This window comes from Anguilla rostrata, chromosome 7, assembly GCF_018555375.3.
Source record: "Anguilla rostrata isolate EN2019 chromosome 7, ASM1855537v3, whole genome shotgun sequence".
NCBI classification, from domain to species: Eukaryota; Metazoa; Chordata; class Actinopteri; order Anguilliformes; family Anguillidae; genus Anguilla; species Anguilla rostrata.
In genome coordinates, this window is record NC_057939.1 from 39,843,592 (window position 1) to 39,985,828 (window position 142,237).

The 142,237-nt window shown below is 41.5% G+C and overlaps 7 protein-coding genes and 1 long non-coding RNA gene across 24 annotated transcripts; 7 read left to right on the forward strand and 1 right to left on the reverse strand.

The window, feature by feature from the left end:
• The first annotated feature begins 900 nt into the window (after nucleotides 1-900).
• On the forward strand, nucleotides 901-9,947 carry LOC135259684 (fatty acyl-CoA hydrolase precursor, medium chain-like). Of its 2 annotated transcripts, XM_064344303.1 has the most exons (12): nucleotides 901-1,066; nucleotides 1,219-1,352; nucleotides 1,558-1,711; nucleotides 1,913-2,017; nucleotides 2,264-2,365; nucleotides 3,616-3,759; nucleotides 4,029-4,106; nucleotides 4,419-4,566; nucleotides 5,411-5,572; nucleotides 5,686-5,758; nucleotides 9,377-9,560; nucleotides 9,605-9,947. In XM_064344303.1, the coding sequence occupies exons 1-11, from the start codon at nucleotides 917-919 to the stop codon at nucleotides 9,549-9,551; spliced, it is 1,425 nt and encodes a 474-aa protein (XP_064200373.1). In that variant the 5' UTR covers nucleotides 901-916; the 3' UTR covers nucleotides 9,552-9,560; nucleotides 9,605-9,947. The 2 variants fall into 2 exon arrangements, with proteins under 2 accessions (XP_064200373.1, XP_064200372.1); XM_064344302.1 differs by having other exon boundaries at nucleotides 9,377-9,947.
• A 3,186-nt stretch (nucleotides 9,948-13,133) lies between these two features.
• Nucleotides 13,134-26,322, forward strand: setd7 (SET domain containing 7, histone lysine methyltransferase). 4 transcript variants are annotated; one of them, XM_064344304.1, is made up of 8 exons: nucleotides 13,139-13,395; nucleotides 17,296-17,425; nucleotides 18,504-18,705; nucleotides 19,085-19,277; nucleotides 19,870-19,951; nucleotides 20,826-20,943; nucleotides 21,457-21,614; nucleotides 22,058-26,322. In XM_064344304.1, the coding sequence occupies exons 1-8, from the start codon at nucleotides 13,356-13,358 to the stop codon at nucleotides 22,245-22,247; spliced, it is 1,113 nt and encodes a 370-aa protein (XP_064200374.1). In that variant the 5' UTR covers nucleotides 13,139-13,355; the 3' UTR covers nucleotides 22,248-26,322. The 4 variants fall into 4 exon arrangements, 2 of the variants coding, with proteins under 2 accessions (XP_064200375.1, XP_064200374.1); XR_010331352.1 differs by lacking the exon at nucleotides 22,058-26,322 and having other exon boundaries at nucleotides 13,134-13,395; nucleotides 20,840-20,998; nucleotides 21,457-21,595; XM_064344305.1 differs by lacking the exon at nucleotides 22,058-26,322 and having other exon boundaries at nucleotides 13,134-13,395; nucleotides 20,826-20,998; nucleotides 21,457-21,595.
• Nucleotides 26,323-27,354: 1,032 nt separating this feature from the next.
• Nucleotides 27,355-34,302, forward strand: zgc:113425 (uncharacterized protein LOC541425 homolog). Of its 2 annotated transcripts, none has more exons than XM_064344306.1 (7): nucleotides 27,355-27,514; nucleotides 29,588-29,782; nucleotides 29,988-30,047; nucleotides 31,193-31,330; nucleotides 32,040-32,186; nucleotides 32,764-32,824; nucleotides 33,204-34,302. In XM_064344306.1, exons 2-7 carry the CDS (start codon nucleotides 29,618-29,620, stop codon nucleotides 33,308-33,310), a joined length of 678 nt encoding a protein of 225 aa, XP_064200376.1. In that variant the 5' UTR covers nucleotides 27,355-27,514; nucleotides 29,588-29,617; the 3' UTR covers nucleotides 33,311-34,302. The 2 variants fall into 2 exon arrangements, with proteins under 2 accessions (XP_064200376.1, XP_064200377.1); XM_064344307.1 differs by having other exon boundaries at nucleotides 33,207-34,302.
• A 1,970-nt stretch (nucleotides 34,303-36,272) lies between these two features.
• Nucleotides 36,273-45,222, forward strand: ugl (ureidoglycolate lyase). 3 transcript variants are annotated; one of them, XM_064344309.1, is made up of 16 exons: nucleotides 36,273-36,397; nucleotides 36,859-36,930; nucleotides 37,464-37,592; nucleotides 38,016-38,234; nucleotides 38,878-38,968; nucleotides 39,547-39,623; nucleotides 39,719-39,829; nucleotides 40,387-40,446; nucleotides 40,805-40,961; nucleotides 41,197-41,395; nucleotides 42,304-42,382; nucleotides 42,567-42,659; nucleotides 42,917-42,989; nucleotides 43,185-43,252; nucleotides 43,527-43,657; nucleotides 44,370-45,222. In XM_064344309.1, the coding sequence occupies exons 1-16, from the start codon at nucleotides 36,353-36,355 to the stop codon at nucleotides 44,536-44,538; spliced, it is 1,773 nt and encodes a 590-aa protein (XP_064200379.1). In that variant the 5' UTR covers nucleotides 36,273-36,352; the 3' UTR covers nucleotides 44,539-45,222. The 3 variants fall into 3 exon arrangements, 2 of the variants coding, with proteins under 2 accessions (XP_064200379.1, XP_064200380.1); XM_064344310.1 differs by having other exon boundaries at nucleotides 36,292-36,402; XR_010331353.1 differs by lacking the exon at nucleotides 42,917-42,989 and having other exon boundaries at nucleotides 44,370-44,503.
• Nucleotides 45,223-46,688: 1,466 nt separating this feature from the next.
• mgarpa (mitochondria localized glutamic acid rich protein a) lies at nucleotides 46,689-68,949 on the forward strand. 4 transcript variants are annotated; one of them, XM_064344311.1, is made up of 8 exons: nucleotides 46,689-46,908; nucleotides 52,827-52,930; nucleotides 53,728-53,833; nucleotides 56,143-56,157; nucleotides 59,643-60,323; nucleotides 64,940-65,779; nucleotides 66,215-66,263; nucleotides 67,080-68,949. In XM_064344311.1, exons 1-8 carry the CDS (start codon nucleotides 46,833-46,835, stop codon nucleotides 67,087-67,089), a joined length of 1,881 nt encoding a protein of 626 aa, XP_064200381.1. In that variant the 5' UTR covers nucleotides 46,689-46,832; the 3' UTR covers nucleotides 67,090-68,949. The 4 variants fall into 4 exon arrangements, with proteins under 4 accessions (XP_064200381.1, XP_064200382.1, XP_064200383.1 ...); XM_064344312.1 differs by having other exon boundaries at nucleotides 64,940-65,772; XM_064344314.1 differs by lacking the exons at nucleotides 59,643-60,323; nucleotides 64,940-65,779; nucleotides 66,215-66,263; nucleotides 67,080-68,949 and adding an exon at nucleotides 58,566-58,827 and having other exon boundaries at nucleotides 46,696-46,908.
• A 2,402-nt stretch (nucleotides 68,950-71,351) lies between these two features.
• LOC135259690 (ETS-related transcription factor Elf-2-like) lies at nucleotides 71,352-98,483 on the forward strand. Of its 6 annotated transcripts, none has more exons than XM_064344315.1 (10): nucleotides 71,352-71,824; nucleotides 80,094-80,305; nucleotides 82,413-82,581; nucleotides 88,737-88,823; nucleotides 91,517-91,633; nucleotides 92,222-92,392; nucleotides 93,586-93,672; nucleotides 93,923-94,115; nucleotides 94,830-95,201; nucleotides 95,818-98,483. In XM_064344315.1, the coding sequence occupies exons 2-10, from the start codon at nucleotides 80,231-80,233 to the stop codon at nucleotides 96,392-96,394; spliced, it is 1,848 nt and encodes a 615-aa protein (XP_064200385.1). In that variant the 5' UTR covers nucleotides 71,352-71,824; nucleotides 80,094-80,230; the 3' UTR covers nucleotides 96,395-98,483. The 6 variants fall into 6 exon arrangements, with proteins under 6 accessions (XP_064200385.1, XP_064200386.1, XP_064200390.1 ...); XM_064344316.1 differs by having other exon boundaries at nucleotides 80,097-80,305; XM_064344319.1 differs by lacking the exon at nucleotides 71,352-71,824 and adding an exon at nucleotides 78,521-78,741 and having other exon boundaries at nucleotides 80,097-80,305.
• On the reverse strand, nucleotides 98,204-107,533 carry LOC135259692 (nocturnin-like). Of its 2 annotated transcripts, none has more exons than XM_064344321.1 (3): nucleotides 107,090-107,533; nucleotides 100,506-100,766; nucleotides 98,204-99,948 (listed from the first exon to the last, which is right to left on the reverse strand). In XM_064344321.1, exons 1-3 carry the CDS (start codon nucleotides 107,298-107,300, stop codon nucleotides 99,080-99,082), a joined length of 1,341 nt encoding a protein of 446 aa, XP_064200391.1. In that variant the 5' UTR covers nucleotides 107,301-107,533; the 3' UTR covers nucleotides 98,204-99,079. The 2 variants fall into 2 exon arrangements, with proteins under 2 accessions (XP_064200391.1, XP_064200393.1); XM_064344323.1 differs by lacking the exon at nucleotides 107,090-107,533 and adding an exon at nucleotides 101,907-102,282.
• A 296-nt stretch (nucleotides 107,534-107,829) lies between these two features.
• Nucleotides 107,830-112,157, forward strand: LOC135259693 (uncharacterized). The gene is made up of 3 exons (XR_010331354.1): nucleotides 107,830-107,967; nucleotides 110,959-111,071; nucleotides 111,647-112,157. It is a non-coding gene; the product is annotated as an uncharacterized LOC135259693 (long non-coding RNA).
• The last annotated feature ends 30,080 nt before the right edge of the window (nucleotides 112,158-142,237 follow it).

Here is a 142,237-nt window from a genome sequence, read left to right on the forward strand (position 1 = left end):
TCCTCACGTCCCCAACTGGTTCAAATTTAATTTGCACCAAAATCTACATATAGCAATGAGATAATTTGGGATATAATGTGCCCAAATAAACTAATGTTTCTAAGGAAGGAAAAAAAAAAAACATACTTAGGCAAGCAGCATTTAGGATTCAATGGATTAAAATTCTTTTAATCCATTGAAATTGAGAAAATTCCTTTGCTGTATACTATGTAGTTTATGAAGTGTAATTGTTCTGAAAATAAGTCTAATACCAGATTACTTTGTCATTTAGGTTAATTTACCTGTTCAGGTTAGGTCTTAAAATCTACATGTGTGCGGTTTTGGAAATGACTGTGTTCATTGACAGGTCCACTGGTGACCCTCCAGTCTGGGAGCTTAAGAGGGAAGTATGTGAACGTGAAGGGTGTGGAGACTGGGGTGCACACCTATCTGGGTGTGCCTTTTGCCCAGCCACCTACTGGGCCTTTGAGGCTGGCACCACCGCTGCCCGTAGAGCCATGGGAGGGAGAACGGGCGCACGCCTACCACAGAAGCCAGACCACATATAGTAAGGACTCAGCCCATAAGACCATCGACCTGTCAAGATATTACTCAATCAGTACATAGTTCAGTGCAGCAGTTTTTCTCTTCAAACTGCCATTACATATTTCCCACAGTAAAAATAAACCAACATAGTCACATGGCCATTACTCATGGTAATGTCAGACGATATTTTATTTCTGTCCTAAACTATGTCCCTCTCACACAGGCTTTACCGATTGCCAGTCACACATTAAGCCTTCTTTCTGCAGTTCAGCATATGCCTTACACAGAAAATGGCAATTTCTATAGTTTCTAATTACCCAAGTTCGCCAAATCTTTGCTTGCATGCTGTTGCTGCGCGAAGGAACACTAACAGCTATTGTCACAAAAAAAAATGTATTCTAGGTGTCTACAAAACAGGACATTCATGCTGGACTTACTTGAAAAGGTTTCGTTGCACATGGAAGTCCCTGCTGTTTCAGAAGACTGTCTCTACCTGGACATATATACACCTGCAACCTCAACAGCAGAGTCTAAATTAGCTGTGAGTCTAAATGATCCCCAGTGACACAGTTTATGGTTAAAATGATAACAGATGTGTCTTTAATGATCACAGAGCATGGTAAACATATGTCTGTATGCACGTTCACATGTGTATGTATAGATTCTAACTCTTCCGCTTTCCATTGATTCTAGGTCATGGTGTGGATCCATGGTGGAGGGTTTGTGATGGGGTCATCATCACTCCAGGATGCTTCTGCACTAGCAGCATATCAAGATGTGGTGGCTGTGGTGATTCAGTACCGATTAGGAATTCTGGGATTATTCAGGTAAGTTTGCACAACCACATTTTTTTTTTTTTTAATTGGTCATATTAGGGAAAATTGCAGTGAGTAAACAGGGTGGGTGAGTGGTCACCATAGTGGGTGAACAGTGCGGGTCAATGGTCACCGGCAATGAATTAATCTCAATGAAAGAACCGCAATGAATGTTTGTCTTGTGGTCACTAGTATGGTTCCTACATTCCCTACCCAGCACTGGAGATGAACACGCCCCTGGGAATTTTGGATTTCTGGACCAGGTGGCTGCACTGCGTTGGGTGCAGAAGAATATCCGGAGCTTTGGAGGAGATCCGGGATCGGTCACCATCTTTGGGGAGTCGGCGGGTGGCGCTAGCGTGTCGCTGCAGGTGTGAAACTGAAAAACGAAAAACCTGGCACTAGCGAACACAAAAAAAACCTGAGCAGACACAGACTCATCTCATCTCAAGCACGTTTTAAATGTTTTAAAGATGATGTCGAAGATTAGTCCATTTTGTTTTATGCACAACAGAATGTTAAGCTCTCCATTGTTTTGTGTGTATGTGCGTGCGTGTGTGCGTTGTCTGCAGGCCCTCTCTCCCTTATCCTCTGGACTGTTCCATCGAGCGATTGCACAGAGTGGAACTGCAAAAATGAGAGGTATCTTCAATCCCAACCAATTTCCTACTGCCCAGGTATGTAACATACAAATGTCACACTCTTTCTTCAGAATAGCAAACCATGTCATAATGATACACCACAATTGCTATTAAGGAAAACTAGTCTCATCTAATTTTGTTATGTATCTCAGGATTAACTATGCTGTGTACACAGATGACCTGATCCCATGGCCCACTATTGTTGTTGTCCACATATCACCCCATACCCTGCCTGTTAATGGCTGTTAGATGACTCATCATTGTCAAACTGTTAACGTCTAGATGGTGGGTAATATGTCAGGCTGTGACATCACTAGTTCCAAAACGATTGTGGACTGCATGAAGCGGCTGACTGAAGAGGAAATGCTAAAGATTGTTGAAGAGGTGAGATACTCTGAACAACTACTGCCAGAGAGATCCAGAAAGTTAATATTTCAGACTTAGTGGTGACCATTTTGTCTGCACATAGATTTAGCCATCCATGATGAATTTTATCAGTGGCCTTGACAATATGATTTTGACATGGAAAATATTGCATGCGACCAACCAACTTTGACAAATTTGTTACTTCAAGAAATCAGGTTTCTAAAATATGTATCAATATATAATTGTCACGTGCCTCAACACACCCCTGAGGTGGACAGGAGAGCTGTACACAGGGACATGACATAACATGATTTTCACCAGTGCTGGGGAGTTGTTGGAGAGGGGAGTTGTTGGAGAGAAAAATCAAACAAAAAGCTCTCTGTTCAATCTCACGGGATCTGGCTAAAATAAACGAAACGAACAAAGGCAAAATAAACAAACCACAATTCAGCCTTTCAGCTTCAGTGGGCGTGGTCCTCCAAGTGCCCCGATCCTCCCCTACAAACTGAGCCCTGCCACAATAATGTGTCCTCATTAGTGGTGTGCATGGAGTCACGCAGGTTGTGCATCATGTAATTGGTAGCACTTTATTTGTGCTCATGTTAATCATAGAGTCTATTAAGTGTTATTTGCTGATTTGTATACAAGGAAATATACAGTTGATAGCTTTTTTGATTGTCAAAAAAATAAGTACTTTAAAGAAAAAGGGGTCATAAAAGGTCTGGCTAGTTTAGAAGGCTTTTGCATTTAGCATTCCAGTAGCATTCAAGAACCTTTCCACTGGTGTATTAAAATATTGATGATTCATCTTGCGAAATTGTTCTCAGATGATATTTCACTGTGCAGGCTGCTTTGGAGTTATTTGGAGCCTCTTTTCTTGCTTTAGACCACAAGCACCATATGCCCTGATGCTAAGCATTGTAAAGCTGGCAGGTCATGAGAAACTTCTCTAAATATGTAACATTTACAAAACATGTCCAAACCTACAGTAAAACTTAAAAAAATACCATATACCACAACAAGTGGACTATCACTTTAAAGCAGAGTTCAAGGGTAATAGGTGTGGAAGTCATAATTTGTGTCACTTCACATAGCCGATTGGACCAGAAACAGAGCATTTTCTCCTAGGGTTGTTCTCTACATTGGATGTGAATTTTTTTTAGGATGACATACTGACCCTTAAGTAAATCATGACAACTGTATGGAATAAAATGATGTCTTATCTGAAGAAATTTGTAATGTTCAGCTCTGTTTAATCTCCTTTGAAGGCAGCGCTTACTTATTTTTTGGTGACAAACGATGGACAGTTTCTCACAAAGTCGCCAGAGGAGGCCTTCCAGAATCATGAGATCCACAAGGTTCCATTTATGACGGGCGTGACAAACCAGGAATGTGGGTGGCTGCTGCCCAGTGTAAGCTATCTTATTTTCATCATCTCAAGGATCATAGGTGCTCTGAGATCAAAGTCAATGAGATACACTCCTGTGGACAATGTTGGGGTTAATAATTAATACATTTTATTCAGCTTGGTGCTAGTTAAGCCCGGCTCTGTATTTGGATGATGATTTTTGAATTAACTGCGCTCTTTGATATGGCTGTTTGTTGTACATTTGACAAAGCTAATATTAAATAGCTAATGGAAGAAAGACATTCTCCCTCCTCCCCCCACCCAAATAAACAGTTCCTGGCGCCTCAAGGCTGGGAGGAAGGAATGGACCGAAGCCAAGTCTTGTCAGTCATGTCATTTTTATACCAAGAGGTGAGAGATCAGTGAAAATGTAGAGGTAACATGAGGTCAGATAGCATGCATTAAATTACTGATGAGGACTGTGAACCTGTTCAGTGGTGTTGTTTGATGCCGGTCGTTGATGAGGATTGTAATGTTTTGTTAGAAAGCTAGAGGGGATTCCAGATGTATGACACAACGGATTTATAGAATGTCACATGCAGTCAGTATGTCCCACTGTTGAAGCATCTCTTTCTCAAGGTCCCCCCAGTCTCAACGTGCTTTATTTTCTCCTGGTTAAAGTGAGATATTAAAGTAGCCTACCGTGTGGGACTTGTTTCATAGCCGTCGGATGAGAGGATAAAGGAACTGATGGCAGATGAGTACCTGGGCACTTCGGAAGATCGGCCGGCGATTCGGGACAGCGCCTTGGAGTTGATGGGAGACGTTATGTTCACCATCCCTGCCATCCAAACAGCCAATTCCCACAGAGGTGAGACCCTGAAGGTCAGAGGTCATCCTAAATCTACATGGCCATCATGTTGAAGAACTCTCTGTTGTAGGGATGAGACAATTGCATATATTGAAATGCATATGGATACATTTATCGTTATTTTATTGAGTAGTCCTCCATTTAAGCAATCGTGAACAGATTCAAATGTCCAAAGAAGAGTAGTTCCCAAGATGCATAAGAACAGAAGGGGAAAAGAAAGAAAACAAAAAATAAACACCCCATTTGTAATTCCCAGACTATTAACACGCCCTCAGTATTCCTCAGTTTAAGCATTGTAACAACTTCATACCATATGTTTTCTGACACACAGTCTTTGATATGCATGTATGTAAATATGAATGAGCTGAAATATAAAACTGTTTTATGAAGTTGAAATGTATTCAGTGGTTCCCAAATGGGATAATGAGTGCAAAGAGTACATGAATATTGACAAGGATTTAAAAAGGAGAGAAACCTTTTTTTCAAAATCTTTTTTTTTTGGATAATAATTATGCAGCTGTATGCTAAAATGTTTTACATATCTATTTTTTAAAAATAGAAATGTTTTAAGTGGATAAATCATATTCATATTAGCAGTATTCCCCTACTATCTCCCACATCAGTGGAAAAACAATTTTGAGAGGTTTTAAAATATCAAAATGGGTTTCAATAAATCACCCAATGAAAAAGTGAAGCACATTTATGACCTAAACAGCTAGATTGGGCAGTTTTATGAAGGTACTCCAATTTACCTCTGCAAACACCATCAGTCTCCTGCTTTAAGAGGTCTCTGCTGTCATGTCTGCGTACGCCTGTGTGAATGTCCCTCTAACCCTTCCTTCAGACGCAGGTGCACCCGTCTACCTGTACGAGTTGCAGGAAGCTCCCAGCTTCCTGCAGAAGAAGAGGCCCAGCTTCGTCAAAACAGACCATGGCGACGACCTCATGTTCGTATTTGGCTTTTGCTTCCTGGACCTAAATGTCACAATGGAAAGTACTTCGAAAGGTAAAAAGAAAAAAAATTGCATTGAATGCAGTCACAATGGCGTGCTGCGGATGTGTTGGAGCTGATCATTCGACAACCATACCGAGTATCATAGTATGCCTCCTCTCTCTCAGTCCAGTGCACAGAGGAAGAGCAGGAGCTTTCCAGGACCATCATGGCGTACTGGGCCAACTTCGCTCGCACTGGGTAGGGCCTATTAGGCAATTTGAGAGTCCTTTTCACAAGTAACAGAGTGACACCTAAATCAAAATCTGGCCTTCAAGGCCATTAGTGCTGCTAGATTTCTTCTCTACCTGATAGTTAATTGATTGATTATTGCCACTGATTAGCCAGAGATCAGTCCTGATTAGAGGGGACGAATGAAAACCAGCAGTGCTTACTGGCCAGATTAACTAAAGGTCCAGTTTCAAACAGGGATGTGCGTGGGGGGACACTTTTAAAAAGAGTAAGTTCTTTGATGGCATACAGCAAAAGTGCATTTTGTTTACTGGTTGGCTGCACAGTAGCTGTAATCATGAAAAAGACGTCCAAAATGGCGTCCAAAAAAATAAGAATTTGAGTCACTGTGGAGTAAAACATACTTTGCCATTTCAAAATAAAAGTGGCACAAGTATATAAGATTGAGCTGTGAACCACAAAACCCTTTAGTTTAACAGCTATTTGTTTCTGTCCCTTGATGATCTCTCCCACTGTGGGAGATTATCTTTGTGCCAAGCTTCAGATCCCTGCCTGTATGTCTGTCAAACTGTCTGTACGCTTAACATGGGACTTGGGGGGTACGGTGGTATACCTTTGTTCTGTGGAGGCTAGTGTTATCCTTGAGTTTGCGCTGTTGATGTTAGTGTTATTGTTGTATTCATTATTAGTATTTTTTGATGTTGGTGTTATCGATGATTGATGACTTAAGTACAAAAGAAAATGACCAAACATAACGCACACACTGGGAAATCAATTCTAGGATAGTTTCATGTTGTGGTTTGCGTCCTTCCTTTTAACAAAATCTAATTTTGGGGCAGTGATCTACAGTGCCATGAAAAAGTATTCCCCTCCTTCCTGATTTACTCTATTATTGCACATTTGTCACACTGAATGGTTTCAGATCTTTACATAAAATGTAATATGAGACAAGGGAACCTAAGTAAATACAAAACATATTTTTCAATTATTGTTTCATTTATTTGATGAAATACAGCTAAACGCCCATATAACCCATGTAAAAAATGAATTGTCCCCTTAGTTACTCAATTAACCAAATTTAATTTTTAATTAGATTCAGCCGGCTGCACACAACCAGGCTTGATTGTAGCCTGCTCTGTTGAATCTAAACCTCACTCACATTGGACTTTACCCAAGTGAAGTAGTCACCACAAAGGTTTTACAAGCACACTATGCTATGATCAAAGTAAATTCCAAAAAAAATTTGTAGAAATATATCAGTCCACAAAGGGTCACAAAGCCATTCCCTAGGCTCTGGGACTCCCTCGAACCACAGTGAGAGCCATTATTTCGCAATGGAGCACTGGTGACTCTTCCCAGGAGTGACCAGCCTGCCAAAATTTCTCCAAGGGAGCAACAACAACTATTCGTCCAGGAAGTCACAAAAGATCCCAGAAGAACATCCAAAGAACTGCAGCCCTCTCTAGCAGTAAACAAAGGCAGTGTTATGACTCTGCTGTTAGAAAGAAACTGGGCAAAAATGACATTCATGGGAAAGTAGCAAGGCGGAAACCACTGCTAACCAAGAGAAACATGAGCGCTCATCTCACGCTAGCAAAAAAAGCACCCAGATGACGCAAGTCTGCATATGAAGAAACAAAATTAAAGTTTTGGAATGCCCTAGTCAAAGTCCTGACTTGAACTCAATAGAGTTGCTGTGGTAGGACCTGAAATGAGAAATCAATGCTCAAAAACCTACCAAAAACCTACTAGTAAAGCAGTTCTGCAAAGGAGACTGGGCTAAAATTCCTCCACAGCGATATGAAAGACTGATATTGAATTATAGGAAGTGTTTGGTTGCGGTTATTGCTGCTAAATGTAGTGCAACCAGTTATTAAGTTTAAGGGGCTATTACTTTTTATAATTTGAAAGGGGTAGCCCACTAATACGTTTCCCAAGTGTAAATTATATTTACATGTGAATTACAAAATAATGTTACAAATTCAACAACTGTGGAGCAAGCAAGTTTACCAGCTAAATTTGTGTGATTCAGAAACAATGCATTTTTAACACTATAAAATACCACATCTTGCTACTGGTATCAGAAAAGCGTTTTACTTGAATTTCTGTTGTAAAAAAAAATAAATAAATAAAAATACCGAACAAATAAACAAAAGCCAACTTGCATATAAATGAAAACATTCATACCACTTGAGTGATATAAATGTTGCTCAAGTGTATGGGGTAGAAATGACTTATGATTGTACATTCCATTTTGAGTCTTGTTGGATGTGCAGAATAACCTCAAGGTCATCACAAATGTGAATATTAAGTGAATGATGTGCAATATGGGAAGTTCAGTGATGTATGTAACATCCAAATCCTCAGGAGAGATATGATTCATCTGGCACTCCACTGACTCTCGAGCTATGACCTCAGATTTCCCACAATCCACATGTATGACAGTATATGCTTGAGTGATGGAATTCCATTATCAGTGTAGTAATAATCTTTGCAACTATTGTTGTGGTGAATGTTTCGGATTTAAACAATAAATCGGTAATAGTGCATTAGCATATCTAGTTGATACCTGGAAATTATTAGAAACATAAATTTGGGTAATATTAATAGGTTATTAAAGTAGGTCAAACCATTGCAACCTAGTTACAGCAGTGTATCCCAAGTGATATATTACCGTAAGTGAGAACAGCACCTGGAAAAACATTAAAGTATGTGGATTTATTGGCAAGCAGGCAAGCTGTAGCTTGGTTTTGCACTGAATCCTAAACATTCTACTCTTATAAGTGGCTCACTGTTTCGTTTTTACAAGCTTATAAATCAAAAACTGCAAGCCAGTGTAAAGAAACTGCAGCTAGACATTCCTCCACAACGATGTGAAAGACTGACATCAAATTATAGGAGCGTTTGGGTTGCTGTTATTGATGCTAAAGGTGGTACAAGCAGTTAATAAGTTTAAAAAGGTAAATCCTTTTTCACATGGGTGATATGAGTGTTTAATAATTTGAAAAATGTGTTTTGTTTTTACTCAGGTTCCCTTTGTCTAATACTGCATTTTGTCTAAAGGTCTGAAACCATTCAGTGTGACAAATATGCAATAATGCAGGAAATCAGGAAGTGGGCAAGGACTTTTTCACAACACTGTATAAGACATTGTGCCGGTTGCTCAATGTTCAGAGTTTCAAGTTTCCATAGATGCTAGTTGAAGATCGGTTTACTTTGGTTCCCTTTGTCTAATATTATGGTTTGTCTGAAACCATTCAGTGAAACTATTCGGTGTGACTAACATACATTAAGGAAATGTAACATACATCAAGGTATGACTAACATACATCAAGGAAATCCGGAAGGGGGCAAATACGTTTTCACGACACTGGACTTAAAATTGAGGACAGTTTGAAGATAATGGTTCAGATTTGCAAATTTAACACTCCGTTAGAAAACAGTCTTCAATCCAAATCATGACTGAGTTTAGTGACAGGATTACCTGTAACCAAATTAATTATTGACAGATGACTTATTTTATTACAGTTATTGCATTGATATATTTACCTTTGGTTGCTCTCAGTCCGTGTGTCACCAGTGTTTGTATCGTGTGCCTGCTTGCTTGGGCGACCCCTTACACTGCAGGTCCCCTAACGGACCGGGGTTGGTTCATTGGTCGCAGTATGGCCCAGATGAGGAGTTCCTGGCCCTGGGACTGAAGCAGGAGCCAGGCAAGAGTCTGAAGCGGGACCGCTATGTTTTCCTGACCCAGACATTACCAGAGAAGTTGCGCATGCAGGAGAAGCACAGCGAGCTGTAGAGAGCGCTACTCCACGCATCCAAACATCAAATTAGCAAGATTATTTATCAAACATTCCACCTAATGTAGAAAACACAAATCTACCCCTTTGATATTTTTTGTGATGAAAGGAAAAACGTTTTCTTACATTGATTCATTAACTAGCAGACAACCTAACTGTGAAAACTATTCATTTTAGAAGTATGAAAAGATTTTGTCTGAAATTAGATAAAGTCCTCTTAATATCTGTGACAATAAAATGAACAAAAAACACCATGTATCTAATAGAAATTTGTGTAATTATTTGGTTATTAGACCTTAGAAGATTTTCTTTTAAATTTGATTAAATGTTCTTAATATCTGTAACAGTAAAATTAATAGAAACCTATGTTTATCTAATAAAAATTACCATCATTATATTTGCTCATTTGACTGCTTTTGAAGATTTTGCTTTAATTAGATTAAATCCTCTTAATATCTATAACAATAAAATGAACAAAAACCTATGCATGTCTAATAAGAATAGACATTATTATATCTGGGTAATTGACTGTTTTATTGTGACCCTGATGTAATTTCATCACTCAAAAAACCTGTTTGAAGCTGAAGAGTAAGTGAAAAATACATTACATGGCCAGAGGTATGTGGACACCTGACATCCAACATCTCATACACAATTATGGGCATTAATATGGAGTTGGTCCACCTTTTGCTGCTATAACAACCTACACTCTTATGGGAAGGCTTTATATTACATGTTGGAACATCACTGCAGGGATTTGCTTCCATTCAGCCAGAAGAGCATTAGTGAGTCAGGTAGCGATTGGGCGATTGTGCCTGGCTTGCAGTTGGCTTTTCAATTGATCCCAAAGGTGTTGGATGAGGTTGAGGTCGGGGCTCAGTGCAAGTCAGTCAGTTCTTTCACACCGTTCTATATGGACCTCACTGTGTGCCCGGGGGCATTGTCATGCTAAAACAGGACAAGGCCTTCCCCAAACTGTTGGGGAAGCACAGAATTGTCTAGAGGGTGATTGTATGTTGTAGCATTAAGATTTCCCTTCACTAGAACTAAGGGGCCTAGCCCAAACCATGGGAAACAGTCCTAGACCAACGGGTATTTTCGCTTCTGAAATCAAAGTACAATTTTAACTGCAGCCATGTTCCAAAGGGAATAATACTTTCACCACAATTTAAGCAGTACAATAACGCATTGGAAATGATTGTTCTGCCTTCAAATATATACTTTTTTTAAAGTGTCTTCCATAAAAACAGTTTGAATTATGACCACATCACTGCTCATACCTGTAAGTGATTGTAAATGTATGAGGCTGTATCATACAGTTTTTTAAAACTGTATCAGTCCTTAAAGAATTCAGTTAATAAGGTAGTAGTTTTTCAGTGGTGGACATAATTTCATGTTAGCAGTATCTGTGAAACTGAAATTTTAAAGGGAATCCATTTCAGGCACACAGGCAATTTCTTGCAGTTGCTCAGCTCTTAGTGGAAGCGGATTGGTTTTCAGATGATGAAAAATTTTGGAACACAATGTCCACAAAACATTGCTTTCTATTTAAATATGGGTTCTCACTGAACTCAGATGAACTTATTAAGGAGAAATAGTTCATCGGAAGAAGTGCTTAAAAAATACACTGTATTTTTTCCACATGTCCACTAGAGGGTGCCCATCAAGCATGTAAATGCATTCATCTGGAAAACGCTGAGGAGACAGAGGCTGCACAGTTACCTCCATTTTCAGAATTTGTGTATATTAATTCATATTATTTTAAATTTGTATATTTCCATAAAAAATGAGTTTCCCTTGGCTTTTAGCATCTCAGAGAGGTACTTTTGTCAAAACAAATACATTAAACTCTGCTTTTGCCATGGCTTATCTTTTCCTGGTTGATTTAAATTAAACTTATTAGGATGTTAAGCTACTTGTTTAATAATATGTGTATAATACTGCACATACAGAACTTCATAGATCCACATTTTGTTGATGGTTGTAAATAAGAAATCTGCCCAACTGGGGGGAAAAGAGAGGGCAGGAAACAATAGTTCATTCAAATTCCTTAGAATATAATGTCAGTGAATGAGGCACATAGCGAGACAGTTATGAAAGTAAAAGATGTTGCCAAAACCTGCCATGTATCTGTTGTGACAGCAACAACAAAAACAATAGTTTCCTATGAACATAACATGCAAAAACATGAGGTGTAGTCTTGCCCACAAAAATTCAGGAAAACAAAATAGCCTTGTTGGATTACCAAGTATGTTTCTGTGATGATGCCATAGGCCTTGGGGGAAAGTGGCCTGTAGTATAGTGCCATAAAAATGCTCCATCTTCGGAACAGATGAGAGTGATGGTGTGATTCAGAGAGTGGGTTGTGAGTCAGAAAAGAGATTCTAATCAGATTCCTATAATACCCACCACAGCAAACTGAAAACGTGAAGTACCTCCAGTGTTCCCGGTACTGTGATGATTAATGGGAACTGGCAAACAAGTGACCCCCCACCCTCCCTGATGTCTGATGTCACCTACACAGGGAACTGCAATCCCCCACCTTAGGCATGATGTCATCTATGCAGAGAACATTAAAAGGCTCACGTCATGTTTCACCGTTTCAACCACAATAGGCTACTCATTCACTCCACACCCTTCATATGTTTCCGGGGGTATCGCTACATTTTACGCAGCGCAGTACTTATTAGTCAATATGGAGGAACTTTAAAACTAACATTCAGAGATTCACATATATGATCAAAGGAAACATTTTCATATCGCATTTGCTTTTATTTTTAGTCAGTAATGCATCAGGTACAACCAGTCAGGAAAAAAAACAAAACTGCATTAGATGATACATGCATTCAGTAGAAATGCTGCATGTAGAATTCATTTCCATACATTCCATTACATTTATTTAGCAAAAGCACTCACCAGTGCACCCAACAATCCCCATATATTACAATGTGAGGTACTCTGAACCAAAGTGCTAAGGTCAAAAAAAGCTTAGATACAAAATAGAATGCTAATGAGAAATTACAATTTGGAGTATTTATTCACTTTCAAAGATACCATGCAACAACATATGCTTACTTACAGAATAATATATGGAATTTGTATTGTAGGTGTGACAGAGACAGAGGTACAGTTTCTCCTACATTGTAGAAGATAAACAAATTAATAAATACATTTGGGAAACAACACAATTTGAATAAACATAAAAATATAGTTTGCAGCTATTTAGTTAGATATGAGAGAAAATGTCGATCCTTTTGGGAAAGTGTTCAGTATATGATGGGGTGCCACACACAAGATTTAAATTATTATTTTTATATATTTTTAATGAAATATTCATAAGCATTCTTTTAAAATTAGTATGCATACATGTGCTGTCATTGATATAGTTGATATTGCTGTTAATATTGATTTAATTTTAAGTCAATTATTTGGCAATGTTTTGTATGGTCATATCATTAAATCATATTTAAATCTGAACGTATTTTAATGAATAACTAATTGGTTGCATCGTTTTAACTGTTAACGTAACATATCTCTGAAAACAGTTCTTGTCATAATGGTGATGAATGAAGCCTTTGCCTTTAAAAGTGTGGGCCGTGCAGTTGTTGCTTCTTTGTAACTGTCAGTCGTGATGTAGCACTGGCTCAGAGGGTGATGTCAGCTTTTCTAGGGAAGGGGGGGTCGACATTACAGCAAAGTATTAGAATAATATACGGGAGCTGGTAACAATAGACCGGAATAACGCTGCTTCAACACTGCACTCTGCAATTCTACTGTGGTTAGAGAAAGAGCATCAAACAACCATGGATAGCGATGACGAAAATATGGAAGAAATCGTTGAAGGTGAGTTATTAAAAATTAGTTCACGTATTTTTTCATTTAGGCGCATAAATATATGTCCTACTTGCTGTGGGCTTGTTTTTAATTTTAGAGCAACTTTGCTATGTGTGTTTCATAATCTGTAGTTAGCTTAGCTTTTGACAATCTTGGTGGGCCCATCACAGGCGGAAATGTTGTCAATGCCAGGGAGTTTATTTGCGAAGGAGACCGGTAACTGAGGGGCTTGGTGTCGGAGAAGTAGGAGACTAGGTACCGGCATCTGCTTTTAGTCTTCAGACTGCAAACATTTTTAAAGATAGAAACAATAGCTGTGATAAATATGTATGCGAATGTTGCAATAACTAAATGTTAGCTTTATTTCCAATGCCGCTTTATTATGTTACAATTTGACTCTTAAACGCTGCCTATGCAATGTTACTCTTTTAAAATATTGCCCGACTGCTGTAGGCTGTTTCTTTGCAAGTAGCTGAACATGCTGTGTAGCCTTACTCTTTCACATGTGGTATGCAGTGTCTTGAAGTTTAAATGTGTCATTGGTACGTGGTATTAAACCATACCGCTGTTACAGTTTGCTACTCATTATCTTATTAAACGGCAACTTTCCATGCTGACTAGCAGCTGGGTATATTTTCGCTGAAAGTTTTCAAAATATTTATTAAAGTTCCTATAAATTGTTTTCTAGTAGTTGTATATTTTGGTATTGTCAGACGGCCGTTTTGTATTCTAAATATAGGCTATGTGCTCTGGTAAACACTCATTCGGGACACAATTGTTAATTTCTGAAATAGACGTAAATGTTTGTATTTAATATAACATCCCCATGCGAAATATGTGATTTGCCAAAATCAGCTCTTACTAGGACTGTCCTGGAAGGATGCAGGGTTTTCTTTACACTTCAAACTCAACAGCTGTTTCGGACCCAAGCAACCAGGTGAAGTGAGTTAGGCGAACTATACAGTCAACTGCTTTAACTGATCAGTTAGTGCTGAGCGACCATTAAAACCAACACAGCCTGCCACTCTCCAGAACCAGGGGCAAAACACCTGCATTAATGTGTTAATGGAGGCCTGTCATGGTACAAGCCTCAGTATTTTGGGGGGGGAAAGCATTCAGCTCTTGGCTACATAGGCATAATGCAATTTAATAGCTGGTATGTGAACATCCGACACATGTATTATGGGATTTTTGGCACTGAACCTTTATCTTAATTTCACATGAATATAGGCATATTTGTTATAGGCCTATTAGAGAGGGCTTGCTCAGTAACAAGATATAGGCATTAATACAGGGGATGTTTTCTGGTGGTGCACCACTTGATTTTTAAGAACGTTTGCAAAAATATGAACCTTGGCGATGCAGTCCATCTTTAACATCATTGTTATTATCACAACTCATTACAGAGAAACAACTTTAAGAGCTGGAGGCTGAAGATTATCAGGTTCCAGACAATGAGATAACTCATGCCTTATGTTAAAATGTTTAGGCGGTGCATACCAGATGATTCTAAGATGCATAATATCATAGTTTATTTGGAATGGTTATTGTCAGTGACACCAAGTTAATGTTGGAAACATTTCTAGTGAATATGTGAACTTTGCACTTGTATTGCTGTGTGATGCATTTGAAATAAAATGGCACTAAGGCTATCAGGATGAAATAGGTTTGATTTTTAATTTTGTGCTTTGAATATTTAATATAGAAAGTAGGCTAATTGCTGATTTTCGAATGTAGGTCATATTCAAATTTCTCACCAAATCACTAGGTTTTTGATTGTTTGATTATTTGATTACTAGTAAACATGCATCATTCAGTGCATACAGTGTATACTTGTGCTTTGGCCTGATACACAAATTCTGTGTGTATAGAACATGTAAGCTAGTTGTCCAAAATAGGGTAGGCCTAATTATTGAACGATTTCATGCTACAGTAAGAATGGTGTGTCTGTCAAGGGGACGTTTGGCAAATCTGTATTGACAATGAAATCTTGTTGCTCTACCCTAGTTTTCAGTGCTTCTCTTGTCAGGAACTTGGCTACATGAACTTCACTCTAAATGAATGCCAACAGCTGCCTCTGTTGGAGAAAACACCATAAAATAAAATAAAAAGGCCCTAAATGTCTGAAGCTTGGAACAGCGCTCTCACAATCTGAGGGGAGTTCTGTTTTGCGAGTAATTTGAAATGTCGGTTCCAAGTGGATAAAAGGGGAGTCTGCACAAGACAGTACACAAAAGGCAGCCTTAAAAAAGTAAGTGTCTGAAGGAATTATTGTTTATTGTTAACGTTATTAACAGATTATTGTTATGACGATGTCGGACCATTGTGTGTTACAGAGCTAAAAAACCTTAACACGTGCATGACGAATTGAACGTGTGATCGAGTCATTTAGTGTTAAGATTGTTCCGGAATGAAGGAAGCGTTTTTACTGGGTAGGTCTAACAGTAGGCTCTCTGTGCTGGTGGTCGCGTGAAAAGCTTGGGCGTCTTCGTACCGACCAGGCGTTGTAGGCCTTAGGCTTCTTCTCTCTTCAGCTGTGCTAATGTGGCCTTGTGCATTCCATTCTCTGTCAATCGGATCGTCAGAATGCAGGCAAAGAACTGGGCCGTGAGATGGCATTCATATGGTCCATTAGAGTGTGATCTTGCATGATATACGATATATTAATGGCACTCAGTTTTGTTATGGAAATGCCCGGTAGGTAGAACAAGCTATGAACCAATGATCGAGCAGTTGAATAAAGGTGGTCGGCCTACATGCATATTTAGCTTTCTCCCAAAATGCCCTCCAAGTTATCCCCATATATTAAGCATGGTGCAAAAATGTCAGTGGTATATTTTGCATAGTATGCGGATTGCATGTAAAAAAATTATTTGTAGTCAGTAATGCATCAGGTAATAGCAGTAAATAAAGTTAAAAAAGGAATGTAATCCGATTTTTTTCCACAAGGGGTGGGTTCATCCTCTGCTTATGATGAAATAATGGTGAACTAGCCAGTGAGCAGTTTAAATTGTGTTTTATCACTGAATGTGCTCTTAGTAGACTCCTGATAATTGCATCTCCACAGGAGTGTATTGGATTGCTTTTAACCAGGGTAATTTAACAAGTATAATTAAGGTCACTGGGACTATTATGAGACCAGCTACATACTATGCATTTGAACGAGTGTGAGAGTTGTTGGAAGAAGGTAGGAGGTAGAAACTGTAAATAATCAGTGTTCTTTATTCTGCAGAAGGAGAGTCAGTTCACACAACAAGATCTTAATTTCATTTAGCCTATGTAATTCATATCACATCACCCATGTTTACTTCCAGTGTTAGCAAGTCATCGTTTGTTACATTTCACTGGTCCCCCCAATTGAGGTTAATAAGTTTAAAGTCATTGCTTGTGAAAGAGAGCTTGGGCAGAACTTGCTTACCAGTCCAGGCCCCCTCTCATCTAAAAACATAGCATTACCCATTCATTATAAACTATGGATAATATTAATTCGTTGTGTTGTTAAACCATGCACACATGCACACACATATTTATAACCCATCTACACATTTTTAACTCCGACAAGAACATGTAGTGTAGTATTTAGCTACAGTGTGTATCCATGTATTAGGTTTCCTGTAGAGGTTTATTGTCCACAGGTAATCAAAATTTACCTCCTTCCCACTCAAAAACCAATCACTGGGTCCCACACATTAGCTTTATGACTGATTTCTGTTCACATCTGCACTGTCCCCTGTGAACTTTCATTTTTGTGCATCTTGGCACAACCTATTTAATGTAAATGCATATTTAGAGGTGAGCGACAGTAATCCCGATGGGAATAATTCCCGGACGGCGGCGAAGGGTCTCTTCAGGGGGTAGCCGCCGCAACGAATAAACGTCCTCCTTTCTCCGCGCGCTTCCTCTCCTCAGGACCTCTCGACGAGGACGGCCAGCCGCACGGCTTCTGCACCGTCACGTACTCGTCCAGCGACCGCTTCGAGGGCACGTTCGTCCACGGGGAGAAGAACGGCCGAGGGAAGTTCTTCTTTTTCGACGGGAGGTGAGGAACAGCGACAGATTGTGATACTTTTTTTTTTTTTCTAAAATAAGAGACCTTTAGGCCAGAATTCTTCTTGACCTCACTTTGGCTCCTGTTAGTGTCGCTTGTCCTAGATTCTTTCTGTATTCGTGCACTGTTTTTGGGCGTGGCCATAGTGTGGGCTGTTGGAGGGGTGGAAGGGATGGGGAATGCCTACCACAGGTGGAAAAACAACAGTAGTTCGCCTCACAGTTATCAGTTGAAATGTATTGATTGTTATTTCACTTAATTTGGAAAATGTTTGTTAAGGATCCAATGCATATTTTACAATCAACCCAAAGGAAAGTGAGACGTGCCTGCCAAACATGCAACTAGTTGATGGGTTATACAAAGCAAGCTTGTAATTTTTTGGTATATTCAATATATACTTTCCCTGAGTTTTATTCTTCCTGTGGAAGATGATTGGTGTGTCATCCCCTCCGATCAGTTTATTTTTTTACCTAGGGAATGCTGTGGTACATTTCTACAGTAGCACATTAGACCAGGGGTGTCCAGCCTTATCCAAATGGGCAGGTGTGGTTGCAGATTTGTGTTTTAGCCCAACACTAAAGCACCCGATTCTAATTATCGATGTCTTTATTAAAGACCAAGATTAGTTGATCAGTTGAATCAGGTGTCATAGTGACAGGCTAAAGCAAAAACCTGCACCCACACCAGCCCCTTTTGGATAAGATTAGACACCTCTGCATTACACTTTAAAAAAAAATTATGCATTTAGATTGTCTGTGTTTTGTTTAACGCATCAAAAGAAGGTTTGCAACAGTGCAACAGGTATTATGCCAAATGTGGGTGGTGGGATGCTTGTAAATTTCTGAACTGGCTAATAGGATCACTGGTAACAAATAATAATTTGATCCAATAACATGGCTTGTATTGTAACCAGTGGGCGTGCCTTTCAGAGAGGCCCTCACATGTCGATGCATGCAAACAGTGCGCTAATGGTTTGGACGGCGGTACAGCAAAACCGAATTGGTAGATATGGTTCCAACCCTAGCGGAGAGACAGGCCGTCTGACGCAGTGCCCCGCCCCTTTCCGCAGCACGCTTGAGGGGTTCTACGTGGACGACGCCCTGCAGGGCCAAGGCGTGTACACCTACGAGGACGGAGGCGCGCTGCACGGCACCTACGTGGACGGGGAGCTGAACGGCCCCGCCCACGAGCTGGACGCCGACGGGCGCGTCGTCTTCAAGGGCCAGTACAAGGACAACAACCGCTGCGGCGTCTGCTGGATCTACTACCCCGTGAGACCGCGCACGCTACCGCTTTCCCCATGCTGTAAATGTTGGGTTGCCAGTCAGCCACCCCAAGGACTGCACCACATGCTCCCCACATCAATGTGCAGTTAAATGTTTATGATTGCTAATCATTTCAAGTTTTCAAGAAGCTAAATTTAGGTATAATTATGTGCCTTGAATTATGTGCATTATGCTTTATTAACCCTAATTGTAGTTCTGACATTTGAATTTTAGTGTCTAGTTTGCTTTAGATTTTGCATAGTAACAAAGGTAAAAGGCTTAAAGCGTGTTCCAAAAATTCCTATGAATTTCTGTGGGAAATTCCCCTTTTTAAAAAAAATTCCTGGCATTCTGTGACCCTAATCTGGGCTTCGCCGTACGGCAGGACAGGGGCGGCGTAGTGGGCAAGGTGAACGAGGATGGCGAGATGACGGGCAGCGATGTGGCGTACGTGTACCCCGACGGCAAGACGGCCCTGTACGGGAGCTTCGTGGACGGGGAGCTGATCGAGGCCCGGCTCGCCACTCTGTCCTCGGTGGAGAACGGCCGACCGCACTTTGACGACGTCGTGCCTGGCAGTGAGTGAACTCACACTGTGAACCGGAGCCCGACCTGTGCATGTACTGAACGGACTTAGGCTATCATCATACATTACCTCCATTGCAGTTTACCACTTAGGATTGTCCAATTAATACGACGAGTAATATTCTTAGGAAGTTAGGAAGCAAAGCAACATGGGTGTTCTTGTTGTAAGAATTTTGTTGTTACTCTAAATGGCCTGTTCAGAGTGTTACCAGAAATTAGGTGACTAATATGCCTGCAGGCACATCCAGTCTGCAGAATGTTTTGGCTATTGAGAAAAGGGATGGAAACTTGAAGCTTAAGGGGGATTGGGGAGATCATCTATAAAGCATAGGCAGGTATCTTTACATACTCACTTGAAACTAGAGAAATGCCATGGCTGTATACTATCTAGTTTGTATGTAAATGGTAAGTGTAAGTGGGCTAAATGTACTGTATGTACATCATTAAGTATTCTTCTGTTCTTAAGTGTATTTTTTTTAGCTGTATGGTAGGGAAAAGGTGACCAGCTCATCAGTAAGTGCATGGATGGTACTGGGTGGAACTTTGCGCGTTTCTCCCATACATTTGTCCCTGTGATTCCTTCAGGCGCGGTCTACAGGTACGACAAGTCGACCTCCACCTGCATCGCTGCCCACGGCATGCTGCCTGATCCCTACGAGGCCCAAAGGTACCATCCGTTTTGTGTTCTGTGCTCAGGTGCCTTGTGATTGGATGTTCAGTCTTGCACAGCGAAGCAATTTGGGCTAACAGTTTGAAGAATACCCAATTTGATGAATAAAGGTGGAAAAAGGGTTTGGTGGTTAAAAAGCAACCGACCTCACTGGCCTAATGAAAGGCTTGTCCAACCGAAGCCCAGCGACAGGCTCTAATAAGCCGACTTCACCCAAGTGCTGTGAACATTAGAGACTCCTGGGTTAAGGTGACCTGCGTTCTGCCTGCTTTGGCTGCAGCGGTTACCCCGTTCTCTATTGCACTGACCGAGGGAGTTCAGCATTCTGACTGCAGTGTGGTCCAGAGTTCCCACACCGCCTTAAAAACATTAAAGGTGCTCGATTTTCGATGTGATGAATTGAAGGTTGTGAATGCGCTGAGATTTATCATCAAGTGATTTAGGTGCCTAGGTTTCTTTTAGCGCATAAAATTTACAGAACTATTTTTTTTTCCCAAGGCTATACAGTGCCTAGCCTGTATAAAATTAGATTTGTGAATTCAGAGACATATGTTTTCTGTTTCTGCAAGCCAACAATCTCCTTGATGCACTTGTACAAGGGTGATATTTTTAATTAAAAAATAATGATAATCCTGTGATAAGACTAAAAATATGGTCATTAAATTGTATTTAAGATCCTTGAAAGTCTTTACATCTATATTCATTAAGTTATCTTTAAGATCCTTTACTGTCCTTTAAGTCTTTACTGTTTGATGTACTACAGGGGCCCTGTCAATCCATCATAAATGATTCATTGGTGTTGTGTTGATCTCATGTACTCCTGATACACACTGCGCAGTAGGAAGGTGACGTGGTTTCTCTCATTTCCGAGGGTGTATGTGGCAGACTCTTTAATCTCAGGGGCGGGGGAGGGGCTCTTCGCTAAGACCGACGCGGAGCCCAACACCGTGATGGCCTTCTACAACGGGGTCCGCATCACGCATTCGGAGGTGAGAGGGGACTGAACACGGGGAGCAACTCAACACATGGCTCCGCACCCACTGGGTTGAGTTTGACTTATTTCTTTTTCGAATCGCTAAGTCTGATTTACCAGGTAATGCTACCTGATGCCATTTCATCAGACGTATCTCGTCTTCTGTTTGCCGATTCATCCAGTGTTGATTTCATGAATTGATTCATATGTTCATTGTTCATTTATCTGGTGGTGGTGAGTTTTTTTTCTTTTCTTTCTACCTATGTGTATTTTTCACTAATGGGTCCCCCCAGTTTGAGTACAATGTGTCATTAATTGGCAGTTGATGTCATTAAACGTGGGTTCCAAATACCTGTCCTTGTGCCATTAAGTTGATCTAATGTTTGCTTCAAATCGGTCCAAAAATTCCACTCTGAGAAGTTTAATTTCGATGCTCTGCAAATTGAGTGTTGTCATCGCATAGAGATGTGAGTTCTTATGTGAGTTCCTATTATTTTATTGATAATCATGTTGCACTGCTGCACCGTAGGTGGACAGCAGGGACTGGTCCCTCAACGGGAACACGATATCTCTGGACGAGGACACGGTGATCGACGTGCCGGAACCCTTCAACAGCACAGATAAATACTGTGCTTCACTGGGGCATAAGGCCAACCACTCCTTCACTCCTAACTGCACCTACGAACCGTGAGTAGCGCAAGGGGGGACTTTCGTTTCGGGCCTGCATACCTGAACATTGTTGTAAAGGAAACCCTGACTGCTCACTTGGGAAAGGACCCTCAGTAAAAGAGTTTAGGTGGTCATGTCAATGACATGTCATTCAACTTAAATGATGACATTCATCTTGATGTGCAGAAATGCATCCTTGATCTGATCAGCTTTGTTTGCTTAGCACATTTCTATGCTTTGTGGGACAAACTCCCCCCGCGTCCTTGGAAACACGGTAGAACCTCCCAGATATGTAGAGATTGGAAATGCAAGTGATTAAGACAGCTGTGAGGTAATTTGCTGATCATTTTTTGAGGAAATAGTTTCTCATGGGTTGGGGTGACAACAGCAGCATTCACATGGAAACTGTCAGTCAGATGAATAAGCCCTGCCCCCCATACTGCTTGACTGTCCTTCCACAGGTTTCTCCACCCTCGTTTTGGACCCATCAAGTGCATACGCACGGTTAGGGCAGTGCAGCGGGACGAGGAGCTGACGGTGGCATACGGCTATGATCACACACCCTCAGGGAAGGGCGGGCCGGAGGCACCCAACTGGTACAAGCAGGAGCTGAGGACCTTCCAGGGCACTGCAACGAACCCTTCGGAATGAGACCCACGCCCATCCCGACCCCTCACCCTCTAAGCCCCTCTCAGCGCCTCAAACCTTCACCATCTCAACCCCTTAAACCCTCAACCCCTCAACCTCTCAGACCTTCAACCCCTCAAACCTGCAGACCCTCAACCTCTCCACATCAAACCCTCAGTCCCTCAAACCTTCACCCTCAACTCCTCAAACCCTCAACCCCTTAGACTCTCAACCCCTCAACCTCTCAACACTTCAAACCCTCAGGACCTCAAGCCTTCAATCCCTCAACCCCTCTGTGCCTCAAACCACCAACCCCTCAAACCCTCAGCACCTCAAATCTTCACCCTCTCAACCCCTCAACCTCTCAACCCCTCAACCCCTCAAACCCTCAACCCCTCAAACCCTCAACCCCTCAAACCCTCAACCCCTCAAACTCTCAACCTCTCATCCTTTCAACCCTTAAATGTCTCAAACCCTCAGCCCCTCAACCCCTCAACCTTAAACTCAAACCTTCAAACCCTCAGCCCATGAAGCCCTCAACCCCTCACCGCAAGCACGGTCGCACTAGGGACTAACAAGACAGGCAGCGCGTTCCAACACACGTACGCACATTCGCGCGCACACACACTGTGGAACTATGCACTACCGACCAACCAGGGAGTCTGTCCATCTATCGCTCTGGCCACTCTTCTGCTAGCATTTCAACGTGCGGGCCATGGGGTTGTTTTCTTTGGTTTGCTAGACACACTTCAATTCTGTGCCTCTTTTTTTTTCCCCTCTTTCCAAAACAGATGCCAATTACCCTTGCAGTGATGCTGTGCAGAGATCACTGTTCAACTTCAGGCCCCATTAAACAGTTTCTGAACATTTTTTCCTCACCCAGAGCGTTGGAAGTACCTCAGACCTCCTGACTGGCAAAATGCATCTCCGTTTGCATTAAATGTTGGTGCTTTTGAGTGCGGTCAACAGAATTCTTCACTAGTGCAAAATCGTTCTCGCCTCATCTTTGTGCGTCTCCTCTGTCTTCTGTAATGGGAAGGGATGGCTTATCCAATGACATGGGCTCAGGAAATGTCAACCAATTGGCGTTTTTGTCAAAGAAAAATATACAGGCTTATTTATTGAGGAAAGTGAGATGCTTGAATGACTCTTAAGTGTAACTGTCCACTATGCTATTTGCTTGGACGAGCTTAACATCACCATTTTCAGGGTGAACTAGTGCTTTTTGAAATCGGTTATGAAACTGATGCATTTTGTACAAGATGAAGTACATTCACTGTACTTAACAGCTTTGTCCTGCAAGCAGCTTCTGGACCTGGAGTATTGTAAAGGGAGCTGTTTGAATTTAAATGCTTATCATTGGCTGTTTTCTGCTTTCTTATAGGCAGAAAGGTCATTCTTTTTTGTCAAGATAAAATAAATGTGGTTACTATGTGTACTAGCTTTGTGCTTATGAAATTATCTGAATATTTCTTTTGCTACAAGTATCTAATAATTTTTTGAATCTTTAGATTTCCAAGATAAAAATTAAGTTGGGAAATGAAGAAACATCACCACATCACAGTTCACAGGTACAGGCTGTGGAGAAAAGATCCTGAAACCACAAGTCCGATTTCTTCACCAGTTTGTGTGTTCCATGGAAACCTAATCCTGGACAAAAAGGACAACGTTAGCAAATGAACATTGTAGCTCTGTGTAACGTGATATTTGTGCAGCTTTTTATCGCAAATACTGAATCATTTATTCAATGCAGTTATCTTTTCTTTGCTTATTTTTTCCTCAGAAATATTGTAAAATGAAATACCTGCATTTAGCTCTGTATTTAATGCCTAGTCAATAAATTTTTAACCTACATTCAAAGAACAACTTGTAGCTAGATCTGCATCCTGTACATATATGTAGTCTGAATAGTACTCTCTCTGAATGCACATTATCTGCTTGTGTACACTTTTTCCTAACCTGAGGGTAATCATGTAATCGGGTACAAGGCAGCTCTGTGGTTTGTTGTTTGAACTCCTAGGATCCAGTGAGCTGGCTAAAAAAATCTGTACCCTTAGTTTTTGGTCATTAAACCATGTCCCTGCTGTTGCAAGTTGGCAGCCTTTGTGCCTTCAGTGTAAAGAAGTGAGGAACAGGAAGTACATTGATTTTACTATGAACCAAAGCACCTCCCCACCACAAAGTGAACCGTTTCAGAGAGAGGAGGGTGACTGAGGGGCGGGAGGTTGGTTTGATGTCACAGGATTTCGGATCCTGAAGGAACAGTAGCCAGCCCCAACGAATTTGATTTGGAGACCCTCAGCTTTCGACTGCAGGTAGCGCAAGTTTCGGCATTTCGGCTTCTTTACCTTTCCCAATTCAATCTGGCTTCGGTCGTAAGTGCTAAAAATGATACAAAATCTCGAAATAATGTATGGCAACTGGGATGAATTGTAAGTGTCATATATGGGATGTGTGAATTAAATCCAGTTCTATTGTTGACTGACAGTATGATTTTTGGACACCAATATGGTGATGGCTACATTTAAAAAAAAATAAAAAACTTCCCTTGAATCTGTTAACGGTATCTATTCATTGTGCTTCCTGTGTCCTTCCAACTTAAATAAGTTCTTGTTCATGGGGGTCTAATTTGTGTCAACAATTTTGATATGTTATATATACTGTTTGAATGGACCTTTTAAAAATGTGATATCTAATATCCCATGTGTAGCAATAATGTCATGGGTTTATGATTGTTTAAAATTCTGATTATCTCAAATGTGTTTATCAAGGCAGACTTTAAAGGGAAGTATTCCTTAAATATCAGTTTTCTCACGCTTGGCCAAGATGGTGGTATTATCAATATATATTAATCTTTGTATAACAAACAAAAGATACACTTTCATGGTTGAGCATTACTGTTCTTTAACAAGTGGGATTATGTAATGGCTGTTTTAACAGGGTGTATTATCATGAGATCTTTTTGAGCAATACACCATATTAAAGGTGTACATCTTACAGTCACAAAATGAAGGGAGGACTGTAAAAACATGCAATAGCAAATCTGACTGAACTCCCAACATTTTTCATTTGTACTTTAAATATTGTTCTATGGTTAGATATCTAAGATGTATGTTTTGCACAGAATAAGGGCAATGGTGGACACATCTGATGCATTTGTGTTAAAATAATTATAGTATACAGTTGTCAGTCATTCCAGTTGGCTGGGAGATTTTGACATTTAAAAAAGTGAACTGCTTTGTGTTCAGGATTGTGTTGATGGTGATTGTGATTTTTTGATGTAATTGCGGGCTCGTAAGAGATTGAAAATGGTTTTTTGTGTGAAAATGGTTTAAAATGGAGCTGAGAAGGAAGTGAGCTAGAGGTTTTGGACTACAATCACAAAAGTTTTTGAATATTTCCCATGAGCACATTGCAAATCATGGTGCTGCCATGTTTTACTTATTTCACACTTTTATGTTCACAGGCTGTTGACTATTTAACAAATTCATTTTCCAAATGATGGGATTAAGTGTATGCACAGTTTTATTTGTACTGGAGGATTTTTGTATTATATTTCTGACTATGAAACTTGTGCGATGACTGTCACAATTGGCAACCCATGTTACCGGTCCATTTAACAACCAGTATTATGTATTATTTTTACAGGCACTAATCATGTCTTATTGATAATTTTGAACACAGTGTAGCAGGACAGTGCCCTTGCATTAGACATTTGGTGATGAAACTGTTCTGGTGGAATACTTTGAGGTCCCAACCTCACGAGTTTTACGCAGGGATGCCTGTAATCTGTTGCTGTTCTTTTCCTAAGAATTCCTAGCCTTAGATCAGTGGATTCCAATCTGCATATGATCAAATGAGCAGGTGAGCCCATGTGGCGATGTTTACAAGAAGCTGTGTTTGCAGAGTGACAGTGTGAGCATGCGTGTTGAATGTGTATTTTTACTCGTGTAAAGTCGTGTAAAGACAGGTATATGAGAATGGTAGAGTATGTGAAGATGGCAACGGTGAGCCTTTAAAAAAAAAAAAAAAAAAAAAAGCTGTAACTGAGGTGTCTCTTGTGCAATATTCTAAGGAATAATAAAGCATACATACATAACCACTGGCCCTTTCTTTTCAGGTTACTGGCCAATAGGCTGTTTTCGATTGTCTTTACAGTGTTGACCTCGGCCCACAGAAAAATAATTTTCCAGTGTAAATGCAAACATTTAAGTTCTTTGAGACCACCATTACACACAAACAACCAAGGACCCCAAATTTTATGTTGGAAGTTTTAAACTTGGTACATATGGTTTCAATGTAATTTCCCATAATAGACTACTATTTTGCACTATTGTCCCCACTATTATGTGTTTGGCCATCTAGTACTTTTTGGTTTAAAAATGTACAAGTGACTATAAAATGTATGGAATTTGGGGAATAATGGCATAAATTATTTATGTATGCGATTTGTCATCCTTCTCAGGATATTAGATAAATGGGACAAAACGGAAGCTCAAGCCCAATCCAGCTTTATCCTATTTATACCTTTTATTTAATGTATCTAAATACAAATGTAAATGGCCCACCGATGTTACAAAATATGTGGTCATTGGGCTGAGAATAGACCAACTCCGGTTCTGGAGGGTCAATCTGTATTTGCATGTATTTTCCCCACTTCCAAACAAAAAATGTTGCATGTAAAATTAATTAAAGCCTTCACGTACGATTGACTTGCTTCCAAGAAAAAGGAAACCGCGAGAGATATAATGAATAATTTTCTTTATTAGACATGTTAATAGACCCCCTATGACACACTGGAAAAAACGTACCAGATAGCGACGAAACTCCTGGAGCGAAGAGCTGTGGAACCAGCTTTGAATATCATATCTGAATGAGTTCTTTTAACAATCTTACGCTTGCTTTTTAAATTGTCCACGTAAATGCACGTTCCATTTTTGTAGGGTTGCTTCTACCTGTGGCTGATTTCTTTGAGGAATTTTCCTGGTACATTTTATCGTCATTGTTTAATTTTCTAGTGTGTCGTGATTATTATTATTATTATTATTATTATTATTACATTTGGCTCTTTCCATTTTACGAAACGCAGTGGTCAATTTAAGTGGCCTCTGGGCATGCGTTTTTTTTTTTTTACTAGAAAAGAAAATCCGCAGGTAAGGAAAGAGTTAATTGTTTATCGCACCAGCTCGGCGCACCTGTGCTGCCAGGTTATTGGATAACAAAGGATAGCGCAACGACTTCACTTGTTCCATTAACAAAGAGTAAGTGAAACCTGCCGGTGGTTTCTACAAGTAAGTATTTTTGTTTTATTTACTTTATAAACATAACAGATGTTGAGATATCAATGTGTCTCTTAGCCTGTGATTAATACAATTGTTTGTTGCAGTTCATTTCAGTAGAGTATTAGCCCATATTATTTTGTTTTGATGTTTTGACAATCAGTCCGGGATTGATTTTTTTAATGGTAGTCGAGACTACATAGAATATTTGCAAGCATAAATATTTTTTTTTTATATTGAGACGTATGCCTTGCTATAAATAATTCTACAATTCATATTAACCAGTCTGAATGAGACCGGAAATTGAATGGTACTCATGTACAATGTTTAGGCTATAATGATAGAATCAAAATGTTCGCCTCCTTGCGACTGGAAGTTATATTTATGTAAATATCATGCTTTGTTCTCTACATTTTAAACGGAAGTAAGTGAATTATGTAGGTTACTTGCCGCTCAGTGTGTGTCATGGTCAATGGTTAAGCTCCTGTTTAATCAGTGAAAAGAAGCCGACACTTGCAGGTGATGATTTGCTTCCGGTTTTGGTTTCTGCACTTTTCATTAGACCTATTTGACCTATTTAAAATGAGAATTTACAAGTAGTAAAACCGAGTGGAAGAGATTAATAGTAAAACCGCGTGATTTGGTCCAATGTGCGTTTCTTCTTTCAGCATTCCTGTTCATGTTTTTGATACCCAGAATTGTGGAATCAAACATAATAATTTTTAGATCTGAACGTGTGATAAATGCCTTCAGAAATGTAATGTTTGCAGTAACATCTCATCTTCCCTTTAGTAGCCTATTAGCACACACCCACATTGGTAAATGGATTGCATACCTTAAATTACATATCAACTGTTTAAACAAAACTCATTTTAAAAAATGGACAGTACATGCAACAATGCAACAATTTCCTATTTCTTCAGAGATGGCAATGCATAAATTCCTTAAATCAATGTAATAATGGATCCAGTTTGATGGATCAACTCTCAACTCTTCCAATATATAACTCTGTACATGATCATTTTTAGATTTGTTATTCAGTGAGGAAACCGTAACTTGTCATTCAACCAACTCACTGTTCTAACATTTCCCCTTTTAGTTTTCATGTGAGGTATTTCAACTAAATGTTTCATTTATATTTAATTTACTGCAATTTTATCCAGTTTAAAGATATTAAGGGATTTCCCTCCAAGACTGGTGTCTCCCATCCTTGCTTTTTGAACCAGCAAGTTGAGTAGATTAGTGAGAATGTGAATTATTTGGAATATAAAAGGGTTACCACAGTAATCCATGAGAAAATTAATAAATGGGGAATATTTAGGAGCAGACAATTTGACAGTTCATCTTTACACAAGCTGTGCATTACAGCACATACATTGTGATGTGTGTGTGATGAATTTGATTGCTGAAGAGCTTCTTTACATTACATTACATTCATTTGGCAGACGCTTTTATCCAAAGCGACGTACAAAAAGTGCATTTTCATGATCGTAGACAACTGCTGAACACGGGTTCAGTAAGGTACAATTACTTATTTTGTACAGCTATTTCTAGCCGAGAACAATGAACACTATCCTGGTCTAACATCTGCAAAGCCAAACTAGGCAGAAGAATAAGCTACAGTATTAGGACAAATACAATTTACCAAGTGCAGGGATGGGGCAACATGTAACAAGTGACAGGGAAAAAGGTTTTTTTTTTTTTTTTTTTTTTTTTTTTAATACAGCGTGGTGGTGGTTATTCTAGGTATAGTCTGAAGAGATGAGTCTTCAGGCCACGGCGGAAGATGGATAGTGAGGGGGAGGTTCGGAGGGGGACGGGGAGTTCGTTCCACCACTGGGGAGCTAGGGTGGAGCTTCTGCCTGATCAAGTGCTTCCAGTGGTTGTACAAGAGTTTTGAGTGGCCTAGATAGTGGTAGGGACAGTACACTCTTCACAGTAAACTACCCATGAAAGGACAAGCTATGCCAACCCTCTTGCTATCCTGAGATAGCGACCATGCCAATCGTGTTGCTCTTGACGCATCCTGGACGGACGCAGTGAGAGGTGACGGTGCGCCTGACACTTTTTTGAAAATGCTTGCAGTCGGCTGAAGGGAGCAGACGAGATCGGGGGATGGACCGCTACAGATACTTCACCTTCAACCAGCGGTGCACGGTGGTGTTGGCGCTCGTGCAGATGGGCTGTGCGGCGCTGTGCATCGCCTGCGGCTTCATAGACGCCGTCTTCCGCCGGGACTCCGCGCTTAGCGAAACTAGGGCGCCCCTCTGGGCCGGAGCGGTAAGCGCACGTCACATTGGTTCCCCCCACCATTGATCGGAATAGCTCAACCGCAGTGCTGAAGAGTTTCCAAACAGGCAGTGACCTGCCCCTGTATCTGCACTGAAGTTGTTACTTCTATGGTGACAATTGATTGTGATAGCATGGACTACTCTTATAAGGGTGGAGGATCTTATTTTTATCTTTGTTTTTTTGTTAATTTCAGGTCATGGCACTACTAGGGATTTTGGCACTGGTCTCCTCACAGAGGAAGAACCCTATACTGGTAAGTGAACTGAACTAGACTGATTAAACCTTCATGACAGGCAAATGATGCCAGTGTATTGTGGTTAAAGATGAAAACAGTCTTCTCAACTTCTGTTTTATCATGTCCCTTATGTAATTGTTGCTGGTAGCAACTAATCAATATGCCACAAACTGTTTGTAGCTCAAATTATTTGTCGCTGGTGATTATTTGTGATATGTGATAAGTCACCTACCTGCATACAAATACTAACTTTTTCCCCAAAGATCATATGGATCATATGGAGGATTTGAGTGGTTGTTGATCTTGGACCAATAATATACTACGTTTGTTCTAAGCTTTGTCGCTTTAAAATAGCAGTGTTACAACTAGTTTGCTGGGAAATGCCTTTAATTTTTTAATCTTCTTTTTCTCCAGTCACAAGCATCTTCCTCTAAAGTTCAGGCGTTATGTCTGTTATTTATCAAAAATACTTGGAATACTGATCTGCTTCGAACATTGTCGTATTCCACTGTTTCTGGTTCTCAAAATTTACAAAAGTGCCTAATAAATATTGCATTCTCATATTCAAACCTTGTGAATATTTGAATGATTTTGTTCCACCTGAACATTTGTTTAATGGCTTATAAGTTAACTGCATCCAGTTCCTTATTTATCAGACCTGTCAGTTCTGTCTGAGCATTGATTATCTGAATGTCCCTCCCTCCCTTGAGTGACTGTCATTTTTATTCTTCTATTTCACTTTCTATGTAAATAGTCTTTTGCCTCTGTAACATTACATACAATTGATTCAGAATCCATACGACTCCTTTTCTGAGTGATGCCATAAATGTATGAGGAATCTGTAAAGTTCTGAACCATGGTGTTGGAGAACCTGTGAGCGTCAGAAGTACTACTGAAAGGGTGAAAGATTGATTTGAATGAGTATTTAATTGTGGCTATAATTCATGATTCATTAGATCTGGGAACCTTGCTGCAGATGTTAAGCTGATGATTGGCCTGCATCTTTGCTGTGCTTTTTCTTTCCTACACAATTTAGAAAATTAGTCCGGAACATTCTTTGTTAAAGATTGTATGGGCAGAATTGAGGTCTGTATGCGGTTGTGAGGTCTCTGGTGTATGTGTGTATGTGTGTGGCTGCTGTAAATGTGCGATTCTCCCTCTAGGTGTACGCCATGATTGTGGCGTCCGTGTTGTCCTGCTTCACTACAGCTGCAGCAGTCACCTATGCCTGCTTGACCCTGAGCTACGGGGAAGAGGATGATGAGCTCTTTCACCCTCATCACCTCAACATCCCAAATGCTGTACGTAATGGTACTAATTGAGTCATTTGGCAGTCATTTGCTTTTAGCCAAGGCAGCTTACAGAAGTGCATTCAACATGGTAAGCAAACATCCGTAGTGCTAGAGCTGGGCAAAGCTATAATCAAATGAGTCAAGGTGCATACCTAAATGGGCAACAAATGGAAGTGTAATCTGAAATGGCAGGCTAGATGTTTGTGGAGGAGTCGTGAATCTGCCTCGCTGATTGGAGCAAGTGATTCCACAATTGGGACAAGGGTAGGGAAGAGCTAGGACCATGCGGAACAGCTGCCCAGTTTTTTTAAGAGATATGTCAGCCAGCTGATGAGAGAAGGATGAATGGAGTATGGAGTATGTCTGTGTATGGTGCAATCATTGTTCAAAGATAGTAAGGGGCAGCAACATGCACATCTTGGTATACCTGAGTGAGTGATTTGAATTGAATGTGGGCAGCCACTGGAAGCTAGTGAAGGGTTTTCAAAAGTGGTGTGGCACGTGTGAATTTGGCTACGTTGAAAAGCAGGCCGGTCACAGCTTTCTTAACCAGGTCTGGATTTACCGGCCTGATGAACTGTCTTTATGTGAACACTCCTAGGTATCCTAGATGTACTGATAGAGAATGAAAACTATGAACAGGATATCAGAATAAGTGTGAAACAGTCGTTCAGTAGTTTCTCTTCCCCCCCCCCCCCAACCCCTCCCCCTCCCGTAGAAGTTTGTCCTGAGCAGGACGGTGAAGGGAGCCAATGCTACACTGCTGCTGGCCTGCCTCTGCAGCTTCCTGGTGACGGGGCTGATGGCTTTCCTGGGCTGCCGGAGCCTGCCGTTCTGTGCGTGCTACGATGGCACCACCGGCATGGTGAGTACAAGAGTATGCGCACCACACAACCACTTACCTTCAAACTGAGAGGGCCTAGCCTAAAGCTCATAAGAGCTGCTTCTCTCTTAAAATCCTTTTAAGGTGTGAGATCACAAACATGTGATTAGAATGTTCTTAAGTTAAAATTTGAATGCTGATGTAACAATTGCTACTGGTAACTGAAAGCAGAACACTAACCTAGAGTTTTGAAAAAGCATTCCGAAAAACCTTCCTTATACAAGCTGCTATTAACATAAATGCGCCTTACAAATAGTTCACGCATGCAGGTATTCATTTCAAACTTAAAAATTTCACTGTTTTTTTAAGAAGCGCTTGGAGTGCACCTCAAGGCAAGGTGCATTTAGAATGGATGTTTATAAAGGCTACTTTTGCCCAGCTTCTCAATGAGAAACCTCTGGTTTCCTGCAGACGTAGGGGAAAGAGTTCTCTGACATAACATTTTCTGCTATTTTTCTTATGTTGGGATAATTGAAAAGACACAGAATTCTGATCGGCATTAAAAACAAACAACAAAAAAAAGAGGATCGATTGAATTGTTCTGTTTGATTTCTTGCAGGAGATGCTGGTCCCCCAGAATGACCACAGTTCACAGACAGAGCTGGTCTGTACCTGGCAAGGTGAGTAAAGGCAGTTTACAGGGGAACCTCTGTGACAACCGTAAATTTGCCAGAGGGTCACAAAATTCATATGAAGTCAGTGCGGGGACAAGCTAATATTGTTGTTAATCTAATTTCTCAGAATCAAACTTTTCAGAAACTGGTCTTCTAATGTACAAAGTTTGGGTAGGCGGTTGTATGGTGACTGAGCTATTTTAATCATTAGTAATATTCCGCAAACTAATAGGTCACTGAATGAGTTACTAAGTTACTATATAAGTTATGGCATTTTATCTGATGGTGCTTTTCTGTTCTTATGCATGCATACATTCTGCTCAAGTATGAGAAATGCATATGTCCAGGAAGTACATTTTGTGATGTAATACCTCTTCCCCCTCAGCAGGTGGCGATGACAGGCTGTTCAATGCTCCAGAGCAGCTCAGCGACAGGAGTACAGAGCAGCAGGACAACATAGCCAAAGCCCCACCTTACACCAGACTAGTTTAGACCAGCTCTGGGGCCATTGGCTCAAAGAGGTGCAAATGTTATATTTAATATGTTTGTATAGCCTACATATTTCAATTTGCTCAACTTTTCTTCTTTATCTTTTTAATGCAATTATGGTTACTTTTTGTAATGGAAATTGAATTGGCTGGAAAATGTCTGGACTCGATTTTCTGCTCTGCTTTTGTCATACCAACAAAAAGAGCCGAGCTGTTGTTGGTAGTATTTTGCTTCTGTTGACCTTCTAAGATTAACTGATATTTATGAATAAACCATAACCTTGTTTGTAATTTTAAAGTAATTCTCATATGGCAGCAGAGTCTTCCTCCTCTGCCTGCTTTTGACTGAAGTCTGTGGTCTGGCTTCCTGTTTAATAAATAAGCTATGGATTTATTTTACATGGCAGTTTATATGTGGTGTACATAATATAAATTATTTTAAACTAATTTATCTAAATAGCCATGATGGAAAGAGTAACCGTAGTCTTTCCACCTGTTCATGTAAGAATGGTTACCTTCAAAGTTCTTTTCCCCTATGTAGAATTGTGCTACTGAAGAATGGCTTTACCTTTGCTCAGATGAAGGCTAATATGAAGACTATAATTGTGTCATGCTAAACCTTTACCTGGTATGCATATGGCAGAGTTCAGGTAAAGGCATCTCTTAATTGGCAGTGCCATTGCAGAAGACTCATTTGAATCTGTAATATTTGCTGTTTGCAAAGACAAATACTTTTTCATTTGCTGTTTATTTTAATATTTTTAAAAATGGAAAATGTGCCAAAGAAATGATTGTATGCCTTTGTGAAGGTTATGTATGTTTATGTATGCCTTTCAATAGTCTACCCTCCGGGGGGGGTTCTTCATAACCACTGGAGACTTGTGTCTGAACTGATGTCAGATGTGACTGTGCATATATGAATTGGAATGTATTTTTGAATATTTTTTTTGATGAAATGCATTTTTTGACGAATAAAATATTTTAATTTATCACTAATGCATGAAGTGGTGCTTTTTATTGTGGTTGCAAATGGAGATATTGACAAAATTCACATCTGATGCAAAGGTGGCTTATGGGCAAAACATTGTACAGATACAGTTGCACTCTTTGAATTCCACACAACTACTAAAAAAGGAGGTCAGAGTGTCAGTGCTATATATAGTAAGGACCATACATATTTGGGACAGACATTTTTATTCTTGATTGGTAGTCAAACGATTCACAAAAGGTTAAAGTGCAGATTCTCTGCTTTTATTGAAGGATATTTTTATACATTTCGGTTTCACCATGTAGAAATTACAATACATTTTGCACTTAGTCCTCCCAATGTCAGGCCACAAAAATGTTTGGGACAAATTGATTGACAGGTGCTACTGATGTGATTCTGGTGTGTTCAGCTGTATGAGTGCATTCTATATCTAGCTTTGATTCTAGGCTTTTGATTGTCTTTGGAGTCTACTATTGATGATTGTCAATATGAGGACCAGAGCCGTGTCAATGAAAGTCAAGGAAGCCATTATGAGGCTGATAATTGAGGAGGAAAAAAGTCAAGCATAAGCCAAACATTAGGCTTAGCAAAATCAACTGTTTGGAACATAATTAAGAGGAAGGAGAGCACCGGTTAGTTCAGTAACCGCAAATGGCCTGGTAGGCCAAGGAAGACGTATACAGTTCCTGACCAAAGAATTCTCACCATAATGAAGGAAAAACCGTGAACACTTATCCAACAGATCGGAAGCACTCTTTAGGTGGCAGGTGCGAATGTTTCTGTGACTATTGTCTACAGAAGACTTCACAAACAGAACTGCAGAGGCTATACTGCATGATGCAAAATAGTAGTTCGCTGCAAAAACAGGATTGCCAGTTTGCTGAGGAGTACTGAAAAATGGTCAAAAAGTTCTTAATGCTCAGATGAGACCAAGATTGTCTTGTATCGGAGTGACGGCAAGAGCAAAGTGTGGAGAACAAGAATATCTGTCCCAAACATCATGGTGCTCACAGTACAGTATATATATGTGTGTGCGTGAGTGTGTGTGTGCATGTGTGTGTGTGCATGTATATACAGTACAGTATATATTGCTAAACAGTTGATATGTTTGCCATGTTCTGTGAGCTTGGGTTGACATTTGAACTCGAAAAGTTGGACTCATCTCTTTTCAAGTGACTGTTACACTGAGGCACCCCCTTGTGGCCAGTGTGGGATTCTGGTTAAAAAAACTTCAGTGTGAGGAAATTAAAAATAAAACCTACAATCTCAAGTTAGTGAGATGTGGGAGTAAAGAGTGGCCCCCTGCTTCTCCAGAACTGTGCTCTTCCTTGTTTGTAAATACGTAATTTAATTACTATCAGTAGAATTATTCTGTGTTAAAATCTGCATTAAATCAAAACAGAAAAACATTTTGTATTCTCACATCTATACATTTCGTGAGCATTCTACACACAGTTTGATCAGCTTGGTGCATTTGCAATTAATACGTTATAAGTGTACTAATAAATTCAGTACCTTTTAACAAATGTGATAAAAAGAAAAATAACATGGCATGTAAGGTATCACTCTCCATCATAACCTACAGAGCACAACCACTGTAAATGAACCAAAATGGAAAAATGTTGTAAGTTGAAACCATCAATGGAATATTTTAATGCAAGTGGGCTGAACGGACATGCAAGTGGGCTGAACTTGATAAAAGTTTCAGATGTGATTCGGAAACAAAAATATGCATCATAAACTTATGTTTGTAAAGCTAACAAGAACGCAAATCACAGCATTATACAAAGTGTCATACAAGCCATTTATTTATTTATTTATTTATTTATTTAGTATTTGAGTGCCAACTAATGAATTCTTTGCGTATTAAATTTCTCAAATTGATTCTTTAAAATTCTTTAGGGCTGTTTCCTCTCATTTTGGCAGTGCTTACTGAAAGTGCTGCCTGTCAAATTTACACTACATTTATCTACTGGAGCTCAAAGGTTCTCACGTTACACTCTACTGCTTTCCGATTCGTTGACGGGTTTAAAGGCCATTTCCAACACTTCAAAATGTATGTGTAATCTGGGAAGAAAACTTTGGACTACCTGTGTTCAACTTGTACGGTATACGTCTTAAGTTTTTTGATCTCGCCTTCTTGTCAATATTTGCCTCATAATGCTTAGGCTTGAAGAGGTAGTTTCCAGTGAGAAAACTGTCTAGAATGTGTCGATATTATATTTAACCCTTTACTGTAGAGTTAAACAGGAAATTAAATATTTGGAAACCACAAGATGTATACCTTAAAGTAGAATATGACCGTATGTCAATCTAGAGGCGATAAAGGCTATTACACATAGGTCAATGGCATATGTACATGTCTTTTACACTTTATGTATATTATATAAGTGTATTAAGATTGGTGCCTGAAAACCATTAACAATGGAATACATGATGAATCAGCTGTCTTAACATGTGTTATGACACTGAGCAGCATTATAGATTACATTTTAAAAATAAGACAAAGCACCTGTACCCCATTGGCTATAACTGTACCCTTGTTCCACACGGTAAACACACAGTTCAAACAGAGGTTTGGTGTTCCCTGCCAAAGTCCTCAACCTCTTCGGACAAACAGAGCAACCAAAATGTCTGTAAGTAATATTTATGGTATTTATATGATTAAACTTAGTCTTTATGTGGAGAAAAATGTTATGACTTTAGTTTATAAAATATGTATTTGCTGTGACATGCTATGATTAGTCTTAAGTTACCATTTGCAAATAAAGACAATTTAAGTTGCCTACACAAACATAGACTCCCTACAGACATATTTGTAAGTCTATAGAGAATGCTGTTCACTAATAAACCTACATTGGATGACATTTGGTGCTTTTGTACAAATCTCACCAAAATTTAATTTTATAAATAATAGTCATTGTCTTATTCTGTAAAGAGAACTAGTTTACATTTGATACAATGACGGAGATGACTTTTCATGAACACAATTCTATTTTTTAGAACGCAATACCACTAACAAAGTTAGTATGTGAATATGTCCTAAGTATCTCATAAAAACAAACTAGGTAATATGTTAAAAGGGTCTGATAGCATTCACTATAAGCTTAACTTTTAAGTTAAACTTTAACTGTCTGTACAATATGTTCTAAAAAATATAATTTGGCAGGTACTCAGTGGAGTCGAACTAGAACCTCCGCCAAAAGGTTTGATGGAAGCATACCAGACCCTCTTCACTACCAAGTCCATACTGTTCCTCACAGAGCTGACTACCACATTTCAAGGAGAGGTTGACAAGGTGAGCAAGTACGCATGCTGTCTTTTTCATTTTATCTTTAAATGTAATAACTTTTTTGCCTCTTTTTTTGAAATATGCTTTCAATTTAGAGTGTCCAATTGTTATTGACAAATGGGAGGACACATGCAATAGTCTGTTCAAAATGCACACAGCTGGACCTTGACTCACTTTACATTCCACCAGCTGAGCTGCATAGTTATCTGCAGTTATCTGCCTGCCCCCCCCCCCCCCAGCTACTGACATGGTCAGGATTCAATCCCTACACCACCTGGAAGCACTTCCCTAATCTGTCTTTGAATAGCAAATGTTAACAGAATTCTGACTGTTCATAATTCATGGCTTGACGTCAGTCTTAATTGACCTTCTACCCTCCCTGCAGTAAGACTGATGTCATTCTCTTTTCTTGCCGCTTTGAACCCACAGATACTAAAGCTGAGGATCTCCAGGAAGGTTTCTCTTGACCTGACGGGAGATTTGCCGGGATTCTCAGATGAAACGGCTCACATCCGCAACGACGCGACATGGAAGGTGCTCCCAGTACCCGAAAGACTGAGGAAGAGGCATGTGGACATTGGAGACCTGGCACCCTGCGATACAGAACGGTTTATGCAGGGCCTGAGATCCTCAGCGCAGGGCATCCAGGTGCATTTTTAAAATTCATACTTCAAGGGTTTGCTGGTCACAGGAATAAGCAAGCCATTCTGTCCAGGCAAATGACAACTTAATTGTTTTAATTTATAATTTGGCAATGGAGATGCAATCACTGACCTGCACTTTCTGTGAACTGCACCTTCGGTGTCTTATTAATTAACTTATTTCCTCATAGCGAAGGTCAAAATATGTATAATAGCATTCTGTTTACAAACATATTTGCTGCAGAAATATTTGCTGCAGAAAGCTAGATAGATAGATAGATAGATAGATAGATAGAGAGCGATGGAGAGAGAGAGGGAGAGAGAGAGACTTTGCCTGTACTCATTGAAATATATTTTCCTGTGAAAAAATAACATTTCTTTGATTTCTTTGTTTTGTACTACAATTCTTTCATTTAAAAATGGCCCACTTGATGATGAGGTGGATTTTGGGGAAATGATTGTTTTACTTATTCATTCAGTTTTAATAAAGTGCAAATTTTACTTAAACAGTAAGATCATAGTTTTCCCATGATCAGAGAACAGATCAGAGCTTCAGTTAATTGCAACTACTAAATTGTCATAATTTGTTTGATGGGCAAAATCGCAGTAGAGCATAACAACAGTGTCTGAACTAATGTTTATTTTTGCAGGTGGATTTTGATGATGGAAACTGCCCAACATATCATAATCAGATCAAGGGAATTTATAATGTTTTCAAGGTAGTTCATAATCAGTTTCATGGTGAGCCTGGTTTATTTTTATTGAGTCCCTGTTGCTATAACTTGATTATACATTATACATATTTATGTTATAGTGTGTGCACTGTATATTGTACAGCTATTAATAACTTTTATAGTTTGTTTTGTCGCTTATTTATTAGGAGGGCAATCATTTAAGCATTTTAATATTTTAAGTAGGAAGAACAAATTACAATAAATATTTCCTGTTGATTTTGTATTCCTGCACGTAAAAAGATTTCATCCACTTGTGTAAGCTCTGGATAACAGCTTTGGCTAGTTATTGTAATGTAATGCAATGTAGTGCATAGCCTGATCTTAACATGTTAGAGCATTGGGAAAGCCACAATTTTCTAGAGAATCATGCAAATGTAAATGTTCTAATACCAGTTAAATGATACAGTGTGTTCTGTAAGTAAAATGCCTTGCGTTTCCATTAGTTTATCAAGTAACAATACATGTTGCATAAAGTTGTGTTTATGTCAGGAAATTGAGTGGCACACAATGGAAGGCTCAAACTATAAAATGTATTAATTTTTTTATTTTTTATCTATTTATTATTTTGCCCAAACTACTGCTCAGATGCCCCACCAATCTCCCAGGCTCCTGTTCTGATGCTCCGCCCACGAGCCTGGAACATGGTGGAGCACAACATGATGGTAACACCGCAACTAAAAAAATTTTTTTTTTTTAAACTGAACACCCACCTGACCTTTCACTTGTGAGCATATTTAATTCAAATTTATATTAATAGGTGAATGGAAGGCAGGTGCCTGGGCCTCTGTTTGATTTTGGGCTGTTGATGTTTCACTGTGGGATGCAGCTTTTCGAGAACAGCAGCGGACCTTTCTTTTATCTGTCCAAGGTGAGGTGTCTGGGATGGGTTAAGATTTGTATACTTGAAAAGGGCAATGCACTTTAATGGGCAATGTGTTGCAGCATCATGGCCACGTTCCGCAGGCAAACTGTGTTAATCCATGAAAAAGTAAACCCCAGGAAAGAGTTTAAACAAATGAAATGTTTATGAGCCTTCTGAATACCATTTTCTCTACATGTGGTTGGTATGTTCAACACCCTGGGGTTTCTAAATAAATAAAAAAATTAAAAACCTCCATATTAAATGAAAATAGTATGATCAAACAATTGAACACTATTTGTATCTCTATTTTCTCATAATTGTTCGGCAGTTCCTTAAAACAAGCCAAGAAACCAATAAAAGGCGTTGCATAATAAAAGATATTGTATAGTTGCAGTTTAAAAGTATACAATGGTATTTGATAATGTTTGTCTAATCCGAATAACCACACAACTCCTGTGCGTTATTTGATAGCCAGCTCAAGTGACTAAGTAGTACAGTCACTTGATAGTGAGAGTAATTCTATCTTTGATTACATGTTTGAATTTCATCATACCATTCTTTAGGTTGAAAACCATCTTGAGGCAAGACTGTGGAACAATATATTTCTTTGGACTGAAGATAAGGTGAGGGGGAGAGACACTGTATATAGACTGCAATATGAGGTATAGATTTAGCCTGGATTGTAGCCTTTAAACATGTCTTCCAACCTTGTTTTCATCATTTTTTTCTTGGCATTAGTTATTTGATAGATTATAAACATTAACATTATTTCCATAAATGTTTTACTATTATCAATGTAATTGTTTTATTGAACCTGAGTGATTTTAAAATAAATCATACTTCAGCAGGTGGTGGCCTTGTCCAGTGATTTGTGTTAATTGTGCTGTCATGTAGCCTACTATCAAGTTCATGGTAACCTGAGTGTGATGTGTGTGTATGTGTATGCATGTGTGTGTATGTTCAATGCGACTTCTTGTCTAGCTGGGCCTGCCGGTGGGCAGCGTCAAAGCCACAGTGTTGATTGAAAGCGTGCTGGCTACCTTTGAGATGGAGGAGATTCTGTATGAGCTCCGGGACCACTCTGCCGGCCTAAACTGTGGCATCTGGGACTACTCTGCCTCCTTTGTCAACAAGTTTGGTAAGCAACCAGACAGTCCTCTTCAAACACTCCTTTGTTTTCTTTACAATTCCCCGGTCTCTTAAACAAAGATACTCCACAGCATCAGCCAGGTATCAAGCCATAGGCAACCTTACTGTATGTAAAGAGTTCCTGTACTTTCTTTAGGAGTTCTGTGTGTCATGTGATACATGTGAATCAACCACAGTGAGGGTAAAGAGAATAGCTCCGTACCCGTGTTCATGTTCTCTTTCAGGTCACCGCCCTGCGTTCCTGCTCCCTGACCGCAGCAAGTACGTGAACATGGAGAAACAGTTCCTGAAGTCCTACATGGACCTGCTGGTGCAGACCTGCCATAGACGAGGGGCGCTGGCCACGGGAGGCATGGCCGCGCTCCTGCTGCCCAGGGACAAAAACAGCGCCCTCTACAGCAAGGTCCTCGCTACTGTCACCAGGCACGCAACTGTTATCTAGATCAGCGTCTTTCAATGTTTTCCAGTTGTGTTTTACAGTGGCTCAGCATTCAATTAATCAGGTTTGACTGAGCAGCGAATAGAACACTGATAGTTTGTCATTTAATATGTGACAAAATATGTGTGAGGCAAATGTACTGCTAAAATGGCATTTGTGAAAATATAAAGATAAAGTTACATATTACTCTTTTCTGTTGGGACTAATGCATGGCTCAAGCTGTCATGGCACTGATCTAGTATGTGGATGGGCCACCCGGTCGCAGAGTCTGATATTGAATCAGGATTTTTCCAGTTCCTACTGTGGCCAGCAACCCTACAGAGTGAAGCATGATTGGCCATAGGATTGCCTAGGGGTGGGGGTGGGGACTTCAGTCTCTGGTCAATTAAGCAGTGTCTGAGTTCACCTTTTTCAGAGGAGGGCACGTGCTTGTCTGTGCTAATTTTATTACTCCTGAGCTTACAGGGGGCAGTGTGGCAATAAACACAAACACAATTGGGCATTCTAAATTTGGAGAAAATAGGGGTCATTTAAGAAAAGAAATGTACATTTCATAATATTTACCCTGCCTTGAATAAATTTGCAATAGTGGTATCAGTTAAGGTTAATTCATTGTTGAATGAATTCCACTTGGCCATTGAAAAATCTTAAAAGAAGTTTGATTTTTAACTAAATTAAAAATTATTATTATTATTGTATCGCTCAATTATGTTTGGCTCAGCTGAAAGAGATAAATTCAACAAAAACAAAAATATTTTCTACAAAAATAAAACTATTAACTAATTAACTGAGTCCACTGGGAATATAAATCATCATATACCAGGTACACCCTTAAGACCATGGTTAGGAAACACTGATTTTGATCTCTTGTGTTATTGTGATCTCTTATTAGGTTAAAATTACTGGAGGTCAGTGCTGGAGTTGATGGTTTTATGGTCTATGATCTGGACTTGATAGAACCAATGCAACAAGTAAGAATTTTTCACCTTTTTTTGAAAAACGCCAACCGCAGTGGGTGTGCTGATGTGCGTTGATGTCCTTTGTCATTAGAAGCTGAAAATGACCCTGTGACTGATAGATGTCTTTTAATGACCGTGATTGACAGGTCTGTGTTATGACCTGTGATTGACAGATGCCTATTGTCTTTGTTCTCAGCTGTTTCAGCAACACACTCAGGGTGATAACCAGTTAAATGAGCTTCGGGATGACCTGTCAGTTACCCCTACCCAGCTACTCACCATGCCAGCGGTCAGTTAATTAGTTAATTCTGTTAATCAGGAGTAGAGTGGTACAAGGATGCATGACTGTGGCCTGTGCCTACCAGTCTCAATAAGTAAATATCTTTACCGTAGGCAGTTAAAGACTGCTTTATTAATGTCATTTCAGGGAAATTTTTACCTTTGTGGTTGATCATTTACGCTAGCATTGGAAAATGTTAATTTGGCTCAGAATTAAGAACATGATTTATGATCATTTTACTTGACTGAACAGAGAATTCGTTTTAGGGTGGGGTCACTCTCTATGGCCTGAAGTATAACATTGCTGTAGGGATCCTATTTATTGAGGCATGGCTTAGAGGTAAGATTTTTTCAGGTCAGTGACATTCTCTAATGTGTCACTGTGAGCTTTGTGAATAGTATTATTGTAAGCTGGGTTTGGCTTGTACTGTACAAACATTGATCCCAGATAACCGGTAAGCTTACGTGTGGAATTGAATCTGTGAACACAACAGGTGCATGTGGTTACAACTTTAAACTCCTTCCCATTTGACAGGGAAAGGTCATTTCTTCTACAAGGGACAAGTGGAGGATTCAGCCACAGCAGAGATCTCCAGATCCCAGGCATGGAATCTTATTTAAGTGGCAAATGGAGATATTTATACTGTCAGTGGGAACCTAGGGTCACAGGTTGCCTGGTAATCTATGATGGACAAGAGGGAACTTCATTCACCCGAATTCAATTAGCAATATAGACATGCAGTATTGGAAAATAATGCTGCAGTTTGTTTGATGTCATCTCGTGCCAAACTTTTGTGCCATCAATACTTATTTTTTGTGCCTTTTCACTGGATGTCCTGTTTTAGCTCTCTGCCTCATAGCATACTTCTCCTTTCAGGTGTGGCAGTGGATCCGTCACCATGCAAGGTTAGAGGATGACGACAGCGAGGTCACCAGTGGTCTGGTGAAGAGCCTGACCCAGGAAGTGAGGGAAGAGCTAAGGGAAGTCCTACAATGTTCCACTGTGAGGTACAGTGGTTACTGGTTTCATTTGACGCTTCTGTACGGTATAGCAAGTCTCAGTTCGGAATGTACCTGGCTCACGGTGAATCAAATTTGGACAAAGCCAGTGTCCGCCGTGGTTGGGAGTCCAATGAGGCAACATACACATGATTTATCATAATGTCTTACATGGATTCAGTCTTCAGGGTGCCCCTTGCCCCATACGCCAATAACAACCTCTCTGATTGAGTGGGCACCTCTGGTCTGCCTGTGCCATCAATGCCAGCTGCGCTGTTTTGCAGTGCAGGAGCTGTGGCTGCGCAATGGATGGACCACTGAATGGAAATGATACCACATGCACGTCAGAGGATGTGTGTGCTAGTCTGGGGCTTACCATATTGACAGAGGACTTTGCTATGACTGGTCACCATAAATGTCACTTCAAAATGAATCAATTCTGGATACTTTTGCTTACTTTTTTTTAACCTTTATTTAAACAGGGTAGTTGCTTTGAGATTTACATTCCTTTTGCCCTGGAGTGAGCCCTAGAGCCAATGTGTCTTTGGACTTCTGTATCTACTAATTTGAGTGCCACACACCAAACAATATTGAAACGAACACTTACATTTGCTTGTTACCTAATTTACATAATACTGTAGAATGTACCCCGTTTATAAAACATATATTGCAATATGTTTCAACATGTAATTTTTCATCAGAACTGCTTCTTCCTCCATAGAGATGTGCAGAGGCTTCTCACTGCTACTTCCATGTTCCTGGAGGTTGTGCAAAAGAGCGAGTTCCCAGAATTCCTCACCACCTACCTGAGCCAGGACCACACCTTCCTTGCCTCCCAGGTAGAAAATGAGGAGGTAGATGCTGGGGGGGTTCCCAGGCACAAGCTGTGACCCTCCATTTTGGATACACATGGAGAAACTGCCTGCCTTCCATTGAAAAGGATAATAAATTCTTTCTTCAATTGAATAAAGCAATAAAATGCATTCATATGCGTCTTTGTGTATCTTTACATAATAATTTATCCTTGTAATCAAAATGAATTATGAAAACACCAGGGTTCGGAGGTTCAGTTGAAGTTAAAGTTTATGTAAGTCAACTATGGTTGCATTTGCCAGGGTTACCCATCAGAGCCATTAGATGTGGTTGATTGCTCTTCCAGCTTTTGTCCTCAATTAACATCTCTATCTATTGAGGCATGCCTGTGATACACCGAGCTGCCAATATTTCTCTTGTATAATCCCTCAACCATTCACAGATACAACACAGGCCTGCACAGAGAAATGTCCATACCAGGTAGTGAATATAAAGATGAAAAACACAAACGTACTGTACATACAGTATATATAGATGCTGATGACTTTGTTTTTGATGGTAAATGCAAATGTGTGAGTGGGAGATAAGCTAAAAAAAAAAGTCGGACTTCTATGAAATGTAATGCAGAATAAAAGTATTTTGTGTTTATCAAATTCTCAAATCCAGAGCGTCTTACAAGTCATATCCAGAAAGGTTGAGGCACTGGACAGAGATAATGCTGAATCATCAGTGTCACAAAATAAAGTTAAAGTTAAATTGAATGGGTGCTATGTGTTTGATTGGTTGGACAGTTTTTTGTGCAATTAAGTAATTTTTAGATATTTACAAATGTTTCTGATGACCTGTCAGCTATACAATGGCTGATATAGGGGCATTTGTTGGTTTGTGGTCAAGAAAATATATTTCAAGTAACTCAAAAGCAGCTTGTATAGCAACTTTATGCTTCTACAGGTTAGACTTGTGCATATTAATCAATTACTAAAATTATTATTTTAGTTTAGAAATAATTCCAAAGGTGCATTAATAATTTCCTGTGCTTAAGGAAAGAAGTACCAGCATATATATTTATATAATTGTGAATAAATTATATAAAATTAATCTATTCATATTGCCTTTTTAAAAATAACATAAACATTACATCATTCAAAGAATTAAGAGGAACACCTCAGATAGAACACCTCTATCTATCTATGCATCTATACTAAAGGCACCTTTAGTAAAAATTAGCAATAAAGGCTGTAGAAAAATATAAAAATGTAATTGTTGTTTATCAGCTTGATCTTTCATTAAAATATGAAAGAAATTTAACCTGTTACCGAGGTAAATTTGTTGAAATAAAAAGTCTTAATCAGAAATAGCTTTATAAAATATAAAATTATTGGCAACCCAAGAGATTCTTATGAAGAAATTCTAATAGAAGTATATTACCATTCATGACTTGCTTCATAATATCAAATTACATGCATGCCAAAATTCTAAAGTCAACCTTCGACATGAGGAAGGTCAGAGACAACAAATTGAATGATTTCTGACCTCTATAATCAGGCATTGACTATAAAAATAGCTGAATGCCTGAAAATACCCACTATATGAGAACAATTAAGATGTTTAAAACAACTGAAGCTGTGATTAACCCGCCTGAAAAAGGACGCAAGTGTAATTTTGCTCCCAGTGAAGAGGATGGTTTGAGAGCCAAAGATTCGGAAGCTATTTGAAAGGCTCTGCTGGAAGAAAGCAAAGTGGAGGTGGTGAGTGTGTGGGGGGTTGGGTGCCCCCAAAATACCTGGACTAATAAGTTTGATTTGGTCTACAATTTTAAAGGGATCCACAAAGACTGCATTTGCCAAGAATTTTCAGCGTCATTGGAGCTTTGAATGGAACTGGGTTTTATGGCCAGATGAGATAAAAAGCAGCTTTTTTTATCAATTCAGTGCAATAATTTTGTTTTGTGTTTTTCTCTCTGAACAATGGTATCACAATAAGATTATATAATTGTATCAAATTGATGAACATCATACTTTTGATAACCAGTATCCACCATATTTGTTCATATTAATTGACGGTGCCAATAATCCCGAGGCCACTCGTTTATTTATTTATGTATTTATTACATGTTTTATAGGTAGGTCGAATATTAATTTAAGTGCGTTCCCACGAACCACTACTGTTTAAGCACGTGGTTCGCTGCCGTTTCTGCTTGAGTATGTGACGTTTACAGAAGGGGGAGGAGGCTACCTATCTTGCTCCTCGTCAGGCAAACAGAGCCAAGGCAGAATTGTTAGCGTGCAGCAGCTTGCAGTCATTCATTCAGCGTCTGTGCTCGATTGCACACTGTGTTCCTGTGGCTGGATAGAGCACCGATTGGGCCACGATGTATTTCTGCAGAACGGCCTGGCAAAAACTGAGGCCTTTGGCTCGGAAGTCAGCCACACATTTATATAGAAATGGTAAGTTAGCCGTTTTCTTATCAGAGCAGAACCAGTCAACTTGATCATCAGTCACATTTGTATAAGAAATTTAATTTATATCAGCGTGAGTTCATTTTTCAGTTATGTATTCTGGAATTCCAAATGACTTCTCAGAATTGTAGCGATATGATCACATTTAATATTATAATTTATTTTGTCGTAATATGAATTAAACAGAAAAAAAAAGAACTACCATCCTCTCGTTGTTAAGGATCGACGAAGGTCAACTAAAAATAAAATGTATTTTGATGCCCTACTTCACGTCTTCCAGCAATCTAGTTTGCGAGTGAACTGGCGAGAAAATGCAATTGTTACACAACACGTTTAAAGGGAAACATTGTGTTCTTTTTTGTAGCTGGTTTAGACGGTAGCCTACTTTGGCAAGATGTAACAACTACGCGATACATTATCAGATGATCGTGAAATCAATAAACACATTTTTAAATTCTGTATTCGTGAGCAAATGGAACGTTGGATCTTAAATTGTTAAGATAAGCTTCTGTGTCTTTACTACGAGGGGGGCTTTTGCTCGCCTTCACTGCTCCTTTTGAGTTAGCTATAGGACGTAAAGGCGCTATCGCGAAATAATTGCTGTATTCATTCAAGTGTATAATAGGTGTGCATGCATATACTGTATGTCGTATGCATCTAGGCCATACATATATAATCTGATATAGGAACGGATTAAAAATTGGTTTGATGTATGACCTTTGTTGGGCGAAGGGTACCAGCAAAAATGGTGCCTCTCACGTGCGTGTGAACGTGTGGTCTTAATGTATATCTAGACAAGCGCAGACCTGTGCATAGTGCACTTATTGAAAAACAAGTTGTAAAACAGAGAATGGTTAGTATACTAACGAAAATAATGCTTATCGAATAAACAGACGTTTCAAAGTCCCGTGTGTATGACAATGTAAAATGTATTGTAAATCCACAAGGCACAATCAACCCAAAGAAATACATTGGTGGTCATGGCCATTAGTATGCATTCCTTTTTGTTTAAAGTGGTAAGTTTCCTGATTCGATAATGCTGACTCAAAACATGCTGATTAAGCAGTCAACTTGCGTGGTTATTTTTTTTATTTGCTCTCTATAAGACAAGCAAAAAAAATTAAGAATTCCAAACATTGGGGAAAATTTTTTTTTTTTTTTTTTTTTTGCAGATGACAACCAAAGCGATTTCATGTTTCCACAACCATGCATGTATTTACATATTTTAGATGTCCTGTTGAATCGACCTGATAAATAAATAAATAAATAAATAAATGAACAAAAGTGGTTAGGCAACTTTTGGAAAAGCCCCGAGGGGCTACTGTTGAATCATAGCAGGCTTAGGCCCGACAAGGTGAACCTTCCCTGTGTCCTGTTGACGAGCTATAACTTGGGCCTGAGGACGTTACGCAACCGGAATATGAGGGACGGGTCTTCCTATACGTTGTTATGTTTACACTGCATATCCCCTTATGGCCCCGCCCCCAGGTGAAAAGTATCATGGCGTAAGCCACTGACACAGCAGAAGTCACTCGCGACTAACACGCTCTCTTTGATTTCTTAGACGTCTTAACGGCTTACCAACATAAAAAGGGAAAGGATTAACGACGTAAAAAATGAGTTGCTGCACGACTTAAGGACTGGAGTTCCTTAAAATTATTTCTTGACTCAATAATCAAGCCTTAAAATAAAATGGATTTGTAAACTAAATATCTAAATAATAATGGATTCTGCAAATGAAATAACCATTCAGTGGCCTTTTGGGAATTGGGGAAATTAAAAATGATTTTGCTTGTCCTCTTCCCCAGAAATTCCCTCCAGTTAATCTTTTGCTGGGCCAGTGGTTTTGGATTTTTATTAGTTGCCAACAGATATTATGCCTTTCATATCAGATAAAGTATCAGGTTGTAAATGAATATCTTCCTATGCATTTGTTTTTGTTTTTAGAGAATGCCCATTGGCAAGTAGCCTATCAATTTTACTCAACCAAAATACAGCCTGCTTTTTAAGACTAAACTATATGGCTAAAATGCAGCTTTGGTATTTTTTGGTCTTGAATCATTTTTTAAATGTGGTCCTAGCTATCCAAAAGTTTAATGAATAAAAGCCCTTGTGGAATGCATGACTGCATTTCTGTGTGCTGGTTGACCTCTGGGCATTAGTATAGAACTATAAGATCTGTCAGGTCTTTGTTGAATGTAATGTGGGTTGTAGTGTCATAACAAGGCTCCCTTTGTCTTAACCAAGATAGTTTTAATTTAACAAGCCAGTAAATTCGATAGTGTTTTTTTTTAAAGAAAGGTCTGTTACCTATTTAATTAATTCCCAATTTTGTGACTCACTGTAAAGACAATTGGCTACTCAAATCAAAGCAGAAACAATGTGTTACGGTTGCTCTCAAGCCCCCGCAAACATAACACAGCCAAAACCAAGGCTTCCCAAAAACAACCAATAACTTTATTCAACTACCCATAAGAGATACTAAAATAGCTGCAAAACACAAGATAAAATCAAGACCCGGCCATGGTCGAGAGGTGAGGAGAAAAAGCGCCCATCTGGGGAGAAGCTGACTCCAGGCTTCTTAAAAGGGCACCACCACAGGTGCTCTCAATTACCTGTAACGAGACAAACACGTATCCAAACAGCCAGCAAGGGACGTAACACAATGGTTATTGCATATTCTGTCACATGAATTTAAGGCAGTTTGTTACAGAGAAATACACTTTTGGTAAATGCATTATCAGCTTTAGCAATAGCTAGTAAGCGTGGGCATCCCAATTTCTCAGTGCATTCACGTGAGCTCACGTACTATTGTGTATTTTTTCTTTGAACAGTATAACTGCTGCAGCTTGTGGAATTTGGTGTTCATATAGTTAAAGTTGTCCTGTAGTTGGTTCAGATGTGGTTGTTGGTGTAATGTGTTGTGGTAGATGAGCCTTGCCTGTTGTATTTATGGATGCCTCAATGCATTCCATGCAGTCCAATAAACAACAGCAAACATTATAAGACCAAGAAGATCATCAGTGCAGCACATTTTGTCTTTGCCTAGGTCACATCTTAGATTGTTTAAGGTCCTCTCCTCATTGTTATCTTCAAAAATGGTCAGGGAATTTGTCAGAATTACAATGGTTAACCTTGGAGCCCTTACAAAGTGTTGTTTTATTATGTGATTATTATTGCTGCTATTTTGGGAGTGCAATCTAATTTATTTGGCAGGCGGTTTTATCCAGAGTGCTTTGCAAGTCAGCTTCTTGGATAATTGCATCCTGAACGTTTCGCCGCTGGTTATGCAAGGTGACGCATAACTGGTTATGCAGTGGTGCTACCTAGGCAGGCAGGGCTTCGGTGGGCAGGCTTCTCGCTGTCCCTTAGCGCAAGGGCGACACCTTTAACGATATGCTACCTGCAGCAGCTGCGCATAAGGTGTACTCCTCCACCGCAGTGACCGCGCAGCTCACCTGGCGGACTGCCGAGAGCCTGGCAGTGAGCGCCGCAGGACGTAGCGGGCTTATCTGGTCTTTCCAGAACTGCGCAGGGAATGTTGCGGTAATGGGAGGGGTATGGTATGCCAGACTTGAAAGTGCGACGTGAAAATTAGATTGCAGTTTAAAAAAGAAAGGATGAGGCTTAATAAAAAGGCTCTGTGAAAGCTGTACAAAGGAAGGATGCTTTGGCAGAAATCCAGGAGAGCGTGCGGCTGGAATGGTGAGCCTCTTTGACGGTCAGGCAGGCGGAGATTTTGGATGCCCGCCAATCGTAGTTTGGCTGTTGTTGTCTGCGATGCGGAAAGCCACACACTGGCGAAGGATGTTGGTCCTGAGGATAGAGAGTGGAACAGAGAGCTGGTAGACAGTTATACACGCTCTCTCCAGTCCACAGTTTTTGCAGAGGGAGGAGTTTGAATTATTTATCGGGTCTAATATGATATTCCCCTGTGGATTTTAAGGAGGATTGAAAGTAACACTACACTGTTAGCCCAGTGAACTTTGCATTGCGCCACACCAGAGCAAATTAAAAAATAAAATAAAATGAAGTTGGTCCATAGATCACAACAGAAGTTGAGATAAAATGATAAAGTGTATTATTCTTTAAAATATTGCCGTAGGACTCCAAGAAAGACATCAATGAGTAAGATGCTTCAGTGCTATATTAGCAGTTGTGTAATTATGCAACATAACCAAGACAGGGAAATTTTTTTTTTTTTTCAAAATATAGTCCATTATATATTGTTCACCCAAAAGTGAAACTTTCAAATCCCCTTTATTCTGACTTTTTCTTTTTGGATGTTTGAATGAACCTCCCAGCCTCTGTTTGTAGTTTGTAGGGTGTCTGCTGCAAGGCCACAGTCCAGTCTGAACTCAAATCAAATCCCACCTCCGAGGCATTCCATAATTGGCGACTGTCTCGCTCAGGTGACGGGAGGGTTCGGTCAGTTAGTGGTCAGTGTTTCATCACTCTGGCGACCATCGCTGGTCGATTGGCGATCTGTGGACTGCGACTGCCAAAGTCGCGCATGTGACTCAACTGTGCGCAAGCTTTGCTGTGGGCTGCGGTGTGAAAGCAAGCTGGCTAATGACACCATGTGTTTCGGAGGAGAACTGTTTATGTCCCCACTCTCTCAAATCAGCAGCGGGCATTGTCGCATATGTGTGGGTGCAAATAACTAAGGTCCAAATGAGAGTGGGGATTGGACATGTCTTCTGGTTTTTCTTCCTGGCCTGTCAAAAATAATGAATATGAATGCAGTCATAGTAGCGGACAATAACAATATATTCCATTTGTTCATTCAAGAATTGGAAGCTTGCTCACCACACCAGCTTTCTCCTAGCACACAAATACTCTCGCCAGTGCTCAGAAACCCAGACTACCTCGTTATAATAGTTGGAGCTTGTTAGTTTGAAATGGGGGGCCGGAAATTCTCCTTATTAACTGACCATTGGTCAGAAACCTGTGATTACCTTTTAATTTGCTTTACATCTGAACTTGCTTTAGAAGTCATAATGTTAAATTTGCACTTTAATGGGCTTTTACATTTGGCACTTGAATTTTAGCCTAATACCTTATAATTTGTAAAATGATCAGAAACGCACATGAAAAATAAATCCAGTTTCATACTAGATACATGTAGTACATTTGCTGCTTTAGAGATGTGACATTTTCTGCATATTGAATTACTGTTCCCATGCTGCACATTTCCCACTTTGAATCATGGTCTGCAATTCTCATCAGTGAAACTGACTTGATGAAAAGCAGCATTAAAGCATTATGTGGCAATGTGCTTATGAAGACGGTTCTACAATTCTGAAAAATCATGACTATCTTGGCTGAGTCATTAGAATTACAATACTTCATTAATGATATTTGGCCTTTATATTCACAAATGACCTGTCACGTGCCAGTCATGTGACCTCATGCTAACTGCCTAATTTGACTTCTTTATACTATGAAAAGGGACTGCCACTTTGTGAATGTTTGAATGTAAACCAATTGCCTGCTCTAAAAGCAGACATTCAGGAAAGGCAGCAGAGTCTATTTAAAGATGGATCTTGTCTTTATCCAAAAACCATTAATAAAGAAAACTGATAAGAGCTCAGGAGGTGCTACTAAATTTGGCTCAAGTATCACCATAGTTTTCTTGACCTGCTGTGCGTACAATGTTGAAAATTATCAAAAGGCAAAAAGATTGTTGTGAGATCCGCCAGGTGAATAGGAGCCTCATTTTCGAACAATATTGTTTAAAGATTGAGAAATAATAAAATGAATTTCTTTGTGATTATTTTTATTTGGAAATATTCTGTGGGAGTTTGTGTTCAATGACTTTTGGTACTCTACTGCCTATATTTGGTGGCTGAAGATGTGCTGTAATGCATGCAGTCCTAACTGCCCCCCCCTGTTCATTCCCGCAGTGGGACCGGTCCGGACCATGTCCTCAGGCGTTCCCGGTGGCTCAGGAGACAACATCATCTACTTCCTTCTCTGCGGAGGATCTTTTGCTGCATCAGTCTTCTATGTAAGCTTCCTTGTCCTTTTCGGTCTGGAATTCTTAGTAGACAGCCCCAGATCTACTAGGGACTACTAGGGATGAGTCCCAGACCCTATAGTTCTGAGGATCAAGTAATATCCTATTTGTACTTGGGTGTTTTTGTGGATTCCACACTATCTTGGACTGCACATATTTGACTATTTCTGTAACATAGTGCAACAACGCATTTATGTCGTTGACTGAGATCTTATAGAACAGGCAGGCAGATTTTATTATTGTCCTATAGCTCAATTCAGAGCTTATTTCTTTATGCTGTTACAGCTTAGTACAGTAGTATCTCAGTTCCATTTAAATCAAAGCTTTTAAGACTTATTATTTAATGTGTGCTCAAATATTGTGGGGGGTTCCAGGGATACAGATGTTAAAAAAGGAATACAATCAGAGAATATTGAAATTGGCAGACACAATTGTTTGTGATAGTTCCCATGTGCTGCACTCTGAGTTCCAGCTTTGGCCGTTAGGGAGGATGTTTAAGGTACGCAAGCATAGACAGAATAGGCATAAATGTATTTTTATCCCACTGTCTATTCAAATGCTAAATAATAGGTCCAATAAGGGAGCTGTTGCTTAACAGGGTATATGTGAGAACAGTGGGTTTCATTTTTTAGTTTATTTTTTACATTTAATTGTATTAAATGATGTATTTTTTTTAGAATGTCTTTTGTTGCCGTGGAATAGGGTGTTTATTGAATATTTGATTGTTGTTAGTCATTAGTTAAATTGCTGGTAAAAGCCTTTTAAATCTCTCAAATCCTTTCAATCAGGTTTACAAGACTGTGAATTCTGACCAAGCAAGGTTTCATGACAGACTGTCCGAGATCAGTGCCAGGCCCAAGGTAGAATGGGAACCCAAACCATGGCCGCCTAAAGGTGAGTGTGAAATGGCGTACACACTGCTCCTGTATTGCTACAATGCAGCTTAATTTACATCTTATCTATTTTTGGGACCTGCATCTTCCACATGGTTTGGATATCCAGGCAATGTTGATTTATATCATCCAGTGTCTGCTCACCTTCAGAGGTGGTGAAACTTTCCATGTGAAATGTTTCATTGCATCTTCAGCGAATACAAAAGAAATGTATTACACCTTCAGAGATTTAGCATGGATACCCTTGCAGTTCTGGAATTGAACATTTGGAGCTTGTACATTTGGAAAAAAATGTTTACTGTTTATTCTGTCTTCTAAATTTTTTATTATTTTTAATACAACATGACTTTGACAAATAAACTTATATCAAACAGCTTCCTCAGTAGAACGTGGTAGGTTAATGTTTTTGGGAGAGAAGTAGCTCATGAAAGATCACTATATGTAAATATCTTTCTTTTCTACAATTTCCTGAAAAATGTTACATCAGGTGTTCATTATATACTGAGGAAAATGCCATATTATCCTCTGAGATGCCAGGCTGCTGAAGTCACTAAAGATTAAACACATACGCTATTCCCGTTGTTAGCCAACTAGCTAGCAATAATGCTCCAAAATAGCAATAGTATCACAGTATGTATTTTTAAATTGATGTATGCATGGTTTAAAAAAAGAAAAGAAAAAAGCTAGTCAAAATTAATATCTCATTTGTTAGATGTCTCACCCATTAAGATAATTAAAACATGTATCTTAACTTAGACTTCAAGTTAGATTAATTAGCTATTTTTCTTGCTTTATTCATAAATGTTCTCAGAGCTTCCTGCAGTTACTGTCTTAACTATAATATAATTTGTAACTTTCAGTGTAAAGAATAATCTGATATTCAATGCAGAGTATTGTAGGAGTCTTTATTTGCCATCTTTTTGATGAGGGCATATGCTAACGGTATGTGTATGCTATAGAGTGCAATTGACATCACATCAGCGATTTGTACTAATTGCAAGACACACATTGTGAGTTATGCTTCTGATAGGCCTATGGAAATTCAGCAATGGACTGGACTGGACTGAGAGAATGGGATTAGAGAGTTTTTGCCCGAACTCAATCATGCACAGTCTAGCGACCTTAAAAAACCCGGACCTCCTTTTAGCATTCTCTGTGGCTGCCTGAACCTAATCCACCAGCTGTTTGCTGACAGGCATGCCGACATGCGCATGCACATGTACAGAATGTGTCCATACCCGCACATGCACATGAACACGCACACAAACAGAATGACCTTTACCTCTGAATGTCCTTTTGACATCTAATAGTTTGTACATCATAGATTGTTGCCAGGAGGATGTGGATTCCTTTTGACTTTCTATGCACACGTCATGTTGTTATGTGGTTAAAGTCCAAAGTGAATCTTTTCTCTTGGAAATGATAAGTCCTTGTACGGTAAATACAGGTTAGGACAGATCTTTCTCCGATGATCGAGGATTGACTTGATGCTTTTTTCATATGTCCAAAATGTATCAACAATGGCAAGTATTACGCTCCCTTTGCTCAGGCGTGGTTTCCAAAATGTCTTTGCCTCCATGTTGACCCTGCTTACTGGAGCACTGTCCTACTTTGGACCTGCAACAAATCACCTTCATCAGAGCACTACAGGGAGAGATCTGTTCAGCCCCGCCCATCCTTCTGCCCTCTCGCCGTAGCCGATCAATTGCAATCTGGCACTAAGCAGGCCTGCAGAAGCTAGTAGATTTTTCACGGTTGGCTGCGCAGGATTTTTCTTGGACACGGCACTGTCCATCATGAGGTGGGCTTCAGAGACAGGTATAGGGCAGGTGGGATTCCCCTCCAGCATGACACGTTTCCAAATGGCCGCCGTGCGATTGGCACTGCGTCCCCGTCTAAATCGTAACGCGGCTGTGCCAAATCCAGCTCCTCTGGACGTCGGTCAGTGGAATTGTGCGAACGTGGAAACGTGCAGCAGTGTTGACTTCAGTGGCCATTTGAGTGCCACAAATATGGCGATGACATCCTCATAAGAGATCTTGATCTCAGTTGAACTTTCCTGGTATAAAGGGTAGAAATAAATATGTTTTTATATCTGATTGCTAAGAGAAGCCAATTGGGGCTGTTCTGGTGGAATTCAGTCATGCGGCAAGATTGTAAAATGTCTCCCTTATTCAGAATGATCCTTCTTCCATAATTCTTATCAGTTCAGAAAAGGGTCTTAGATGTGTTGGATCCTAACTGTGTATTGCATGTGTAAGCTCTAGGTTGTCCAAGTGATTGATTGCCCTGTCTCTCCTTCTGTTTCAGGTTCAGAGGAAGAGGGTGAGTACCAGGAAGCGTTATCGGATATTTTGGAAAAATGTGGTTCACTCCTGGAGAGTTCAATGTGTCATGATGGGTGCTCCATTGAACTCTTTGTATTCCTGCACTGGAGAAAAAAAAATTAACTGCTCTGAGTTTGTAGTAGAGGAAAACTGTCAGCGCTCATGGGGCTAACAAGCCATTCAAATTAATTCTGTGATTTTTGAAGTGTTCTTATTTTTCACAGTTAGCATTTAACTCAAAAGTGGTTTTCAGTTGAGGAGTGCTGTCCAAAAAGGACACTGTTCATGGATATTGATAAAGAAGCATGATCAATAAGGCCCATTTTTTGACTCTTGTTGAATATACTGAATGATGGAAAATGATTTTGAAAGGTTATGTTTTGTGTATCGTGCTCTGTTAATGCCTGTGTTCACAGTCACAATACAGTTGAATTGGCCAGTCTGGTATGAAAACATGCCAAAACAATCCACCTTTCAAGATCTGATTCTAACAATGGTGTAAATGATTGCTTGCCATTAAGCACCAATTCTGAAACCCATTAGAAGTGCCACCGGATCTTGTCCAGCTCATTAATATTGCTTTCTCCAAGCTCGGTTACATAGTCATGACATACAATTGATATTCCAGGCCTTAAAATAATTTTTATTCCTGTACTGTCCTGCAGTTGTCAGCATCAGTTGTGGCATACTGAAATTTAGTTCTGTTTTCTCCACAATAGCAATAAAACCATAAATGTTGTGATTCTTTCTCCGTCATACTCTAGCAAGAAAATGCAGAGGATGTTACGAAGCAACCAGTGTTTGTTTTTGTTTTAATAATGAAAGGTCATGTTGTAGTCGGGACAAGTAAAGGTCGAACTTCAGTGGTACTTATAGGAGGTTATCTGCACGTGGCAATGCAAGCGCCATTTTGGTTCACATTAGAACAGCTTTACATCTAGCTAAGGTATGTCCCAGGATGCTTGACTTAAGGCCGCATGGTGGAACCCCGCCCCCTCGTAAATTTCCAATGATAAGTGCAGTTCAGGACAGCACTCCTAGAACAAAGCCCTCTTGAGGACTAAACTGGAAACTGCATTACATACATTTACAAGTCGAAATAGTAGCAAAGATATTTTAGTAGAATACATATGAGCAAGTAATAATATTGATTAAAAGCAACATGTGCATATTAAATGATACACTATCTCCAGTGCAGTAATATGGACACAGGAATCATTATCACTCTATGATCTGGGGCATGGAACATTGAATGTTGGAATGGATTGAGTGATGGATCTCATTTATCTCTTAAGTATCTCGGGTACTTCTGTAAACTAAAAAGCAACCCTTTGCTGGCCTCAACCTCTAGCCCAGTGGAGATGTTTTTGTAGAGACATCTTAATCTTACAACATTTGTCAACCACCTGTCTAAGAAATTTATTTTCATAATTGCAAAGTGAATTTCCACTTGACTCCATTGGCCAATGACTTTTAATATGGCTGCACTAATTAAAAAGCTTTTCCTGTTAGTTTGGATATTGTTTATACAATATTGCAGTTATTAGTTTATTAAAGTTAATTCAACTATTCTCAAAAGCAAGTGGACTTTAGAACTTGGTTTGCAGTATGCACAAAAGAGGGCATGCCCTTTGTCTTAGTGTGGCTAAAGAGTTTAAGATGGACAGTTTATAAATAGATAGACAACTTAAAGCAAAATGAGGCAATATATATTAATTGAGGATTACAAGATGCAATCTTGTCATTTTAGAAAAGGTGGTACAGTAACCCTAATCGGTCATGGAAAGATAACCATTCCTCTGATGTTGGTGACAGAAAATCGTAACTAGTGAATGTTAATAATTTAATTTCAGAAAAAAAAACCGCATGTGAATTTTAATCTCTTTTCCTGACTCCGCCTGCTTTCACAAACCCTCAAAATCCCCCAACCTACCCCACAGGTCTCCACTCAGAAGTGTCAGTTTAAATTATATGGGAAAAGGGGGAAAAAAATGGGAAAGGGGGGAAGACCCAGTAGCCACAGCCTTTTCCATCTTTTTCTCTGTCCACTTAAACACCACTGTCCACCCCTCCTCCTCTCACTCCCACCTTTCTCTCTCCTTCCCCATTACCAGTGCCGCTCAAATTGCTGCCGTACCCAAGTCCAGGCTGATATAAATCGCCAAACCAACAGAGGCAACACCTTGTCTAAAAGCCATTTTTTCCCCCCAGTGGCAAAATGCGTGTTGAAATTCCTCATGAGAATTTCCAGCAGATGGCTACATGGAAAAAATGTGCTCCTTTAAAAAAATAAAAAATAAAAACAGCTTGTTGACAACCGGTCATATGTGATTCTTCTGAACTCTGATTTTGATTTCTTTTTTATTTTTCCTCTGACTAATTCTTTCTCTGTTTTACTCTTTTCAGAGTAAAACCCTGACAACACTTTCCTAGACGTCAGGGGCTTTAGAATATGCCATTGGGATGGAAGGCGGGATTCTCTTCTACTTGAATGAATGAATCCAGATATCTGTAAAGTTATGTTCGCTGAACGAAAGCCTTAAAGAAACATTTTATGTTTGGTTAAAGTTTTATTCATTTTTGGCACAACGATCGCTTCATTGTATTTATTGTGAGAAAAGTTGAGCTTCCTACTTATTTATTTTGCATTAAAACGCGCACAAACCTTCCCCGTTGTTGCTCTGTTGTCTTTATTGGACTTTCGAAATTCCAGGTACTGGTAGCTATTAACTGATGGTAAGACTTCCCATCTCTTTGCTTTCCTTCTCTCCCTTCCTGTCTTTCCTATTTAGATTTATTTTACACTTTTTCTGGGTCTTTATGTATTTAGTTCCTTGAATTTGCATGCGGTTTGTAGTATAAATCAGCAGTGATTTTTTGCTTTTTTGCACTTTTGCTTGTTCAAGTCTTGATGCTGCAGGTGAAGAACTGATCCAGAATGGCGGGTTTCAAAAGGGTTGAATAGCGTGGCTGTCTGTAGTGCATTCTAATAGGTGAAGAAGTGTCGGTGTCAGTCCCCGTTAGTTTTCCCTTTCGGTAAGGCTGTAGTATCGGCAGAACTCAACGGTAATGTGGAGGTAAGGAAAGACATACACATTGTATTATAGCAAACTTTCTTGCGCACGTTTTTGTTAAATAAATTGAGGGTTTGATAAATAAAAAATTACAGACGTGTAACTCGGCAAGATTACTTAAAATCCAGTTACGAACAGTGCTTAATTTCAGTAGGCAGCCATTAGTAAGTAAGACATTAGTAGGCAGCCTGTTGACGTGAAGCCATGCTGAGAAGTTTTCTGTTCTGATAATTCCCAGCAGTGTTGAGTAAACCACACTGGTGACTGTCAAATGCAGTCCTGCATTATGAAACTTAAAGGCTCTTGAAGCCAGAAGGCATGTTATGCCACTGTGGTGCTTGTTGCGGCTTGATGCTTCCATCTTTGCTGAGGAGCTCATTCTGCTTCATTTTGTCAATTGGCTTTCTAGAAGAAGAAGAGGAGGCAGCAGAAGAGGCAGAGGAGGTCGAGGAGGCGGCAGAGGAGGCCGAAGAGGCGGCCGAGGAGGCGGGAGAGGAGGGCGGAGAGGCGGCAGAGGAGGCCGCAGAGGTAGCAGAGGAGCCCGCAGAAACCGAAGAGGCGGTGGAAGCTGAAGTAGTCGAGGCAAGTGTGGAGGAGGCTGTCGAGGAACCTGCGGCTACTGAGGAACCTGTGGCTGTCGAGGAACCTGCGGCTGTCGAAGAACCTGCGGCTGTCGAGGAACCTGCGGCTGTCGAAGAACCTGCGGCTGTCGAAGAACCTGCGGCTGTCGAAGAACCTGCGGCTGTCGAAGAACCTGCGGCTGTCGAAGAGCCTGCGGCTGTCGAAGAGCTCGCTGTAGCTGAAGTGGCCGCGGAAGTTCCGGTCGCCGCGGAGCCCTCCGAGCCCACGGCAACAGAGACAGTGGTAGAGGCGGTGGCCGAGGCGGTTGCCGAGACCGCCGAAGCCGTCGCCGAGGTGGCCGAGGCGCTCGCCGGGGCGGCCGAGGAAGTGACTGAGGTGGCCGAAGCGGTAGCCGAGGCGGCGGAGGCGGTGGAGGCGGCGGCCGAGGCGGTGGCGGAGGGAGGCGCGGCGGAGACGCTGGAGGCTGCGCTGGCCGAAGCCATGGAGGAGCCGGCCGCCGAGAGCAACGGTACGGCCCCAGCCCTCGAAGAAGGCTCCTCACCTGCCGAGGCAGAGGCGGCGTCCGAGGAGGTCTCAGAAGCTGCTCCCGCGCAGGCCTCTGAGGCCTAAGGGTACCATATAACAGGGGCACACAGTCTTTTTCAACACAACACAGCCCAACACTTTTCCCCACTCAAAACATTTTACAATAAGTTGCAGACTGGTCCTATACACGTGTCATTACAGATTCTATTCTCAGGACATTTGTTGAATTGAATACCTTTACTGCCACTCCCTTAGACTTATCAAGGTAGTTGATATAAGGTAGTGTGTGAAAATGGAAAGTATAGAATATGCTGAAGGCAGTTAAGGGATTCTTTATTTTTATTTTTTATTATTCTTTACTTTCCCCATGAAACCTTTTCTTTAAATTAATTGGTGTGCTAAAATGGCACATTTGTCTAGTCTTGAATGCCAGCAATGTTGAACTCTGTTGCTTTTTCAACAGCTGGACTGTAGATTCAAATTTCGAGCTGCTAGCGTCTCATTTGGGGTTATATTCTAGAGGATGGTCAGACATTTGAACATTCTTGGCACATTAAAGGTGTTCTGATGTGATATTATTTATGAATATTGAGTCGTTGAACATTGAACGTTGTTCGTTGCTTTCGTTCAGGCAATAATATAGCAAATGTGTTACCTAGTGAGCATTGCATTTGGAGCACTGTAACAAAAGGAATGGGTTGTTGGCTGTTCACACTGCACCTTATTGTGAAATGTGACCTGTCCTCCTCCACCACCTCTTTCCCTCTTCTCACATTAACTGCTGCTCAATCCTCACCTTGTTTACAGACCTCAAGCGTTCTTACCTATGTGACAGTCGTGACTGGTTGAGTGGCTTTTCTCTTTGTACATGACATGAAAAGTATTCTGGTAATTGACCTTCACTGTGACACATGCTAGTAGCAGACAATTGTTCATCATTGGGAAAAGCCACCTACCCAACTTATGTTACCAGCACTTCCTCTGTAGAAACCAAATGCTGTATTCCATACAAAAACGTAAGCTGCCTCTGGTTTGCAATGTATATGCCTATTTGCATACTTACATACAAAAATGCTATTAAAACTGTTTAGGCCTTAAAATATTGCTTCCCTGCCAGATATCACATAGAACTTGCTTTTGGTGTCCTGTTGAGCTACTAGATTCCTGTGCAGATGTAACATGCTTTTTTAACTCAATGGCCAGGTCTGCCCAAGAATTGGCTGCAAATGATTTATTTAGAGTGAGTTATTTAAAACTGTTACTTGGTGTGTATCTATCCCCATATGTGAACTCATTGTGTATTTGTAAGGGGAACACTGGAAAGTAATTTTAAAACCCCACACGTATTATTATAGCAGTTAACACTGCCACCAGCCGTGCTCAAATCACGTAAAAACATTTTTGGAAGCGAACAAGGAAAATTGAGGCATTCAACAATAAACATTTTATTTAAATTAAAATATCTTCTGTGTTTAATTTGGAGTGTCTCCTTTTATTCAGGTTAATTTTAGTGAAATGAGCTAGCTGTGTTTAGTTTGAAGGAAAAAAATGGTAGTAGTATCAGACTAATCCTGCATGCCTTTTTGCTTTTAAAACTGTAACCAGAAGTGCTTGCAATAATGTGCGGTTTAATAAACACAAAGCAGTATAATACTAATTTGGGAAAGGGACACACAATTTCTGTAGACATAAATAGTGATATTCCAAGGTTGTTTTAGTGGCTATCTAATGGAGTCCTTAGGGTAAAATAGAAAATCTCGAGTGGCTGTTTACTTTGGCTGTCAGCAGAGAACACATTTGAACGTTGGTCAATTATTGTTTCATCAATTATTGTGCAAATTCTGACTCTGTGAGGTTTAGTCGATTCGCAAACATTTGATGAAATCCAACCACAAGTTTTTGATTAGAATGTTTTGTTCTTTGTGATATTTGGCAGGATTGCATGTGCTGAACTCTTTTTCCCTCTATCAATTGCTATGAATTTTAAAACTGCATATATGTATCGATCCAATGCGTTGCACTGCAGTTTTTGCCTCACCCACGTAGAAACACAAGACAGCCTACATGTGGTCAGAAAATATCTCTCAAATTGACAACTCGCACAGCGTTCCCAATCCCACAAACATCCTTTTCAATGTGTCACTTCTTCGCTAACCTAGCATTCATTTGCATGTCTAGCCAAAGAGCTCTAATATAGTGCTTAATGCTCCTTTCTGCTGCTGTCTGTCTTCCTTCCTGTAGTGGTACTAACTAGCTATAACCAAAATGTCCTCTAATGTACCATGCCTGACTCCATTCCTCACTGCTTATTGATGTCTCGACACACCCATTGTACACCCACTGGTCTATGAACCAAATGTTTTCAAATGGCAGCTTGGTACACTAGTGCCTTCGTTTCCTACAGTCGCCCCCTGTTCTCAACAGTTTGTTTTTTGTATTTGTATTTTATCGTTCTTCCCCCACAGTTGATGGCAGCGGGTGTCATTTCATTATGATCTGGTGCAGCATGTGCTCAAACTTTTGCAAACGTCCTTTTAAAACATAGCATGGGAACGAGTGTGTGTGAACAAGGTGAATGATTCACTTGGTTTGGGTTCTGCTTCTTCTCACGTACCGTGCCTGTTCTCTGCTGACGCATAACCCCATGTGACATGTCTGGGTCAGTCATTGCGCAAGGGATCAATCTAAGAGCAGAGTTCCTTTGTTCCTAGGACCATTTGGAACAAAATATTTTACACACGCTCTGTAGGAAACCTACATTAATTAGAAGTTGTTTTGGAAAACATGAAGAAGAAATCATACCCCAGGGAAAGTGTTTAATGGGATATACCGCCCCAAGCTATTGGCTATTAATTTTGAAGCTGTGGTGGAACTGAGTCTACTTGTCTTAATTAGGATATTAAAACCAACTCAAAACACAAACTGGTCTGGATGCTTTTCTTTCCACTTCTAACCGTTAACAACTTCCTTCATTTTCTGCTGTGGTTCAGAGTTCTGTCACATTCTAGCTCTATGCTGCTTTCTCTATCCAGGCCCACAACCGTCAACACCACAACCCGCTGCAAGGCTTGCTCCCTTTTCCAATCTCTGTCACACTTGCTCTTTTGCCGGCTTGTCTGTTTAGCTAATTGCTTTTTTCTCTCTTCTCATCTGCTTCTAGAAAATCTTTGCCTTGGTCTCTACAACATGGTCTCAGATATTTAGTACTGTACATTAGCTCCCATCTTCAGTCCTAGGTTTAGTTCACTTAATGTGTTTGGTGACTGCTTGTGGATGAGTTCTGTGTGCTCGTCGTTTTAACGTGTTCCCTGCTCACTCTACACGGTCATCCAAGCTGCAGACACGTAAAATGCTCAGTCGTGAGCAGCCACATCTATTTATCTATTAGCATTTTATTTATAAGTTATCTAAACTACATAAATATAATATTTCAAGAAGTTTAAATACATATGTAATTATAGACATCATTATTTGTCTTGTTTTGTCTGAAACTAATTGACCTAATTCTAACAGTTGCTGAAATATTGTCCTACTAATACCTTTCACCGCTGCATGATATTTTTTAATGTTCTTGTATTCCTTTTGAGAAATTCAAGTTGAATATTTGCAATGTGCCAGCAATGTCCAGATGTGGAATTGAAACTGACCAAAAACCATAACAGATTTCATAATTTGCCTCCAAGGGTCAAGTTTGGGAATTGATTACCATTTACATGTGCTTCAGTGTTTAAGCTTGTAGAACACCATCTCAGTAGCTCAGGGTTGTCATACAATTGACCAATTAATTACACTTTCATTCCTTAAAGGCCAGTAGACATGGTTCACTGCCACAATGTCATCATAACTTGCTAATGTACACTTTCCAGTTGTAGACTTTTAGTGGATGCACTTAGAGAAGCTGCATTTGACACCATGTGTTTTGAATCACATCTCAATGTCTAGAGTTTTTTCTTCCTTTGATTAATAGTGGTGTTTAAAGTCTACAAGTGGACTGTTGTAAATTTGTTTTCTTACCCCGTAGGTTTTTTAATTCCCTGTGTTGTGAAACATCCTATACACTCCTTTAACACTAAAAGCCTTCACTGTGTGCCCGTGCTGTTTGTACCTTCTGATTGTATCCTACCTCTCACACACACACCCCAACATACTTTGGCCCCTCTACATTACATCAAGGTGAGGCCTCATAATTTATGGAGGGTTCGTTTGATTGAAATGTTTAAAATGCATACACATGCACCCACACTGATAGAGTAGGACATGACCGAGGTCTTTAAGTAGTAGTTTATGGTGTGAAAACATCATCTGCATGGTAAACGGAAAGGTGAGTGTGAGGATTATTACTTTCAAGATGCTTGACCTACAAAAGATTGTATCACCATTTTATAAATCAGCAAAGCCATAAAATGGGGAAACTTTCTATAATTGTGGTATTCCCTATTTCATATCAGATTTGAGTTGCATAGCACTAACTACAATTGCTGCACCATTGCCAAAATTCTGCTGTGTTTAGATGTTTTCAAGAAATGTCAAGATATTTCCGCTGAGAAGTGACACGAAACCAGCTGAATGATGTTCTGGGTGCTCGATTCTGTGTTTCAGCGACAGACCTGCTCAGTGCTGTGAACGTGGCGTCGGTGTCCGCTGCGGAGACCGGAGAGATCGCTGCTGCTTCTGTGACAGATGTGAGCGCTGCGGTCTTAGCGGTGACCCCGGAGGTGTCGGAGGAGGTCGCAGAAATCCCAGTGGCTGCTGTGGAGGCGGTGGCCGAAGAGAAGGCGGCCGAGGTCGCAGCAGAGCCTGCCGTAGTGGAGGAAGAAAAGCCGGTTGAGGTGGCAGTGGAGGCAGAGCTCGCAGCGGTGCCCCTGGTGACTGAAGAAGAGAAACCAGCCGAGGTAGTAGAGGAGGTCGCAGCAGTGTCCCCTGTGATAGAAGCAGTGTCAGAAGTAGCAGTCCCCCCAGTGGAGGAACCACCAGCAGCACCACTGGCAGCGGAATCACCAGCAGCAGTTGCAGTGTTGGAAACAGTGGTAGCACCTTCAGAGAGTGCAGAACCGGAGGTTACACAGACGCCAGTGGAGGTAGCAAAGGAGGTCCAAGAAGGTCCAGTCATTGAAGCAAGTCCAGTTGTTGAAGCAGAGGCAAGTCCAGTTGTTGAGGTAACCGAAATTCCAGCAGTGGAGGCATCTCCTGAAACGGTGGCAGAGGTGATTGCTCCACCCGAGGTCACAGCGCCCCCAGCAGAAGTGGAGGTCCCGGTGCAAGTGGCGGAGCCTCCCTCCCCAGTAGCCGTTCCTGCGAAGGAATATATTGTGGTTGTACTGGAAGGTGCACCAAAAACACCTAAAACGCCAAAGGTCCTGGCGATGACCCCTATCACTGGAAGCATCCCTGCCCCACCTGATGATGATGATGAAACCACCCCTGCACCAGAGGTAAAAGGTAATTTGAAAGTTCTAGTAAATTAAATAAATGTCTGTCTGTTGTTATCATGGAAATTCTAAATAGCCTGCAAACACTTTTGCATTCAACTTAATGAATAGAAATGAAAAATAAAGTTTAGTAATCAGATTCAGTGAAAAGAAAATATTTGATATATATATACATATATTTTTTCAGTTAGTTCAGCAACTGTCAAACCATCAAAACTGAAAATTGCTTTGTCATTAGTTAAGCTGAGGACAAATTTGGATAGGGTTTTTTCTTTTATTCAGATCCATGCAATAAAAAGACCAATATGATAAATGAATACATTCCTAATGAAACTCAATGAAAAAAAAACAATAGACTTTTGTATTTTATGTCTTGTGGTTCTTTATTGTATTATCCGAGTAAATCCAAAAGCTACAAACTCCTGATTATCCCTTTGTTCCACAGAAGAGGAGACGTCTACTAAGAGTGCAGATGCTGTAGCTACAGCTGAAAGGTAAAATCTTTGACCACAGAGAGAAATATTGCCCTGTTATCTGTCATTAATTCTGTTGTTCCATTTCTTTATAATTGAGCCGATAATCCGATCTTAATCCAAGCCTCTAACTATTTCAGTTAGAATCTCAAAAAATTCAATTAGTTTTGTCTAATTAGAGACAGGTGGCAAGTAGACATAGCATATAGAGAAAATACGATGTGGCCATCTGGGCTGTCGACCTGAATTTCAGAAAATATTTGCCAAATGTCTTTGTAGTCACTGTGAGTTCAGTTATAATTTGGCAATCAGCACAGACATGTGACTAATTATATAATTAGTGGTTGATTAAGAGGTTGATTCTAAACAGATTAATTCAAAATGAATTCTGTTACAGATAAGTGTAAAATATGGGTGCACATACGATGTCAAGACTGATGACAGAATAAAATGATATCATGCTAGTACATACTTAAAGAATATTTTTAGATTGAGATAAATGTAATAATACACGGAATGATTGTGACTTCAAATAAAGGCATTGCCTTTCAATTGGCTGTATAGGAAAATATGTGAAGTATGTGCGAGATAACAGCCCAAGATTTCCACAACAATGGAGGACATCCTATATTTAGCCAGTCTGAAGTTGACTAAGGCAGTTACAATGGTTTCTTTTGAGCAAATAGCTGGGAGTCTAAAATAGAAGTTTCCAAATGTTATCTATTTACATTTTGCACTGATACATAATAATGAAGTCCCATTGGGGTATAATGCTATTATTAAATGTATGGGGAAAAATAGCTGAATTTCAACACTTTTTTTGTTCTCTTCCTGCAGTACAGATTAGGAGCCCCATGCTGGTGAAAATCAGAGAAGAGATAGAGTATGTGCCTTCCTGCCCCGCCCCCTGCCGTCCCACTACCCTTTGGGCCTCAGAGTTCACTATGAAAATAATGCCTGCTTTATGGACACACGGTCTCTGATTTTTGTACGCTATACTCATCTCTAGCAAAGATAAGCTCTCATCCTGCACAAACCACAGGCTTGGTCTACCTTTGATGCCCTGGACCTTCATTGGAACACTCATCCAGTGCATCCCTCACTGACGGCCATGACACATGCTGCTGCAAATAGCGCTTACAACGTATTTCCTGCACCAATACGGTTCATTTTTCTAACTTATAATAACTGAGAATCCAGTTTTTGACTTGGCTGTATTTGCCCATCTCTATATGGGTGAGTCATATTATTCCAGTGGAACAGTAGATACAGTTCTTTTACTATGTTGGTCCTCAACGTGTGCATGTTTCCTGACTCTTGTTCTTGTTAAATTTGGAGGCATATTTCACAGCCGAACATGGTATATTTATCTCAGAAAACACAGATACGACTGGTTTTCATAAACTAAATATATTTTTGGGCATGAGTTGGGAAAACATGTTCATCACTTCACTACCTCAATTTTCTATGGTTGATAATTCTTCATAGAATATTTCAATGCAACCGCAGTGCAGTACTTTTTTACTTTTCTTACTGACAACTGTTAAACACAAGCACATAAACAAAAAATTAGGTCAGGTGATGATTTAGAGGCTTATCTTTGTTAAACAAAATACAAAATAAACACTTCCATGGTCCTCATGTTCAGGAATTCATGAGGATTCTCTCCTAAGCACAGGTATTTTTATCCTTGGTCCTACCTCATTATAAGTGACATTTGAAGTATTTCATAAGGCAGACATTACTTTTTTACCTGTCCAATTTGTCCTACCTAATGTTGAACTGTGCCGTATTCCACCATCTAGCAATATTTATTTTCTTTTTCCACTGTAACCCTGGCAACCATGACTGGAGAATCTTAACTGTTCCATTAGCCACTGTGTACTGACATTTTATACTGTCTTCCCAAATGCGTTACTTCAAGTTCACATTCCAGTTAAGATGCATGTTATGTAACTGTACAATAAAGTACTGATGATTATTTTCAGAGAGAAGCCCCAGGGCCCTTTGACAGCCATTCAGTGTTGAGTGTCGAAAATGGGCAACTAAATATTCTCTATGTGGTTTTGTGAAGAGTTATGGTTGGTTTATAAATAAGGTAGAGTGGTTGCTGAATTTATGGTGTCATTTTCTCCTGTTTTGTTCAAATGTATGATTACTTTAAATGGGGAATGAGCTTGTTAATACTGTTGGGTTTTGAATCAATCTCAAAAATTGTAACATCAGTGGGCTCCCAACACAAGTAAAGGCGATGTGTTGTTGCAAAAAGGTGGGAAAAACACCTATTTCAAAATATGGGTTAGTTTTTGAACGCATGAGGAAGTCATGAGAAAGAACAGTGGATATGCTTCATTATGACTTCATGAGAAATGCAGTAATTCCTGAAAGATGAAGTAAGCTTTGCAAGTCTAATGTAATATGTTTTTCCTCTACAACATGCATATTAGAAGAGTGGCCCTTCCTTTTGCAGACTTGTAAGGAAGTGAAATAAGCACACAGTGGAGTAGATTGCTTGTACTTTCTGCATAATTGTGTTCAGAGCTTCTGTAAACAGAATTCAGTTTTCCCTAGTCACCCTAAAGTTTTCCGAAGGGAACTGGGGTAGTGCAGTGTTTCACTCTGTAATAGCAGTTCAATATAAAAGGCCAGGTGGCTACAAGCTGTGAATGTAGACGTGTTGTCTGAAAAATAAAAAAGGGACTCAAAAGCTGCTGTCACTTCCTTTGTCTGCGAAGTTGAATCAGATAAAGCGTGTGGGCAGAAGAGCCTGAAATGTACAAATTAACTATGAGAACCGTGTTCTATGGCTGATTTGCATACTTATTTTCATTAATTAGCTTGATGCAATTTCATTTTCAGTTTCTGCAAATTGGGGGGGGGGATCTTACTAATAACTTGACTTCAAAAAATTTTTGGTAGTGTGTTTATGGAAATTCAAGGGTGTTGAGAGTTTATTTTTATTTATTGAACCAATCTTTAACCAGGCAAGTTAATTTAGAACAAGTTTTTATTTCCAATAACAGCCTGGCAGAGACGCCAAATACAGCGAAATGCAACAAAATAAACAAGAATTTTAAATACAGCTCTGGCATTAAATAGAATCAAGACACAATAGTCATGAATCATTTGTAGCTGAGGCATGTGGCTGTAAACATGTCCATGATCCCACACTTAAAAATGAGGACGGAGATAAGCTTGTCCGACCAAAAGTTTTTTGCAGCTTGTTCGAGTCTGAGGCTGCAGCATGCTAAAATGAGGAACAGCCCAGAGTAGTACAGACTGGGGGTCACTAGTTGAATGTAGCTGGTGGATTTATAAGTAGGGCCAGATTATTCTGGAAGAGATGTCAGGCCTAGAAGGTATTTGTGTATGAGGATAGTCCCATATATTTTTCATCTTGTATGTAGCGATGACCAGTTCACAGAGGAGTAGAGATTGGAGTGGAGTGTTCTGATGGGGGCAATGGCTGAAAACCTGATGCTGGGTGATAAATAACACCCAGCCTATCAAGTGCAGCCTTGAAGACAGATCTGTATATCACATCTCCATAATCCAGTATATGGAGGATGGTCATATGAATGTGTCAATTTAGCAGCAGCGGCAAAGGCGGACAGATTTCCAAAATCTTAGAGAAATCCAAATCTTAATTTCATTTTTGCCTGACGTATGTTTGAGATATGAGGTAAAAATAAGAGAGCAGAATCCAGCCAAACTCCAAAGTATTTGCATGATTTGACCAACTGAAGCTCACATGCAGCAAGAGTGGTGATCCAAGGTGGACTTTTAATATACAAGGCAGAATGTAAATGGGCCTGTACCAGAGCATGCTTGATCTTCTCCTTTGAACAGTGGGCGAACAGTGGATGCCTTCTATACCCTGTGAATTTCTGCGGTACAAATTTAAGGATTGTAGAGATGTTAAGTGGGGGCTGCAACTTTCAAGAAGAATGGGTCCAGTTTGTCCTGTTGAACAGGCTTCGTAGGGTCCAAAATGACAGGTTCCTTCCATAACTCTGCTTCTGTTACTGATATAAGTGAGAAACTGTGTAATGGGGAAGTGGAGGGGAGTTACTATGACTGGGGTCAGGTTTCATAGTAGTCGATGAGCAGGGGTTTTTGGTCAAACAAAAATTCAGATTTAATGAAATGCGTATTAAATATTCATCATGAGACTTCTGTCACTAACTATAATATTGTCAAAGCTACTGGCCATGAGCTATTGGAGGGCTGGTTCTCAAGGTCTTTAACTGTTTTTCAAAATGTCTGTGGGTCAGGCTCACACAGAGAAAACTTTAAAATAAGTGGTTATGTAAGTGCTAACTTAACTAACTTAACTAACTGAAACAAAATCAGCATGTGTGTATACTGCATGCATAAGCTTTGGATATCTTCATTTAAGTAATATTTCTCAAGGGTATCTTATCAGTAAAGCATGCATACTCACTGTTAAATCGATGTATTTCAGATGGTTTTATATATATCTATTTATTTATTGCTGGATCTTTAGACACCCAGTAGATGGTGCTAAATCCAATTCTATATTAAAAGTAATGTTGAAATTTAAACCCCCACGCACAAAGGTATTAGTGTTATTCGAACAGTCCAGTAAATAACTGGATTTAAACTTGTTAAACGTTCTAGACAAAAAGACACAGCTGAATATTCTTCAGTGTGAATATGATGAAGTGTGCCATTCTGGACTTTAGCAACATAATCACTCATTTTAGTTAGTAATTCAGCAGGATTAGACGTAATATAGAATTTAAGATGTAAATGCAATAAATTGTGAGTGGACTTCTAGGTTCAAACAATGATGTTATAAAGAGCCTTTTTATGTTAGAGTTATAATTTGTCTTTTTATGCTATGTACATTACCATATTTGTGTTTCTGTGTGAGGATTTGCAGTAGGCAACTATTGACATTTGAGTGTTTTATTGAGACTATACGTCTTTACTGTAACTTTTTTCTGAACTCAAATGATTATGAAAAAAACCCTACGGCGATAGAACTCTTTTTCTGAAGTTTTGACACCGACATTATGTCATTCCTACGCAACAACATTTCTGGGAAAGGCGGTAGTTAGTTGCTAGGTGGTGTGACGTCATGATGTGTATGTCTCACTCTAGCAAACTGCGGGAGAATGACCTGGATCCCCAGCTTAGAAACGACTCTTACCAAAACACAGCCAGACTGAAGCCAAAAAAACACCAAAGTCTTCGTTTTTTTTACTGTGTTGGACTTGCATATTTCAAGAAGGAAATAACTGCGCTTTCTTGTACGAAGCTGTTCTGCAGCTAACGCTAACGTTACTTTGGAAACTAGAGGACAGTTAACGTTACATTAGCTTACTCGAGAGCTAGCTAACGTTCGTACCCCCTACTGTGCAGTTGGCTAACGTTAGCTATCGCTATCAACCAACTAGCTAGCCGTCTAGTTGGTGCAAGCTAACAGCGCTAACTAGCGAAAGGTAAACAACTGCATAGCACAGTTGGGTAGTTACCAGCATTTCGTTAGTGTTATTAGGGAGGACATTCATAACTAGATAGCAAGCTTCCCGCTGAAGAACAAAAAACATTATAAGGTAAGAAATTAAATATTTAATAGCTAGACTACATAAGTTGGGTGTTTTACTCTTCATACTATTAGCTAACTAGCGTTGATGTTATCTGGAGCGTCATGTTTCCGAAACCTCGACTTGCTAGCTCGCAGGCTAGCACTAGCTATCTAACCCTTCATCATACGAATATTTGTCGAAGTTCTCTTCAATTTGCAAACTAGATATTGGGTGGCTCTGTATATTCGCTTCAGCACTAGGTAGTCAACTAACAGCATTAACAAGCAGCCTAAATGTATTTTGTGCTTGGCTAACGTTAGCTAGCTAGCTAGATTTTTGTCATGACATAAGTGCACTAGCTAACATTAGCGAGCTTGGTTTGATGTTGTTAGTGTAATCATTTTGTGGGTATCTTCCTTGCAAGCTACGTAACACTAACTCAATACAACAACTAGTTTGATAGCTACCACGAAAAAAAATAAAGTAAAACGAGACGTGATCGTTTTCGGTGTGCATGTGTGACCCAGTGGGGTGAAAACGACGTGCATATTAATAATAACTAGCTTGTGGCGGTATCTGGCAGCTAATTGTTTTATCTGTGAATCTCCGTGGATACTTGGTAGCTATGCTAGTTTCACTGTTTTACTTTAATAGTTCGGTTAAAGTATTCGTTACTAATTTGCGCTGTTGGAATAATATTAGCTAGTTGGAACATGTTAGATCTCACTCGTTGCTAGCTAACTCGCATGTTCGTATTTCCAAACATAACATTGACAGGCCTATCGTTTTTGACGTCTGTGTGGAGCGGTGGACACGGTTGCAGGTCATAGCAAATAAGTGGAAGTTGTCGTATCTATTCATGGGCTCATTTTGTCATAACTGACATTATGTTGTAAGCTAGCTGGTATATTATTGTTTAATAAAAGTTGATGCATACTATCGGATGAAAATATTATACATTTTATTCGTTACAGTGGTGGTTACGCATGTTGCTAGCTCACTTACATGCCAATTCCAATCCGTAAATTACTTGTCGATATCACTGGCTGCAGTTAATTAGGGAAGTGGATTCAACTAAGCATTGTTACGTGAGCTAGCTAGTTGGCTAATTGTTTAAAATGAATTTGCCTGCATTAAGAAGACAAATAAAAGCATGACTGCATGCCTTCCCTCTGTTAGTTAATTTCCCACATAATACAAACTATTACGTCTGAAGCTTGTTTCAGCATTTCTACCGCTGGTGCAGCAGTGTTTATAACAAATCGTTGGTTTGGTATTTCTACCAGACTGCTTCATTTCACGTCCGTGATACCTACCATTAGGAATGCGTGAACATATACATGTACTAGCTTCACGTCGTCTTGTATTATGCGGAATCATACAGGTTGTTGGCGACGCACCTGGTACCGCCAAATAAAATATTAACTAGACGTGGCTATCAGCAAGCTATTTGGAAGTTATGTTGCCATAAGCTAACAAGTCTTGTGCAGTGGGTTGTGATTCATGGTTGTCTTGTCTTGCCGTTTGTTGATTCGAAGTTGATCCTGATGGATTCTGGTCGGGGGACTTCTTTTTTGTTCATTCTTTTCTCAGAAAGTCTGCTCATAGTGGATCTGGATTAGTCACCGCATTGAATATTTTTCAACGGATAGTGTTATTGAATTTTACTTTTGTGAATATGTTTTTTATTTGATCTGTAACCACTCTATCTGGTTTTTGAGGTTGGTGTACATAGCTAAGCAGACTATGAATGCAAACCAGTTAGCATGCCATCTTCATTTCCATACATTTGGAGTGCTTTGTGGCTAAGATTTGGTTGGTTAAACATTAACACTTTTTTTCTTATGTGGCATTCTTCTTTCAGAAAATGGGCTCATGTCTGCTTTGTACATGATTATATTATGTATCCCATTAAAGAAATGGTAGCAATCAAATGCCTTTGAATCTTGGGTGTCGTTTACACCGCATGCTTTGATGCCCATTTTTGCACTTGGCCTGCACAAGTACAACAGGCACTGTCCTAGTGTCTACCGAGTTAACACCAAATGTTCTCTGAATGTTACTGGAATGTTTTGTCAATGTTATAACATTGCCACTAAATAGCAGCAACATTGTGAGTTATCTGGGTGTACAGTCAGTCTGGTGTGTATCAATTTGCAGGGCTCTACTGTGCTCCCATTTTAGGAGCATTTGCTCCTGAAAATTGATGCGTGCTAAAATAATTTAGGAGCACATCTATTAACTGGTATGCATTAGTGTGCTTCTAAATGTTTCTACTTTAGAGCACATGTGCTCCTTGGGAAAACATGTTAGTGTACAGCCCTGATTGGTAAAAATATTATATGTTTCATGGTCATATGTTGCAGTAAGTAAGGTAGAGCACCTTCCTCAAGGGAGTGTACTACTGGCGACCTTCAAGTTCAGAGTCCAGTACATTAAAAGGCCCCTCTGGCTTTTCTGTGAAAAACGATTATGGGTTTAGCTTCCCGTTTACTGCTTGCGAATAGCAAGCGACCATCAGTGGAAACGCTCAGTTCAGCTGTGCTTTGCTCTCACTGGGGGGAGGGACGCACCTCACGCAGAGACGCGGATCTGCTGCCGGGGCAGGATGTGCACAGATGGTAGGGTTGCTGTGGCGATCAGTGACAAAAGCCAGCCAGAAAAACGACATCCAGTAGTCAGTAGGTTACGGGCACTTAGCGGTGCTGGTCAAGTGGGAAATGATGCTGATACCATCGCAGTCAGAAAAGCTTCTGGGACTTCTCTCTCTTCATCCGCACTTCTCCACTGACCCACCTTCACATCCGGTGAGCTTAAGGCAAGCCACATATCGTTTCCAAAGCAAACTGACACGAATCGAACAACCCCTCATAAAACAGAGGCATGTTGGCCCGGTGCCTGTTTAAGTAAAGTAAACGGCAGGTAGTTCTTTTTCTAATCATTGCAATGAGGCCAGGAGCCTGTGGGATGACACGTAATTAGCCACAGTGTCGCCCAGGGTGGTTGATCAGTCACTTCCATTTCTGCTTACGCCTGCTGTGGTAAAGGTGCAGTGAACGTACTGCTCAGCTCAACGTAGCCTACTGCTCACGGGCTGCCTGGTGAAACGGAAGGTGCAGCTCACTAAAGGCCTGTCTGAAGGTCCATTTGTTGGTCTGCGCCCTGAAGCCGACAGGGCATTGTGTTCGGGGCATTCTGATTCGAGGAATATCAGCGCTTAATTAACGAGGCCCCTGGGGGCACAGAACCAACCAGAGAAGATTATTGGAATGCAGAGCGTGATTTGGGTTGAAATGCAGACGGATCCCTTTCAGACTTGACAAAAGTGCTGGGCGTAACAAGACGTTTAAAAGACTCTTTGCTAGCACTTTTTTTTCTTCTTGCAATCGAAGCGATCACTAAGCCAGATGACATGTACTCGCTTTGTTCGATTAAATTTCCTCTTGATGTTATGTCGTTTCTAAGCATGAGCTCTGTACATTGCTGAACAAGCTGTTTGGAGTTGCATGAAGTGTGGGTGTTTTTTATTTTTAATAGGCTGTTTATTTTTATTTTACTTTAACCTGCAAACACGTGATTTCCCATACAGTCTACCAGCCTGAAACTCTCTGGGCCAACTGAGAACAAGCACTATAACTGAAACAATATCAAGAAACCCAAGGAAGCGAACTACCCCTTTAAAGTCATACTGATGCGACCTCAGAAACTTAATTTCCTGTCCTTCACATCTGTTCAGAGCGCTAAACCCCAAGCAGCGCCTTGCACTTCTGTGTGCCTGCATGTGAATGGAGTGCTGTAGACGTCAGACAGGCCACACCACGAGGCAGCTTACAGCACCGAGCCCTTTAGCAAATCAGCACTGCCAGCAGTTACTGTTGAGAGCTCCTGCAAAGTCTCTTGGGGGTTGTGGATTGACCACAGAAGGGTTTCTGACTGCAACAGGACAGGTGCAAGATAACAACTTTGTATCCACAGTCTACTCCAGCTGTAACTGACGCAGCTTAAAAAATTGTTCTGCTGTACATAGCAGGAATTCATTTTACCTTTATACACGGGAGCAAGAGTGCATTTACCCTCGTGCTCATGGAAATAATGCTACCGCTGACTCATAAAGCTCATTTTCAGCTTTATTCATTTTAAAATAAATTAAGAATTGCACCACTTGCATATAATTCTCTTGCAGAGGTGCAATATGGGAAAACTGTGACAATGGTTTGAAATGAGCTTCATGTCAGGTAACCCTGACATAAATAAATATCATTGAGACACATTACTTTACTTTAAAGTAGCAGTGAATTCATACATAAATAAACAATATAGTGACTGTTAGTTTTCAAACTAATGCATTTCGTGTAGGAAATATGCTTATTTACATAGGAAATGAACTTGCAAATATGTTGGAAATGTCACTCCTTGTTCATGAGTGTGTGTTCTGCTGTCTCGCTCCATGTCATTTTCCTAGCTTCGCTTCAAAATTCCTTGCTGCTCGCAGAAAGAACGATATCCCTCAAAATTCACTGCGTTTGTTTTTCTTCTTTGTTGTAAATGGTAAATGGTAAATGGACTGCATTTATATAGCGCTTTTATCCAAAGCGCTTTACAATTGATGCCTCTCATTCGCCAGAGCAGTTAGGGGTTAGGGGTTAGGTGTCTTGCTCAAGGACACTTCGACACGCCCAGGGCGGGGTATGAACCGGCAACCCTCCGACTGCCAGACAATCGGTCTTACCTCCTGAGCCATAAGGACGACATAGTTTTAAAGGAATTCTATGCAGCATTTCTTTCCTGGTTTTCCTCCTGTGTTTACAATCACAAACGTCACCTACTCCATTTCCAACCCCACCTACACCTCCAAGATGACAACGCTAACACACCAACAAAACAATTACATATTTTACTCTGGATAGCTATGTTGGTAGCATGATAACAACATATTGCAGACTGTTGGAATCATGTCTCTTTCACAAATACAGCAATAGCTATGTTCATTCCAGTCTGGCAGTCACAGTACATGCTTGACTTACATATCCGATAGCAAAAACTCCCACTTCACTGTCATATGCAGCAAAGTTATGGGGTAGCTAGCTTTAGCTTAGTGATGATGGAACAGAGTTTAGCTAACCACTGCTAGCACAACATCAGCGGGTTTCAGTCTGCTGTAACCTGCCTGGAAGCACGGTGAATTCTGCAAACATTAGCATGCTTATGCACAAACACATCATTTCATTGCCACTTTTATTTTGATTTATTTTTGCATTTTTACATTGTTTAGCTTTGTGTATCTATTGCAGCAAAGTTGCACGTTTCTCCCACTGCGTAACTTGATGGGAGGCCGTCTTCCCCTTCAGCAGATAGGGGAAATAGCCTGGAAGAGCTCCAGGCTACGGCCTACCAGCCAACGCCCGGCTACAAAGACACATGACCACACATTCACTAAAGATATGAATTTAGTGAAAAAATCCAATATGTCTCTCTGAATGAGGGTATGGTTCAGTAGTAGGTGAACCGCAGAAGTGCGCACAGACACAGATTTTCAGTGCATCATCGTAATTGCTGAGTATGGCTGTTTTTTTAGAGGTGAAAATCCTGCATAGTATGCCTTTAAAGCGTCATTTAACCCGGGCATGTTTAAACACAAAAAATGTTTTGAATATTTATTTGTGAATAGTGTAATAAAAACAATGAATACAATAGTGACATTTATTTAATAAACAAAAGTCAGGGCTCGCTACACGTGATTTGAAAATGAAAGCAGTTTAATAAGGAAATGGAAAGAGCCATAAAATAACAGTAGTTCTTTTGAGGAATACAATTTCCTTATAGGCTAGTGAACACAAATAGCTTGGTATCAATGCAATGGGGAAGCAGCGTAGGCCAACAGGGGTGTGTTTTCCTGTCTGCTCATTCGCAAAGCTAGCGAGTGAGTGAAATTGGAGCGAGGGAATAGACCAACGCTCCTTTCTTTTGAAACCCCCCCCCCTCCCACGCTCCAGTCAAAATATGTCCGTTCACATGGTCTGATCTTCATATGTAGTCACTCGTACTGTAAATCATTTTCAGTCCCAGCCTATAGTGCTTTCTCTTCCTGAAATGAAGTTCATGAAAGTATTAGCATAATAATAATAATAAATCATTTGGGACTGGTAATGCTTTTCATATGCTTTTGTACTTCATGTACTTCAGCCTATCCAATCAAAGGAAAGTGTTTTGCGGGCAGCAGTCTAGTATAATAGCTAAGGAGTTGATCTTGTAACCTAAAGGTTGCCGATTCGATTACCTGGTAGGACACTGCCATTGTACTTTTGAGCAAGGTACTTAACCTGCATTGCTCCAATATATATCCAGCTGTATAACTGGATACAATGTAAGCCGCTCTGGATAAAAGCGTCTGCTAAATGCCTGGTAATGTAACGTAACATAAAATACCAACCATAACATAAGAAGAGTCTCTTCTGCTGCATATAGCCTAATAAAACTGCTGAAACACTTTTCCCAGCTGCGAAGTTACAAAAGCGGCGAAGCGGAGTAGCCGCTCAGATGCGAGCCAGTAGCCCGCTGCGCGCTAGCGCCCGGTCCAGCGTTCGCGGGAGCACAGCGCGTTCTGCCGTGCGTGCGCGAGAGAGATAGCGACGGGGCGCGGCGGAGTTTTAGCGCCCCGGGTTAAACCCAACCGCTGTTTATCTGCTCAACGCGACTTCCTCTCCGGTCCCTCCCAGAGCGCGCCACTCCGTCGTAAAAAAAGACAGACGGCGAGCGGGTCGCTGCTGGCGCCGAGGACGTCCCAGCCGACTGTCCATGGCTGGAGGGGAGGAGGAGGGGAAGAGAGAAAGAAAGAAAAGTGTGGAAGTGACTGGAGGAAGGAGAGTTGCGAGAGAGAGAGAGAGGGAAAGAGAGATGAGATGACGGAGGTGGGGAGAAAGTGGAAACGGGGAACGAAAGATCGGGTGAGAGATGAGCGGAGGAGGGGTGGGAGTGGGGAGGGAGGTAGCCACGTTCGGGGCTTGCGCATGGCAGGGGGCGGGGTGGAGGAGAGAGAGAGAGAGAGAGAGAGCGAGAGAGAGAGGGACCAGCACTGCAGTGCAGCAGAGAGCTTTCTCACTCTCCCTCGCTCTCGCTCTTCCTCTCTGCCCCTTCGCTCTGGTCTCCCGGCGCATAGAGGCAGTATGAGGGCCCCAGACGGACGCCGTCGAAGGACGCCGGCAGGCGCCAAGTTGCGGTAGGTGGGAGGAGGGCGAGGAGTCCCCCAGCGAGCGGGCTTGGAAGCCGCGTGCAGGAGCCTGGTTTAACGGGAAACGCGCTCGCCACACCGAGGACCCTACAGCTTGCCGCTGGGTTCCAGGCGACCAGCAAGTCACGCGGATTACAGCGGCTAGCCTAGACTTATACTGAGCGCTGTGAAGAGACTGTTGTAGTTCACAGCTAGGTCTGTTGTATCATGCTTGTGTTGTAATGTTGCATCACACAGGTACTTTTTCTCAACCGGTATTTAGTGTCGCTGGCATTCAACGATAAATACCTGTTCAGTCAAGAGCTGATTGACAGCTGCAAGACATGTCACTATTAGAAAACGGTCTGTTACTTCTTTTTTTAACGCTACGTTTTTAGCTTTGCCGTTTTAAACAAGGGTTTAAGGAATTCTGGCAGTTGAGCCGTTCGTTTCCCTCCTGGTCTTTTCTCCTTTCTTGTTTTTCCACCTCGGTTTCGCTGACATCATTAGCTGGGCGCGCTCGTGTTTGGCACGCTCGCAGGGTCGGCCGTGGCCTGCAGTCGCGAAGCGGGTCCAAGGCCGTGCCCGACGCGGCCACCCAAACTTGTTTTTCCAAACGTCGTCGATGTTCTGTTACTAATCTCACGTTTGCTGAACAAGGCTATTGTACTGGAAAATTCCAAAAGCTTGATATCTCTGAACCATACTATCTGCATACAAAGCCCTATAACTGTAAGGTATTCATCTCTATGAAGAATTGCAAACTGGATTGCTGGCAGTGCTTGTTTTACAGTCTTAGGTGGACTGCTCGTAAAACTGTACACAGTGCCAAGAGAACGATTTAAATGCTAAAAAAAAAAACGCCCTCTGTGTATTTACTTGCATCTTGGGACCGTTCAAGAAAACGCAGGGAGTTTGAGTTAGCGTAATCTGATCTTTAGTGGCAAATTAAGATAAACGCGCATGAACGCAAACCTGTCATTTCTTCTAAAAGATGAAAATTGGGGTGAAATAGTACAAAAATCGGGGAAACCCGGCTGTCGTCCACGGCGCTAACCTGAACATCCGCTTCTCCTCGCTCCCCCCCAGCAGTCGTCGCGGCGGGCAGCATTGGAGGCCAGCGAGCGCCGTCGACCGCGTGCACGGAGGCGCTCCGGCTGCGGAGGAGGGTCCGAACCCCTTTCCTTTCCTGAGAGCACGGGCCGGCCTCCGGGGAGCGCGGCGGCATGGCCTCGGTGGTGGTCGTCGACGGCGGGGGATCGGTGGCGGAGTACGCCGGCGCCTCGGAGGACCCGCAGCAGGTAAGGGGCAGACAGCGCGAGTGGCACCGCGCTGCCGCGCTCAGATAGCGTGCACTTCAACCCTTTTAAGATCGCAAGTATGCGATTAGAATGTTCTTACATGAACGTTCTTATGCTGATGTCACAGTCGCTACTGGTAACTGAAACTAATGGAGATCTAGAACACTGGCGTAGAAAGGAACATTCAGAAAAAAAACCTACTGCTCAAAGGGTTAATAGCTGGGGGCACTTTTTTTCTAATTATTTTCAGTGAGCCTGAAACGTTTCCTACGCCGCTCTTGCGCGGCAGGTGCGTTGCGTGTATCCACTCCGAGCGCCTGGCTTTTTAAGCGGAGTTGAAATGTTCCTACTTTGATGTGCTCCGAGGAAAAATGTGCCCGACTTCACTGTCATTCTATTCTCTGCAGTTTAATCACATGAAGACAGAGCGAGGCCTTGATCCTACCATTAGCTTTGGCTGTAAGCAAAGTTGGAAGAGAAGTTGGTCATTGCAGTTTCTGCCCACCCGGAGTTGTATGATTTCACAAAGCGTGACCACGATGGAAAAAATAAATGGTGGTATGCTAATTCCGATAACAGTACCAGCCGCGTGATTGACAAAAGCAGAGTGCGGTTGTCTAGTAACAGCAGATAAGACAGCTCCAGTGCCTTTGTCATGGAAGGTTTCTTAAAATCAAGTCACCCTTTCAAGCCTATGAATCTGTGGCATCCCCATGTGACAATCTGGCTGTGTGATGCAAATGGCTGTGGTCAGAGCCAGAGGGAGGTAGTCTGGGTAAGGGACAACAAGAGCTAATTACACTCTTTTCCCACTGATGTAATTCAGTCCACAGCTTTCAACAACAACCCCTGCAAAATCTCTCATTCGCCTTCTGATTGGCCACAAACAACGACAACAAAAAAGCCGTTAGGGCGGCATTGTAGTATGATGGGTAAGGAAGTCGTCTTGTAACCTGAAGGTCAGGAGTTTTATTCCCGAGTAGGACACTGCCGCTGTACGCTTGAGCAAGGTACTTAACCTGCATTGCTTCAGTATATAATAATAATATAGCTAATAATATCCTTACATTTATATAGCACTTTTCCGAATGCTCAAAGTGCTTTACAGTGAAGGGGAACTCGCCTCACCCACCACCAATGTGTATATATCCAGCTGTATAAATGGATGCAATGTAAATGGCATATAGAATGTTGTCTAAGTCGCTCTGGATAAGAGCATCTGCTAAATGCCTGTAATGCAATGTAATGTAATGTTCCCGTGTTTCTGGGCACACGCTGCTGTTTTCCTGTCCGCCATCGGCACCGCGGTCGCGCTCCTTGTTCTGGAGCCTTCCCCGTTTTCTCAGGAAGCGAGCAAGGCCGCGTGCAGCGGAATGCCGGAGAGCTCGGGAGCGCCCTGGAATTTCGGCCTTTGTCCAATGAAGCGGGGGCTTTTGATTATCTCGGTAGAAGTGGCTTCCTTTGCAGCTGCTTCCTTGATATGAAACAAACCGCGCTCGCATTGAAAACCTGCTTTACAAGAGTTCTTCTAAGGCAGGGGTCCACAACAAGGGCCAGTCCATTTCAAAGATTTTGTGCGGACATTTGATAACATTTATTTAATTAGCCCAAGCACCAGCTACAGCCTCAGACTGCAAGTGTATCCTAGAGATTGTACTGTGCTCAAGTACAGGAATGAAGCAGTGTAGTTTACAGAGCTGTAAGAAATGGTAATCGGTTGGAACAAAAACCAGCACACAGATCCGCCCTCCAGGACCGGAGTTGTGCACCCCTGTTCTAAAGATATGAAAGCCCAGTCACTTCAGATGTGACTTTGTTGAGATTTTTCAGACATTACATTTTTATTTCATTGTTGCATGGGTACCAGTCCGATTATGAAGTCTAAAGTAAATACGGTGACGTTAGCATTCAGACTGCCTTATATATAGAGTTGTGCTTCATATTTTGAGTGTAAGTCCATTTTCACTATAGCAAACCAATTTATTGTGATTAATGCCTCAGTTCCCATGTGGGTGGGGCTTGGGTGGAGCTTTCTGGGTGGGGAGGGTCGCAGTGGGTGTGGCTTACAGTGTGTGACGTGTGACTGGTGGGCGTACTTCCTCTGCAGGATGAGGGGCAGGTGGAGGAGGAGTACCCAGCGGTAATCGTGGAGACCATGCCTACCACAGAGGTAGAGCAGTGCTACGCCGCCCAGGTGCTGGTCTACGATGACGAGACCTACCTGATGCAGGGCGTTGCCGAGGAACAGGAAGTGGAGACTGAGGTCATCGAGACGGGTAGGACTTCAGCTTCCTCTTTGTCCACTGGTATTATTGCTATCAAGTTATGTAGTTGATGCCCATATTATAGCTAACTTATCCTATTAGGCATACTATACATGATAAACAATACAGGTAAATGGAAAGTTAATACAAAATTATGCAGGCTCATGTTTTTCGGTATTGTTGATCAGTCGCCATAAGACTTAATGAATTCTGATGCACCTTGTCTCCTAGGGCTTGGAAGAACTAAAACAATTTGACCATTAACACTGTTAATTTATTTCTTACCAAGTAAAGGATATTAAGTTTCAGAGCCTTTGTGAGCATGCTGCTAAATTCAGAAAACTGTAATTCCCTACTTCCCTGTAGACACCACGACAGCTACTTTTGCTTTTCGTGCTCGACTAGCTTAGTGAAGCCTTAAAAGGGATGAATTTCAAGTCCATCTCAGTAAATCCCCTGTGGTTTTAATTCTGTTTTCCTCTTTCCGCTGCACAAACATAAACTTGTGCCAAAACGCAAGTAAACAAATTAAAACTAAGCTAAACAAATAAACGTAAATAAATAGAAAATGCTAAAGTTGACACTGGCTGAGATTCTGTTAACACTGGACCTTAAAATTGCCTTACAGTTTAAAGCATGATTATGTTTGAAGAGTTACGCAATCACTAAAACTAATTCCTCAAACTGAATTTGTGAATAAAAAGTGTTTTTGAGCGTTTGAAATATTAAGCTTGATGTATTAAGACCACCTGTGTGAGGAAATGCAGCATCCCTTGGCCAAAAGAGCACCCATGTAGGCCAAGGTGGTAATTGAGTCTGGACTAAAACCTCCATTCACCTTTTCTATGGGGTCCCATTGTCATTGCACTCAAATGCAAAGTGGCAGTGTTTGTACTGTTGACATAAATTGTGAGAGCACCAAGAATACCATTTTCCCTCCCGATCATGTGAGCATTTTTCCCAGTTCTGGAAAATGCGGCTATTAATATCCATGATGCAATAGTATTTTCAGCTCAGCGCTCTTGGCAAAAATGCTGACGGCGCCAAGAATACAGTTTTCATCCTGATGGAAGCAAATCATAGAAACAGACTCTTGGCCTCACAGTACTGCAACTACCATGCACAGTAGTATTTCTTTCTCTTGCCAATGAATACACATGCTGTTATAGTAAGCAATTAGTTACAATGCTCTCTCGCTTAACTCAAACATTAAGAACAGTGTTGCTGCTCACATTTATGTGGTTAGCCTGTTGGGAGTGACTCTTCATCTACGGTATGCACAGTATTTGTCACCATTCTGACTTGCCCAGTTTTGCGCTTCCATTTCCGTCTTTAAAATGATAAATCTTTTAAAAAGCTCTGCGCCACAGCGGTCATGTTGAGCATATCATTTCAGGATGCAAATTAGCGCGAACAATTTCATATTATATCGCGCGCAAACTCCTTTGCGCCGTTAAACTAATTTCTCAAGGGGGAGGAAACGCATTCCCTTGCCGTGTTTAGGTTCGTAAAAGTTTATGACCGTCAGTCCTCGCCATAGCATGCGTCCCGTCTGCTAATGGCCTTCATCAAGCCAGCCGTTTAATTGAGATGAGATTCACGTTGTCCCGCGTAACACTTGAAGAGAGCTTGGTTGTGATTTGTGCCACATCGGGGGATTTATCTTCTGAACCCAGTAATAAACCTCCTCCTTACAAGTCTGCCGATTTCCTTTTTTTGAGTTGTAATCGGTGTGCGGTTTGCCTTATTAGCATGAGATTTCACCTGAACATAATTGGATTCATCAGCATTCTACTAATATAGGCTATATGTTGTTCGGATTTCCGGTTTTTTTATTTAATTTTATTGCCATAGTCAGAGGCTGCCTGTCTGATGGATTAGTACTGTCATTATTTGTTGCACTTGAGGAATCTGAGTTGGAGAAATATACTGTGTTTCTGTTTGATGTACCTGAATCAGGAATCACCACTGGGGGTAATCTAGAACAGGGGTTCTCAAACTCGGTCCTCTGGCTGTATGTGCTTTAAGAGAAATCAAACATGAACAAGAAATAACCTGCTTTGTGTTGGTATGTTTCAGGGAAAAAAAAAATAAAGCATTGAAACTCGTGTTTTCGACAACCTTAAGTGATCAAAAGATTGGCCCTAACAAACACCTGTGTATACAGCGGGCTCCCCTGGGCCGAGTTTGGGAACGCCCTATCTGGAGCACTTTGGATAAGCAAGCCTTCTATATCAGACCTGCTTGAGTCACTATACACTATACAAGCTACAGATACAAATAAGGTATGATTTAAGTGTTGACTGAAATTAAATACTGAAGAATAATGAAGAATCTTCAGAACATTAGAAAAACACAGAAGGGGTGTAATCACGCCATACATTGGGACCAGTGACTAAACTATTTTCATTTGAATTTTCAGCCAAAGGGCTTTAGCACGGAAGACCTAGAGAGAACAGGGCACTGGGTTCAGACGTGCTCATATTGGGGGGGAATGATCAGTATTGACACACACTCATTTCACTTTTTGAAAATGGTGGTAAAACAAAGGTAAGTTCTAAATAATTAAATTCAACCCAGTGTTTTTTGGTTCTGGTATTCTAATTTGCATTGTATTACTACTTCAGGGATGAGAAAAATTGAGCTGCACTGGCTTCAATGCATGTGGATATGTCTACATCTTACCAATTGTAAAAACCTGAAAGGCTCCAGTGTATAATAGCAAAATAATTTAAGACGACTTAAGCAAACAACGTACCAGAATTGCAGGATTGTATTGCAATAGCTAGTTGCAAGACTTTGTATAATGTGCCTCTTCTGGTCCCGAAGCTTACTACGCCACAAACTGTTGTAAGACAGCAAACACACTGATTTTATCAAATAAGAAAGGCACGTCTTTGAGGAGAGACAGAAGTATACGGCAGCATCCTGAACGGATGGAGTTCATTTGCAGAGCAGAGCCCTCGAACTTGATCGTACGCATGCAAAGAGTTGTATACTCTTATACTTGGACCTGTGTGAATTGTTGAGCAGTGCAATTTAAATGGAAGGGAAGTCTGGACACTGAATACAGGGATAGCCAGCTCTATTGACGTTATCACAACAAGTGATGAAATATCTTGGGGATTGGCTTCTAGAGGTCCTCTTTGGAAAGTGAGATTTACTTCACTAATAACTGTTAACATTGAAGCTGGAAATGCCAACTTTCCTTGAGCTGTATAGTATTGATGATATTTTAAAATGATCCACATGGAGAGTGTTTGTGGAGACACCATGTGGAAGGCACTATATTGCATAATTGTATTGGAATGTGAATTTTTAAAAGGTTTTAGTTTTTTTGTATTGTTCCAAAAGCCCTTCCATATCGTTTTCTCACATGTGGTGGTCTCTTTATTGAAACTATGCTCCTGTTTTAAAAGGCTGAATATTTTTCCAGAGCATACAGAACGTATGTTTATCTCCTTCCTGTGGCAGAATATACACTCTTTGCAACTTTCTCTCCCGCTAATTGTAATTGTTTTAGTGCCTTTGCTTGAACAGATTCTTCTGTGCTCCCCGGTGTCTGAATAATTACCAGCTTCAAAGAATCACGTTTCGCGTGGCATGCTTAAGAGACACTTCACATTAGCCTGGTGAGATAAAGACTATTAAAAGCCAAGTACCGAGATTAGATTTCAACATCTGTAGCCTGTCAGGGGGCTCGACAGACAGCTGGAATTTTCAAAGGACGGAGGGGGATGGGAGTCAATTGGGTAGAACTCCATTCGACCATTCGCGTCTGTGCATCATTAGAAATTGGTTCTAGAAGACATAAGTTGGAGCCTTCAGTGTGATGTACTGGGCTTTTTGTTTGATTGACATCCTTAACAGTTTGCAACCATCCTGAAAGCCATTTGTACAGTTTATCAGATCCGCTTCATAAGATAGCAGTCTGCTTTTGCAGCATCAGAAATTATATTTCTGGACTAGCTGCAAACTTGTATGTCAGACACAAAGCTGCCATCTTGGAAGTCCAGACTTCCCTGCATGGCCGTGGCAGGCAGTTCTCACAGTACCACTTTGTTGCATGGTGATTGCTCAGATGGATTTGATGAGTGCAGATTGGGTTCTTGTCTGAGTGGCATCCAAGTTAGAGAGGGACATCTAGTGGTTAGCTTTGGATTCTGCTTTTGAAGATGAGAGGTAAATTGGAGACAATGGACAGTAGCAGTTTGGCTTTTAGACCCTTTGAAGTGATTTGCAAGCATGACACCATTTGTATGTCAGTCCATGTAAGCTTCTGCTAATGTGTAATATTTAGACCACCTCACACACTCATTCTCTGTCTCTATGGTGAGACTCACCATATGTGTGTTGTGTGTGTGTGTATGTATATATATATATACACACATAGATATGGGGCAAATGCATATTTTTTCTTGATTTGGCTTTGTACTCCAGAATTTTTGATTTGTGATGCATACAATTCACATGTAGTTAAAGTGCCCTGAAATGGGGGCTATGTATAAAAAGTTCTGTAATTTCTTCAAAGTTAAATCAAAGTGCATAAAAGTACCCCTAATAAAAGCTGAGAATGCACATTTTAACCATATGTGAATTAATTCCACAATTGTGGAGTACAAACCCACATCAAGCAAAATATCTCTTTTCCCAAATGTTGTGGAGCTCACTGCACACACACACACACACACTGAAAACTTGGACAGAATACAAAAACAAATAGGTGTTTAAGAAAAATCAACCCACTTCCCCAGGGTTATCATAAAATGGACATCATTATCACCACTAACCCTGTACTGAGCTACTGTTGTTTGTGTAAATATGAAGTCTAAAAAATATTAACCAAAGGATGTATTAACCATTATTTGTTATATTGATAATTACTATATTTGGAATGCTACAAATCACTTCTTGTGCATAAACCGAAAAGGCTTAGCTCAACCTATAACTTCAATGAATGAACAAGATTATTAAGTGTTTACGAGTAGCATCAATACTAACTGGTAGATAAATTATCATTCTAGTGAAATCACTAGGCTGCAAGATGCAAACAATATAAAACAGCATAGAGCAGTATATTCTGATTAGAATTTCCTCCCAAATTCAAAGTAAACAAAAACAAGACTAAAATAAACAAAAGTAGAGAACATTACATTATGAAAAGTGCACTGCCTCGTCTATTAAACTTGGTTCTAACATCATAGCATGGGCTTGTATTGGTAGCCTCTGGAACTGGCTCGCTTGTCTACTTATGTAATAAATATTGATGCATAAAAAACTTAAAAAGGTTTACTGTTCACCTGTGCTGTGAAAAATTTACAGACTCGGTTTATTACTTGTAGAGATTTGAGGTCAGTGCACCCCTAAACATACAAACTCCAGCACAGAAGCTTGGCTGGACATTTCATGTGAATACCATAAGCCGGAAGTTCTGCAGAGTTAGTGGGTCGCAGATTGCAGGTATTGGTAGAAATGAGTGTGTCACCGAAATACTAATTCGATGTTACTGTGCGGTAACGATACATTTGCGTATCCAAAGTGGAATGGGTTCTCGCGATCATTCCGTTTATTTGACTCATGGATGGGTTGATTTTGACTTGGAAAACATTTCTTTTAGGCATTTATCATATGTAGCTGGGATAGACTACTGGAGCCGTAGGCGTCGCGAGGAATATAAAAAGCCTTGCATGCGAAATCATACTTAATAGAAAACAGCAGCTATAATATTCCGCATAAATGTGTATTCCCTTAACTTAAGCAAAGTAAAACAGTTTTTATATAAATAACGCTGTATGTAAAAACAGTTTTATTTCCACAGATCGTAAGTTTATATACACAATCCATGTGATCGGCATACGCTTAAAGAAGCACGGTAGCAAACTTAGATGTGCGTCCAGGAAACACCGCAGGCTAGAATGTGTCTTATGCAAGATATTTTCAGTGCATTATTGGTTGTATAAATAATTATTTTAAAACTGTTGGAATCGCAACGGACACGTATTGTGAAGTGTACTCCTCTTCTGCATTTGCGCGGACTAGTGGCAAGGATTTCCTTTGCATGTCGCGGAAGGATCACATCTGTGGGGGTGGGTTGAGTGTTTGGCTAAATTTGAAGTGATTTCCTGTGGCAGCGGAGTGATCTAAATTACGCCTCTGTGTGTTTCAAGTCAATGTGAATCTGCAGCTCTGGGAGAACATGGCGACTTCACTGCATGAGGGACCCGCTAACCAGCTAGATCTGCTCATCAGAGCCGGTAATGGCTTGCAGTATGACGTGCTTGTTCTGTTCGTTTTCACTCTTAATGTCTGTGCGCATTTTGCTTCTCACTGTATCCAGATTGTTGAAGTTTTTTTCTAGAGTAATGGAGGGCAAATCAGGAAGTGATCACCTTGGTTAGCTAGCAACCTGCATGGCGTTCCCCGCTTTCCTGTTTCGGGGGTTGTTAAACTAATTTCATTTTAGTTACATACATTTCAATGTCCGGTGCATTTGTGTCTTCGCGGCACTGTCAGGTGGCCAAACGTGCATGTTTCGTCTGCTGTCTGTGGATTTTATGACGGGTGATGCGAGTTGCTGGGGGAAACCAGGAAGTGTGCACGATTGTTGTCTTTCCTACGTCTTTGCCACGCTGTCTGACTCGGAAGGACGGGCACTTTGAATGTTTTTAGCCATTTTTGTAATACAATTTTAGTCAAGTTAGAAATTGCGAAATTTACTTTGAAACCATTCGCACTTCGTTTTCGTAGCCGTAACTGTTTTGAACGTAATATCTAATCAACGATTCTTCATTTTTTGTGTGGTTGAATCGCACGTTCTAGCAAACTTGGCGAGCTAGCGCAAGCAGCTGTAAACACATCGTCTATAACGTTATGACAGTCTTATTTTTAAATAAACGATTTTAGCCGTTTTAAATTATTATGGGCAGTTCAGTTAGCGACTAAAATTGTATTCACACACGGAGCTAATAGTTTAGCACACACTATTTACTTAGTTATGAAGGGTAAATTATGTGTTGGAATAATTGTGATGGATAGCTATCTAACCGTTAACTAGCCAATATTTTTTCCTGGATGTGTACTGAAGCGGTCCCGATTTTGTGGCTCGATTTAAAACTCGTAATGTGGTTTGGGTGGTTTTGAAATATATATTTCCACTCGTTTTTTTTTTTCTTTCAACTAATAAAATGGCTCAACGTATTATAAAATTTGTTACAGAACAAACCATATTTTGATGGCGGAAGCACTGTAAGATGTGTAGGAGGAGTTTATTTGTGAGCGACAGGTTGGTCTGTCAAATTGGCTCATGGGGATGTTAGATCTATTGTGTTAAACCAATGAAGGAACATAAACTCGGCAATGGGGTGGAATAAAATGGCCAATGACACTCAGGGGACAGATTGAGTGGCATGGAGCTTTGAGGGCATTTGCGGAGGGAACTGGAGGGAAAAAGCAGAGAGTGTAAACACGGAAGTCAATAGAGACAGCACTACTTTCTGTATGACTGAAGAAAATAGTACCGATTGGCTAGCATCTTTCCTATAAATGATCTCTAGTTGTCTGACTTAGTTATGCGACTTCTAAGCATACATAAGCTATATGGTTATTTACACGCAAATGACAAAATGAGGTCATTCGTATTTCTGCCGTTTACTTGTGTTGCATCACTTGTTACTTGTATTTCATTCAATATAATTGGGACATATTTTGTTTTCCAGGAGACAGCTTCGGATTTTTAAATTAGCTACTTATTAGAAAAAAAATATGAGAATGCCGAAATGGCACTTTATGATAAAAATGATCTTCAGTCATATTAATTAGTTTTTAATTAATTGTTTATTATTGGGGCTAGTTAAAACATGGTCCTCCTACCTAAAATGCATGCATCATAAATGTGTACCATAGAACTGTAGAAATAATTGCTTAGACTGAAAATTAAATCAGATTTTGAAGTGATATTCCTTTCAGTGCTTTGTTTAAATTACATTCCAAGTCAAAAAGTTGCCCTCTTAATTTGTATTTTGAACCAGAACCCCTGTTTCACTTCAAGGGCACCAGATCTGTCTCAGCTTTTGCAGAGGTGCATTCTGGGACAGCAGAGGCCAGAGTGATTGGGTTCACCTAAAGATAGCCTCTCTCTGGCATCTGCCACAGATAGCCAAACATGGGCAGAGCGGTGGGTAAACAGCACGACAGAGGGTAACAGGTGGCACAAGATAAACCCAGAGAGAGGAAAGGCTGCAAATCAGCTCTGTCAGAGGCCTGTTTTTAAGGAGGCGTGGGCAATACCCAAAATCTCCACTATTTGTAGCATTTTGTTTTGTCCTCATTTGGTGGTCTGCGTTGTTCTTGGGTGAATATTTGTATTGCTGTGATACAGGTATTCCTATAGTTCCCACTGTATGCTGAAGGGCGTGATTCATTTGTGTTAACTGACTTTCAGTCTGGAAGGTCTACTTGTTAAAAAAAAAAAAAAATGCTGTGAAATATTTGCATTTTAAACCAGTTCACTAGATATCACTCCATTTATTTCATTTTCAGTCAGTATGTACGCAGAAATATATATTGCTTTTTTAACGGCACATTGTGGTCACATCGTTTGAAATGTTCTTAAATTCTTGAGTATGATGAAATGAATTATAACGTGCATCATCAGAAGCAATTGGGAGGGACGTAATGTTCTAGTTGGGTTGAGTTGAGTAATCGTGGCACTGCGTCCCTTGTTCACCTTGTCAAGTTCTCTAACTTTTATGAACTCCTGCTCTTAGCGCCAGCTGGCTAAAATAAGCAGGTCTTTACAGTGCACATATTGGAGATGAAAATTGTTATTGCATCATTCATCTGGTAATGCCCAGGGAAACGCCACTATCACAGATCACAGGAAAGGTAGCATGGATGAAATGGCACACCTCCCGGTATAGCCTAACCCCGGCGTTTGTTCCTCTTCCAGTGGAAGCGTCGGTCCACGGCGGCGGCGGCGTCCACTGCTCGGACAAGACCATCGAGGCGGCGGAGGCCCTCCTCCACATGGACTCCCCCACCAGCCTGAGAGGGGACCGCAGCCCCGGTAAGAAACACGGGTTCGAGGCCACAAGCTGCAGAGCTTCAGCATTTCAAAATGGAAACCCTTTGAGCGGGGAATTCGAGCGCGTGCAGATCGGCCTGGCCGGTGCATCTCGCTTAACATTTGCAACACCTGGGGTTGAGTTTGAAATGTTCTTTTTTTTCCCCAAGGTAACTAATTTGAAACTCCAGCTGCAGGGATGATTGTGAACCCACGATTGCTCTTCAGAGAAAGGCACAAATGTGCCGTTTAAGATTAGAGTAAAATTTGAAACGTCTAGTTTGAAATATAGGCTATATTTTGCGTTTCTGCTTTTTTCCCCCCCTGAAACTTGGCAAATAGAAGGTCAGGGTTCAAAATGGGAAAACCCTGTACACACACATTCAGTAGAGTCGGATGCACATGTCCACAGATTTTAAAAAAGCTTTAATTTTCTTTTAGTAGACTTAAGATGTATTTAGAATGTTGATGTTGAAGACCTCCGTTAAAATATGACCGTGCCGACGCATTAAAAACACAGCGCCGAAGAAAAAACTTCGCGCTTCGCTTCGCCCCCGTGCCGCTCGCTAACGTGTGCGTGTGCCCGCGCAGAGGCGGAGCTGGCGGTGCCCCGCTGCGCCACGCCGGAGTTCATCCACGCCGCCATGCGGCCGGACGTGATCACGGAGACGGTGGTGGAGGTGTCCACGGAGGAGAGCGAGCCCATGGAGGTGTGCGCCGTCCTGGAGGCCCCGGAGAGCGAGCCGGCCCGGAGGAAGAAAGGTGAGGCGCCCGGGGAGGAGAATCTCCACGGGGGGGGGGAGGAGAAACCCGGAAACGCTAGCAGGTCGGACACGGCAAGCGTGTTCTAAAACATGCTCTGCGGAGGGCATTTATTCTGTGCATGCACAACTTACAACGTTATATTACATTACAGGCATTTAGCAGACGCTCTTATCCAGAGCGATAAGACACAACTTTTTACACATCATCCATTTATACAGCTGGATATATACTGAAGCAATGCAGGTTAAGTACCTTGCTCAAGGGTACAACGACAGTGTTCTACACAGGAATTGAACCTGTGACCTTTCGGGTTACAAGCCCAGTTCCTTACCCACTATGCTACACTGCTGCCCCCGGAACTTAGTTACCACTTGAAAATTTTTATTGGGGGGGTGGATGAGAAGTACACGCAGGGGGTGGTAGAACATTGGCAACAATGTCATTTTTAAAATATATACTGCAGTAATTGGAGCGCGCAGTATATGAGTAGTCTTGTCCCAAATCACTGATGACACCAGCTCTTCGGTGCACGCACTCCTGAGGGAAAAGAAGGGTGAAATTAAGAAACGGTGGTAAATTTAGATCCTTGCGCAACTGCGTACGCTCCCTTTACCAGGGGCTGAAGCACCCATGGCCGTCTCCAAGGACTGGATGTTCGGCTGTTACCAAGCCGTGCTTTTATTAGCCTAGCGGCCCTGCTGCTACTGCAAGCGTCACACTGTCGCTGCTGCTTTCATCCATTTCCGCTACGTTGACCTAGATTGGCTTTTGAAACAAACAGAATGTGTTTTAGAATGTTGCAAACCGTGAGTTTTGCGAAGTCGTCGGTTGCAGTTCGTCCTGTCGCAAATTATTTGGTCTGTACTGGTCTTTAAACTGCGTGCAATGTAAAGCAGTCTTCAGGGAAAAATGATTTCGAACCTAATGTGTTCGGTCGTGCATCGTTTTACGGTGAACACCATAACCAGACGTGACATCCCAGCTATCAGCAACAACAACAGTCTCTTTATTATGCTATTAAGTCGCATTTTGTAGTCAAAATTTAACCGCATTTGCATTGAGGTAAACTAGAAACTAAATACAAAAATCTTTTTGGGCGGGGGCAAATCTATTTGGGCAGGCTGCCCAAATAAAGTGTACGGGAAGCACGACGTGATTTCGTTGGCATTTATTTAAGTTTTGCTTTGCAGCCGGACGAAAGCCAAAGATGCACCAGTCAGCGGTTTCGAACGGCTCGCCCGATCTGGGTATGAAGAAGAAGCCGAGGGAGGGCAAGGGTAAGCCTTCACGCGTCGCTCGAACTTATAGATCGCCTACATGGTGCTCCCATTTTAGAAGCCTTTGCTCCTGAAAACTGATGTGTGCTCAGTGGGGAAAAATAATTTAAGACCCCGTCTACTAATTGGGACGCATTAGCATGCTACTGAATTTTGTAGCTCGGGAGCACTTGTGCTCCTTGGAAAAAGTCTTGGTGTATAGAGCCGTAGTCCGTGCTAAATGAGAGCTTTTCTGACGCGCCACACACAGGTAACACCACCTACCTGTGGGAGTTTTTGCTGGACCTCCTTCAGGACAAGAACACCTGCCCCAGGTACATCAAGTGGACGCAAAGGGAGAAGGGCATCTTCAAACTGGTGGACTCCAAAGCCGTCTCTAAGCTGTGGGGCAAGCACAAGAACAAGCCGGACATGAACTATGAGACCATGGGGAGGGCCCTACGGTAAGATCACTGAATATTCCCACTGCTCATAGTTTACCTGTTCTGCTTTAGCTGATAGTAGTAATTATCGAAAATAAGAATAATAATTACAGTAGCGTTCAGTTACATTGTTTTACACGGATAATTGTAATTAGATGTTTATATGGTGGACGTATAGTCCTTTGTTGGTTCACAGGGTCAGAAATGTTCCTTAGGTGGTCCAGTCTGCCAGCCATAAGGTCCAGTGCTAGTGTGCACTAATTGAATGGTGTTGTGGAAGCTCAGAATTCTGAATCAGCTGAGAACTTTCAGCAGAACTTTGATTTGTGCTCACTAACCATTGTGTGGTTCTGCTGGGTAAATTATTATTAATAATTATTTTATACGATTCATTTTTATTGTAGTGTTTACATTCTGTACATCAAGGTTTGCAAACTAGATAGAAAAAGTTTACAAAAAATGTAACACTGTCAGTGTAACACTCCACCTCTGCGGAGATGTTTAATTGTTAAGAGCCTGATTACTTAATCCTGTTAGCATGTGCAAAACCTTTTAGCACATGCAAAAATAACACAAGCAGTGATTGGTGCGAAAGGAACACCAGGACCAGTCATTAGTCATGTTATTGGTTTTTCTTGCGCTAACAGTCTTAAATTCAGGCCCTAAGGGTATTTTTTTCCCTCATTTTTTCCCTTGTGGGAAAAACACCAAGCAAAGTGCTTTTCCTCCCCGCAGGTACTATTACCAGAGAGGGATCCTGGCCAAGGTGGAGGGCCAGCGGCTGGTGTACCAGTTCAAAGACATGCCCAAGAACATCGTGGTGATCGACGAGGAGAAGGCGGAGCCCGGCGGCGGCCGCGAGGGCCCCCCGGGGGCGGAGCGGTCTCACGAGCGCGTGCCCCCCGCCTCCGAGGCGCTCCTGGGCGCGCCCGAGCTGGCCGCCGCCCCCGGCGTCCCGCGCGGGGCCGTCCGGACCCTGGCCTCGCCCGCCAAGGGGAGGAGCGGCCAGCCCACCACCCGGATAGTGACCGTCACGCCGGTCTCCGACGCCGGCCAATCGCTGCAGGCGTCCCACACCGCCGTCATTCCCACCGCCTCGGGGCCCAGGTAAGGGGAGAATCTGGGATCGCCCGTCGAAATGTTTCAGGTTTTTGGTATCTCATCAATTTGAAGTTGCCTTTAAAGCACACAAGGCAAGGTAAAGTCTGCTCCCTGAAAGATACAGCTGTAGTGTTCTCTAATAACTTTTTGGAGTTTTGTAATAATTCCTCTGGGAAAAACAATATGCAGCAATAAGACTGCCATTGCTCAGCAATAGTAAAAATGGGAGATATTTGGAAACTGTAATTATTTTTCTGCAAAGTAAATCACATTTTAAGTGGATGTGAGTAACTTAAAGAAAATTAATGTAATTGAAGGCCAAGCTTTGCAGTAATTCCAGGCCCTCTGGAAAAAGGTTTGCCAGTATTGTGCTGTAGATGCAGAAAAAAAAATCAACTGGCGTTGTTTAATAGTGATAAATAGAGTAGATTTTTGGAAACTAATTATGTTCTACATTGTAAGTCACATTGTAAGTTGATATGAGCATCATTGAAATGAATTTTTCATTACAACATGAAATTACATTAATCTTGGAATGTATTTAGATTAGTTGTGTGCAAATACGTCATACCAAGTGTCTTCTGAGCTGATGGTATGGGGGGGGCTGTGTTTGTGTGTGCAGGACAGTACGCGTGGCCATGCAGGTTCCCGTGGTGATGACGACGTCGCTGGGCCAGAAGATCTCCACGATGGCGGTGCACTCGTCCGGCTCGCCCCTCCCCGGCGGGGGGGCGGCGGGGGCCCCCAAGGTGGTCTTCCAGACCATCCCCACGGTGGTGCCGGCCACGGCGGAGAACGGCGACAAGATCACCGTCCAGCTGGCCAAGATCATCACCATCCCCGCCAGCCAGCTGGCTCAGTGCCAGCTGCAGGCCAAGCCCGGGCACGGCGCCACCGCGTCCGGCATCAACCTGGTGGGGGCGCCGCTGGCCGTCCGGGCCCTGACGCCCGTGTCGGTGGCGGCGGGGACGCACGTGGTGAGGCTGGCGGTGCCCGCCCAGCAGCCGTCGGCCCGGCCCCAGGCCCGCGTCGGCACCACCGCCGCCGCCGCCGTCGTCAGGCTGCCCGAAGCCAAGCAGGACGTCGGCGCGGCGGCTGCGGCCGAGGCTCCGCCCCGGCAGGACTGTACGGCGGCCGAGGCCCCCGGAACAGAGGCCGACGCCGTCCCCGTCACACAAGCAGAGTCCCCGGAATGCTGAGAGAGGGGCAACTAGAACAGTGCCGAGAACTGCTTCGTTTCTTTTGTGCGTTTTTTAAAAGGCTTTTTTATCCAGACAGAGACTTCAACGCTACTGTAAAGGGAACGCAGGTAGCAGAAAATTCAGTTCAACCGCAGTCAGAGCGATTTTAAAAGTTCTAGAAACTTGTTTATTTTTGACATCTCTCCCGTGTTTTTATGCAGGGCCATTTTTTACAAGCCCATCCCTCCCCCGTTAGGAGTTGACAACGTCCGTGTGAAGACAGGAATCTGACTAAGCGGACGCGACAAAGGGACCAACGGAAAGCACTACTTTTTATCCTGACACTACAAAAATTCAGAACACTAACTCAAATGCGGTCTCAAGATTGGTGGGGTTTGGCAGAGGGCGGGGCTTCGGGGGGGGGGGGGGGACTGTTTTGAACACTTTGTCAAAATGGGAATCTGGGATTTGAAATGCAAACCAGCAAATTGTTTGACTATCACTGTGTGCTCCACTGCACCCATCTTACCGGTGCTAAGCGATAGCTTCGCCTGTCTGTGAAAAGTTTCTCACAGCCCGAGAAAGGGAGTTTTTTTTTTTAAAGGGATTTTTGTATATATGCTATACAGTTTAAGAAATTTCAAACAAAGCAGCCTTAGATTTTTTTTTTTTTTAATGAAAAAATTAAGCTAACTCGCTTTTTGTGTAAAGCTCAGTTTTGATATGTTGTACCAAGCACAGTATTATAGATATAAAGCAACACTTTCCTTTTCTTTTTTTTGTATTATTGTACAGAGTTCTTCAGGATCTCAGTTCCAGCAGACCATTGCTGTCAGTTGCCCGTTTTCCCCCACCTGTCCAGGTCTGTACGGGGCATTTCTGTTCCCTGAAATGTCTTGGCGGTCTCGAACGAAAGGTCACGTTTCGCCCGCGTTGAGTTCCTGCAGCTAGTTCTACGCTATATTTTTTTTTCTTTTCCTTTCGCAATTTCACTTCTTAAAAAAACGGGCGAGAGATGTTCGTGTTCAGACTGAACTAGTTTATATATTCAACATTTGAAATATATTCTATTCTGTTGTACTCTTGTTTCAAAGTGTATTCAAGTAGATTTTACTGAAATATAAAAAAAAAAAAAAGAAGAAACCATTTTTGTCTTTGAATGTTTCTTTTCCCCTTGGCATCCTGGTCGAGAACCAAATGTGTGTTCTCTGTTGAAATCAATACTGTATTCCTCAATTCAGGTAATTGAGGTAGGCTATATGGTGGAACATAGTATAGAGGGCCTGCAGGTACTTCTTTTCACCTTGGAAAGACCGCCTTTGGTCTTTGAATTGTGCGCCAAATGAAAATGTGCAGATGGGAGAATTGTTTGAAATTCAAAGTATGAATGGCTTTAGACTGCTCCGCCTTCCAATATTCCTGGATAAAGATCTGCAAGTTTTGGCTTGTGTGGTTCTGTTAATGAGATGTCCATTATCAGTTAAATGACGTGCGGGGGGCGGGGTTTATTGCTTACTTTTAATTGGCAGGATTAGTGCACAACGGCAGTAGTGTTTCTTTGCATTTTCTTTCGTACTAAGATAATACGGTGAAACCGACTAAAGGTTTTGTTAGACGTGCCCTTGGAAGAGCAAGGTAAGAACAAACTGGTGTTAATTGAAGAAGATGGAAAAACTTTGAAGATAAATATTTTATCTTCAACATGCAAATCATTAACTTGGCAAAGGCGGAGACGTGCTCGTGTGTTCTGACGAGGTCTGATGCTGATTGGATGAAAATTCAGCCTCAAAATTCTGTACTTGGTTGGTAAAGAATCAAACTCAAAGCTTTTCCCATTGATGGTTTTAATTTCAGGAAACAGACAACACACCTTATTCTAATATTAAAAATAAGCAGTGGGTCCAAAGATGGGTGGTATCACTAGTTCATTGGGTGGTAAATATTGCATCGTTTATCCAAACATAAACAAAAATGCATGTGCGCAATAAATAGAAAAATGTGCGAACCTGCTAGTCAGTCGTTGAAACAGGTTACAAATGTTTGAACCACCAAATAATTGAAGAAAATATACTAGACTGAAAAGAAAGCACAGAAACAAAAAAAATAAAATAATCATTACCATTAAATTCACACAAACAACTTTCTGGGGTGTGGTCTCAGAGACCCCACCCAAACTGCCATTCATCCACACTGCCCACCCACAAACCACCATTCATCTACACTATGCCTACCCGCAAACCGCCATTCATCCACACCATGCCTAGTCATTGATTTTAAATTTGTAAACATGCTCAGGCATTGGTGGATAAAACGGTCTTTTTGCAAATTCATTAAGACTCGATTTATCCAGTTGTGACAAAGTGCAATAAAAACTATAAAATAAATTAAATCTAAAATGTGCGTGCAGGCACAAGACCACTCCCTTAAGTGGTCATTAAAAAACACATGTAAATTTAATTCATGATCCAAAATGCAAGGAATATGCAAGAAAAATAAAATGCACAGCATCTATAAAAAAATAAATTATTTCCACCTTCATAAATTACGGAATATCTTTGGTAATATACATTTGACAATGCACAGAATGAAACCTATGAAAGCGGGAACAACCGATACGTTTCTAAATATATGCAGTATATATTTAAAACGTCTTACGCTCAGGATTAAAAACGCACATTCGCGTTGTTTTTTTGAGGGAGGGGCTTATTGGAGCCGGTCGGGGTCGTCCTGGAAACGGACGTCGCAGACCAGGGAGAGGTGGTCCGAGGGGTAGCTGTAGGAGGGCAGGCGGCCCGGGCCGATCTGCTCCTCGCTGGGCAGGTCCAGGACCGAGTCCACGCGGAGGCCGCGGCGCGAGTACCAGATGTAGTCCAGCGTGTGGCGGCTCTCGCCGGACGGGCGGATCTTCCAGGTGGTGTAGGGCGGCTCCGAGCGCCCGTCGGCGCTCAGGCGCTTGTAGGCGCTGTCCAGGCCCAGGCCCGAGGTGGAGAAGAGGCGGTACACGTCCTCGCCGGGCTCGGCGTTGAAGTCGCCGCACACCAGGAGGGGGGCTCCGTCGCCGCCGCCGCCGCCACCGCCCCCGTCGTCCCCGCCCCCGCCCGCCTCCCGCAGGCTCCTCAGCAGGTCCGAGCCCTGGGCGCTGCGCAGGCCCTCCCACCCGCTCCGCGCCTTCAGGTGCGTGACGGCCGCCCGCAGGGGGCGCCCCGTGGCCCGGCACCGCAGCGTCTGGACGATGGCCACCTGGTTGGTCGCCAGGGCCTGGGCGCTCAGGCGGAGGCAGGCGCTGTCCTGCAGCAGGAAGCGGTCGCGGCGGAAGAAGAGGGCGCAGCCGTCCGGCCCGTTGTTGCGCTCCACGTCCAGGCAGGGGGACCACGGCTTGGGGCAGAAGGTGCCGTGGTAGCCCAGGCTGCCCAGGACCGGCTGGAAGGTGTCGAAGTAGTGGTCCACCTCCTGCAGGCACAGGATGTCGGGCCGGTAGGTCAGGATCTCCTCCAGGATGAGGTACTTGCGCTCCGCCCAGTTGAGGGCGTCCAGCGGGCACTCCACAAAATCGTCCTTGCCCTCGCCGAGAGCTGGGGGGGGGGGGGGGGGAGAGATCAAATGTCAGCCATTCAATATGACCCAGCTCTGATTAGTACAAGGACAATCCCACTAGAACATGCTTTTGATTTTTGGTCCACAGTAGTACTGGCCAATGAGGCCAGGTTTCCACATTACCAGCTCCCCCAACCCTATGGGGTTCCTTCATTTACTCTAGAAAAAACTGAGACCACCCCATATTTTTTTGAAGAATCTGTGTAACTCTGCCAAATACTTGTTTGTTGAACCCTTCCTAAGCAAAAACATTCTGTTTTTAAGGGTATAAACTGTTTAGTTTGCATTATTCAATGTATAACAACATTTTGTATGTTTTGTATTTAGACTCGATTTTACACAGATGCATACCCATAAACTATGAAGCTGAAAATTTGACATGGTTTCAGTTTTTTCCCCCCAGAGCTGTATATAGCCTCCTGATAGGACCATCAACATGGTCCTCAATGTCTTTTTGAGTTCAAAGGGGGGGAACAAAGAAGAGAGAGGACGGGCAGTTTAAACTGCGGTGCTGATTTCTGAACCCTGACCGTACCCTGGGCGAGGATGTTCCACTGCATGACCCGGATGGGTGCGCTCAGGGGGGCGTCGCCGTCGGGGAAGACAAAGTCGCGGTGGAGCCGGGCGGGGCGGTTCCGCAGCGCCTCCTCGCACTCCTTCAGCAGCGCGTCGGGGTCGGCGGGCTCCTCCTCGGCCCCGGGCTCCACGCGGGGCTCCGCCCCGGCTGGGGGGGCGCTCCTCAGGGGCAGGGCCAGGGCACTGTACAGCCGGCTGGTGCTGCCGCCCATGGAATAAGCTGTGAAGACAATCATGGCTCAGGGATATTCGCGCACGTATTGTCGTGTGATATTGTAACCCGGAGGCATACTACACGTATTACAGTACAACAGTTGTTCCCAACCGTGTTCCTGGAGATGTACAGTCCTTTAGGTTTTCATTTCAACCTTAATTTGGCACACCTGATTCTACTACTTAGCAGCTCAACAAGATCTCCAGCTGTGTGCTTTGTTAGGGCTGGGGTGAAAAAAGTGATGGCAGATCTCCAGGAACAGGGAACAACCACGGTAATGTGATAAGAACTTTGTGGTGCTCTCTCGAAGCCAAGATAACTCAAGCTCCGGTACATGACGGAGGGTAACATCTTTTCACACTAAATCCAAATCAGTTTTTTTTTAATTGAGTCGGGAACCAATGACTTGCAGGCACAGCTCTGGCACACTGACAGAATTCCTTTATGTTGACCATGTTAAAAATAACATTTTGACAGAGAATTAGCATTTTGTCCAAACAAACATTAGCAAAAAAAAAAAACAACAACAAAAAAAAAAAACATTAACATCTAAAACGGTTTATTCATTTCTATTTAATAAACACTTGGATATAGTTTACAAGTATTAGGCTGCATCTGGTTATGGAACTCAGTTCTACATAGTAAGATTTTTTCCAGCTTTTTAACTTTTTTGCTTTGGAAAACGGGCTAAAGGGCTGAAATAAATACAAGCTCAAAACCCATTGCTACACATGACAATTTCATAACAAGTTGCACCCTAACAACAAACGCATCACAGTACAGAAGGCTGCAGGACTACTCTACAGATAACGGCTAACTGTCGTTTTGAGGAACCAAACTGTATTTTGATTGACACCAGACGCTTGGAATAACACTGCCATGACTACAACATCGTAGTGTAAGATTCTAATGCACTGACATTCATGTCGTGTCTGCTACTGTCAAACCAAAAACGTTGAGTACACAAATGTAGTTAACGCGCTTAATTTATTCATTATTAATAAAATGTTATTTGTGGTTGAGCAATCCAGTTAGACATACGCAGGACCGAATATAGAGTTCAATACAAGTTTCCTAACAAACGTAATAGTCCTATACCAAGTTAAACTAGGTAACGTCTCGCATGAAGAAATCATAGAGCCTTACCGACAAGACGCGTAAAGATCTGAAAATTCACTCTAACATACAGCTCTCGCTGGATCAGCAGTACAAGAGTAATTGCAGAAGTGTAACCTTGTCACACCTTAAGAACAGTCGTTCTGTGGATGATTGCCATATACTGAGGATTGCGCAAATGCGCACATTAAAACCTCTTCGGTCAAGGACAACAAAATGCTCACGCATGGGGACAGCACCACCTACTGCATGGCGGTAGAACTACTACGCGCATGTATTAAAGATTATGGGGAACACGGCATTCTCTCATAGTTCCCGAATTTTAAAATAATTATTTCGTTTGGAAAGGGGAATTAAATGTGTCCATATATATTTTTGCTCTGCGTTACGTCAGAATTCCAAGGCTCATGCACGGTATTTTATTTTATAGTGCTCTTTGCTGGAATGCCGAATTGGATCCACTGCAACGCAAATAGTTACGTATCAAGAAAGCCCCAAAATGATATCCCCACTACAATGAATGGTTGGCAAGGATCAGCGACCATAAGATCCAGAGGGTGGAAAAAATAGCTCATTAGGCGACCCTCGGTTTTACTCTACCTGCCTAGACAGCTTAAACTTAACCTAAGTCAGCCAATAAAAACTGCTACTGGTGGCTGGCAATTGCCTGAAAGGCAGTGTTTTGTATTTCACCCCATTTCCAAATGTACAATCAATGTGTAAATGGGATACCAATTTAGCTGATCAAAGACCTAGAGTATTTCTTGAATTTCAGTGAGAGTAAAGGTATATTTTAAAATGAATCATTTCCTATTTCAAGTATAATCATGTTGTATAGGTTTTAAAGTTAAAACTTTAAAGCCATATGCCTAAATAAACTGCTGTGCTTGTAGGCCTACAAAAGCCATTTACAAGTTGTAGGTTACTTCACCTAAATACAAGTCACATAGCTGGCTAATCATTTCCATCACAGCACATTATACCAGGGGTGTCCAATCTAATCCAAAAAAGACACCGGATTCTACTTATCAAGGTCTTGACTGAAACAGGCTCTTGAGTAGACTTAAAAAAAAAAAATCAGTTGCATACCATTACATTCCTCTTCAATCCAATATGCAATCAGGTTGCATATCAGCAGAATATAGATCGCTGCTAGGGTTAATAAATCCTTGGCAAGCTGGACCTTTCGGGAATTCTTAGCTGATTACATTGCCAGTTGGTAACGTGTCCTTAATTTGCCTGCTGCCTAGCTACCCAACCTACCTAGGAAACATTAATGGCTCCTCCTCTGGGACAGTAGTTAGCATGGGGGAAAAAACATGTGCCCTGGGAATGCTGACATAATAATTTCATGAAGTTATTACTGAAAAGTTTCACAACTACACCTTTCAGAATATCTGTATGGTACAGCAAGCATTTTACTTACATTTTCAGAGGAGTGTAGATGAACTGGACATAAGTAGCTTGCAAATGGCAAACACCACAGAGGAAGAGCAAAACCAGCTGTTGGGTTTCACGCAGCTCCAACGAATGACAAAATAAAGGTCCCTTGTTGACACGAACAAAGCCTCTTACCCTCTTAGCAAAGGCCAGGGGGACCAATCGCTTGGAGGGGCAAAGAGAAAGGGGGTCAGTTTCAGAGACGTTGGAATTTTCGAGCGGCGCAGACGTGACTGGGCCGGGGACTGTGCCAGAGTGTCAGTGAATGGGCCAATGTCCCGTTTGTCACGTGGAGACAATGGGTCACTTTGAACATTCGAGGTCGCGCAGTGTCTGACACAGTCCTCGGCGCGGTGCCGTAGATTTGACCAATTACTGCATTAAACTGGAAGGAGCCATTTGTTTTTATATGGGCAGCGAGGATTCATAAGTGCTTTCTCTAACTTAGTTTATCCCGCAGAACACAACTTCACAGAAAGAAAGGCCCACTCTGTTCATTTTGTATGCAGACATTTGGTTGTTGTCATTCTAACCGTAGCATTTTTTTCCCTCCCACAAAAGCATTCTAGACTTTGCATTCTCATTCTGTTTGTCTTTTGAAGATACTGCTTTCAATTACCACTTCTTCACTGAAGTCCACTGATAATCACCTGAATCGTAAATCAAGAATTCTCATTTTCTGACAATGCTGCTCCCCCCCCACCCCCCCCCTCCACTTTCACTCATAAGGTTGCTCATCTCACTAGGATATTTTCCAAACATGTTTATTTTTATCAAAGACCATTTCACCGATTTCCTGGTGTGACTGTTTGACATCAATCGATCAGATGATGTGTACTGGTATTCTGTCCACTGATATACTGGCAGCCATAGACTGGGTCATAGACAGGGGGGTGGGGAATTATTCATATAAGCAGGTGTTATATTACTACCAATATCTTTGTGCCCAGGTGTGTTCAGTTTCTGCATTCCAAGGGTTTAATAATGTACACAGCAATGAGGGATAATAAAGGTAATTTAGCAAATATTTTATTTTTTATTCTTATATTTCATATTATTTGACCTAGCCCTAGCCCTAGTAACAGACCCAACTGGATTCCTGCAACTCTTTCCTTGCTCGTCTCACTGCCTGAATCCCCCAAGGTATCTCCAGGTCATTCAGAATGCTGCTGCTCATCTTTATAATCCGTTAAAATACCTGAACTCACCTAAACTCACTTAACTGTGGCACCAGCTTATGGGGCAGCAAGAGGAAAAGCACTCTCTTACCTGCAATCTGTTATCAAATACTGCACCACTGCCAGACCAGTCCACTCACATGCAACATTTTAATGCCTAGCCATTCCTACACCAAACGTGTCCTTCACACTGGTTGCACCTCTTCCCTCTTCAGAGGCTACACGAGGTCCTCACAACAGTCAGGCAGGCCAGTGGGCACCCATGTTCTACCGTACCCCTGAAAACTAACCTGCTAACTTTCCACTTTGGCTCAACTAACTGGTCTCTCTCCTGAACTGCTGAGTGCTCATTCTGGTTTGAAAACCCCTCGGCATACCTGCACTACATTTAGCAGTACACATTCAAATTCCCTCATGCTACTTAGCCTATATCCTCGGATTACCTTGTGCTCCTACTATGGCAGTTAACATCATGTTGTAGGTTCATGTGATGCCACTAATCAGCCGTGACACCAATAACTAGGCATTGATACAGTTCTTTTTGAAACCTTTTTGCATGCAATATGCAAGTTTCCCTGGCTAAGAGCACCTGTGAAATGGCTACATGTAATATTAGTATAAAGGTGTGGACACAAAATGGGCAGAGCTACTACTAATGGATGCAATGTAAAAGTTGTGTAAGTCGCTTTGGATAAAAACGTCTGCTAAATGCCTGTAATCTGTACTACATGACATAGCCTAATTCAGTCATAGATTTGAGTCACTGCCTTTTCTGTGGAGAGCTTCTGGTTAATTAAAATATGTCAGTGATTCACTGTAGTCCCACTCAGTACAGGCTTCATGAATCCTCACTCATAACCATTTGTATCCGATTCGGGTTTTTCAGCATGTTTGTCATTAGAACATATTAGAACATTGGTACAAGGCAGTGCAAGTAGGATTTAGACAGGAAATAACAAGGTTTTCATTAATTAGGTGTTACCAGTAAAGCCTGTTACATACAGGAAAAACCCTTCACAAGCCATGCCCCATGCCACATTTCAGCATAGCCGCTCAAAACATTTCCTTAAAAATAGGTCACATTATTTTGAAAATAAGGTTGCAATTTTTACAAGTTCCTCTTGCCTGCCACTCTTTGGAAATAAAAGCAGGCCATTGCTATTTTTATCACTCCTTCGGATACATTCTCATTAAAGCTACCAGCCACCACCCTTAATGCAGTTACACAACTAACACTACACTACTGCAACAGCTAATCTTGTTAAAGGCAAGTTGCCAGGGTGTAGCAGAGATGTGGTCCCAATTTCTCCTATCGCTGGATAGGGGGAAACAGCCCTCTGACAGATGCCTAGAGCTCTACTCCCCTACCCCTGGCCTGGTTCCATTTATAGAAAAAAAACTAACTCGGGGCCCCTCGATTGGTGTTCATAGTCAACTCTATACTGAAGGAGACAAATCAGGGTGTTGGTGACAGGAAGATTAACCTGTAATATAAATCACACATTTATGGGGTGGAATATGTATATGGTATGAAAACAGATGTTAGCAATTTTGTCACTCTTTGAGACACCGGACTGGATCTCACTGCAATGCTACACTACCAGTCTACTGCCTACCATAATTAAATTAATTCAATTAGCTGAACAGCAAACAGGTTAAGTAGATCTTGTGCTATGTAATACAAGTGGGCTTTAAGCCAGTGTGACTGATCTAGCTAAATTAATCAGTTTGCTTGGTTCAGTTTAATTGATGACCAAGACTGGTTTGCACTGGAATACGTTACATAATATGGCATGAACATATATGTGGAAGATCAACAAGATAATAAATCACAATAGGTGATTTGTTGAAATTCTACTTGCAAAGCAAATTGACAAGTTACGCTTTATAATGATGGGCATGTAGAGATTCTGAGTCATTTTTACATAAGAAACACATGACAAAAAGCACTTGAGAAAGCTTATTTTCCATCCGATACTGAAAACACACAAACTGACAGTTTAGTAAAGAACAAAAAGTATTTTGTTAGACGCTCTTTATATTTCAGTTCAAGTTAATTTAGAGCGCCTAAATGACTCAGAAGGCACCAAGTTGGTAACACGACTGTTACATTTTACAATGTAGCCTAATGCTCATGTAAATCTAAAGCAATGACTTGCCAGGATCCCTCTCAACCATAAGTCCTACATATGCAGTCGGCCAAAATGACTAATGACCTGTCACACATCAGTATATGAATTTCAGTAGTGCATTCGTTCTTTATCCATTTTCTGGATGTTGCTGTCACTGAACTCGCTACTCTGAACATTTATTGTAGAACCAAGTTCATAGTAATATAAAGAAATTAACAGAACTGCAATGATCGAAACCAGTTAGGCTAAGTGGAACACATAGCCTATGGTAGTTTCCCGAGGAAGAACTCGCTTAGAAGACTCAAAAATGGCATCAATGGAAATTAGGACTTAAATATTCGGCAGACGGCTAAACAAAAACATTGTTCGTCCACCGTAAGAACAGTGAGACAAGATAAACTGGAGAGGAGAAAAAACCTCACCAACTATCTATCATATTATAACACATTTCTCGAAACCTCACCTGTGCTAGAGCACACCAAACTTCGCGATGCTGCTTTCGTCGGAACCGGCTTGCTGATCCGGCTGTCCAGGAAGGAGTGGTGATACAGAGAAGCCGGCGAGGATCGTTTCTTCAGTGGATTTTTAACTGGTGACCCCAACTTGGACACACATAATGCGGGCAGGTCTCTTTGTATTAGGGTAGAACACAGTCGAGCAGTTGACGAATACATCCCGTCCCTCGTTTGAGTTACAATCAGCTATGAAGCGCAGTTATCAGTTCGGTTTGTGTAGCTAACAAGCTACTCCTGAAAATAAGTATAAAAACTGATTTATATTAAGAAGACATCCGATTTCTCCAAGTTTTTTAACTACGAAACACTTCTACACCTCAGTCTTCTCAGATAAAGTTCACACCCCACACACACCGGCCGGCAAAACGATTTCATCATTCTAGGACGTGACACCGCTGGGAAGGTACCACTGCGTGGCTCGTTGACAGGGGGGCTCTTGTGGAGATGGAGCTAAGAAAACTTGTATGTGGTTATGCATAACAGTGTATATATTTATTGTTACGGTTATACATTCCATATGCACTTATCTGAAGTTAAACATATACAACAACAACATTTATAGGATATAAATAAACATTACTTGTACAGTACCCCCTATTTCAATGCTGAATGGATCGGTATCTGTGAAAAGGTTAAAGTTTATCAACCATGTTGCGTGGTCCACCCGGATTAGTCATTTCATACGGCTCTGATTCATGCCATTCAGAGGCGAATGTACGATGTTTGAAGAGAAACGCAACCATCCAGTAATACTACGTACGTTGACGCACTGGAACCAACTAGCATTCGTCATGAGTTACTTGATTGGCGTAGCCTATTCATATTGGTAAATCAGTCTGTATCTATACATTTTTGAGCGACTGCCTGTAGTGAAATGTAGTGCAAGTAAAAAGACCGGCATCACATTAAACTAGCCTACAACTGTGTTTATGTAAGCTGTCGGCTAGTATGTAATAGCATTGCGCCTCATGTATCAATATTTTCTTTAAACCGTGTGCACGTTTAGGCCTACGCGTAATCGGAAACAAACTAACAAATTCCGCCGGATTTATCAAACACGCATAGACCCTTGGTAGAGACAGCTTTTTCCTATCCGTGTGCCTATCTTCAGAAATTCCAATCAATCGTAAACGAAAAGCGCTCACGGACCTCAGTTGATTCCCCTAACAGATCGTATAAGGAGTTTGGAATTCGTTTGCGGTAAATTCAGAGATGTTCGAGAAGAGGCTAAAAAAAAATCATTACATTGCAAGCATTTAGCAGACGCTCTTATCCAGAGCGACTTACACAATGAGGCCTTAGCAATGAGGGCATAAGCTATTAGTTCTGCGCCCTACTCAGGCTATAGCAAACTTCATTGATGTGTTTTATGGAATACTGTAACTTATATTTAATACAATAGATTATAACCAGGATTACGCAAATTAGGCATTACCTGTTTTAAAGGCATACTATGCAGAATTTTTACCTTGAAAATATTATAACCATGCTCAGGCATATCTGTGATACACTGGTAATCTGTCTTTACACACTTTCACCGAATTCGGGCACCTTTACCTGTACTTCTAAAATGTGTGTTTTGGGCGTTTCTGGCGAATATGTGGGAAGGGGTGGGTGTGGCTACATATGGAGGACCATCCATCCATTATCTATACCTGCTTATTCTGAGAAGGGTCGCGGGGGGGTGCTGGAGCCTGTCCCAGCGTGCATTGGGCGAGAGGCACACACCATTCACTCACAAACTCATACCTATGGGCAATTTAGTCTCCAGTTAGCCTACCTGCATGTCTTTGGACTGTGGGAGGAAACCGGAGTACCCGGAGGAATCCACGCGGACACGGAAAGAACATGCAAACTCCACACAGAAAGGCCCCAAGCCGAGATTCAAACGCACAACCTTCTTGCTGTGAGGCGACAGTGCTACCCACTGCACCACCGTGCCGCCTGTATGGAGGACCAGAAATGCCAAAATTCAAAATGAATAAATGACTCAATAAATAAATGAATGTACACAGACATAAAATTATAGGTAAAATTTGACATAAATGGGTATTTCTGCATGTAATATATATAAATGTATTTTCTTGATCCATTGATTTGTGTATTATATATACATCATGTCCATATGATGATGGGGCAGGCTTGTACATCCAGACATAGCAATCAAGCCCAGAGTGGGAGAGTAGGAGGTTGGCTCAGGCAGGCGCAGAGACAGATATAGTGCCAGCTCAGATCTCTGATGGACGGTCTGTTGCCCTAAGATCTCAGACTCAAACTTTATGCCATGCTCTGACATTCGATGGTGAACTGTTCTCTCACCAACCCCAAGAAGTGCTGCAGTTTTGTGGACAGACAAACCAGGGAATAAATAACCTTCCACAGCTTCCACAGGCAGTATGTGAGGAGGGCGTCCCACTGATATGGCGTTATCTGAATTTAGGAGCTAAATATGCAGGAGATGAGCCACTTCCCCCAAATTACTAAACACTAAGGAGTCAACCTCTGTGATGCAGCTAACAGAATGGGTCTGCTGAGTGCTGAAGTGTATAGCATGTAAAAATCATAGATCAGCCGTACACAAGCCTCAGATCACCATGCACATTGCCAAGCGTTGGCACACCACTATTTGACTCTGGGGCACTGAAAACAGGTTCTCTGGAGTGGTGAATCATGCTTCACTATCTGGCAGAATCTGAGTTTAGCAGAATGCATAGTGCCATCTGTACTGGCCCAAATAGTGCCACCTGTAAAGTTTGGCAGAAGAGGAATAATGGTCTGGGGCTGTCTTTCGTGGTTTGGGCTAGGCCCTTCGTTCCAGTGAAGGGACATTTTAATGCTATAACATACAATAACATTCTAGAGAACTGTGCTTTGTGGCTCAGTTTTGGGAAGGCTAGTTTCTATTTCAGCGTGACAGTGTCCCCGTGCACAAAGGTCCATAAAGGAATGCTTTCCTGAGTTTGGTGGGGAAGAACTTCATTGGCCTGCACAGAGCCCTGATCTCTACTCCATCCAACACCTTTAGGATCACTTGGAATGCCTGTGAGCCAGGCCTTACAACCAACATCAGTGCCCAACCTCACTAATGCTCTTGTGGCTGAATGGAAGCGAATCCCCACAGCCATGTTCCAAAATCTACTGGAAACCCATCCCAGAAGAATGGAGGATGTTACAGCAGCAAAGTTGGGTCCAACTCCATATTAACGCCCATGGTCTTGGAATGAAATGTTCAGCAAGTACATATGGGCATGGTGTTCAGGTGTCCACATACTTTTGGAAATGTAGTGTACACCAAGTGTGGCAATTGTTCAACATGGATCAGTTAATGCAGTACTGCAAACACTTACATTAACTGTTGCATTTTATTTTTATAGCATTAAGGAGATATGGCTTACATTTTCCTGCTGGAAATTTGCCAGTCCAAATACATAAATTAAATAAGTTGCTTAAGAGTGCAACATCATTGTCTCATCGTGGAATTAGGCATAATTTAATTCCAACCACTGTTTTACTACCTCACAATATTGTGGTTCTCCTGCTTTCTAAGTCTTATTTAGCTAATTTTATGAATTTATTAACCAGCAGGCTCTTGAGATTGAAGATCACTTTTGCATATGATATATCAAATGACAATTCAAATGCAATTAACATGTACAATCTATCATAATACAAAAAAAAAAGTCACAGCTGTGGTATTTCATTTATCTATTTATGTTTAATGCAGACCGGGAAATTCGATTCTCTGGTTTAATTTGTCTGTGTAAGGCTCCATGCCCCAGGAGAATTATTAACTCTCCCTGTTTCTCTTTCTCTACAGATGAGTTTGTTCACTAATTTCTGACATTATGTATAGTTGACTAGGAGATGTAGAGGAAGCTGGAGACTCCATAATAGAAAACATGAAAATGAGGAGGCAAGAGAATACTATTGGTATGTAACCCTGGTGTTCCCCCAATCATGGTAGTGCTATGATTCACTATTGTTTTAATGGAAATGTACATCTTTAATTCTGTTGCAAAGCTTCATGGGATATACAACCTGTTGGATACATCTGATGCTGCCTTAGCATTTGACCAAGCAAGATATTCCCATGAGAAGAAACCTAGGTGCACGCATACACAGACACACACACACATACACACACAGTATTGCAGATCCTACAGTATATATGCTTCTGTTTCGCTGTAATACTGAAATATAGTTGAGGGTTTAATGAATGGTGAATTAGCCAATGGAGGAAATTCTATGTAACCTAAAAAAAGTACAGTCTTTGGTGTCATAAACATTATAGTTAATTTATGAAGTGCCAGTAATCTAAACAGATGGTGGTCATATGAGTCACCAAGCTTCCAGAAGTGATTGCCATTACCCATTCATAGTGTACAACTGGAATGTCATACATTATGTGCAAATCAAATAAACAGTACCCTTTTAGCATTGTTTTTGTTGTGTTTCATTTCACTTCTTTATACATTATAATTTTGAAACTTTCCCACCCTTCACAGATGGCTTTCTACTCTGATGTTTTAGGAGCCAGCAGATGGAAATAAATATGCTTTCAACACCGAAAATGCAGAAATGGAGACTTTCCTTTTACCCGGCCTGCCTTTCGGCTTCACTACCAGACATTGTGATTACTTTCTACCCAGCTTCTCCAAATGGGCTCAAGTACAGGGGAGCAAATGCACATCATTACGTGCAGATCATTTACAGTAAGGGAACAGTCCAGGCGTGGATGTATCACTGTCAATGCAATACAGCTCTTTGAACAAGAAAAAAAGGTGAGCCATGCCTTTTTTTATTTGAGAGAGAGCACACGTTTACAGATTCTAGTACATCTTGTTACATGCAAGTTTATTTTTTTTACCAATTACAATGTTGGGACTATGATATATATTGTTGACTCACCATAAACCTTACATAATTCAAAATGAATAAATATAGAACAAAACATCAAAGGCAAAAATGATGAGCAGGACCAGATATTTTATCTCTGTATTTGTGTGAAGTCAGGCAATAAAGTTATTAATCGACTTAACTGTCACTTTTACACACCCGACTGGCCAAACAGAGAGACAAAAGCAAAGAATACTGAGAAATAATTAAATATTAGTTGATAAAGAAAAAAAAACTGCATTTTAAATTCCTCAAAGCAAATGTCCAGGCACATTTGAAAAAACAGAAATAGAAAATGATGAAAAAAGTTTGTACAAAGGGTTAAAGTAGATACACATAATCTCTCTCTCTCTCTCCCCCCCTTTCTCTTATAGTCATATTTTCCTTCTTTTCATTAGTCTTTTATTCTATTAATTAGCGTGCTTATAAGACATAAGTAGCGTCATGTTTACTTACTGTTCCCTTCCTTTCTATCACTCTCTCTCTGTCTCTCTCTTTCTCTTTGCCAATTTTTGCAGTTTTGAATGTGTACTCCAGCACATCTAAAATTAAATAATGAATGTAAGGTTAAAGTGCAGGCTGACAGCGCTAATAATAAACATACTCTTAAAGTCATCCTATTTTCTACTGGGTTGAAAATCCTTTGAATTTGATGACTGGCTGAAGTTTGCGATCTATAGACACCACCAGGTGCAAAGCATCTTCCCTGGTCATGCTCTGCCAGACCTGTACTGCAGCCATTTTCTGTTCCTGTTTGCTTTGGTGGATTTTTGCCTTCAGTCTTGTCTTCAGCAAGTGAAACACATGTTCAGTTGGATTCAAGTCAGGCAATTGCTTTAGCCAGTCAAGAACATTCAACTTGTTTAGCCCTGAAAAACACTATTTTTGGGCTCATTGTCCTGCTGCAAGATGAAGCACCGTCCAATAGGTTTTGAGGCAGTTTCATTTAGATCCAAGCAGATAAGATGTTTATGTACACTTTCAAATTCATCCTGTTGCTGCTGTCAAGTCATATCAGCAATAAAGAGAAATGAGCAACGTCCAGTAGCAGGCATACATACCCAAGCCATACTACCTTTACCATCTTTCACAGATGAGAGGGTGGGGGTGCTTTTGATGAGCTGGTCCTTTCTTCCTCCTCCACACTTTCCTCTTTTCATCACTTTGGTGCAGGTTAGTACTCATATCACCTGTCCAAAAGAACTTGTTCCAGGACTCTACAGGTTTTTAATTTTTTTTTTTTTTTTTTTAACAAACTGCCATTATGTTCTTGAGGCTTACAGTTGGTTGCATCTTGGGGTGAACCCTCTGAGGTTATGCTGGTATAGTCTTCTCTTTATGGTAGTCTTTGACACATCTATGCCGACATCTTGGAAAGTTTACTTGTTCCGTTCAATAATTCAAAAGGGGTTTTTCTTCAGAATTGAAAGTACTATTTTGTCATCCACTGCAGTGGCCTTCAGTAGTCTACCAGGTTGTTTGCTATTGTTGAGCTCAGCAGTGTGTTCATGCTTCTTAGTAATGTATCACACAGTTGACACACCCAATGTTTGTCTCTGATGTTTGTTGAAAGACAACAGCAACAGACTCCAAATGTGAATGCCACACCTAGAAACAACTCTAGACCTTTCTTGTGCATGAACTAATGATGCAACAACACACGGTTGGCCGAGAAACAGCTGAGCAGCCAACTGTCCAATTACATTTCATCCCTTAAAATGTTGGGGGACTACATATAAAAAATTCTGTAATTCCTATAATGATCACCCAATGTGGATATATATTCCCCCAAATTAGAGCTGGCAGTCTGCACTTTAAACTCATATTCATTGTTTCATTTCAAATATAATGGGCTGGAGTACAGAGCTATAACTACAAAAAGTGTGTTACTATTTAAATGCTTATGGACTACACTGTGTGCAAAAGAAAATAAAAAGACAAAAAAAACAGAAAGGAGAAAAGGTGTAGAATCATACCCCAGAGTTACCACTTGGTGTCACTCTTTAAACACCTTTGAGGTTGAAAATCTGAAAGAGAATGAGTGAGAATGGGGATAAAGGTTGCTAGCTTCCAAAATTCATAAGGTTATGTTACATTTTGTCAATGGTAAGAAACTCTCTGACATGCATGAATATGGTAGCCTGCCTGAGCTTTGCCAAAAGAGGCTTCATCTCCCTCACTCTTGCCAAAAAAAGCAGGTGTGCGTCTGGATGAGGAAACGTCTCTCCACAGCCATCTCTGCTTCCTATAGGTAGGACTGGGCTGCAGGTGGTGAGACTGATTAAATGTTGCTCTTATTTCTCAGAGGAGACTGTTTGTCTTTCTGCCTGTTTAACGAGAGAGAAAAATTGCAGTGGAAAATGTAAATTTCCCTCCAGTGATTTAGTCTTCTTCTTTGCCAGGTTGAAATCTAATGTCCCAAGGTCATGAAAATGGAACCAATTGTCAACATTTTCCCCTCTATCTTTTAAACATTTCCAGTCTGAAATTATTCCTGTTTTTTTTTTCCCCCACAGGAAAGATGGAGAAGGGGGAAAGAAAGGAAAGGGGGATTTTTCAGTGGGTGACACTGAGAGGTAAACTGAGTCATTGGCCTGTTTCCCCTCTGTGCTCATGCTATATTACACAGCATGCTATATTACCAGCATTTGCCATTAACGAGTTTTGCTTACTTTCACATAATCGCAAATGCTAGTTTTCTTCTTCACAAAAGGTTTGGTGAGTTAACTTTGTTGGTTATTGAACTTCTCAAACTGTGTTTTTGTAGGGGAAAAAAGCCAAAAACAGTTGCAGTTATTTTCATGTAAAAGTTAAGGACAAATGTTGATTTCAGCTGAAGCTAGCATCTGCTAATTGCTAAAAAAAAAAAAGAGATCGCTGCCCAGTCTTAGCTATTTAGCACGCTTTACCATACGCTCCCATCTCCAGAGCCCAATTCTTGTGTTTGGATAAATACCATGGTGGCTGTTCAGGGATTTTCCAAATTTACATTTAAGCGTTCAACAGACGCTCTTATACAGACACGTTTTTTTTTTTTTTTTTGGTTTGTTTTTAATAGAATCCATTTATGCGGCTGGGTAATTACAGACACAATTCAGGATAAGCGCCTTGCTCGAGGGAGCAATGGCCACTCTGGGAATCGAACCCGCAGTCTCGGTGTTACCAGCCCAGATTTCCAACAGTTACATTACACTGCCACAAGTGTGGTATAATGTTCGTAATACATTACGTACAACCTTGTGCGGAGAGCCTTTGGCTGAGCTGTGCTGCTCATACTCAATGGCTTCTTAGACGCAGTAGGTGTCAGGAGCCTGGGACCGTTGGCAGCTGTTCCATATGTGGGATTTTTACATCTCAATTTATAACCTCATTACATGGCATATCTGAGGTGGAACAGAAGGTATCTTTTTGCAGAATTGCCAAGCACACAGCATGTTAATTGAAAATAGTCCCTGTGCTTGACCTCCATTGCATGCCTTTCCCTTTCCAAGTTTTTTTCTTCTGGAGCCTATTACAAAGACTAACTACTAAGGAGGAATTAATTGCAAGTTACTTTAGGGCTATTACAGAGCCTGTTGGGATGGCTTGGGGAGCATGTTCAAAGTGAGGGGTAACTTCAGAACCAAAATGAGCTTCATTAGTTTTTTTTTTTTTTTTTTTTTTTTTTTGGGACTGAGGTCTTGGAAACCACTGGGGATTTTAAATAACTTGAGAATATTTGTAAATACCAACTTAAAGTACAGGTATTCAGTTAGTTCTATGTCCCTCTATCCACCGAGTAGCAATCGAGAAATGGAAAATGTTATCTCTACAGCTGTCTCAGAGTACAGCATTAATCAGGAAGTCTGTCATCTCCACTACGCATAACAATTTATTACTGTAACACAGCAACAAAATTTACAAAAACTAGAAGGGGCTAAGTTTTGCAAGTGAGCACAGGGGGAATGTCAAACTGAGTGGTGAGCATGTTTTTGTCACAACCCAATTAATTTCAATTAAATTCAACTCAATTCAATCAGTGTTGAGACGTGGGAAGAAAAAACTCTGGTGACAAAAAAAATCTCAGGAAGAGCCCAAATTTTGGGGTAGGACGCATCCTGTGTTGGCCAGCCTACTGTCTATTAGTTCAAGATAAGCTAATGTACAGATCCTGGGGTCAGGAATCTATTGTAATTGAAGGCGCATATGGTGCAATACCATTGCGAAAAGCTGTGCGGCCCAGAAAGCCATGACAGGTCGAGCAAGATTATTTTACTGTTGAGACAGGGAAGTAAATGTAAATCCGAATAGTAAAACTATTCGGTTTTTTATAGATTTCCTGTCATTAGACAACCCCACATGACCACAGTATGCTTTTAATATGTATGAGAAGAATATCTGTTTGTCCATTTACTTTATCAACAGAATTATGTATCAATAAACTGTTGTAATATTAGCAGAGCAAATTAGTTTAAATTAATTGTGTTGGATGTACAATACTGAACACAAACATGACTGTTCAAAATTTTTTTATTGCTCATTAATAGTACTTAAAATTTATGTTTAACTATTATTCACATCTTCAAGAGGTACAAAGATAAATATTTGATTGGATTATACCTGATAAATCCAAACACTTTTGATTAAAATTTTTTTTTCCAGATAATGTTTTCTTACATAGAACACATTATATGAATATTATGAAGAAAAATACAACGGATTACCACAAACTACAGCTCCTGGTGACAGCCATGTGCACCTGACACCAGATTGGTAAATGAATACAGATTGCCACTTCCTGAAACTGCAGACTCCGCCCACTTCAGTTCCCTGACTTGCTTCTGCTCCGGGCTATATCCCACCATGGAGAAGGGAGCTTCATTAGTCGATCATGCAGGCTGCCCTCCCAAAACATTCTGAAGCATTTGTCATCTGTCAAACCTGGCTCGGCGGGCTCCCATAATGCACTGATTTGTGGGACGGTAGCCCTTGCAGATGGGCTACATTTCAGCCTCCAGGAACATGAGAGAGGAAATATGATGGCTTGATGGCTGGTTTGTTGATGGGTTGCACCTGAGTGACAAATTTCTACTTTCACTGTCCTTTAGTTATTATTTTGTGGGAGCTAGGAGATCCACCTGTCTGGTAGTACCAGTGTAGGCCCCTTCTGGTTGTTTTTTAATGCATTCTGTAAGTGTTGAACCGTAAGTATTCTCGGTAAGCAGATTCTCGAGCAGTCAGGATGCAGAGTAAAGAGCTTGTATTGTCAGGGTTTACTGTAAATGGCTGACATTGTAAGGTTTTGCTGTTAAAGGATTGTAGTTAGGACTGAAATAGAAGGCAGGACGACTCTTTGACTCCACTCTGAAACGTGAAGCTCGTTCTTGTGCGCTCCGCCGTCACCCTCCCGCATTGCGACAGGCTTCGGTCCAGCCGGCGATGCGAGCCAGTCTGGAATTTTAGCACGTAACGGCAGCGGAATTTGACTCGGGGTCCCCACCGGGGACCCCGCGTGGGCACAAAGCCGCAATATGCTCGCGCGACGCCCGAGATGTTTACCCAGATCCTCGCGGTTGTTTCCTGGCGTTGGCGGGCGGGAGTGGCGCGGGCAGATTGCTAATTGTCGTTTCAAGATGCGGCGACATGTTTTTGATTGTCCCCCCCCGCCCCTGTTCTTACACTCTCCCGGTCTTTTTAACGGCTCCTGCTGTGAGGCTGAGGTGCAGAACTGGGCATCGCCGAGCATATAAACCAGATACTTCCTTTCCCGGAGTCTCCATAAAATCGGGAAACGCGATGTTGTCCGTTCGCCACCCCCCCTCGTGCTACGTTCGTCAGCCATGTTTACAATCTGTATGCCAGTCTTTCGGTATCGTCTGTCATCTTTATGATATCTTTGGCCTGCGCGTGGGCCATTCTCAGGTTGCAAGGAGAAATGAAAAACCGCTTTTTTATCGTCAAAGGCGGCTGGCTTCTCGCTTCATCTTTCCGGACGGCCTCTCCTAGACTCCGGGTCTGGCGCGGTTATGTGTTCTGATGAGGGCAGTTTGTGCCAGCCCTCTGCTCCTTAAACAAACCCCCAGTAGAAGGCCCTCACGCACCGCTGACTGGGGTCAAAAGCGCTTTCGACTGATCTGAGGTGGCAGGGCGCTGGAATATTCATAGCCCGGCGCCACGACACGCGTGTGCACGTGCTCAAAACCGAAACACGCGCGAGCTCCTCCCCCCACCCCCCCCCCCACCCCCACTCCTCTCCACCGGCGAGCGGCAGGGTGTCTGTGTATATCCCGTTCTCTGAGCTCCTGCCACTGGCGCGTGCTCTCTTTACCCGTCTCTGTCTCTTTCTCTCTTTCTCCCTGTCTATCTTTCCCCCTCTCGCTCTTTGTCTGAGAGCCTCTTTGATCTCCGCCGCCGCCGCGCGGAAAAAAAAAAACGCCGGCTCTCGGGGGCCCGCCGTCGATTCGCGCTCGGCATCGCTGATTTGTTTCAGCCCGCCTCAAAAGACAAACATCTCTGCCTCCTCGATCTGTGGGGAGTCGCGTCTTCCCTCTCCCCCGAGTGATCTGTCACCTTGAGATCAGCGCGATACGCTCCGTCACACTTTGTTCTGGAACTCTCCCTGTTTTACCTCTTAAATTACAATTACCTGTCTCTATTGGACACTTTAGTATCTCCCCTACATTCTACCTTTCAGGCAATTTATTATTAATAATAATAATAATAATAATAATAATAATAATAATCATCATCATCATCATCATCATCATCACCATGATCATTATTATTATTATTATTATTATTTATTAATTTTGGCATTAGCATTGTATTTTCGGCATCCTATTAGGTGACTTTGACAATGGATTGCGAGTGACACTTAAATGTGCATTGCGGAGACCTCTCACAAGTATGGGAGCTGAGGTGGAGGAGAGTCTGATGAGACCGTACTGGCAAACCCTCCGCTCTGATCACACACACCCTGAGTTTCCTGTTTAAGGGCCTGGAGCACACACACCCTGAGTTTCCTGTTTAAGGGCCTGGAGCACACACACCCTGAGATTGTGACAAGAGGGAGAATAAACGCCGCCAAACACCATCGTAAGTTTTACGTTTGGCTGTAGGGCAGTTTGTTCAGTTGGTAACCACATATTACTACAGGAAACTTGTGTTAGTGTGCAGCATATGTTGCACTATACAATGCCAGGCACAGTAAAGTTACATGTCTGTTACTTTGGTATTATAGGCATGGATGGTTATAATTTTACCACTGTAGAAACCTGTGTAAAATTTATGAAGATGATACATGACTGTCAGGAAATCCAGCTTAAAACCTGGTAATTATTTAACTTGTTTTGAACTGTTAACTGAGACCGGATACACACTGGGTATCTTTTTGTAGAAAAAAGAAAAGCAGTAGAATATGCAACAGACTTGTAGTTAAATGATGCAAAAAAAAAAAAAAAAATCTAAATGTCCTTTTAGACTGCTTCAGACAGTTTGTCACATTTTCCAGTCTTGTTCTTCAGCATGCATGTAATTGTTTGAACTTGAGCAAATATGGACAATTCAATCAGAGTAAAAAGAAGCTATAAAATAGATTGCAATTGGAATTGTCTCTTCCTTTTTATGTTACAGAATGATAAGCCTTTTTTGTACAAACGAGCTGGGTCTAATATGATTACCTCATGATTAGCTCATTTGCTCTGAAGCTATTTTATACTTTAGCTTAGATATACCATGAACATTTCCTCACTTCTTTTTCATTTACTTGTTGAATCCAGTAATCATCAGACACAGGTTATGTACATTTATGTACATTTGTGGCAGGGTTCAGTCTGGGAGAGGAAATCGGGGCGATCAGGGACCACACCTGCTGATTAAGTGGGTTGTGTTGGCTAATCAGCTGAAGGTTTAAACGTGTCCTCCTTTTCACAATAGGTGTCAAGAGTCCATACAGAGAGAGAGAGAGAGAGAGAGAATAAAATAGAGATAGTGAGAGAGAGAGAGAGAGAGAGAGAGAGAGAGAGAGACGGCACCCCTGCAAGGAGAAACAAAGAAACAAATAACTCCCCATCGACATGACACAGGGCTCCATTAATGCCCCACAGTAACGCAAACCTTTGTACATCATGCACGAGTAATACGCTAATTCCTCCCTCAGCCTCCCTGCCATCAGCCCACACATAACATCAACTGCCTCCACAGACCCTGTCCCCAGCCTCATATTCTTCCTGCTGAGCCAAGTAGCCAGCTTAGCCTGCCCAAAAATAAAACTGAGCAAGAGAACTGAGTTCCGAGCCCTGCACACCAACTCCTCACAATTCCCAGGTGGCCCTCCAACCTACCACACTCCAAAAAACAAGTGCTCAACTGTTTCTGGTTCTCCACAGAACAAACAGACCTCCCCCACAGTTGGATCAAGGTGTGCCACATGTCTGTTTGTTGCAAAGGCCCTGTGAATAATCATCCACTGTAGAACGGCAGTACACTTCTCTACAGGAGGCTTATACAGGGAGCGCCAGCATCCCCTCATCGAAGAGTCAGGACCCAAGGAACCCTGGGGGACTTTAACTGCCGCAAGGTACAGGGCCTGTATGCTGACACGCCCCAGCCACAGTGTTCTCAGAGACATCAAGGAGCTCCACAGATCCAGCCGGCTGTCGACTGCAGCAGCCACAGCCACGGGAGGAAACTCCTCTCCTGTCAGCTATCTGTCCTCTGCAGCACCCCCCCCGTGAAGGAGGCAGAAAGTGCAGCACGAACCCCATCAATCAACTGCTGCACCAGCCTGAAAGATCGCATGCTGACCTCCCCAGACAGGTCACTCACTGACCTCAATCCCCCTCCACTCACAAGACCACCCAATTTAGTGACCCCAGCACCGAGCAGTGAAGTCTGCACTTCTGATGGACTCCAGCAACCTTACTGGCAGCAAAGGATTGTGAAGAAGAGGCTCCTGCCACACCCACCCAAACTGAGTTGTAAAACAGCCGTCCCTGGGTTCTTAAAAAACAGCTGATGGTCAAAGCCCAACCCTGCAGCCCTCTGCAGGAGAGCTCAGACCAGACCTCACCAGTTAAGATTGGGATGGTACAGTAGCTGCCTGGCAGTCTGTAAACAGTGATCCTGCTCCGCGAGTCCACCAGGCCCTGTCCACCCTCCTGCAGTGGGAGATATAGCGCTGCTGCTCAGGGCCAGAAAATGTCCACCAATCGTCTCTGCAGTTCCTCGGTTAGGCCCCTGGGGGGGCTCCAGCATGCACAACCTGTGCCAGAGCACAGAGGCAGCCACGTTATTCAAGACCAAGACTCTCCCCCAAAAGGACAATGGTGGCAACAACCACCACCAATTCAGTAATAATCCTATCCAACACCCCCAAAACCTTCATCCCACTCTGCCCTCCCCCACCTGTAAGGCCTCACTTTCCCTCAGTTTACCTTTGCTGAGGAGGCCCTCTCATACAAACCCAGACTGTCTTACAAAGCCTGTACATCCTCCAGAGTCCTAATAGTCACATTAATATTGTCGGTGTAGGCAGACACCAGTGAACCTTCTGGTGCACTCGGTAGGGAGAGCCCAGCGGCTCAATGGCCAAAAATGGGGCAGCCCTGCCTAATGTCCTTCCCCACAGTTATAGGGTGGCTCAAACCACACCCCACCTTAATCATACACGATGCCCCCTCATACAGAAAACCTACTTATAATCTGAACCTCTCCCCGAACCAAAAAGCCCTGTGAGTGGAAAAAAAAATGTGGTGGTCAACACAATCGAGTCTCCTGGTCCAGAGACAAAATATCAATATCAAGACCACCGAAATCACACATTGAAATAATTCCTCAAATTGTAAAGAGATTGTCTATAGTAGATCTGCCAGAGATGCAGGACGACTGATCCTAGTGGGTCAGTAAAGCTTAAAAAATTCATGAGCCTATTTGCCAAGGTCTTGGAGAAAATCTTATAATCGCTGCATAATGGCGCAACAGGTCTCCAGTTTTTAAAAACGCGCTGAACCCAGAGGAGGCCGATTGGTGTCATGAAACATTCCCTTTAATCTCTGTTGAGTAACTCACTTATTTCTAAATGTAGGATCATTTTCTTTTTTTGTTATGCAGTGCAGACGTGCGACTCTCATATATGACAACGCAATGAAACCAAGGCAAAAAGAATAGTCACACCTGCATTAAAGTTAGTGTCATAACTGTGAAAGTGTGGCCCCTCTCACCATAAGCCTCAGTCCACCCCATTATCCCCATCAGTATGAGTTTCCTGAAGGAAGACCACATATAACTTCTGCTGAAACGTCCCAACCTTTAAGCCCTGCATAGAGAGAAAGGAAAGGAGAGACTGGAGAAAGAAAAGTAGAAAAAGACAGCGGGGAAAGAACATCTTGTGATACATGATCATTTTATTTACTTAGATTTGGTGCTTTTACCTTTTCCTCTTTTACTCTTAACAGCCTTTCTTGAAGCAGTAACACGTTTTCTCAGTCTGAACCTCTTCTTCTCATCCCGTCAATCCAAACCCACCTACCTCGGCAGGGCAAGACATGACCTTATAAATTTATCTGTGTCAGGAAAATACTCTGATAGATTTACCAAGCGTTTCATTCAAAAAAAAAATCATTAATCTGCTCCAGTGTATACAGATTTGACTGTGTGACTGTCAGTACAAACAGGGAATCTGAGTCAGAATTATACTCCATCTCCATCAACCATCTCTCAGTTACACTGGCTAAGCTGCTACCCCGCCAGCCACACCCTTAGCCAATGCAGACCGGATCTCACCACCACAAGACATCAGTTGCAACCTCAGGGGGTACCAACTCTCTTGTCTGCCACTACCCACTGGGAATCACTTACACATTCTCCTAATGTGTTTCCGAATCTGTAGCGTGAGAAACGTTCTCCCCAACCTGGCAACCCTGTGCATCTTCTTGCCAAGCCTGTTTGCTGCACACCTCCCTGGCTTCAGTATCTCTTGTGTCCTCTCCCGATAGTGAGGGCAAGCAAAATGCTTGTGACCCACATACCCACATTCAAAATCATTTCATGCTTCCCGAACTTGCATACAACATATAAAATCCATTCTCATGTTTAACGCAAAATGACAAAATGAGTTGGGGAATCTAGTAACATGAAAACTTGTCTCCAGAGAGACTAAACATGGCTCAGCTTCAGATTTTTAGTTCCGATTCTTAGACTCCAGTTCTGAAAGTGCTTGAAAGAGGCTAAAACCATGAATCTTTTGACAACAATATCGTGGTGTTGTAGCTCTGCTTTCAACAACATAAGGTCACTTTAATAAGAAAATTGTTAGCTTTTAGATAGGCCATTCCTTGTCATAAATTAGCCTGACTGAAGCCCCCCAGCACCCCCCCCCCCCACAACCCCCATCACACAATCAAGGCAATCATCCTCAATCCATGCTGGGTAAAGTATTTAAGATGGCCTCTGGAAAAAGTTGTATTGTGTTGCAGTTGGTATTGGAGAAGAAGGGTTTTCCTTTTTTATTTTGGTGGTGGTTTCGTGGTTCACTGCATTTAAGTTTTTCTAGCTCGCTTCCTGTTGTTGACATTGAAACTGGAAGAGGGTGGTACTCTGGCACGGTCTGGTTTATCGGTGGTGAAGTGGGTACCAGTGTTGCCTCACAGCAAGAAGGTCCTCGTTTTGAATCCAGCCAGAGCCTTCCTGTGCCCAGTGCACATTGGGATAGAGCCAATAGAGCAAATTGAAATTGAGAAAGACCAAAGAACCTAGCTGAAAAGCTTTGGTCATTTTAGGTTATAGGGCCAGAGGTAAGTCTGTCCAAAAAGCAGACATATCACATGACAGAATTCTGCACATACATGTTTAAGGAGATGTAAAGAGCAGAGGGCATATATTGGACAGTAGCTACTTGCCTCATGTTTGTAATCTTGCTCAGCCCAATATTTTCCACAGATCCACCATAAACACTATTCATCAGGTGGCATCTGACTGAGAAATTTCACATAAGGATGGTTTTCTAACATGTTGCACAGAGAAGATTTTAAACCACTGATGCAACAAATGGGACGCTGTAATGGTTTCTTGTGATCTGGGCAACAAAATGATTTTTTGGGAGCCTGGACTGCTTTCAGGACTGCTCCCATGATGCATTGCTAACCCAAATGACACTCTCGTTCACAGGCCTTGCGTGAGCTTGACAACCAATGACAACATGAAAAAAAAGAAAGAAAGCACTCAAATAAATCCGTTGATGTCAAAACGTATCAATCAGGGTACGTTGTACCTTGATATTACTGTGTGGTTGATATGAGAAAGGCAAAATGGCTTTGAGATGAGCAGATCAAAGCAGGGGCAATATAATAGGGGATCTGGGGATGGTGGATGGATTTGCAGGTTATAAAAGGCAGTCTAAATCCGATGAAAAGAGAATTATATATGTATATATGTAAATGAGCTGCTATGCTACAATGGGAAATCAATGCAAGATAAAATTGAATAACCTGGAGTGGGATTTCAGTGACAAATATTGCATCTCAGACAAGGAACAGTTTTTTGGAAAAGTCATTGTAATGACACAGTAAAATATGTTTAAAAGCAGGCCACGAACTGTAACACCGAAACATGCTGTGAGGGTATAGAGCCACAGACTGGCAGGGTAGCTACAACACAAACAAAAACAAAACCCTCAAAAAGCACAGCGCGAAAGGTAAGAAATCTAGCCTCCTACACAGCAGTGAGTCTTGTTCCACACCAATAAAAAACACATAAACTATAACTGGATTCCCCTTTAACAAAAAAATACCCTACTGCGAAACGGCAGGGACCCTGCAATAGGTTAAAACCGTAGTTTCATATGAGAGAGAGAGAGAAAAAAGTGCAATTATACTCCACAAGCTCCCCTCTCCTCCAAACACACAAACACATACATTGCATTGTGCTTGGAACACAACCCATAATCACATTTGTTTCCCCTTGCCACTTTACTTGAATAATTGATCTTAAGCTTTGCAACTCAATATACTAAGCGATAGTCACACATCGACTGGAGATTTTTCAGTTCCTTTTGATATGTTTGGAGATGTTTTTTTTTGCTATAATAACAGTCTCTGGTGTTGGCGCCAGAATATCAGATAAATGCTTGATTGTGTTTGGATCTAGTGACCAGAAATGTCACGGCATATGGATGATGTCACTGCAATGTTCCTCAAACCATTTGGGGTTAAAAAAATATTTCCAAGAGAGCCTGAGCTTTGGAGAGCCTGAGTACAATGAGATGTCATGGCCTGTGTGTATAGTTGCCCTGAATGCATTTGTCTATTGAAATCCCAAAGTCCATATTGAGTTATTTTGCACAATACAGAGAAGTCATCCATTATTTAATTTTCCTCACCCACTTCCATTTTCAACAAACAGAACAAGAAGTTGTAGAAGAAAATGCTTTTTCATTCACTTCATTTAACTTTGAAATTGTCAACATTTTTACATATCAATACATTCCTAATACGTTAAGATTGAAGTACAACATATATAAATAAATATTCTCTTTTGAAAATGTCAGTGACCATGTTTACATGCACATCATTTTACAATCTTATTTGGAAAACTCAAGTATTCCTGTGAAGATATTATACGTTAAGTATACTTTTAAATAAAGATGCAAAGCAATAGCAACAGTTCACGCCCAGCTAATTTTAAACACTTCCTGCACGTGGAAGAATTACTAGAGTACCGTACTTTTGCACTGGTCAAAAGGACATATACAGAATATTCAGTTAACTATGTATACAGGAGTTAGGTTTGGTTTATTCCTTTCTAGACACATGAAAATGGCATAATTGGAATATGACCCTAATGAGTGTAAGGATCATTATTGGGAATATGTTGGTAATGTAAAAGTGGTCAATGAGTTACAGGAAAATGTAAACCGATGAGAAACATAAGGGCCAAAAGACAGTTGAAACACTTTGTCTATAGTTTAGAGGGCATTCAATGCTGTCTTTGACCTTTAACTTGTGCTTGCAGCAAGTGCCTTCACTGGCTAATCCACTGGGAGCCCACTTTTAACTAATTTTGACTTTAAACACTCGTGCCCTCATCTTTTGCTGACGGGACCCAATTTAAAATAGCTTCTGTTATCCGCTTTATTAATACCTTTTAAAATGTAAAAAAGAAAGAAAAAAAAAAACCCTCAATCAAATCCCCCCTGACTCCACTTTTGCTGAGACTATAGAGATTAAGGCCCAGACTTAACAAAGAGATGTGTGTTCTGTGCTGGTGTTAAAGAGCCTCAAAATGCATTCTTAATAGCCCATATTGCCTTGGATTATCTAACTCAAGTTGGCTGAAATTCACATTTAATAACTAGGATAGAGAACTTAATGTGCAACCAAAGAATCTTTAATTGGAAGAACACTGGTTTCTATTTTTTTTAACCACTAGAGGACAGTTGAGAGTATTGAATGCTTGAGACTTAAGAATTTTAGAATTTGTACTTTATAAAGCAAATGATCGCATTCTCTTCACATAGTAAAATGAAAAAGAATACAGGGCCAAGTTGCATTAAATGGAGTAGAGCATGTTTAATTTGTATGAGCGAGGATAGCCAGTACTGTTCATTTGTAACTGAGCCCCATTTTGATATTGGAAATGTATCATCAAATATTTCTGAGACACATTGAAAGGGACGGATCCATCAGCAAATAACCAGAAACAACCAATTGATCAGATAGAGCAAATCAACGACAGCATATCATTTACCCCATCCATTAGGGTCCTCATTAGTATGCTAATCACTTATTATTTACCCAGGTAAAACTGACTCTATAAATGTAATGAATAAAACCACTGTGCTGTGCTTGACACGAATATATGGGCATAGATACATTTAAGCTTCCTCTTCTTAAATATAGCTGCCCTTTGGGTGACACAATGGAAATATTACAAATGCAAAGCCGGGCACTGTATAACGAGACTCTGACCAGTGGCCCAGCTAATCTCTCATAGCCATATGCAAATATGGCCAAAATAGCAGCCTCTTGGATGGATTTCGCCCGGTGGAACATGTCCTGAAAAGGATCAAAACATTGGACGGGGGCCATTGTCATCAAGAGGCCGAGGCGGGAGGGAAAGATTTTGTTCTGCAGCATCCCTCCTCTCCTCCCGCTCGTATCTTAGCCAGACAATGAGGCCCGCTTTCCGTTTCTTTCTTATCTTTACGGGGGGGGATGAAAGAGGATGCTCCAGGTGCCTCGTGTCTGACGGTCTCTGGGATAAGGGACCCCTCCCTCCCTCAGTCTCTCCCTGAAATAATCTCACAGTCGCGCCAGAGATGGCGGAGATGTTGCTGTAAACTGCGCCGTTTCAAAAAAAAACCTGTGGCTTCATTTTCACGCCGATGATGAATGATTCAGCGATGCTTCGGGGGAATGCTGTGATGCAAGCTGATGTGATGGTGCAGGTGCCTGGCTTTGGGGCAGTTATGCACACACACACACACACACACACACACGCTGAGAGCTTTTGTGGATAGGGTGCACCAAATGCCTCCATGTGCAAAAATACGGGGTCCAGGGTTCTGGGATCATGGAACAGGAATGAAGAGCATAAATCATGGCCCATATGATGTCATGTAGCCATGAACTGCTTTCAACCGCCTTCAGTAGCCAGGCTGGACAGAGGATTCCATTGTTATAGAGAGGCCAATTACTGCTGTACTGACAAGTCAGCTGATTTCCAAGAAAGGTCACCAAATAAGGTGCAGGAAAACTTGATTCCCTTTGATGGCAGACATCTTTGTGTCCAGAAGAAATGTCATTGAAAATGGTGAAAATGGACGTTTCACACCTTTCTGCCAAAAACAGAAGAGAAAAGAGTGAAACAGTTTCTAATCTAGTGTTGAGTATTTATTTAGATTTTGTTTTATGCTTCAGAATGTTTTAAAAATGTTTTAGACTAATCGATTTTTGTTCAAATGTTTATATTTACGTTCATATGTGAAAAGTATGCGTATATTTGGTGAGTTCTCTGGCTTGACCAAGCAAAATAATCTCACATGAGTCTAGACTTTGTGGAGGTTTTTTATAAAAATGGATGCCGACAATAAAATCTCTGCCCAATAAATATTTCCTCATTCAGAAAGGTTGAGGCCAAAATGATCAGAATGACAGTGTCAGCATATTGTTGCCTTGTTTCTATCAGTAATATACCAGCCTATAATGAAAACCAGAGGAATCACTGCGTGTAAATTAGTGGAGCGTACATAAATGACATTGCTGTCAACAACTCCGCTGAAACAATGGATTCCACCATTTGGATTGGACTAGTTTAAACAGTGGACATTGGGTAAGGCAATTCTTCCGTGAGAATATTCATCATTTAAATGGACGGTTTGCATCGGGTGACTATTACCAGGGTCCTCTTAGGGCATTTATTGTCAGCTGTTTGTCTGTATTTATACTGGTAGGTTACTGTGCTGAATGTATTCAGTGTCACAGATTATATGAAAAACAAGATTATAGGCTGTGTTTTGATGTGCTGACACATTTAAACAGGAACAAGACTAGAAAAGAAATGACCTAAATATCGGTTTATAAAGCTTCCTTTCAAGGTAGAGGAGAGATTTGGAGTCCCCAATTGAACTCAGGAAATGTTTTTTGGAATAATATGGCAGAAAAAAATGGTTAAACAATAGCATTTAGACTTACGTAAACACAGAAACCGAATGTGTTGTTATTGATTGCAAAAGGCAATAGTGGGGTGAACATAATTGTCAAAAGGTAACAAAAGAAAAATTGCTCTAGATTGTTACTTACCACATAATAAAACTTCAGGCCAATACATAAAAATGAGAAATAAGGCAATACTGAGTATGTAGACTTAATATGAATTGCAAATCGACCTGCTATTTGTTTGCCAGGTTTTCAATTAAGCAGCACCAAAACAGGATATTTCCCAGTGGTGTATGAAACAGACTACTGCTAATACCTTCACCTGCACTAAATCCGTTCATTAGCATGTTGGACTTATATTGTCACGCTCCACGGACTGCTTCTGATGCTGAAAATGATTGGCTCATGGAATAAACAATTGTAATTGTATTGTAATGTTACAGGTGATTGGTCTTTGGACTGGCTTATTTTTTTCCTAGTTCACACTCCCCCTCACCAGCCTCAACCAAGTGGTTCCTTCTGTGTCAACTTCAGGTCCTCTGTGTGTAGAGATCAGTGTGTTGTGTTCAGGTGTGTGGACAAATGGTGTGACAGGAAGTGATGTAATTCTGAGTACATACATGAAGAGTGGTGTGAAAGGCAGGCCAGGTCTACTCACACAAGTACATCCTCACAGCCCTGGCAGACTAGAAACAGTCTTCCTTGGTACACATGGATATTTACTCCATTTTTGGAATCAAAACTGTAGTATCCATTGGCATTGTCACTATGCCAACTGTATCCACGCAACAAGCACTGCCTGTGCCCTCTACTGACACTCCTATAAGCAAGTGGGTATTTTTCCATGGTACAACCACACACCAGAAAACTAGCACCTATTTTGTAGTTGAAGTGACCCCCCCAAAAACAAATTTCATTTTTGAACACAAATGGCCATCATCCCAAAAGTCATATTTTGAACTCAACTCATATTTTGAACTCAACACGTGTTTTTCACTGGCTCTGAGATGACTGAACCATATTGTCTCCTCAGTGTTGCCATATTGTCCTGCAGCAGCGCAATGCAAACTTTAGCGCTGGACCCTTCGAGGCGTGACTGACAAAACAGAGCCTCGGGTGATTAACATCGTGCCTGATCAAAAATTCTAATCACACTCTGCGTTGAGAGCCTCTGCGGGTGCAATTTACACAGGAGAGAGTACATCACAGACGAAGCAGCGGTCTCTGAAGTTACAACAGTTGGCAGGGCTTAGGCTCCTAAATTATGGAATGCTTTTCCTCTCCGTGTGAAGAAATCGGAGACTATCGCCGTATATAAATTCAGATCAAAAACCTAAAAATCTCTTTAGCCTTCCTTACTGCAACCGCTCCTTGTGCACTGTTGGCCACACTTTACATAAAGAATGTATTCCAAATGCCTTAGTTCGGCATGTGTAATATCTTCATTACCACAGCAGTACGTTGTTGTGAATTATTTATAAGTATGTATGCATGGAGTTTGGTGCCCTTAAATCAAGATGCATCATGTAGTGCATCAGATTTGGAGCCACCATTTTACATAGCACATAGTATGGCATCCTTACTTTATAAATAATTGCATTTTCTTATGAATGATTTATGATGTTACATCATGATAATGAAGGTGTTATGCATGCTTCACAGAGGCTTTTGGAAAACGAAAGGGTGTTGTGATTTTATAAAATGTTACCACTGAACCGTAATTATGCTGCCATAGTGTTTTTGAGCCAAAATGAGCCTTCCCTAGGTGACTTTCAAGACTGTATCAGACAGACTTGCGTTTTCAAATGCTCACTGCATTGGGTTGAAGCCTGCAGCCCACTTCCTCTCTTTTATTTCTTGTGTGTCACTGTTGTATGCAGTTATCAGCCCGCGTTAGCCTCAGCATAGATCTGCACAAAAGATCTGTCTTGCTCTAGATCGCAGCTAAGATCTATCTGGCTTACCTTAGTGTTGCGGTTGAACATAAGACTGTACGAGAGGGCGGCCATCTTGAAAATCGTGCTGTCTTGTGGAAGGCTGTGACTGTTCTGAACTGTTTTCTTCCGTTTCTGGTACTAACAGCTTGAAACACTTTCCAAACTAAAGACTCTCCTCTTCTTATTCTTTGCTATTTAGCAAATGGAGTGGGGGGATTAGTTTTACTACCCTTCTGGAATGTGACTCTAGACGCCATCCCTTATTCAACCCTCCAGGACCAGGGCTTAGCACCCGTGCAGACATTAAGGCCTCCAGTCCGAGGGTTGAGTGGCCCTGCGCTCATGGCAGCCTCGCAGGACCCAAGGTTCAGTAGCCACGCGGCCTTTCCAGTTATTTGGATTTTGTGGCCACCCAGATACTGTCAAGCAATAAAGGTTGAGTATTCCCTTCAGACACTGTTTATTTTCCAGGGTTAACTCAGCCTGTTCTGAGAGTACTGAGGCCTGGTGGGATATTTCTCCAGAGTGGAAATTTGTAGTGTATTTCTGTTCTTTTGAGTTAGGCTATATATTAAGACTAACATTATTGCCATCGCCTATCCTAGCTATTGAACCACTGACATCATGCTCTTGGCGTGCTAATACCTACTACCTACATGTTTATATATGTTCATACTGTCCTGGAAGCGTAGTTATGTTCCACACAGTTCTTCTGAGGCATTTGTATATAACTGCATCTCATGGCAAGCAAGACCACAAATGTATCGTATGCATTTGGAGAAATTTGTCAAAGTAAAATAACTTGGGGGATTTCAAGGTTTAGCTCACAACTCCTGTTCGTCTGGATATATCCACCCCTTAGCCTAAGAAGACAAATATATAAGCTACCCAGTTACACAGACAAATATTGATGGAAGCAATTTAAGTAGTTCCATGCTTGAAGGTAACTAAGCAGTGAGCTGAGAGTTCTTATTTCTAGCTTTCAACTTCTTGTTTAGAATGTTTATCTTGGTGTAATGTAAAGGAAAGTAATTTTTCCTTTTATTTTTCAAAGGCGCAAGCTGTCTCTAGAGTTTACCTTTTGCCACAATGTTCCGTTTGGACAGTTCTTTATCCACTACCCCTGAGATTCAGGCATTTGCAATCCTGTAACCAACATCCGATGAAACATCCTTGGTTGAAGAACACGCTGCTTGCTGATTGGCTGAGATTATTTTACCAGCTGCCAGGGTGTTCCTTGGATCCTTGGCTGTTCCTGCTCTGATTTTGGGGGGATAATTTAGTTTAAGTGTGGCAGAGTTCCCAAGGACAGCTTAGCTGCCGCTCAGAAGATTGCTCTCTCGGCTTGGCGCCTGTCTTCGCTCGAAAGAAAACCCAATGGATGTGTCTCTCTCGCTCTCCTCTCTTGTCGGAGTAAGCAATGTGGACGCCGTTCCCCAAATCCCCGAAGCACTTCATCTCTCGCTTGGCAGCGAACAATCGGCGCAGAAATCTCTCACCGAGCGTTTAACCACGGGCCATTTTTTTTGTTTGCGCTCATTATTTCGTGTTTATTTTTGCTTTGTTTTGTTTCTGTTGTGACAAACCATTGCAAATGACATCTCTCCTAAGGGATCTTACCAGTTTCCGGGCATTGTGGAGACCCAGAGACATGTCACAGTCTTCAGTCAAGGAGAGGGGATCATTTTCAATAGGACTGTATTATCTCTGATTATACAGACAGCATAACTATCATGCCTCTGAGCTTCTGCATTTATGCCAAACAAATTATGATAACCATTCAAAGGGTCTGAGAGTGTGAATCACAGCCTCCAATCACAAACCAGAGGATGGCATTGTGTTTGAGAACAGTGCGTGTATGTTATGCACTATCTAGGAAAAGAGTAATAAATTGCTTTAAACAAAATGGCTTTGAAGTGGGTGTCATAAGCCATAGAACTAGGGCTAGAGAATATAAGGAGAAAAGGCCCGTAAAATAATGTCAGACCTCATTCACCCCTGTCATGGACTGTTTACTCTGCTACCATCTGGTAAACAGTATCATAGCATGAAAGCACATACCAGTGGGCCAAAGTACGTTTCTACTAAGGCATCAGACTACTTAATAGATGACAGATTAACTACATTCATACTCAGTGTACTACTACTGCTGTTAATATTTGCACATCCGCAACTTGCACGCATCACATATACACCATACACACGCTGTAAGCACATAACTGTTGTGCTTATTATATTCATATGTGAATTTATTGTCCATTTTTTGCAGTTTCACATTGTCAGGAGATCTTCATTGTGCTTAACTTCATTGTAGCTAAGCTTTGCACTTGACAATTAAAACTTGAATTGAATAGTTATGTGACAATCTGTAATGTGCCTAACTGCTATTTACATGGTATTTATGTTTGCTAAAAGATGATACTTGTTTAAAGACTTTCTAGAATGACCACAGATTGGCGGCAGGGCTCATTTGGACAGATTCATTCCCACTTTGAATCAATGCCTGCAACATTAAGCGTGCCAAGGGAACTCAAGCATCTCTATTTTTAAGACACACACACACGCGCGCGCGCGTCTGTGCACTGAAAAACACACTCTCGTTTTGCGAAGCGGGGGAAGGACGAGTGGGAACTCGCGCGTCCTCTGGAAAGCCGAGCGGTTTTTCGTTTCACTGATGTCGGGAGCGGCTGCCGCAGACAATATCTGTTTCCTTTGACAGTGGCCCGCAGAGACCAAATCAAAACTTAATGACAACATTTTTCACGCCCACGCCTATGAGCGCGTGATAAAAAAAAAAATAAAATAAATTTTTTTAAAAACGGCCCTCCGCTGGGCGCGTGATTAATCTCACGTAGGCTGGGTGCGCCGCTGTATGTGTTTTAAATTCAGAGCGGAGTCTCCGCGGACTTCTGCACCTATTGGATTTTACTGTTATTTCTCGTCCTCTGCCCACGTGTTGGCGCTTGCCCATCAAAGCAATGACATTATGCGATTCAATCATTTTCCAATTGGAAGTCTAAAATCTGTTTCAGATGGATGCAGCTCTCCCCAGGGCGACGCCGAAATGTCTTAATGCCTTCATATGTGATTACCCCTCTCCAAAGTGAAAGGACCAAGGTTTCCCCTCTGTGTTTATGGGCAAGAAGCAGCTTGCCGAAGTGTCTCTCCACAAGGTGGCAGTGTCGCACCACGCACCGTTTGCGTGCCTGAGACTCAGGATCCCTGTGTCTCCTGGCTACCTTTGAAATTTTAATTTGGAGCGAGGAAATCTACATCACCAAACAAGTATATATCTGTTTTTTTTTTTGTTTTTTTTTCACGACTGCAGTTGTTGTGGTCTGACTGTCAAGTGTTCTGCTTCTCTGTGGACTTTATACATCTGTGTGGTTTACTGCCGGTGACCTCATTCCCGATACATGCCAGGAAGCGGCAGAAATTTGAAAGACTAATACCTTTATGAAACCCACTAATAATGAATTTGTCTGACCCCTTTTTCACTTGTGCTGGGTTTCTACACAGTTGGTAGTACACCTAAATAATTGCTTACAGCTTCAAAAGTTTTAAAACAACACTACGAAAACACTGCATGTACACACATGTGAGGTCACATACAAAAGGTAAAACATCATAAATCTTCATTGACATGATTATGGTGAAGTATTGTCTTTCCCCTCAATATTTCTGCTGGTGGAATATACTTAAGGAGGGTAATAAATATCTTGTCATATTTCAGGATTTGAGGCTTACTGGTTGGTGTTGCATTCCAGATAGACCACTTCACAAAATCCGCTCATAGTAAAATCTTCCTGTACCCTCAAAGCTTGAAATCACATAAAATCAGTCTTCATTCAAACACTTTCTGACATTTTGGTCGGCCATGCAGAGTTACTTCTTTATTAGGAAAGAAATAGATGATGTGGAACCAGTCGGAAGAGTCCGAAAAATACACAAAGGGATTTCTCATTGCCTTCATCGATTTTGTTCAGCGCACTGCAAACATTCCCTGTCTGTTTCATCACAGCCATTGGTTTAGAGGTGATGTGCTGATCCACTAATCTATATATAATAGGGAGACCATAATGTAATCACCTGTGTTCACCCTCCGTGTATTCAAGTGATATAAAGATAGGTGGGTCTGCGCAGTGCACGTTTTAAGCTGCTGTCTGGGAATAAGCAGTTACGGTAGTGAAGAGGAAGTAGACATGAGCGTGACTCATTTCCCTGGCCAGGCAGACCAGGAAACCCTATTTTGCTCACACAGGTCATTTTCCAGACTAACTGTGCTGAACTCCCTTGTCACACAAGCTACTCCCTCTCTCCGGGGGGTCTCAGTTCATTTAATTTCACTTTGTTTCAGCTTGTTTCTCTGAAGCACTTCAGATGTTGACATGGCACCCCGAATGATATATACCATGCCAGCACTGAAAGAAACCTGAAGTTCGAATGCACCCTACATCACACGGTCGACTGGCTTCACCGAGTGGACCCTGCTGCGCAGAAGCAAATATTCTCAAAGTTTTGATACCTAAAGACCCCCCCCCCCACCCCCCCACCCTCCTTGCTGGAATGTAAGGAGGGATTTCTACCATGTGGAGCTGAGATATAACAGTCACAGTTCAAACAAGTGTTTACGCCTTCACTGGTAGAGGGAAACACAACAAGAAATGTTGTATATGTAGACTAAAAGAAGTTTAACTTGTAAACGTCGTTTTTGCACAGCATCTGCATTTGAAGAATATAAATAACTTTTTTTTGCAAGTATGAACAACCTCTTCAATGTTTTTGCCTGTGTTTTGGCAGTGTTTCTGACAGTGGTTATGGTGGCCCTAAACAAGACTTGTTGTAGCCCCAAAGATGAATTGAATTGTGTGGCCCAGAGATGGTTGTGGCCCTAATCAACTGCATAGTGTTTATGCTAGCGGCTTGCTCAAAATATAATCACATGCACATCCAATATTTCTGATAAGTTCAGGACTTTGTGATGAATTCTAATTAAAACAATATCTGACACAGTAATGAGAAATTCTAATAGACAAAAGAAATATCTGCACAGTCCTCTTTCATTCCAAAATAATTGCTTTAATTTGCATATACACTGGACAAAAAATCATAAGAATCTGTGTCAGGGAACTGGGAAACTCCACCAAATCACTACGTATAAAGTCAGGGGTAACTGGTGAGGCAACACACCTTGCGGTTGGAGCACTTGATCTATGATGAGTGGCATACCGACAATGCACAAATTTTGTTTCAGAGTACTGCTGCATACATAGCATATAATATGCTGTCAGGCTGCCAGGGGTGATATGCTGGAGAGGAGAAGAAAGAGACTAGGCAAACACAAGGTTTGACAGTGAGGACAGTGCTGACACCAGATAGCGCTTTTATTTTGAAGGCCCAACTGCATAGTTAGGCAAGAACAATGACAAAACGAGACAATAATGAAAAAAAGTTCACATCCAACCACACGCCAGTTAGCTATAAGCCCAGACAGCACGTGTTAAAGCAGTGAAATGTACTTCTGTATGGACAGCTTGTTAGAGGAAACAAATTGACTGTTGGAGTCTGCAGGGGAAAAAAAGAGATGGTTAAACAAAGTTTGTGACCAGGGTCTCTCCTGGTTTTTCATGCCTCTTACTAGTCATCTGATTGATGGAAGTGGCTTATCAACGACATGCAGCTGTCCATGTCAGTGGTCCTACGGTCCTCTTGACCTCTTATGGTGCCGAACAGTCAGCGGTTCTTTAGCTACGAGCTTGGAAGCCCCTTCTGCGCAATAAAATGTCCCGTGTTAATTCAACTCTTAACAGATAACATTTGGTCCCACATGCTGGGGTGGAATCCAATGTTATCTATTAAGATTTGAATTAACACTGTCAGAGCTGAATTAACACTGGACATTTTACTGTGTGGAACCATCTGCCCAAATCTGATGGGTATTTTTTGTTTACCGATAACACTATATTCCAACTCCGGCAATGAACAAACATACAATCAAACATACAAACAAATAATTAACTTATTAACTAACAAACAAACAAACTAAATTACTAACTAACTAACTAACTAACTAAATAAATAAATAAATAAATAAACGCAAGTAGGATGTAAGTAGTTCTTAGTTAGGTAATAAGTTATAAATAGGAACATATGAGACTCGCCCGCTGTAATGGGACTTCTGTGTCCACCACAGAAGGGGGCTCTCATCTAATAAGTAGAAATGAGAGCTCTCCTCTGCAGCTGCAGCTCCCTCGCATTAGGCATGAGCATGTGTCCCACATGGTTTAAAAAAAAAAAAAAAAACGCTGTACTCCATTGGAGGAGAAGGGAGGTGGGAGGTGCATATCCTGTTTTCTCATGATACGATATGCAGAGCAGGTTAATGGAAATTTACATCGTCAGTATTACATTCAGACAAGGAAAATAGAGTAGGTGAGGATATGAGCAGATTCTGTGGTGTGAAAACAAATCTTGTTGTCAGAAAATCTACAATATATGACAATTACATATGCGCATGTTAATACCTTAGCAATTAAAGTTGTCATAAACACCCCTGGTATTCCTTCAATCACATGACTGGGTTACAAGAGAGAACTCTCTTTACACTGTAAAAAGTGTGAAAGCATCTCAAGAGCTCTCGTATCCTAGCTCTGAACGTGGTATGGAAACCTCTTGTCGAATGCACATTTCTTGGAATGTACCTTTTTGCTGAATCTAGGTTCTCACAGATAATTTTTTATAATTTAAGCCTGCACTCAGAAACCCCTGCAGTTCCTGCAGTTGTTGACTCACAAACCAAGAAAATGAGGAAAACATTTTTTGATAAGTTGTGAATATTAGTAGATACATTACTAGTCCATTCTTTGTTTTATAAAAACCAAATGGGAGCAATTTAAGCAGCGTCTTTTTATTAAATCACTTATGTCCTAATTGTTAATCTAAATAAAGCCAATCTATTGTACAATATTATGGTAATAGCACAGAGGAAAAAAAGTCCTTATAGCGCCCCCTCCCCCCATCCATAATCTAAACTATCTGAGTAGAGCAGATCAAAGAAAATTGAGTGTGCCATGTTCTCCATAAGCCTGTGCAGTTCATATCTTCTTATGATTCCAGACCTGTACAGATCCCATATTTTATGCAGCTGTAATCTGTTATATAGACAAAGTAAAAATGTCTGTTATTTAGAGGAAGAGCAAATGGCAGGGAGCAGTGTTAGGATAATGAGCTGCAGAAATCCCTTAATGAGTGACCTTTCCACAGCTCCCTCAGAGAGCACATTGCTCCTGCCCAGAGTTTAAGCTGCATTGCGTGCCTCTGCGCGTCATTCTCCATCTGCGACCCCCGTACAGCACCTGCGTGACCCCCATACAGCACCCGCAGCTGCTAAAATGGCCACCTGCACCGACAAGGACGAACTACGGGACAGTGAGGTCCTACCTGTAAAATAATTATCCTGAACCTGTTTGTGTTAGTTTTTTTTTTTTTTTTTTCAATTAGCAAGCTTGCCAGTTTTAATAAGGATCACCCATCAGCAACCGTTTGCTTAATAGCATCTAATGTGATCATATTACCTTTGTGAACTTCACACTAAATCATTTTTAATTCAAACAAGGAGGGCTGGCTTTAATATGAAATCTTTTTTGATTACAGACTGGAGATAGGGTTTTCCCTGAAACCAGCCGTTTCAAGAAATGCATGTCAAATCCACATTATTCCTCAAAAATGGTGTGGATTATGATCAAAGCCTTTTTATCCCCCTCCAATTATATCGGTTTTAGATCCTTTTGATCATATTTGAATGTTTATTTTGAGAACTTGTTCCTTTTCCCAAGAAGAACAATGCCAGTGAATGGTCAAAACTGATGGGGTAATTAAGTTCATTAAAGTATTTATGAGAGATTCTTATACATCCATAAAATGTTCCCCAGATCTTACAGACCATGCCTGCCACAAGTATTACCATTGCATAAAAGTTTTATTATAAAGTGTGGGTAACTTTTGATATAATTTGCAAAGTCGATGTATTTTTTTAACCTGAGAGGGAACATGGTCTGCTCTGTCTGTGGAATCATCTGGAAACAACATGTTATTGATACAAGGAGACGTGGTATGTTATTTATTTTCACTCTATTTACATCTACCTGACAATATTACTACCTAGCTGTTTTTTCTCCACCATTTTGCTTGCCAACAACACAAAGCCGTTTGACAAACTGTTCAGATGTTTTTGGTTGCCAGCTTTGCTTCTCACTCCGTGTAATTTAACGCACTCTGCTATACATGAGAGCATGTTAATGTTTAACGCAATCGGATAAGAGAAATGAACCTAAATGTTACGTTCCGAAGCAGTTTTTACATTTTACAAAACCTAAAGTGAGCCCACTGACAATTACATTATGGCTGTTGTCTGAAAACTTTGAATGGAGGATGCAAAATTTTAATATGAAAATGGTCCAATTTTATAATATGAAAATGGTCCATTCAGAAGGGACACTGAGTTTAAAAGTAACAGCGCAGACTGGATTCAATATCGTATTTTACTGCAGGTGTCATAAAACAGGTAACCAAGGAACAGTCCAGAATGTTATGTCAGTGCTTTGTAATGTTATTCACATCTTCAAATCCGCCACCTCCAAAATCCCCACTGGCAGCACAGTATATTTTGCAACAATTTGATTAGTTGTACAAATATGGGAAGCATATCACTTCTTCTTTGGTCTCTTTGCTGAACAGCGTAAATGCATGGGGGTTGTTAGTGGGTTGGTAGAAATGCTGTGTCACTGGCTTCTTCGGGGAGCCTGGAACTAGCACAATCTGTACAAACTTCTGTTTGAGACAGATTTGGAAACAGCAGTAGAAATTGCTTAGGGAACAGAGCCAGCAGGCACAGAAGGGGGAAGATAGACCGATAGCCTCTGGTCAGCTCGGTTCTCAAAATATGGCCCGTTTTCCACAGGGCGCAAATCGAACATTTAGCAAAGCTGAATTTGGGTTGCAGCTGGCTTGTTTCCATGCTAGTGAATGCCGCATTTCCACAAGTAGCAGAGCAGTGCAGACTACAGAGGGAGGCATCCCAGAAATACAAGAGCACAGGTATCAGAATACAGTATGGGAGGGGCGCAACGTGCGATGGCTTTTGGTGCGTTTCAGCACCAGTGTCTTTAAGTTGTTGATTGGCTGAATCGTCCACACACCTTGTCCTCAATCCCTAATTGGCTGATGATTGAAAGGAAACCACAAAAAACACACTGCAGCCCTCCCAGACTGTAGTTTGACACCATCATGCTATAAGAAGCACACAAAAGTTGTGAGGTTCACTTCAATCTCAAAAAACTAAAAGCCAACAATTTCAACTAGGTCATACTCCCTTTCCGCTTGATAGAACTCTATAAAAAAAGATGTTATTTAGTGCACAGAGATTATTATAAAAATTATTTTGATCCTTATAAATTTTATCTGACACTGATATCGCTCTTCAGTTATCTTGGAGGTGACTTGAAATGGTATTCTGTGAACAGTTGCTTCACCACCACTTGTTTTACCAGGAGAGACGAGTGGCTGCCAGTGATTCGCTGCTCTTGCGCAGCTGGTGGCTGTTGCACGGTTGAAAGTGACGCTGCTCATCCGAAGATGCTTACATCACGCTCCGCTTTCACGTCCTGCGGAAAAGCGGCCTCAGGTGTAAACCATGCGGGACATGAAACGCGGTAGCCTACAAAGCTGCCGTACGGAGGTGGGGGAGGGGCGGGGGCTGAGTCTGCTTCCAGCAGCGACGTAATCTCGTCCAAAGGAGAATGACACCTTCTCCCCCTCTGGGGAGAATTTAACTGCGTGTTGTTTCTGTCTGGACCCCGCATCACATTGGAATTTCACCAAATTCAGTTTGTGGGGAATGTAGCAGGGAAGGATGAAAAAAATATAGGCTACGTGCAGCGGCCTACATCGCACTAGTGGTGCAAAACGAGGTGGATAAGGAGATGAATGATGGCAAAGAGAGATATCCTGTCTTTAGTGTTAGTGCTGAAATGGATAAGACATTTTGTTCTGGCAAAATGTGTTATTACTGATATGGTCATTGATATTTATTGGAGACTACTCAGGTGCAAACATCTCGCTTTTAAATTGTGTCTCCTCCAGCTTTTTAGCTTTATGCAGACATTCTGCTGCTGCGTATTGCATGACTTGTGTATACATTTTCTGGGCATTTATATTGCAGTAGACAGATTAGATGCTCGCACAGCTGACATTTGAGAGAGAAATGAAAAGCGTGTCTTCCAAGCCAAACAAAGTCTTCGATTTCTTTGTGCTTCTCCCTAACTGAGACCGCGCTGAGGATTTTTCATATTTCTTTTGGCCATTCATCTTCAGTCCTGGAACCACTGTGGCACATTTTTTTCCACTTGCGAACAAAACACCCACTGCCACAAGTATTTCCAAATGTCTTTTTGTCTGGGAAAATTTTTCACAAAATCTGAGCAAGTCCGAAGAGTTTCGCGACGCCTTTCATTCGAATCGTTCGAAGGCGAACGGTTAATTAATTAATTTTTTTTGAGCAGAAGTGTGGGTGTGCTTTAAGGCCAATTACCATGAAGTGTCACCTTTATTCATATGGATAGGTCTGGCGAGGTCTGGCTCTTTATCATGCTCAGAACGGCGTCGAGCAAGTCTCGCGAAGATTGGGTCGCTCCTCGAAACCGGCGCGGATCTCCACTCCAATTATGCGACGGGCCGCCACGTGTCGTCCGCGGCGCGCATGCTCGTCTGCGCCCTGCAGCGTTTAAAAAAAAAAAAAAAAAATGTGCTGTTGCATCAGCGAGATGCGTGGCCCTCCCTCGCATCACACAGAGAGAGAGAGAGAGAGAGAGAGAAAGAGAGAGAGAGAGAGAGAGAGAGAGAGAGAGAGAGAGAGAGAGAGAGAGAGAGCGTCTCAGCTCCATTCTGAATGCTCGGTTTTCCGGCCTGCGTGAGCGGAAGGCCTTAGCGCCCGGTCGCCGCCCGCGGAGGTCGGTCTCTCCAGTAAAAGCCCTCGCGCACGCGATCGCGATCATCAGATTACCGGTCTGGCCGGCTTTTCATTTTTCCCTTTCAGAGCTGGACAGGCATTCACGAGTTCCACGAGCGGAGATGAGCCGATGAGAGCAGGCAGGGAGAAGGGATGTCCGTGTGCAGGGGCTGACTACTCAGGGCATTTATTATTGCGCGTTAGCGGGGGTATTAATCAAACTGTTATTAGCAGTGAAGTAGTAATTCAACTAAAATAATAATGGACTTAAGAAGACGACAAACTATGAAACTGTGTGTAACAAAAAACCAATGGACTCTTTTGGATTTGTAAATATTTTAATGGTGATGTGAATTTTGTAACATTTTTGTTGTCTTTAATGTCTTTGTGAGATTTTGTAACATGTAATATGCCTGAAAATGAAATAAAGCACTTTTAAAAAGCAAAAAGAAAATCCAGGTTCCGAAATTAAAAGTCCTCCTCACTATTTTGCTTCAGCCACCTGGACTTGCTAATTAGCACAATTCTTCAGCCAGGAGTTAGAACTAATTAGTGAAATCAGCTGACTGAGTTGATGGGAGGAAGGCTCACATGTCAGGACTTTTACTTTCTGACCCTTGGACTTCC

Coding starts and splice junctions, on each gene's coding strand:
- ugl (XM_064344309.1), top strand. CDS start 36,353: ATGTGTAATCTGGGAAGAAAACTTTGGACTACCTGTGTTCAACTT. Junction 42,383..42,566: donor TGATAGAACCAATGCAACAA/GTAAGAATTTTT, acceptor CTTTGTTCTCAG/CTGTTTCAGCAACACACTCA. Junction 43,253..43,526: donor CAGAGATCTCCAGATCCCAG/GCATGGAATCTT, acceptor TTCTCCTTTCAG/GTGTGGCAGTGGATCCGTCA.
- setd7 (XM_064344304.1), top strand. CDS start 13,356: ATGGATAGCGATGACGAAAATATGGAAGAAATCGTTGAAG. Junction 13,396..17,295: donor TATGGAAGAAATCGTTGAAG/GTGAGTTATTAA, acceptor TCCTCTCCTCAG/GACCTCTCGACGAGGACGGC. Junction 20,944..21,456: donor TCCGCATCACGCATTCGGAG/GTGAGAGGGGAC, acceptor GCTGCACCGTAG/GTGGACAGCAGGGACTGGTC.
- zgc:113425 (XM_064344306.1), top strand. CDS start 29,618: ATGGACCGCTACAGATACTTCACCTTCAACCAGCGGTGCACGGTGGTG. Junction 30,048..31,192: donor AGAGGAAGAACCCTATACTG/GTAAGTGAACTG, acceptor TTCTCCCTCTAG/GTGTACGCCATGATTGTGGC. Junction 32,825..33,203: donor GCTGGTCTGTACCTGGCAAG/GTGAGTAAAGGC, acceptor CTTCCCCCTCAG/CAGGTGGCGATGACAGGCTG.
- LOC135259690 (XM_064344315.1), top strand. CDS start 80,231: ATGGCCTCGGTGGTGGTCGTCGACGGCGGGGGATCGGTGGCGGAGTAC. Junction 88,824..91,516: donor AGATCTGCTCATCAGAGCCG/GTAATGGCTTGC, acceptor TTCCTCTTCCAG/TGGAAGCGTCGGTCCACGGC. Junction 92,393..93,585: donor GCCGGCCCGGAGGAAGAAAG/GTGAGGCGCCCG, acceptor TTTGCTTTGCAG/CCGGACGAAAGCCAAAGATG.
- LOC135259692 (XM_064344321.1), bottom strand. CDS start 107,300: ATGTATTCGTCAACTGCTCGACTGTGTTCTACCCTAATACAAAGAGAC. Junction 100,767..107,089: donor TTTGGTGTGCTCTAGCACAG/GTGAGGTTTCGA, acceptor TTGTCTTCACAG/CTTATTCCATGGGCGGCAGC. Junction 99,949..100,505: donor GTGGAACATCCTCGCCCAGG/GTACGGTCAGGG, acceptor CCCCCCCCCCAG/CTCTCGGCGAGGGCAAGGAC.
- LOC135259684 (XM_064344302.1), top strand. CDS start 917: ATGTATTCTAGGTGTCTACAAAACAGGACATTCATGCTGGACTTACTT. Junction 4,567..5,410: donor AACAGCCAATTCCCACAGAG/GTGAGACCCTGA, acceptor CCCTTCCTTCAG/ACGCAGGTGCACCCGTCTAC. Junction 5,759..9,376: donor GCCAACTTCGCTCGCACTGG/GTAGGGCCTATT, acceptor CTTACACTGCAG/GTCCCCTAACGGACCGGGGT.
- mgarpa (XM_064344311.1), top strand. CDS start 46,833: ATGTATTTCTGCAGAACGGCCTGGCAAAAACTGAGGCCTTTGGCTCGG. Junction 60,324..64,939: donor GCCGGCCGCCGAGAGCAACG/GTACGGCCCCAG, acceptor TCTGTGTTTCAG/CGACAGACCTGCTCAGTGCT. Junction 65,780..66,214: donor CCCTGCACCAGAGGTAAAAG/GTAATTTGAAAG, acceptor TTTGTTCCACAG/AAGAGGAGACGTCTACTAAG.